The sequence below is a fragment of the Petromyzon marinus genome, chromosome 48, assembly GCF_048934315.1.
Source record: "Petromyzon marinus isolate PM22_M1 ecotype Great Lakes invasive population chromosome 48, UKy_Petmar_22M1.pri1.0, whole genome shotgun sequence".
Lineage (NCBI taxonomy): Eukaryota > Metazoa > Chordata > Hyperoartia > Petromyzontiformes > Petromyzontidae > Petromyzon > Petromyzon marinus.
Genome location: NC_133714.1, coordinates 7,734,707 through 7,856,602, shown reverse-complemented (window position 1 = coordinate 7,856,602; position 121,896 = coordinate 7,734,707). Strand labels below are relative to the sequence as shown.

At 52.6% G+C, this 121,896-nt stretch overlaps 4 protein-coding genes across 6 annotated transcripts; 2 read left to right on the top strand and 2 right to left on the bottom strand.

The window, feature by feature from the left end:
* Window positions 1-4,696: 4,696 nt before the first annotated feature.
* Window positions 4,697-18,347, bottom strand: METAP2 (methionyl aminopeptidase 2). The gene is made up of 11 exons (XM_032972218.2): window positions 18,114-18,347; window positions 15,068-15,196; window positions 14,231-14,359; window positions 13,102-13,222; window positions 11,611-11,772; window positions 10,740-10,921; window positions 9,596-9,690; window positions 8,653-8,749; window positions 7,435-7,538; window positions 6,775-6,890; window positions 4,697-6,258 (listed from the first exon to the last, which is right to left on the bottom strand). Exons 1-11 carry the CDS (start codon window positions 18,283-18,285, stop codon window positions 6,006-6,008), a joined length of 1,560 nt encoding a protein of 519 aa, XP_032828109.2. The 5' UTR covers window positions 18,286-18,347; the 3' UTR covers window positions 4,697-6,005.
* Window positions 18,348-21,429: 3,082 nt separating this feature from the next.
* Window positions 21,430-33,209, top strand: LOC116952703 (uncharacterized). Of its 2 annotated transcripts, none has more exons than XM_032972296.2 (7): window positions 21,430-21,919; window positions 25,031-25,145; window positions 25,680-25,771; window positions 26,490-26,660; window positions 26,986-27,097; window positions 32,152-32,413; window positions 33,053-33,209. In XM_032972296.2, exons 2-7 carry the CDS (start codon window positions 25,065-25,067, stop codon window positions 33,157-33,159), a joined length of 825 nt encoding a protein of 274 aa, XP_032828187.2. In that variant the 5' UTR covers window positions 21,430-21,919; window positions 25,031-25,064; the 3' UTR covers window positions 33,160-33,209. The 2 variants fall into 2 exon arrangements, with proteins under 2 accessions (XP_032828187.2, XP_075930622.1); XM_076074507.1 differs by lacking the exon at window positions 21,430-21,919 and adding an exon at window positions 21,926-24,885.
* Window positions 33,210-33,952: 743 nt separating this feature from the next.
* C48H3orf20 (chromosome 48 C3orf20 homolog) lies at window positions 33,953-58,585 on the top strand. The gene is made up of 13 exons (XM_032972295.2): window positions 33,953-34,036; window positions 34,430-34,526; window positions 34,863-35,180; window positions 37,496-37,648; window positions 38,030-38,153; window positions 43,002-43,097; window positions 45,512-45,644; window positions 46,124-46,421; window positions 49,089-49,193; window positions 50,070-50,286; window positions 51,968-52,084; window positions 56,924-57,066; window positions 57,937-58,585. Exons 1-13 carry the CDS (start codon window positions 34,009-34,011, stop codon window positions 58,160-58,162), a joined length of 2,055 nt encoding a protein of 684 aa, XP_032828186.2. The 5' UTR covers window positions 33,953-34,008; the 3' UTR covers window positions 58,163-58,585.
* On the bottom strand, window positions 57,641-99,439 carry VEZT (vezatin, adherens junctions transmembrane protein). Of its 2 annotated transcripts, none has more exons than XM_076074506.1 (13): window positions 99,098-99,439; window positions 95,888-96,016; window positions 88,570-88,656; window positions 87,469-87,662; window positions 85,658-85,978; window positions 84,093-84,229; window positions 73,908-74,098; window positions 68,799-68,889; window positions 68,116-68,398; window positions 66,914-67,161; window positions 65,565-65,662; window positions 64,061-64,304; window positions 57,641-62,785 (listed from the first exon to the last, which is right to left on the bottom strand). In XM_076074506.1, the coding sequence occupies exons 1-13, from the start codon at window positions 99,134-99,136 to the stop codon at window positions 61,932-61,934; spliced, it is 2,916 nt and encodes a 971-aa protein (XP_075930621.1). In that variant the 5' UTR covers window positions 99,137-99,439; the 3' UTR covers window positions 57,641-61,931. The 2 variants fall into 2 exon arrangements, with proteins under 2 accessions (XP_075930621.1, XP_075930620.1); XM_076074505.1 differs by lacking the exon at window positions 99,098-99,439 and adding an exon at window positions 98,324-98,782 and having other exon boundaries at window positions 59,491-62,785.
* Between the last annotated feature and the right edge of the window lie 22,457 nt (window positions 99,440-121,896).

Genomic DNA, 121,896 nt, shown 5'->3' with positions numbered 1-121,896 from the left:
GTCTCAAACAGGCGGAGCTTTACACAGAAGGCTTTCATGTGCGCATACAGGTGTGGCACCAGCTGTTCTTTGCCTTGTAGGTTCTTGTTCAGTGTATTCAGATGATGAGTAAGATCAACTAAAAATGCCAGGTCTGCCAGCCACAGAGGGTCACTCAGTTCATGAAGAGGTCGACCCTTCTCTTTCAAAAACTGGTCGATTTCTGATCTCAGCTAATAAAACCGCTGCAGCACAGAGCCGCGGCTGAGCCAGCGCACATCAGAGTGGTAGAGTACATCCCCGTGTTCAGCATCCACATCAGATAGGAAAGCTTGAAATTCTCTGTGGTACAGTCCTCTAGCTCGAATTATGTTGACAGTTTTTACAAGTGTTCATCACATCGCCCAGCTGGACAGTCTTGGCACACAGTGCTTCTTGGTGGATTATACAGTGCATCCTAACAGCCTCACCTCCGCTCTCTTTTACCTTGGCGCACACCATCGATGCCATTCCTTTGCGCTCGCCCGTCACGGCCGGAGCTCCATCCGTTGTTACTCCACAGAGCTTGTCCCATTTAAGCCCCATCTTTTCAACTGCCTCTGACACAGCTTCAAAAATATCTCTCCCCGTCGTTGTGCCTTTTAGGCTCATCATATCAAGCAGTTCCTCCGTACAGCAAAAATTATCATCTACTCCCCGCAAAATTTTTTTACAGCTGCGCGGTGTCTGTGGCATCTGTGCTCTCGTCGCATGATATCGAGTAAAAATCAAAAGCACAAGCTTTATCTCTCAGCTGAAGTTTCAAGTTGGCTGACAAGTCCTCGATTCTCCGCACCACTGTATTTCTGGATAAGCTCACGCTGTTGAAATCCTGCACTTTTTCCGGGCACATTATTTCTGTGACTTTGATGAGGCACTGCTTTATGAAATCACCGTCTGAGAACGGTTTGCCGTGCTGGGCAATAAGTTTAGTGACTTTATAGCTTGCTGTTGTGGCGTTTTCCTGTATTTTGTTAGCACGAAAAAAATTGTTGAGCTTGCAGGCTAGCCGCCATTTGCTTGACTTTCTGTGTTTGTTCGGCACCGGTGTACGATGTGTAGCTCTGATGTTTGGTCTCATAGTGCCGACGGACATTATACTCTTTCATCACAGCAACATCTTCATTGCAAATCAAACAGACACACTTTCCGTTGATTTCTTTGAAAAAATATTCATTTTCCCACCGTGTTTGAAAACTTCTACACTCACTTGCTATTTTGCGTTTCTTCGGTGCTGCCATTTCTGGTGACTCGCGGTAAAAGTTTTTCTTTGCTTAATTTTGTTTAGTGGAGAAGCACGGTTTTCCGTGGCTGGCTCCATCTAGTGTTGAAACTGAGAAGTGCAACAGAGTTGAGCTCAAGCTTCTTGTGCGGGCCATATTCAATTATATTTTCAGAATTTGCTGCGGGCCAATAAAAACTGGACCGCGGGCCGCAGTTGGCCCGCGGGCCGTAGTTTGGACACCCCTGGTGTAGTGTATAGTGTAGTGCCTCCATAGAGTCCAGTGTGTTCGCTTACCGACCATCCCCCTGTTAACGACGGGCAGTTGTAGGTACGGTAAATATTAATTAATGCAACGATTAACCGCGTTTCTTTAATATTGTGTTTAGAATGTTGCTAATCTCTGTGTATGAATATATAAATATTTTTTGGATGGGGGGAAAAAGGGGATAACTTTCGATGCTGTCGGAACTAATTAAGCCTTTAACGTTCATTTCCTATACTCGGTTAACGACCAAATCACTTAATGACTGGTTTCGTGGCACCAATGACCGTCGTTAATAGGGGGGGGGGGGGGAGTTGTTGTACTGTACTACGGTGTATTAACCTGATGCCAGCAGCATCACGGAACACATTTTTGTTTTTTGACAAACTCAAATAATTCCCGGCAAACGACTCCCTCGCGGTGACACAAAAATCGTCCACCCCCTTACTGGCAGACGACTTGCTGATGGCAGGCAATGTAACGAGTCACTCTGCGACCCACAGGGATCGCTGCTCCTGGTGGGGGGGGGGGAGGGGCCCTTTCAAAACTAGCACGAGACGCCGATGCAGGCTTCTTGTCACACGTAAAGCCCTCTGCGATGCCCCCTGCGCTCACGTGAGCACCCCGCCAAGGTAAACCAAATCTACATCATCGCTATCGGCCCATAGAGCGCAGCACCAACCGGTACAGCAGCGCCAAAAATTTGTTTTTTGTTACGCGGCTGACTAAAGGTGAACGATAAACCCGATTCAAACGTACTCTTTGGTTCTTTCAGTAAAGTCACATAGATAGAAAATTATTAATAGGTCACGGAGTTTCAATCGCAACACAAGCGACCGTCTTCATGGCGAGAGAAAGCTACTTAAACAGGGTCTTATACTGGTAGGAACCTCCTGGTTACACCAGCCCACAGGGGATTATTGTGTCCGTCCGTCCTGCATCCAAAAATAGGAGGGGTGGGGCTGGGTAGAGTGGGGAGTGTGGGGAGGGAGGGTGGGAACGGGCTGAGTGGGGAGGGGCTGGGTGGGGAGGGTGGGGCTGGGTGGGGGGTGAGAGGGGTGGGGCTGGGTGAGGAGGGGCTGGTCACCCCGTGGTGCCCTTATAAAACGCAACGTTTAACCTACTCAGGCCAGGTTGTGCCCGCTCTCACAGTCGGGCATATTTGCGGAATACACCACGCCGCCGTTGACCCTGGCCATTGCCTGAGCAACCCAACGTTCCTACCAGCTCCCTCCGCAGGAATGTGTTATAGGCCTGAGATGGGTGCAGCCTCAGGGTAAGAAGGCAGGGCTAGAGATGGTCTCCTTTAGGCTGTTTAAGTGGCTATTGTATTGTGAGAGCATGTCAATGCACGAGCTTAGTATGTCGCAGCATCGGCCACTTCCACAGCCTCAGGCAGACCATCTCTAGCCCCGCCTTCTTGCCCTGAGGCTGCACCCATCTCAGGCCTACATAAGACCTTGTTTCAGGAGCTCTCTCTCTCTCTCACCTGAAGAGGGTCACTTGTGTTGCGATCGAAACGTCGTGATCTATTTTTTGTTTTATACCTACGTGACTTCACCGAAAGAACCAAAGAGTATGGATTTTCCTGCAGTCACGAAAGCTTCAAATCAAGACTGATTTAAACGGTCACGACACAGACGTAAATATCTCCGACGCTGTGTTCGGCGTCAACGTCGATATTTTCCCGACGTCGCGTTTACAGTCACTGCTCCTCCCGTTGGCCTCGCCGTTCCAACTGGAGATTCAATTGTCGTCCTATCTTGATTTGAAGCTTTCGTGACTGCAGGAAAATCCATACTCGTTGGTTCTTTCGGTAAAGTCACGTAGGTTCGAAAAAATAGATCACGACGTTGCGATCGCAACAACAAGCGACCGTCCTCTCACCTGAAGACTTTACCGAAAGAACCAAAGAGTAATTGTCGTCCTGTTTGAAACTCCCTCATTTGTTGCGTCAGTTTAAGGGGGGGGGGGGGCTCCGTTAAAGCGCCTTTTGCAGCGTGTTCAATCAGCCTAAAAAGGAATTACTTTACGTACAGTTGATATTCGCAAGCGTTGTAAATAAATACTAAATCGATTTTCAAAAGGTTTCTATTTGGTGTTTGAACATCTTGAACTAACAAATTTCCAGGTCGCGCAATTTTAATCCACGAATTTTGGCACGCGCCGTCATGGCAACGAACAGCCAAGCCTACAAATAGCCGAGCCTACGAATAGTTGGGCCGACGAATAGCTGAGCCAACAAATTCCTGGGCCAACGGATAGCTGGGCCACCGGAAGTCAGTTGCCAGCCTTGACTCTTCAATGAAGGTGTGGATCTAATGGCTGGGTGCGAAGACAACGGGAGAGCAGTTGAACCTCATGCGAACTCCGATTGTCTGCCAGAGAAGCCCAAAAGACCACTGACGTGACACCGTATTATTCATATTACGGTTTAGGATGCACCTATTCCACCTGTATTCGAAAGCAAAGGGGTGGTGGTGGGGTGTGCATTATAATCTGGTAGGTGTGTAATGTGGGTGCGTGTCAGGATAGTTGTATAACTTTATATACACCGGGCACAAGTTTTGTTACGAGTCTTACTTTTCGAAGCCAACTTAGAATCCGGAGGGTACGGTAACAAAACAGTCGCTGCTGCCATCAACACTACCGCGCGTCAACCTTGTCGAGAAACCCTTCCCGGCTGTACGAGCAACACGGTGGGCTACTGCGGCAACCTCAGTGGAGGAGCTTACGAAACCGTTGGGAGAAACGACACAGGCCTGCAAGATGACATCAAGTTCACGAAAAGGTGCACTAACTCGCCGTTTTAGGCAGCCACCCGGCGAGGCCCGCTGGCATTAAACCATCACGAGGCAGCGGCTACGGGCATCTGAGTGACCACCACCACCAACCACACCGACTCGAGCGTGAATTTGCAAGCCGCCACAATCGGTGGCTGATGGCCGGGCCAGGAAGCGGCGATCGATCACCAAGGAGGCGACCTCTCATGTGCGTTCGTCTGTGCGCGCGCACACACGCGCGCATACGCGTGCTTCCGTCCGCAAAGCCTCATAGGCTACAAACACGGGAAAGAAATAACCAAATCAAGCGGAGAACACAGTAACAAGCCAGGAAATAATACTACGCTTCGGAAAATGGCCAACGGTGTCGCGTGGACGAGTGCGCGTTGAGTCACAAAGGCCGCCAAGTTACATTTTCGTGAGGTTCCTTTATTTGTAATCCAAGGATTACATCGCAGTGCGGGCCCCTTTTCGCACCCACCCCCCACGTGGGCGGCCAGTCGCGCCTGTCCACCCAACTAAGGGGAAAACACGTCAACACGGGAAGCTCAAATTGTGCGCTTGGCAGACAAACATTCCCGCTCAGCAAGCGGCGACTCACCGGGCACGGTGAACTCCGCAGCCGAGCCGCTCGCGACCACAACGCCGCGCCAAACCAACGTTCACGCTCGCCCTACGCGAGCGATCTCCGTAGATCGGTCGCTCGGCCCGGCCTCTCCGAGGGCTCCTACCTGCTGCGCCCACACCCCCCAACCGACTCCGGCAACCTCCAAATACTCGGGCGTGAACGCGGCACGCCCCGACCACGGACCTGGGGCACAACGACCGTTCGGGCGGCAGATTCGCCCATGATGCGACGATTAAAGCGTCTATGCTGTTGCATAAGTTAAGCAGCCTCTTGTGTTCGATGTCACTTCCTGCCTTGCGAGCTAACAAACACACGCCGGTGAAAACAACGCCAACAAAAAAAAAACAAACGGCGCTACGGTGACACCCCCCCCCCCCCGCCGCGGATAAATCCCGAACCGTTTTTTTTTTTTTTGCGTCGGGTGCGAGTGAATTTGGAGAAAAACCTGAGAGAGGGCGCGCGTCTCTGCCGGTGTGGTGGGGGCTTTCACACGACGCCGCTCTCACCGTCCTGCCCCCACCGAGAACGGCGGCGGTGTCCGCCGGAGCCAATCGCCGAGCGATCGTCAGCTTCGTCCTCTCCCGAGACACCACAGCGAGGGAGGGGGGGCGCGCGCGGGCGCGGGGTTGCGCACGCGCGGACCAAACGAGCGGTTGCGCGCGCCCGTTGCCGACCCCGGGGGGGGGTGGGGGGGGGGCGGCGGCGCCAACGAGCGGCGGGTGCGTGCGACGGCATTCTGTCGGTGGCGCAGAAGCTCGGTGGGGCGGCGGGCGGCGTTGGGTGCGGGGCGGAGGGGATTCGTCGACTCACGACGGGCAAGCGGAAGGGCGGAGGCGGCAGGACGAGTGAATCGACTTGGAACGGGACTCGGCGGCGGGGCGGGGAGGGGGGAGCGGGATACGCCGTCCCAACGGCAACGGCAAACGTTGGCAAGCCAGAAGGGTAAACCGGACGGGGCGCAATGGGGAGTGTGAAGTGTTTTGTTTCATGTCGCTGCTTCGTAGCGGCGCGGTTTCGTCGCCTCCACCCATCCCCCCCCCCCCACCACCACCGCCGCCGCCGCCCGTTGAGAGGGGGGGGGGGGGGCCTTCAGTAATCGCTGCCCCTGCTCACGACCTCCTTGCACGTGGGCCGCAGCAGGATGGTGTGCTCGAACTGCGCCGTGTACGAGCCGCGGATGTCGCACAGCGGCGGGTACGCGTCCACCACGCCCATGTCGCACAGGTTCTTCAGCGCCAGCAGGTACTTGCTCTCGCCGAGGCGGTCCAGCCAGCGCCGGCAGAACGCCAGCGTGCCGAAGTTCTCGTTGATCACGCCCAGCAGGTGCTTGGTGCGCGCCAGCCTGTCCCGGACGGGCGTGCGCGCGAGCGAGCGAACGACGGCAGCGTTAAAACCGGGGTGGGGGGGTCTCGGTTGCCATCCAACAAGCACGTCAACGATTCCTAATCGATTTCTCAGGTGAGGCCCTAACAACCAATCGATTGTGAATGATGTTGATGGCTGCGTAAACTGGTGTGTTAAAAGTTAAAACCGTTTCCAGCCTACGGGGTCTTTTTGTTTTTTTTACTCCTCCTGGGATCAAAGGTGGGGGAGTTTTCGCATTCGCCAGACAGCGTCTCTCTTTCACACAGAATTAGCCGTGGCGAGCATCGCCTCTCCTGGTCGTCCAGAGTTAACTCGCTCGCAGCAATCTCTCTCTCGCACTCAGCCGCAGCACATAGGCGCCGTCGCTTCTGCCAGAACCCGATGACTTTTATCTCCCCCTCTCGTTCAATCTCCTGCGGGCCTTCAAGTGGGAGAATGAGCGAGGGATGGTGGGGTTGTGGGGGTGTGTGCGCACGCAGGGGTAAATAATTACCGGAGAGGCACGTGTCCCACGTCGAAGTTCTTCATGTAGTGCGAGCACTCCATGTCGTCGTGCACGACGCCCTTGCCCGTGCTGCCAAAAGTCTCGATGGCGTACACCTCCCCCTCCTGCAGCACACACGCACGTACACCACACACGCACGCAACGCACGCACGCAACACATGCACGCAACACACGCACGCTTTTAAAAACAAGTGCACACTCGCATATCTTTATGCACAAAGACAAAGATCCTCCGCCCCTCACTACCCCGCCATGTAGCCTTAACAGATTTTTGGTCCAAGTGCTGTTAAGCGAGCACCAAAGAAGGCTGGCACGATGCACGTGAGCTGGAGGTCTTAGGCCGGTCACCAATGACCGCACAAAAAAACAGACAAAATTTGGTCCGCACTTAATTTCGCTACATTGCCAAGAATTAAAACGATCAGCTTTGTCGTGTAATGAACATGACAGGTGGTCTCCGCCTGTAACGCACATTACGTATGTACAGCTCTGCGGCGTGCGCTTCTGCTGGGCCGTCCTACAACGCAGCAAATGCACACCGCTCCGCAAGATTTCCCCATCCCCCCCCACCCCCCGAACGGGTTCCTCGTGTCATGCCGCGGTATGGGGGAAAAGGGGATGAAACCGACAAATTACAGCGGCGGTCACCTCCATCCTCGTGGCCTCTCCGCCCTTGACGATGGGCACGGTCTTGCCGGCGTGTATCCTGTAAGGTCCGATCGAGTGTCCATTCAAGTTCCTGATTGGCTTCACTGCAAGACAAGACAAGGGAGCAGCGGCGGCGGCGGTCGGACAGGTCAGCCCGGCCGTAAATGACGGTTTGCGAACCACTACCCCAACGTCACTCGGGGGGGTCAACGCGCTAAACACCCGTTGGTTTAGTGTTGCTTCGCATAATGACACGCGCTGTTGTGTACACGTCAACCCCACCGACCGAGCGAAGGCCGCGCCACGCCGTGCGGGGCACGGGAGTTATTCGACTGTACTCAGCCACGCTGGTCACCGTGGACTGAAGGCCGGGAGAGCAGACGCTGGAGCATAGGAGTACGGGACAACAATGGATTATGCTGCACTGCCCACCACTTGTGCCCACAGCAGACCGACGCTATTATCCCATTTGCGCACGGCAGTCGCCAGTCCAAGCGCTCGTCATTGTTGCATCCCGCTTCATTTGCGAGATCCGTTGAGAATGGGTGCATTGCGGCTGATTAGGTTCAGAGTCCGTAACCAAATCGGGGACGTAAATTGACGTCGAAACCTCGGATTTATAACCACGTGTGAAGCCCCTCTTTTGAGAATTCATCACAGCAACTGCCACAACGGTAATCGTCACCGACTTATTGTTTGCTGCAGGAAGCTGGGTGGCTTAGACTGGGGGGGGGCGGGTGGTGTTACATACCACAGCACTGAACTTCCGCGATTAATCTGCGCAAAACGTGCGACTGTAAAGTTTCGCTTGCGAATGCCGAGAAATGGATCTTTTTTTTCATTGTTGTTTGCGCGATTGTGCCCCTCCCCCCCCCGGAGATTATTCCGTTGCTTATATTCTGCTGCACCCTGGGTCGCCCCGTGCAAAGGGCAGACGTATCGTCTGATCGGGTGTCACCACAGCACCGGTGCCAGGCTAGGTGGACTTCAAGGCCGTCAGGTGACGTGCGGGAGGCTCGTTTGCAGGACAGTGACCCCAGGCGTTGTGCATTGACTGAGTGAGTAGAACCGACACATGCACCGCCCGTGCTGCGCACTTTACCAACTCGCCCGTGTTTTAGCGGCCCGGCGTTCCACGCGTTGTTGCGAGAGCATCGCTCCTCCGCCCCGCGATGGAGGCGCGCACTGCCCGGCCACCGCCGCCGTGCCCCATCCTACCCTGATAGGTCTTTCCGTCGAGCTCCACCTCGTACGACTCCATCACCTCCTGGATGGCCTCGCCGATGTCGCACAGACGCACGTCGATGCCAGCCATCTGCAGACGCGGGGGGGGTCAGGTCAAGAGGCCGAGTCGTGCATTGTAAAACGTTAGCTTTTTAGCAACCTAGCTCGGCAGAGCACGGCAGTGTATGGTGGCTCACAATGGTGCGCAGCGATTCACGGTAATTCTCAGTGGTTGATAATGGTTCACATTTTTTTCACAATTGTGCTGTGGTTCACAGTGGTTCACATTTTTTCACAAGTGGTGCACAATTGTGCAGAGTTGTTCACAGCGGTTCGGTCGTTCACACTTGTGCACAGTGGTTCACAACAGTTGAGGCATTGTGCTCCGAAACCAACAACATAACTGCGATTCCCTGGAAGGGCTAACATGTGGAACGGTCCTGAGGAAACCCCCTGCTACCATGACAAACCCGCACTGACCAACGTGGTCAAGTATGGCCAAACAAACCCCACCACTGATACGATGACATTCGGAGGATTTCAACCAGTGGTCGTTTGTAAAAGGGCTGTAAATTGCGAGCATGCTATATAATACACCTATACATTCTAAGCACGTATTTATTAAATGACATCTGCACGTATGCACCACTTGTCAGCATCTACTCTGTTTACAGAATTGCCACAAGCAAACATTACGTCCAATCACATCACTGGCCTTTCGGCTTAAGCGGCAGCGCCAAACACTTGCCATTTTTCATGCATGCACTGAACGGAGAAAACAGCGTGGACAAATAACCCCTCCGTCTCTCCCAGAGTTAAAATTATCAAACTATCTCGGACAAAACCCATCAGCCGCCGCGGCCTTCTAGGAGTGCATTATATTCTCGGGACCGGCTTCGACACACAGTGTCTCAGCCGCCACCACCAAGACGCTTGCCTTTATGCCGGTGTTGGTGGCTGCCTTCACGGCCTCCAGGAGTTTGTCATATCTCGGGTTGAACGTGACGGTGAAGGCACAGTCGATGATGCGACCTGCCAGGACACGGCCGCACGGAATCACACCGCGTCACAGGTTCGCATGCGCAAACTCTCTCTCGCAGTGCCGGCCGACCGAGCTTTCGCGCGCCACGATCGCCACCGGCGATACGGAGTTCTTGACACTTTTTAACCAAGGCTGCAAGCATTCATGCATAAGCTCCGTCCATCTCGAACAGCGGGGGCTGGGGGGGATGGGCGACGACAACGCTCGTTAAGAAGATCCATATCCGACCAAAACAGTACAAAGTTGTGTTACTTTAACACGTAGGCTTTCGCGACCAATACCATCCATAATACAGGATTTTTGGGTTACATCACGTAAATATAAATATCGTTAAACCCGCCACCACCCAACAGCCAATTCCTAAGGTTTGTCGTTACTAGTACAGCTCACTGCTGTATTGGAGAGCAAAGCCACAACAAAGCCACAACATTTACAATCTGAGTACTCGGAGTGTAAATGTTGTGGCTTTGCTCTCCAACATAACAGTGTGCGGTACTTAGTAACTTCCAGGGACAAACGCAACTTAAAACAGTTACGAAACCCATGCGTGCGTATTAATTTTCCTCGTTTTCACAGACAAGTGCTTCGTTCTGTAAATGCTCCGCAAAATTGTGTACGGGAATAGCGAAGCTACAAGTCCACCCGTTGACACGGCTTGCACACCGGCGCAACAGCGGGTCGCCGTTCGCCGCTTAACAGGCAGTGACGTCACCACAGCACTTGTGCCAGGCTGCGTGTGCTTTTGAGGACATGCCGGCGCACGCAAAGATCCCCGTATAGCCTCAACAAATTGCTGGGGCAAGCGCTGTCAGCGACCACCTACGAAGGCCGGCGACGGCACACGCGGGGGTGGCTGGCCAGCTCCACACCGCACCAGGCACTCAACTGAGGCCGAGTCGACCAGGACCGCTTCAGAAGCCGGCCAAACTGCGCTTGGCCGCGGGCGCGAATCCAACCCGGAGCGGCACGGGTCCGTTAGCGCGGCGCGCTAACGGACCGGCACGCTCACGCCGACGCACGAGAGGGAGCGGGCGGCTACCGTTGATGTGCGTGCCGAAGTCGATCTTGCACACGTCGTCTGCGCGCAGCAGCGTGGCGTCGCCCGCGTTGGGCGTGTAGTGGGCCGCGCAGTTGTTGAGCGAGCAGCCCGTGGGAAAGGCGAGCCCGGCCTTGAGGCCGTTCTCCCTGATGAGCCGGCGCGAGCAGCCCTCCAGCTTCTCACTGAGGACACAAGGACCCGCGCGCCCCCGTCGCGTGGCCTCAACGGACTGGTTGGGGGAAAGTGCTGCAAGCGGGTGGCGAGCACTGATGAAGGCCACTAAGGCACACGAGGGGGTGGGTGGCCAGCACCACGCACGGGCCGTCGTTGTCTCCCTGGTGGCCATGTTTACACACTGCGCCTAGGTACTCATTTGAGGCCCAGTCGATCGAGCCGAGTGCCAAGGCCACATTAATATACTCGTCGCTGGTGTTGGCCGGGAGCGGGAAACCAACTCGGGCGCCGGGTTCGTAATGAAGGCATGCTACCTACTACAGTACCGCTTCCCCACTCCCAACACACGCACGCATATGTTCCTTTTAAAGAAATTAACTTTCTGAGTGCACGTGCCGCCGACGCAAAGATGTCTTTAAACCAGATATAACACTTCATGCGAATGACGTGTGATGACGACGACGACGTGGACTACAACGAAGATAATAACGAATCATTTCTGCAAACGATGAGAAACTCATTGTACAAACCAGCGCGTGCCGGCCAGATTCAGATAAAAATCCAACACCTCACACACCACACACACACATCTAACCAGACAACAGACAACCACACACAAACAGCGGAGCTGCTGCTGCCGATTGTTTACCCTCCCTGTGTGCGCGCGCACGCACGTGCCAACGTGCGCGGTACCCACCAGATCTCGATCATGCTCAGGCCGGGCTTGATCCACGACGTGACGTACTTGCGCACCTGCCGATGCGCCTCGGCCGCCTGCCGGAAATCCATCCAGTCCTCCTCGTTGGCCTGGTCCAGCGCTCGCTTCTCCTCGCTCGTCGTGCGCCACGACGCCACGCGTCTACGCAGCGCGCGCGCACAAGGAACGCCGCACGCTCCCCGTGTCACACATTGTTGCTGCTGCTGGTAAATTTCCCCGCGACGATCAGACCCACTTTCATCGAGCTGCCACCTGTGATCGGCTCGCTTCTGAAAACAAGTCAATACCTCACTCAGCGGGCTTTGCCTGGTAGGATGGGGATGGTTGAGTTTTATTTGTATGTTTTTGGGCGACCTGGTTGCCTGCCCTGCACTCTGCGCTCATATCGTGCTTTTGTATTGTTTGTTGTTGTAACGCTCCTAACCCGTGCCCCTACTGGACGTTTATGAAACAGAGCTTTATGGCTCATCAGATTCCTACAGTATAAATAAAAATGTGTATATATAAATACCACCTCGGGCCAGTGCCATGCCAGGCCAATGTTTAAACACCACACCCGGTGCTCGTTCAAGGCCGAGTCGACCTAGGGAAGGCCCAGGACCGGTTCGGATAATCTCCACCGACGTTAGCGATGATCTATAGTTGAACTCGGATCGGAAGGGTTCGTAACGCAGTGCGCTAAACCACTACTCCACGCGCGCTCATGCAAGCACTCGCACATGCCCACGCCTTCACTTAATACGCTCAAAATCGCGCACGCACACGCACGCACACGTTGCCAGCAGTGCGAGGCTTTCCAAGAATACTCAAACAAGTCGCAACATCTTTACAAGACCACAAAGCCTCAAAAATGGCGCGCCTGGCAATTACTCCAAAATCACACGACTTAACTGTTTAAGGGGGCGTGGTAACCATTTACACAGCGTCCCAGTCGCATGACGTGCATGGCACAGCCCTTTTTGTCCATCAATACGCTGATCAGTGTGCATTGAAGGTGGGTGGTAAATAAGTTTGGAGACCAGTACGCAGACACACAGACAACAACGGACTTTGTTGCAGCGGAGGGACGCCAAAAGGCGGCGATTTTACTCCCTCGCCTGGTACGCAGGAGGTCGCCGCTTCGATAACGAACCTGACGCCTGCTATATATTTGTAGTGTGCGTGTCTCTCTCCCCGTGGTGGTCGTGTGGATTTTTCTCCGGGTCCTCTGGTTTTTCCCTCCACATTTAGAATCGTTATACATTTCCACGCGATGATAAGCCACTTTGCTGGGCTATAATTTGTGGCCGGGTCGCTTCGGGAAAAAAAGAGCTGCGTAGCTCAGTGGGGGTCTTGCCTGGTAAAACAGAAAATAGTTGGGACACAATGCACTCCTGGAAAAGTTTAAAGTTTGGAGGGATTGGAGGAACAAGGGCAAGGAGTGCCATCGCGTGGCCGATGGGAGTCCTCAATCGTCTGCCACGCACTCACCCGTCCTGGTCCGGCGGGTATTCACACTCCTGGCCCCGGGGGTAGACGCCGTTGGCGTACAGCTCGCATATGGGGATCGTGGGCGGGTCCGTCTGAGCAGCCGCCACTCCGTTCTTGGACACTGGAAACCAACGCGAAAGGAAACTAATTAAAGTTTGCTGCGACGGGACTCCCACCAGGGTTAGCCAAGCAGAGCTGAGCGGGGGCTGCAGGCCAATTACGGAAGTTATCGACGGGCCTAACGATTATCGGTTTGATTACCCAATAAACCAGATTACAGAAAATGTCTTGCCACGTGTGCCATTGGGACGGGAGGCGATCGGTTGGGGGGCTTGGCAACGTCAACCAAACTCCAGGCCTACCCCTAACCACAGTAAAAGCGCAAAGGAAGTAGTTGACTACATTTTGTTTCTGTTTATAAACATAATCGACTAATCGTCCCAGCTCTAAAGTCAAACCTTCCATCTTCTATCCGCATCGATGTTTTTTCTAGGCGTCCATGAATCGGATATATATAGTCTTGCTTTACCAGCCAACTGGTGTCATAACGTATCATACTGCAATTTTTCACTCCACTGAGAGGGCAGAGCGCCGAGCTGGCATAGCTCAGAACCCAGGGGGGCAAACTCGGGGTGCCACCTATAATTACAACTGGGCTCTCAAGTTTATTGAGCTTTGCTTGCAGTTGCAATTTATTTAGCTCAATTGGTGAAAGCCACTGAGGGTCTTGAGGCTTTTTTTTCCATCCCTGGTCTGTTGTAATGTGCACCGATGCCTACTTTATTGAGGGCGATATTGGCACGTAAAATTATCGATCGATTGGGTTGATGGTGCCAGCCTGGTCACCAATGACAGCAGAATAACAGCCAAATGATACCTATGATTCCCCCCATAAATTTGAGAAATTCCAGCCCTGAGAATAAAAATATTAGTGTTGCCGTCATCTGCCGAATATTCCTCTGTGATAGGGTTTGTGGGAAATTTCTGCTGCCTTACTTCGCGCACCAGAGGTCAATTATAAAAGAGTTCTCAATATTAAGTGTCGTAAACTTTGAATGCAAGACAAATGTCAAACTCTCAACTCCTCGACTCAACCCAACTCTCAACAGCTCTCAGCTCCTCGACTCACCCTTCTCTCCCACGGGCGCGCTGCCCCCCGGGACCGGTGCCACCCCGGGCACCAACCCCCCCTTCTTCTTCTTCCTTTTCTTCTTCTTCTTGGCTGCGCCCGTGTCGCCTTCGCCATCGACCTCACCGTCTGGGAAACAAAACAAGCAATTAACGACAACGCAACAACTAGTACGATCGCGGCCGAGAGACGCCCAGTATTGGCACAATGGACGTGCGCCGGTGTTCAATCCGCTGTGCCGACCTGTTGAGTTTTCGTACAGAATAAGAAGTCTTTCGTCTCACCAGGAAAACCACAAATAGTTCCAACGCCAGCCAATTTATTTTCGGGGGAATGTTTCTCGTGCGAGAGGAAGCCAAAGAACCCGGAGAAAAACCAACACATTCGAGGTGATAGTCAAGGCTTTGCACAAAACAGGTCAAGCACCCGTTTGATGTACTACCACCTCTTGGCTCCCTCACAGGCCAGTGGGTTTCGAGGCCCCCAAAATATCTTCGTGACCCACCCAACCGTTGACTTCAAAACAACGGATTAAAGCCATGTACCAGGGAGGATAGGTGGAGCAGTTTTTTTTTCCCGCTGGCCCTCTGATATGAGGGAGCCTCAGAAAGGTTTGGGGGGGGTGGGCACCCCTTAAAAGAGGGGGCCTCAAATGGTGTTTTTCCTCGGGCTTCCAAAAACCTTTTGGCGGCGCTTGGAAATGCCCCCCTAAAAGAATGGAGACTGCACAAAGCCACGGTGGTGGCCACCAGGGTCGGGGGAAGCCACGCGAGACTCAGTCAGCCGCCGTCGAGCAAGCGAGCGGCAGGAAGTGTGGGGGGGTAGGCAGGGCACCACCTTCATCCCCGTCCTCTTTCTCCCCAGCGCCGTCGGCGACAGCAGCAGCGGGGGACGCCAGCTGCTCTGCCGCCTTGGGTGCCTCCTCGACTCCATCTGCCGCCGGTGCCTCCTTGTCAGTGTCTCCGGCTGGGCGGGGGGGGTGGGCAGAGGACACGTTTGTGTGGTCAGGGATCAGGTTCGCACGAGTACCTGGATGGCAAGTTTGGTTGGGTTTTTTGTAAATCTAGGGAATGGGTCACCTGTTTGGTTTGGGTTAGTGGTGAGGGTAGGGTATGGTTAGCTAGTTTAGTTAGGGGTAGGGTTTGGTTCGCTAGAGTGGTTAGGGGGTAGGGCTAGTGTGGTTAAGGCTAGTGAAAGAGTTTGGTTGAACACTTTGTTAGATTTTAGAGCTACAGTCTGATGAGTGTGGTTAGGGGGGTAGGGCTGGCGTTTGGTCGGCTAGCGTGCTACACACACGATTTTATCCCTACCTCCAAAAAGACGCCACCACTTTTTGAGGTCACGTCTCATGCTGCGCGTTCAGTATTTACATCACTGGCGCGAGCGCGGGCACGCGCAAGGGCGGGTGTGCACCCTCGCATGACTCCCAGTGGAGTTGTGACAGTTTATAACGGTTGACAGCCGTCAGGGATTTGAGAGGGGATTTGCAACCTCCCTAGGGGAGCTCGCACCCTTCCCAAAACCCCTGTCGCGCGTTCAGGCTTCCCTCGCTTCGTGCTGAACTTCTTTCACACCGTACCGTAGCCAACCGTGCTAATCGGAGTTAGATGCCTTCTAAGAAAAGGGCGCAGCACAAAGCAAAACTGCACGGGCCAGCTGCCTGCCAAGTAGCGCATACAGTAACACACATGTCCGATCGCATAGCCGCACGCGAGTAAATTCAAAACACGTGTAGCGAATTTATGCTAGAAATTGGAAAGCCGCAAATACGCAAAATCACACAAACCGAACCCGCATAGAGCAAGGTAAAGCTGCATATTAATTTGTTATTGCCGACTTTGAGGTTTGTGAACAATGGGGAATTTGTGTTTAACAGCCTTTGATGTTGTGCAGTTCATTTACAAAATCAATCTCTTTATTACCAAAAGAGACAATACCATTGTTTAATCGTGTGAAATGTCAAAGACCAAAGCTGTTGTTAACGAGCACCGCCAATACTTTCCAAGTTATCCTTTTATAACGACAGTTAATAAAGTGATACATTTGCGAATACGTTGTAATCATTTGCCAAACGACTTCTGGATGCAACGCATCGCATCGTTTGACCATACTTCACCATGCGGGCCAGTGTGAGTTTGTGAAGAATGGTTCAGATCTCACTCACCAGCGATGTTAGCCGCGGTTCGGAATCCAACTCGGGGTGCCAGGTTCATAGAATCAACATTGAAGTTTAAAATAAATCACGACGTTTCGGGCACAACACAACACATGATGGACGCTTGTGTTGATGATGGACGCTTGTGTTGCGCCCGAAACGTCGTGATTTATTTTATTTTTTACCTACGTGACTTTACCAAAAGACCCAGAGTATGGATTCCTGCAGTCACGAAAACTTCAAATCAAGATTGATTCAAGTTTAAGTTGAAACTTTCCAAAAAAATCTGTGCGCATTCCACAGTTTGTAGCATAAAAAAATCACACTATTTAACCCCGAGTGAAGTCACGCTAAGTGCTGCGGGGGTGTCTCATTGGTCTTAATCTTACCATAATCCCCAATTTTAATAACAAAAATCTGCTTCCGCACAAGTACAAGGCGGCTCTCATCCCACGCGATTCTACAGCAGCCGACGAACTTCACGGCGTCCCCGCCACTTCGCAGTGCTAATTAAATTTGTGTTTGTAATTAAGACAGATTCGAGGCCGCATGACAAGTCCTGCTATTCGCACGCCTATGACCAAATCACATTAGTTACGCGCCCTCACTTTAGCCACACCTCGGCAGCGGACCCTGCTTAGTCCTTACCACGGGTAAATCGCCACCCTGCGAAAGCACAGGCGTCATGGGCTGTCGTTGAGCTATGCATGCCGTTGGGAGAAAGAGCAGCGACAGTGTTGTACGCTACTACGCTCAGACGCCCTATGCTGCCTGACCTTCAATCCCACCACCGACACAAGCCGGGGTCACGTGTAAACCGTCAGGTCCAGCAACGCCGTGCCCAGGGCCATCGCTCGCCCAGCAGTGGACTGACAATCAGATTCAGGAGGAATCCGATGAGCCATGAAGCTCTTCTTCCCCCCCCGCCCACCACAGATGTCCATTTCTGGGGCTGTGCGAGCCCATCGCCGCCGTTGCCTCGGCAAAGACGACGGCTGAGAAAGTCACTGCCACATACCTGTCAACCCCTCATCAGTGCCCTACCTTATCACAGGCCAATTCAGAGCTCATTGGTCACCCCGCGTCCCTTATAAATCTCAACGTTCATCCTTACAAAGTCCCATCACAAGGGATAAACAATGACATTGCATTTTTTTTCTTGCCCGTATTGAAACGGCTGTACGCCGTGTGGACGTGAAAAACTTCCCTGGAACAAGAATACGCGGTTAAGGTGTTTTGAGTTGTCAGCTACGCCACCACTGGAGAGCTACGGCGCTTCCAAATCATCATAATCGATAAACTCGTTACTTGAGATCAAATCAAATCAAGATCGTTTCTTTAGAACTGATTTTTGTGTTTAATTGTCGTATCCCTCAGCCCCTCCTCCTCGCACGCACCTCCGATCAGCAACCACGGTTGAACTACGTACCTCGCGAAGGAAGTTCAACACGCGCGCGCGCAGACACACACACACGCATGTCGCGTGTCATGCGTTCACGTGTACACGACATGAGATTGACATGGGGTGGGGGGGGAGAGCGGGGAGGCCTCCACCTCAATACCCTACACTCGATAGGCGACCTCGCAAGCAACGCGGCGCGCGATTGGCCCAACGGCGCGGCGCGAGCGGCCCCGCCGACCAATGGCGCGCGGGCACAGAGCGTCGCGGCGCCCATCCGCTGTGGCGAAACTAAAAGCGGGAGGGGGGGGCGGCAAGTGCCTCGTTACCAGACTTCTTTTTCTTCTTCTTTTTCTTCTTCTTCAGCTTCTGCGCCCCCGCCGACTCGTCCACCGCGGCGGCGGCGGCAGCGTCGTCCTCCTCCTCCTCCCCCGCCTCCTCCTCCTCCTTCTCCTCGTCCTCCTTCTTGCCGTTCATCACGGGCCGCTCCGAGTCGTCCATCACGGGCCAAAGCGTTGTCGCGCGTGCGGTGCACGCTGGGAAAAGAGGCGGCGGTGGGGCTGGGGGGAGGGGTGGAGGGGCGGGGACTAAACGGGTGGAGGGGGGTGAGGGGGCGGGGACTAAACGGGTGGAGGGGGGGTGAGGGAGTGGGGGTGGAGGGGCGGGGACTAAACGGGTGGAGGGGGGTGAGGGGGTGAGGGGGCGGGGACTAAACGGGTGGAGGGGGGTGAGGGGGTGGGGGTGGAGGGGCGGGGACTAAACGGGTGGAGGGGGGTGAGGGGGTGAGGGGGCGGGGACTAAACGGTTGGAGGGGGGTGAGGGGTGGGGGTGGAGGGGCGGGGACTAAACGGGTGGAGGGGGGTGAGGGGGTGAGGAGGCGGGGACTAAACGGTTGGAGGGGGGTGAGGGGGCGGGGACTAAACGGTTGGAGGGGTGGATGGAGTGGAGGGGGGTGACGGGTGGAGGGGAGGGACTAAACGATTGGAGGTGGGGGGAAGCGGTGGAGGGAGGGGGGGCGGGGACTAAACAGTTGGAGGGGGGGAGGGGTAGAGGGAGTGGAGGGGGGGGACTAAACAGTTTGGACGGTTGGAAGGGGGGGGGCATGGGTGGAGTGGGTCGGAGGGGTGGAGACTAAACCGGTTGGAGGGGGGGAGGGGTCGAGAGAAGTGGGGAGGGGTCGAGAGAAGTGGGGAGGGGTCGAGGGAGGTGGGGAGGGGTCGAGAGAGGTGGGGAGGGGTCGAGAGAGGTGGGGAGGGGTCGAGAGAGGTTGGGAGGGGTCGAGGGAGGTGGGGAGGGGGAGGTGAGGGGAGGGAGAGGGAGGGAAGTGAGGTGGGTATCTATCACGGGCTTATTTTGGTGTTTCCACCGTGGTGCTTTGGTAGAAAAGGAAGGACGGCTCCTTATTGGTCAACCACGTTATTATGTAGTGCTGATGACCTGGTGATTGCTGCTCACTCAGAGGAGGAGTTGGAGGCGCTGCTGCTGAACCTGGAGCGTGCCACTAAGAGATGGGGCCTTACCATCAGCCCCACCAAAACTAAGCACCTGCCTGGGTATGTTGTGCTACCAAACACTCCACCCCCTCACCTTCCTATTGGTGATGGAGTAGTTGCGGAGAGAGTCGATAATTTTCCAGACCTGGGCAGTGTGCTCATGACCAGCTCCGGTTTGACAGCAGAGGTCTCACTCCGAATCAGTCGAGCGGCATTATCTTTTCATCGGCTGCGAAACGCTGTGTGGAAGCTACCTGGTCTGTCGCTCCGCACTAAGCTTCGGGTCTTCTCGGCCACGGTTATGCCCTCCCTTTATCTATGCTTGTGAAACGTGGACCCCTCTAATGGAAGATTTGCGCCCCTTAGAAACATTCAGGCTGGCATGCCTACGATCCATCCTGGGTTTAACCGGGCTTGATTGTGTGAGGAGCTCACAAATCCTTGAAAGATCTGGACACATTCCCATCAGTGAGCTCCTCCGGCAGGCAAGGCTGCGTTGGCTGGGGCATGTAGCACGCATGCCCAGCCACCGCATGCCCAAGCAGCTTCCGTTTGACCGCATAGAGGGTGCTAAACGGGGCTGATGCGTTACGGGAGGATGTGGAGCTGAGTGCACTTGCCGATGACCGGTACCAGCGGTGTCAAGATCGGCCTCTGTGGAGGAGGCTCGTGAAGGATGCTGCTGGGCAGTTGGAGGCAGTCGCCCTCCAGCAACAACGGAGGGCAGAGGAGCGACGCTCACAACAACGAGCGGAGAGCCGAGCGGATAAAATGCAGAAAGTTGGCACAATAGCGGGTACAGCTGATGCATCTGCCAGTCACCTCAGTCAGCCGACCCAAGGCACCTGGGTCTGTCCCGAGACCTCCTGCCAGCGAGCCTTCGTCACTTCGCGTGGCTTCAAAGTGCACCTAGCCTGGCACTGGCACCATGGTGACATCACCGTCACTTCGTGGCGAATGGTGGGGTGTTGGTATCAGACAATCATTACCCAGCGCCAGGGTTGATGCACCACGCCACCAGTGTGTCGTCACAAAGGTGGACAATCCAAAGAGTCAATCTCAATGCTGGCACGTGGGGAGCCAGCGGCATCCCACGTGTTGCAGCAGCACGTCTGGCGTGCATGACGGCGTGACCACTCACCACGGTCGCTCACGGAACGGCGTACTGAGCGATGAGAATGCACCGCATATATCACGACTTCCAAAAAAACAGGTTGGTTAAAGTCTCCCATAGACTCCAATGTTACAATCTCCCATAGACTCCAATGTTAAAGTCTTCCAAAGACTCCAATGTTAAAGTCTCCCATATACTCCATTGTTAAAGTCTTCCATAGACTCAAATGTTAAAGTCTCCCATAGACTCCGATGTCAAAGTCTCCCATAGATTTAAATGTTAAAGTATCCCATAGACTCCATGTTAAAGTCTCCCATAGACTCCAATGTTAAAGTCTCCCATAGACTCCAATGTTAAAGTCTCCTATAGACTCCAATGTTGATGTCTCCCATAGACTCCAGTGATAAAGTCTCCCATAGACTCCAATGTTAAAGTCTCCCATAGACTCCAATGTTAAAGTCTCCTATAGACTCCAATGTTGATGTCTCCCATAGACTCCAGTGATAAAGTCTCCTTTAAACTCCAATGTTGAAGCATACCTGTAAACCCATATGGGTTACCCCGTATTCTTGTACAGGGAAATTGAGATTCCAGGTGCATACGGCGTACAGCCGTTTCAATAGGGCAAAAAAAGATTTTTTTGTCTATTTGTTTGTGTTTCTCCCTTGTGATGGGACTTTGTAGGATGAACGTTGAGATTGATAAGGGCACGGGGTACCAATAAGGTCTGAATTGGTCTGTAATATGGTAGGGCACTGACAAGGGGTTGACATGTGTGCTTTTGCCATCATACAATGTCATCAAGCAGCGTTTGTTAAGGCAAACAAACTCTGGACCGGTTTGGATATCCAGGCTGTTCATCAGCAGAGCCAGGCTTGTCTAAGTTTAAACAAGCACGCCTCACTATTAACAATTCACTTCCGGCGGAGCTGTCCAGGGCTGAGCTCCGAAAAATATGTTATTATCTCCCCCAGCTATTCGGGGTGGGAGCGGGTGGGGTATGGTTAGGGGTGGGGGTGGTGGTTTGGGAGGGGATGTTAAAAAAAAACATTCCGCAGATTACTTAGACAACTCATGGTGGAGTAACCGATTACTCTCATACTCGTTCGAGTCAATGAAATCGGTGAAAAAAAATCATGGCATGGCATCCGAGCTGGAGTTTCGCCAACGAGCGCGCCGTGGTTTTTCCACGTCGTGAAGGAGAGCGAGCGAGAGCGAGACAAAGGGGGGGGATTTTTTTTTGCACAGCGCTAACTTCTTCGAGTTCATTGCGGCGAGATGTATCCTGGCAACGTGGGTTTACCGACGCCCCGATGACTCCCACGAAGAACGCACACACGCGCGCGCATTTACAGGCCGGCCTGCCAGGGTCTCTCTGTCTCTCTCCCCCACCACCACCAACTAACCAACCCCCCCCCCCCCATTCGTCTTCCTTCTGGCGCGTGTGCGTTTTTCGTGGCGGCACGGCGCTGGGAATGTTTGGTGGGGCTCCACGTCAAAATTGAAACGTCCAAGGCTTGCGGACACGGTAGGAGGTTTGTTTGATGTGGAGTCTGCGATCGGTGGGATTCGATCGGTGGTAATGGACGGGAAGCTCTGACCACCCTGGTGTTGGAATTAATTAATTCTGGGGGGCTGGGGGGGGGAGGTTCTTTTGGTTATTTCCGTAAATTATAAACGAATTAACTCACCGATTGACTGCGCCAACAAAGCGAACGAACGCGAGATTGGACGGCAATTAGTGATCGGAGGCCGAGCGCTGGAGTCACGGTTTGACACCGGACAGAGAAGTTTTCAAACTCTTCTCCACCACCACCATCATCGGAACGAAACATCATCATAACTAACATCATCACAACTAACATCATCATAACTCTCATCATCATAACTCTCATCATCATAACTAACATCGTCATAACTTAACATCATCATCAGTGGTGGGGCGCTGGGTAAAGAGTGAGGTCACATCACTTGTGATTGTCTTGATCTGTGTGTTTGTGTGATGTGTTGATTGTCGTGTATCGGTGTGCAGCGCCATTGACAGATGCAGACGCTATGTGCCGCTGTTAGATTTGTTCACGACTCTAAACATCGGGTCCCGTTGTTCATCCGCTGCTGGATGACTATGGCGCTCCACTTGCACGCCGTATCGGGCCGTGAGCGTAGTTTCAACCATACCTCGCCACGCTGTACAGGGCCGGGTTGCAGTAAGGAGGAGGAGGAGGGGGTGGGGTGCCGCGTAGACGCGCACACAACGCGGTTCAGATGTCACCGTCCTTGGCTGCCCGCTGACGCTGGCCGGGTTCACAAATGCTCAGCGCGTCAACCGCTGCGCCACCGCTCCAACTGTTGAACAGCAACGGAACGCCCAACGCACGCTCCGTGTCAACAACGTGGGCTCTGTGTGCGCGCGCGTGCGTGTACCGTGGCGTTCGTCACGTGTGCGCCTGAGTCTTCGCTTGCTGCACGTAGCTCCCTGTGTTAAACTCAAGACATTTATTTTACTTTACCAGGTAAGGTGCCCACTGAGCCGCGTAGATCATTTTCTTCCCCCGAAGCGACCCTGGATATCCACGAATGATAGCCCAAACGAAACTCGGCTTGGTGTCATCGCGTGGGCATTTACAGCGGCCGAATACTCTGAACGCGCGATGTTGATTCTTAATGTTGAGGGGGAACAGCCGGAGGACCCGGAAAAAAATCCACGTGATCACGGGGAGAGAGACACCGCAAACTCCAAATATACAGCAGGCGTCAAGGTCGGGATGGAACCCACGACCTCCTGTATACCAGGCGAGGTAGTTAACATCTCCTAGCTACCGTGGTGATAACAAGAGAGAGACACGCAAACTCCAAATATACAGCGGGTGTCAGGGTCGGGATTGAACCCACGACCTCCTGTATACCAAGCGAGGTAGTTAACATCTCCGAGCCACCGTGGCGCTCATTGTATGACCCCCGCGCCTCTCAGTAGATCCGCGTATCGCTACGTGTGTCCCCGTGTCTTAATGCTCACGGGGTGACCAGTAAGGTCCGAATTGGTCTGTTATAAGGTAGGGCGCTGATAAGGGGTTGACAGGTATAGAGTGGTGAGTGTAGTGGTGAGTGTAGTGGTGAGTATACTAGTGTGAGTGTACTAGTGAGTGTCGTGGTGGTTATTGTTTATTTGTTTGTGTTTCTCCCCTTGTGATGGGACTTTGTAGGATGAACGTTGAGATGTATAATGGGCACCGGGTGAATTGCTCTGTAACAAGGAAGTAGGCAGCACTGAGTAGGGGTTGACAGCTGTGGCTTTGATCCCGCATCTCCCCGTGGATTCCTCGATTTAAGTTTTGTCCTCCTCGATTTAATTCTTGCGTCACCGCGAGCTTTTTTTCTTCTGTGCGAGTCTCCCCGTGTTCACGCGAGTCTCCCCGTGTTCACGCGAGTCTCCCCGTGTTCACGCGAGTCTCCCCGTGTTCACGCGAATCTCCCCGTGTTCACGCGAGTCTCCCCGTGTTCACGCGAATCTCCTCATGTTCACGCGAGTCTCCTCGTGTTCACGCGAGTCTCCTCGTGTTCACGCGAATCTCCCCGTGTTCACGCGAGTCTCCTCGTGTTCACGCGAGTCTCCTCGTGTTCACGCGAGTCTCCCTGTGTTCACGCGAGTCTCCTCGTGTTCACGCGAATCTCCCCGTGTTCACGAGAATCTTCTCGTGTTCACGCGAGTCTCCTCGTGTTCACGCGAGTCTCCCCGTGTTCACGCGAGTCTCCCGTGTTCACGCGAGTCTCCTCGTGTTCACGCGAGTCTCCCCGTGTTCACGCGAGTCTCCTCGTGTTCACGCGAGTCTCCCCGTGTTCACGCGAGTCTCCTCGTGTTCACGCGAGTCTCCTCGTGTTCACGCGAGTCTCCCGTGTTCACGCGAATCTCCACGTGTTCACGCGAGTCTCCTCGTGTTCACGCGAGTCTCCTCGTGCCAGCAACCCCCGGCACCCTCCTCCGTCAGTCCCCCCCTCCCCATTTCCCCAGCGAGTCTCGCCTTGAGTCAGTCGACACGTCTCGCAGTGACCGATCCACGTCTTCCCGCGAGTCTCCGCGTGTCTCTTCGTCTCCGCGTGCACGCGTGCGCGTGTGTGTGCGTGTGTGTGCACGCGTGCGCGTGTGTGTGCGCGTGTGTGCATGTGTGCGCGCGTGTGTGCGCGTGTGTGCGTGTGTGTGCATGTGTGTGCGCGTGTGCGCGCGTGTGTGCGCGTGTGTGCGTGTGTGTGCATGTGTGTGCGCGTGCGTGTGTGTGCGCGTGTGTGCGCGCGTGTGTGCGTGCGTGTGTGCGCGCGTGTGTGCGTGCGTGCGTGCGCTTATATCAGGGCTGCGGTGGTGTTGCGGTTAGCGCGCTGCGCTCTGAATCCGGCGACCCGAGTTCGATTCCCGCTCACGGCTAACGCCGGTGAAAAACACCTGAACCGGTCCTGGACTGGGCTTCCCCTACAGTCGACTCAGCCTCAAACGAGTACCTGGTGTGTAAACATCGCCACTGGTGCTGGCCACGCAGTCTGTTAAGGCTATACAGGGGATCTTTGTCTTTTATTTAGAGCTGCAGTGTACGCTTAGTAAGTCTGCGCATCTCACCTCGTGTCCCCACGTGTCTCTCCGTGCGTTCAGGCTGAGCGTACCTACGGGGGGCCGAGCGACGACGATGGAAGCACCCGAGTGGACCTTGCCCGACGCGGACAGCGTGATGCCTGTGCTGGCCGATTCCACCTTCTTCTTCCACCAGGTGCCCTTTCCCTCCTCCTCACTCCTTCCCTCCTCCCCTCCTCCCCTCCTCCTCCTCCCTCCTCGTCTCTCTTGCCCATGGGCAAGGTTCTTGGCTCGAGTTCCATTTCGTCCTCTCCGCAATCCCTTCTTCCGTCCCGTCACATCGACGGGCGGTGACGGTGGCTACGCTACGCGGCACGTGAATGCCGGTTACTCGCGATCGCGACCCCGACGCCTGCTGTACACGTGTGGAGTTTGCGGTGTCTCTCTCAGCCCGTGGTCGCGCGCATTTTTCTCCGGGTCCTCCCGGTTTCCCCTCCTCGACTCAACAACCGCGCGTCTAGACTATTCGGTCGCGAAACATTTCCACGTGATGCACCGCTCCCATTGCGGAGTTCCCAACATTGAGATTGGTTCTCGTTGAACGATCCAGGCCGCGCCGCCGCCAATACAAACACGAGACGAACGCAATGTCAAAACGACCCAGGGTCGAGCGGGTGTTTTGCTGCCCGGCGCGGTCTGACTGTGCCCTCTCCTTCTCGTCTACCCACAGCGCGGGGTTCCCCGGGTCCCCGGTCAGGTGTACCGGGTCCCCGCACGGGCGCAGGGGGTCCCTGCCAGCCCCCGGGGTGCGCCAGCCAACAGGTAACATCGCGACGGTGCCAGGGGCGCAGCCGCTGTTGTCGTTGCTGTGTCGGTGTGATTTAGGTTTAGATCTTATTGTCGGCACAGGTAAAATCCCATTGGGCAATATTTGTTTGTGTTATTGAACAAGAGTCCAGTACCACGCACGAGCGACGGGTAGAGATATTCCGTGGACAAGCGCGAGGCCCAGGTGCTCACGGCACAAAAAAAACGCTTTAATGCGACGGGGACTTGGTTACACCGCAGTCGGTGCTCTCCCCGCGTGTCGCGGGGATTTTTCTCCGCGTCCTCCGGGTTTTTTTTCCCAACCCTCTGCGTTTAGAATGGACGTGTGCGCTTCGGGCAATTGGCCGCTTGTGAATTTCCACGTGATGACGATGAGCCACTTCGTTGAGCTATCTTTCGTGGGCAGGTCACTTCTGAAAACAAGAGCTACGGAGCTCAGTGGAGCCTTAGCCGGTTTCGTTTCGGTCGCGATTTCAAAAACGGGCCCGGTTTCGTCCAATAATCTGACGGTTACATCGATCGGCAGGTCAACGTGTGGTGGGGTAGAGTGTGGCTATGTGGGTAGTCTAAAGAGTGTTGACCAAATGCCCTCCGGAGTTCTCTCTTCCACCCAGCAGTGGCGTGAGCAAGCAATTGCGGGGCTGCACCTTTACCCACGCCCGGCATCTGCACCACCGACCACCCCCCCCCCCCCCCGCGACTCCTCTCTCAGCCAGGGTCCGGGCCTCAGAGCCCCTGGGCAGCAGCGGAGACCCGGGCAGCCGGGGGGCAGCCCCAGGGAGGAGGGGAGCCACGGCGGCCCGCGGGAGTCCCCCACGGAGGAGCGGCCGGGGGCCGAGGAGCGATTCGGCTTCTTCTCCCTGCAGGACGCGCAAGCCAAGAGGTGCCGAGCGACTCAGAGCGTTGCCGACGTTCGCCCGTCAACCGCGAGGGGGCGCGCGCTGCCGCCACCGCCTCTTCCTCCTCGCGCCGGCCTTCATAGCTGCTCGCTATCAGCACTTGCGCCCCAAAAAAGGGCTGTGTGGCTAAGCGGGGATGTCAGTGTTTCTAATAGGTGTGGATTTATGTGTTAAATATCAGTGCGTTTGTGTGTGTGTGTACATGCGTAGGTGTGTATGCATGTACGTACGTGCATGCGGAACGGTGGCGCAGTGGTTAGCGCGCTAACCACTGCGCCACCGCTCCTTCGTCCGTTGCGCGCCCTGTAGACCCCTCGGCGATGGCTGGAGGGGCCCGTCGCCGGAACGCGTGCGGCTCCTGCTGCTCGAGCTGGGCCTGGTGCTGGACTCGGTGACGCGCGCTGGCCTCAACCTCCCCCAGGTGACGCCCGCACACACCACGTGGAACACGATGGCCCGCACCATCAAGCACGTGATCCACCGATCAATTATTTGTTCTAACCAAGAACGAATTAAACTCAAACTATATATATATTTTATTTTACCAGGTAAGGCCCGCTGAGCCGGTACAGTGCTGCAGTCTGGCCCGGCCCGAGGTAGTGCCCGACAGCAGCACTTCAGAATATTTATTTTTAATCAGAATATTTATTTATACTGGAGGAATCCGATAAGCTAGAAAGCTTACAACAGCAAACAATACAAAAACACGAAAGTAGTGCAAAGTACAGGAAATGTTTTTTTTTTAAATCACCCAAACACAACCATCCCCATCCTACCAGGCAAAGCCCACCTGAGGTGTGAACTTATTTTTCAGAAGCAACCTGGCCACAAATGAGGGCTCAATGAAGCGGCTTATCATCATCATCATCATCACGTGGACATTTACAACAGCCAAATACTCGAAAGTTAAGAAATGTTATTGGTTCCACCCCCTCCGCCGCCGACCAGGAACAAATACATCTTGGTGATTATTTGTAACCCCCGAGAGAACGAAGATTTGTTCCCAGCGGCGAATATTTGTTCCTCGCTATCGGCGCAACGTCACCTAGCTGACCACATCGCGCCATCGCACCCTCTGGATACCCTTGTGCACGTGTGTGTGTGTCACTGTGTGTGTGTCACTGTGTGTGTGTGTCACTGTGTGTGTGTCACTGTGTGTGTGTCACTGTGTGTGTGCGTCACTGTGTGTCACTGTGTGTGTGTCATTGTGTGTGTGTCACTGTGTGTGTCACTGTCCGGCAAAACAACCCCTTACCTCCTCGCGGTGCCGGACGGGCAACTCTGTTGTGGACAGTGCTGTGGGGGGAGATCCAATTTTGATTGGCTCCTCCCCTCATGGCATATGTGTCCACCACAGGGGCTAAACGGGGGCTCTGGACGGGTGCGAGGGGCTGGTAACCCCTCCACCTTCAATTAATTACCACGAAACCACGACTTAAACTGAAATATGTAACTAATAAGGTTGTGCCGGAGGCCCCGGGGGGCCAGGCGTCTATGACGTCTCCTGGCCAAACCCCAATTGGCGGAGCCAGGAGATTGAATACCTACCCTCGGGGCTACTCCAGAAACAACGAAAAGCCACTACGGGTGGCCACGTGGAATGTTCGAACGCTCACTGCAGAGGAGAGGCTGCCACTCCTCTGTCGGGAGCTGGACCGGTACCGCCTGGATCTATGCGGCATTCAGGAGGTCCGGTGGACCGGCTCTGGCTCCTGCCACCATGAGGGGTGGACAGTCCTCTACTCGGGGCAGCAGACTGCTAAACAACAGGGTGTGGGTCTTCGTTTGAACAAAAGAATGAAGGGGGCGTGGGAGCGTGGCGGTGAGGTGTGGGAAGCTGTAAGCCCCAGGCTACTTTGGGCTCGCCTTCCCATCAACCGGAGGCGAGGAATGGTGGTCGTGGTTACTTATGCCCCCACCGAAGATGAACATCCGTGGAGGGATGCAGGCAAAGCCGATAAGTCAGATGCCTTCTATGACCTCCTGTCACAGGTGCTGGCTAAAATGGCCCCTCGGGATAGAGTCATCATGTTGGGTGACTTCAATGCCCGAGTTGGTCATGATACTGGCACCTGGTCTGGAGTGATTGGAGGGCATGGGCCAGATCAGCTCAATAACAACGGTAGGAGGCTGCTAGATTTTTGTGCAGCCCATGGGCTTGTAATTACCAACACGCTGTTCCGGCATCGGCGCATCCACACAACATCATGGATGCATGCCGGGTCCAAGCAAGAACATCTGCTGGACTACATAGTGACGGACCAGCGAATGCGAGCCCATGTCCTTGATACCAGGACCTACCGTGGAGCTGATCTGCCCTCTGACCATCGACTAGTCATCTGTAAGATGCGCCTGCCATTCTTCCACTCCGGTGGTGGGTGTACACCCAGGACCCCATTCCAACATAAAGTGGCCTGGTCTCAGTTATCTGATGAAAGTTGCAAGCGAGAATTTCATCATCGCTTGCGGCTGGGATTGGCATCGTCCCCGACTCCTCCTGATGTCGAGGGTAAATGGGCGAGGTTTAGGACTGTGACTCATGCAGCTGCAATGGCTGCTTTGGGTACGCGGTCCAGACCTCCCCAGAGACCCTGGCTGACAGAGGAGGTGTTCAGGATGGTTGAGAAAAAGCGACAGGCCCACTGTCATCGGCTACAGAATCCCACGTCAGAGAATGAGGAGGCTTACCGCAGCCTTCGCTCGGAGGTTCGGAGAGCCATGAGGCGCTGCAAGGATGGGTGGTGGTCGCGGGTTGCTGAGGAGATGGAGTCTGCCTCAGTGGCCCGTGATCACAAATCTCTATTTAACTCTATCAAAAAAGTAACCTGCAGCGCCACACCTATTACCATCATTAGGGGAAAAAACGGTGATCCAATTTCCGACCCCCAGGAAGAGGTTCGCAGATTTGCTGAGCATTTCTGTGAGGTCCTGGGGGAGGGAAAATCCCTGAGCCAGGAAAACATCGCGGCACAAAGTGAGGATGACCCTGCTGAGGCTGCGGTGCCTCAAATATTGGAAGAAGTCACCCCCTGTGAGTGGCTGGCTGAGGTGCCATCTGCTGAGGAAGTATTGAAGGCGATCCGGAGTCTGAAACCAGGAAAGGCAGCAGGCAGAGATGATCTCCCAAGCGAAATGCTGAGTGAGGGTGGCGTTTGTGCACAGACTGCCCTATATGACATCATAACAACAGTCTGGACCACTGGACGGGTTCTGCAGGATTGGAAGGATGCCCTGGTGGTCCTCCTTTTTAAGAAGGGGGACCGCACAGACTGTAACAACTACAGGGGCATCTCACTCCTCAGTGTGCCGGGAAAGGTCCTGGCAAGGATTATTCAGCATCGCCTTGCCAGGCACGCTGAGGAGAGGCTTGCGGAGCCCCAATGCGGTTTCAGGAAAGGGCGGTCCTGCACAGATGCCATATTTTCTGTCCGTCTGTTACAGCAGAGGTGTAGGGAATTCCAACAAGACCTACATCTCTGCTTTATTGACCTGGTCAAGGCCTACGATACCATCAGTAGGCCTGGGCTCTGGGTCGTTCTTCGTGCTTTTGGAGTACCTGACCCTCTGCTCACGATCATTAAGGACCTTCATGATGGTGAGCGGGCCCGGATAAAACTACGTGGCCGGGAGTCAGAGCCATTCCCTGTACACCTTGGGGTGCGACAGGGATGTCCTCTGGCTCCCACATTATTTAACATCTATTTTGACCACCTAGTTCATGAAGCCTTCAATAGCTGTACCGGGGGAATCTCCATATGGTACAGATATAATGGGAGGCTAATCGATGCCCGGGTGCGGTCAAGGGATGGCTCCCTATTGCTCAACCACGTTATGTATGCTGATTATTTGGTAATAGCTGCTCAGTCAGAGGAGGAGTTGGAGACGCTGCTGCTGAGACTGGAGCGTGCCACTAAGAGGTGGGGCCTTACCATCAGCCCCACCAAAACTAAGCACCTGCCTGGGTATTTTGTACCATCGGACACTCCACCCCCACAACTCCCAATCGGTGATGGGGCAGTTGTGGAGAGAGTGGAAAGTTTCCCATACCTGGGCAGTGTGCTTATGACTGGCTCCAGTTTAACAGCAGAGGTCTCACTCCGAATCAGTCGAGCGGCAATATCTTTTCATCGGTTGCGTAACGCTGTGTGGAAGCTACCTGGTCTGTCGCTCCGCACTAAGCTTCAGGTCTTCTCGGCCACGGTCATTCCCTCCCTTCTTTACGCTTGCGAAACGTGGACCCCCCTAATGGAACATCTTCGCCGGTTAGAAACATTTAGGCTGGTCTGCCTACGATCCATCCTGGGTTTAACCAGACTGGATTGTGTGAGGAGCTCACAAATCCTTGAAAGATCTGGGCAGGGTCCCATCGGTGAGCTCCTCCGGCAGGCAAGGCTGCGATGGCTGGGTCATGTAGCCCGCATGCCCAGCCACCGCATGCCGAAACAGCTTTTGTTTGGCCGGATTGAGGGGGCTAAGCAGGCGCGGCACGGGCTAGAGAAGAGATGGAGTGATGTGGTACAGGAGGACGTGGAGCTGAGTGGACTTGCCGATGACTGGTACCAGCGGTGTCAAGATCGGCCTCTGTGGAGGAGGCTCGTGAAGGATGCTACTGGGCAGTTAGAGGTAGTCGCCCTCCAACAACAACGGAGGGCGGAGGAGCGACCCTCAGAACAACGAGCGGAGCGCCGGGTGGCTAAAGCACAGCAGGTTGGCACAGTAGGGGGCACAGGTGGTGCATCAGCCAGTCATCTCAGTCAGTCGACCCGTGGCACCTGGGTCTGCCCCGTGACTTCCTGCCAGCGGGCGTTCGAAACTTCACGTGGCCTCAGGGTGCACATAGCCTGGCACAAGCGTCGTGGTGACGTCACCGCCACTTAGTGGCGAATGGCGGTTGTTGTTGTTGTTGTGTCACTGTGTGTGTGTCACTGTGTGTGTGTGTGTCACTGTGTGTGTGTCATTGTGTGTGTGTAGCGGTTAGCGCTACGCTGCGCTATGAACCCGGCGACCTGGGTTCGATTCCCGCTCACGGCCAACACCGGTGACGATTATCTGAACCGGTCATGGGCCTCCCCTAGGTCGACTCCCCTAGGTCGACTCAGCCTCAAATGAGTACCCGGTGCGGTGTGTAAACATCGCCACTGGGGAGACAAAGGCGGTCGGGCGTGGTGCTGGCCACCCACCCCCTCGTGTACCGTTCCGGCCTTCATAGGTGCTCGCTAACAGCACTTGCCCCTACACTCTGTTACAGGCTACACGGGGGATCTTTGTCTTTGTCCATCTCAAGGAATTGTATTACCATCATCGAGGTGCGTCAGTTTGCGACTGTGCACGACCGTTAATCCCAGTGTCACCGCCAAGCCCAGCGAGCAGACAAATACATTTGGGGCGCGACTCTCACGCGCACGAGGTAGGAGGGAGGGGGGGTGGGGGGCGCCATCGGGACCGTCGTGACGGCCGCCCGTGATTCCGTTCCAGGGTTTGCGCAACATCGTCCAGTGCAGCTGGCCGGAGCTCTCCGCGCTGGCCGCTCCGTCAGCCGGGGCCGTCGGCGGCACGGACGGCGACGGTAGTGACGGCGGCGGCGGCGGAACACCGGAACCCACCAAGCTCCCCGACGGACGAGCGGAGAAAGCGGCGCCAAGGGACCGGGAGGCGAAGGCGGCGGCGGCGGCGGCGGCGGCGGCCGAGACGGGGAACAGGCACCGGCCGGGGGTGGTGGCGCCGGGGCCACCACGAGGTGCGGTGAGGGGCCATCGTTCGCTGTTGTTGTTGTTGTTGTTGTCCTCGTTGTTGTGATTGTCACTGTTCTGTTTAACGTCGTCCTCGTCGCTAATGTCATCCTTGACGATACAATCGTTGTCGCCATGGATGTCACTGACGTTGTTGCCGTCATCATTAATATCGTCAGTGTTGTAATAATTGTCGTCGTTATCGTTCCATCACCCACCCTGTCATCATCACAAGTATTGCCATAAATGGGTTATCATCATCAATAATCATCATTATCATCATTCCATCACCCATTCTCCCGTCATCCCAGCCAACTGCCATCGCCGCTACAGCCATCTTTATCGCCATCAACACATCACGTCCCCCATCGCCATCCGTCTTCACCACGCAGAATGGCATCACAATGGCATCACAATCCCATCAGTACAGTTACTGGTCGGTCGGTCTGCCGGCGGGTTCCTCGCGGGCGAGGCCCGCGTCAAGCTGACCGGCGGCCCGCACCATCGCCGCCACCGACAGCGCCCTGCGTCTCAACCCCTCCGCACCTCTGATCAGCGCGGTGCGAAAGAAGTTCGACGGGCGCCACACACGCACGGCTCCTCGTGCCGCTCGTTTGCATTCACGGAGTCGCCCTCCCCGCCCGCAGGTGACAGGGCCAGGGCCAAGAAGGCGGAGGCATCCAACCCGAGCCCCCGCAGCGACGCAGGCGAGTTCCGCTGCTCGCTACCGTCGCTCGTTACCGTCGCTCGTTAACGCCCGTCAAGAGGCAGGAGCGACCTCAAGGACACACGGCTCTCATCTTACCGCCCAGATTTTCGCGGCCTCCGTTGCGATTCGTGATAGATTCTTTTTTAGTTTTTAAGCCGTTAGGTCACCGCCCGTAACGATCTGGCCGATATGAACGATCCGGCCGAATGAACTTGGTCACGCGGTGTGCAAGCGTTTTAACGACGCGCCAAATGTGAGTATGTTAAACTTTTTTCTCACCGTACGTAGCCAACTGCGCTAATCGGAGGTGTGGGGGAAGGACAACAAACTAAACATTCAAAAGGTCCCGGAATGATCTGGCCACTTGGTTGTCTCAGGACCCTGCGGAATCTGACACAGCCGAACGATTAAATCGTCACGTGAACAAGATCCAGGAAGTCAAAATAACGCCCGAGATGTCCCGAAAATGGCTTCATGCCGTTGCTTCAGCTCACGCACCGCTGAGCTGAAGAACAATCCTCGAAACCACAGGTAGGGGATCCGAGATCCGGCGTTTCGCTTGAAACCACGTCGAGCCATCTTTAGGACATCTAGAGCGCTATCACGACTTACTGGATTCGTGACGATATAATTGTTTGGCTGCGTCAGACGGTGGAGGGTCTCATGAAAGCGAAGCGGCCAGATAATTCCGGGACCTTTTAATGTTTAATTTGTTGCCCCCCCCCCCCCCCGCGCACCTCCGATTAGCGCGGTCCAACACAGGCGTACGCTACGGACGTACTTACCTACGGTTGCGCTGCCTTGTGCCGTCGCTCACCGCCCCCCACCCCCCCACCAGGTGCACAGAGCCGTTCGTCGCAGCCCGGGCTGCCCGCGTCGGTCCTCAGCTTCTCGATGTCGTCCCTCTCGCTGGCGATCCGTGGTAATGCCTCGCACAGCGCCACCGCCACCGGTGGCGCCGCTACGCACGTGGCTTTGGAACTTCTTTCGCACCGCACGTAGCCAGCCGTGCCAACCGGAGGTGCATCAAACTAAACGCAAAAAGAAGTTCTAAAGAAATGAGTTTGTCAATCGAGATGATGATTTAAAAGTGGCCGTAGCTCCCAGCGGCTTTCCGAATATCGGAAGGGCGTTCCAGACGGCCGCAGAAGCGCACCTGAAAGCACCGCGCGATGCGGTTGACCATCTTTGTTGTGTGGGGGGCTACCATGAAAGTGATATAAATTGGGTGGTGCAGGGACCAGGCCCGATTCACAGTACAGAGACCAGTTCAGAGGGCAGCGTGCGTCCCTGTGTGGTCTGTGTGGGAGAGCAGGGCTACTGGACGAAGGGTTCGGAGGCCACGACGCACAGGCATGGATGGAGCACTGCTCCTGGGCCGCGCGCAGGCTGCAGGCCTCTCTCCGCGTCACGTAGGTGCCGCCAACTGACGCTCTAAAGCCGCTTCTCGCGCCCGAGCGATCGGTTGCGCGCAACTTGAATCACTGCCGCCAGTTGCATGCGAGCAAGTTGCTTTGCAGGAGAGGTCCAGACCTGCTTGGCGGATTCGCGGCGACGTTTTTCACCGCGTGCCGCACATTCGGCAACTGCGGCCCGTCGTCAAAATCGTCGAGGCGGCCGTTTCGTCTCGTCGGCTCGTCGCGCGACCATCCCGCTCGCGCGCGACCACCTCGCTCGCGGGCAAAGCGATGGAGCCGCGCGATTCTCACCACCGTCATCGCCGTTGTCCTCATCCCCCCCCACCCCAGCGACGCGGAGAGCCGCGCACGCGCCAGAGCCGGCACGTCACGCCCCCTGATCCTGCGCCGCTACGGGGAAGGTGGCGGCGCCGGCGCCGACTCGGCCAAACCGGCCCACCTCCTCGCCGCCCCCCCACTCCCGGCGGCAGAAGCGGGGCCGGCGGGCTGCCGGGCGGCGAGGGCGAGGCCGGCGAGCGGACGCTCGGCGCTGTGTGCCGCCGTCGCGCGAGCCGAGGGGCTGCTCCTCACGGGGGGAGCGGCGGCAGGGGAGGCGGTCGGCGCACAGACGCTGCACTGCCAACTACCGGACGGAAGCGTCGTCGTTTAGTATCCTCCTCGTTGTGGTGGTGGTGAAGTGGTGGCTATGGTGTGGTGATGGTTATAGTGGTGGTCGTGATGATGTTAATGGTGATGATGTGGTGGTGGTGGTGGTGATGTTCGGTTATGAAACTGAACTATTTTATTTACCAAAGCAAGACCCGCTGAGTTATGCAGCTCTTTCACAGAAGCGACCTGGCCACACGTGATGCCACCTCAACGAAGTGGCTTATCACGTGGGAAATTTATAGCAGCCAATTGATCTAATCCAGAGTGTTGGCAGGAAAAATGACAAGAAGAGCCATTTGTTTTTCGAATTCTGTGGAGAAAAAAAACAACAATATTTCAAGAGCCGCGATGCACCGTGTGGTGAATACGAGACGGCGGGGTCCTTGATGAACGACGTCACGAAGACAGCAGCCCTTAAAGGGCCGCGTGCGCCCCCGCAACCACGGGTTGCCCACCCCCTGGTCTAAACACGTGGTGTTCATTCTAAATCCACGTGACCACAGGGAGAACATGCAAATTCCAAATACACAGCAGGCGTCAGGATCAGGATTGAACCCACGACCTCCTGCATACCGTGAGTGTGCCACTGTGGCGCACTTACGGTGAGATGTTGAGGGTGGTGGTGGTGATGAGGTTATGGTGGGGCGGTGGAGGCGGCGATGGTGGCGATGATGATGTGGCGGTGGTGGTTACGATGGTGGGATGATAACGGTGGTGATGATGCCGTTATTACCGCAGTGGTGACAATGTCTAATGGATGATGATGAAGACAGTGATCCATGATACAGGTTTTATTTTGGTTAGATCGCGTAAATATACGTGTCGTTGAACCCACCACCACCCGACACAGCCAATTAGTAAGGGTTGTCACGTAAACAAAACATGTGAATTCGTTACTAGTACAGCTATCGTCATCACTAAGACAGTGAAGACGATAGCGAGGTGGCTGTCATGTTGGCTGCGATGGTGAGATGATCATACGGGTGGTGATGATTTTGATGAAGGATGGATTGACTACCCCCGCTGGTGATGCGAGATGATGGCTCAATGATATCTGGTGATGATTTACCGGCACGACATGATGACGATGGCGACGAGACGGCGACGATCACACGACGAGACACGAGCGACGTCTCGCCTCCGCGAGTGACGTCTCGTCTCCGCTAGCGACGTCTCGTCTCCGCTAGCGATGTCTCGCCTCCGCTAGCGACGTCTCGTCGCCGCTAGCGACGTCTCGTCTCCGCTAGCGACGTCTCGTCGCCGCGAGCGACGTCTCGCCTCCGCGAGCGACGTCTCGTCTCCGCTAGCGACGTCTCGTCTCCGCGAGCGACGTCTCGTCGCGCCGCTAGCGACGTCTCGTCTCCGCTAGCGACGTCTCGTCTCCGCGAGCGACGTCTCGTCGCCGCTAGCGACGTCTCGTCTCCGCTAGCGACGTCTCGTCTCCGCTAGCGACGTCTCGTCTCCGCTAGCGACGTCTCGTCTCCGCGAGCGACGTCTCGTCGCCGCGAGCGACGTCTCGTCGCCGCGAGCGACGTCTCGTCTCCGCTAGCGACGTCTCGTCTCCGCTAGCGACGTCTCGTCGCCGCGAGCGACGTCTCGTCTCCGCTAGCGACGTCTCGTCTCCGCTAGCGACATCTCGTCGCCGCGAGCGACGTCTCGCCTCCGCGAGCGACGTCTCGTCTCCGCTAGCGACGTCTCGTCGCCGCGAGCGACGTCTCGTCTCCGCTAGCGACGTCTCGCCTCCGCGAGCGATGTCTCGTCGCCGCGAGCGACGTCTCGTCTCCGCTAGCGACGTCTCGTCTCCGCGAGCGACGTCTCGTCGCCGCGAGCGACGTCTCGTCGCCGCGAGCGACGTCTCGCCTCCCCGAGCAACGTCTCGTCGCCGCGAGCGACGTCTCGTCGCCGCGAGCGACGTCTCGTCTCCGCTAGCGACGTCTCGTCGCCGCGAGCGACGTCTCGTCTCCGCTAGCGACATCTCGTCTCCGCGAGCGACGTCTCGTCGCCGCGAGCGACGTCTCGTCGCCGCGAGCGACGTCTCGTCGCTGCGAGCGACGTCTCGCCTCCGCGAGCAACGTCTCGTCGCCGCGAGCGACGTCTCGTCGCCGCGAGCGACGTCTCGTCTCCGCTAGCGACGTCTCGTCGCCGCGAGCGACGTCTCGTCTCCGCTAGCGACATCTCGTCTCCGCGAGCAACGTCTCGTCGCCGCGAGCGACGTCTCGTCGCCGCGAGCGACGTCTCGTCTCCGCTACTTCGCCGCCCCGCAACCTCCTTGACGACGGCCGCCAACGCGCCCCCCCCCCCCCCCCCCCCACCAGCTACCCGTCGGGCCGCGTCGCCGTGGCCCAGGTCCCTGTGGGGCCCCGCGGTGCCGGGGCTCACACGGTCGCCTTCGCGGACGAGGGCCAACGGCCCGCGCTCCTCGCCACCTTCACCCCCGACGGGCGGGGGTTCGTGTTCCACGCAGCCAGGTGAGACGGCACGGGGGGGCAAGGGGGACCCGCGGGGGGTGACAGAAGGGACATGTGGACCCCACGGTGATTACGGGGGGGAATTACGGGGGAGGGGTCCCGCGGGGGGAGATAGAGGGGACATGGGGACACACGGGGATAGAGTGGACCCACGGCGGCCCACGGGGATAAAGGCGACACTGAGGCACAGCAAGACATTGAGACGCGGGGAGACAGGGACACCGGAACACAGGGGACAGATGGGAACACAAAGGCTGCAGAGCCACGGACTAATCCCCACTCTGTCGCGTCGCCCACTCTCAGAGGTCAATGTCCCCTTGTGTCGAACCTCACCCTCATCCGTGTGCCGCCCTCCACCCTGACCTGCCTGCCGCCCCTCAGCCCCCAGCGCGTGGCCGTGATGATGAGCGCTACTGGCGTGGCGCTGTGCGACGCTAAGGGCAGCCCCGTGAGCGCGTGGTGCTGGCCGCGATCGGGGAGGGCCGAGCGACCCCTCACCGTCCCCGTGAGTGTCCGTGGGTGGGTCGCGTCGAACGAAGCCGCGGCAACCGCATGTATGTTGCATGTTGTATGTATGTTGAACTTCGTTCGCGCCGTACGTAGCCAACCGTGCTAATCGGAAGGGCGGGGGAAGGGCAACAAACTAAACTACAAAAATCAGATCCTTGGGTCTTTCGGTAACGTCAGGTAGATAGGTTCAAAGAAAGTAACAAAAAAATTAAGAAAAAACTACGACGTTTCGATCGCAACACAAGCGGTCGTCTTCAGGCAAAGGGGGTGGGGGGAGTCCTAAAGAAATTGGTTTGTCAACTAGATGCATAGTTAAATTTCGATTTAAAGCTTTCGTGACTGCAATGATTCATCTTCTTTGGTTCTTTCGGTAAAGTCACGTAGAATGAGAATAAAATAATAAATTGATAAAATAAAATAACACAATAATATTCTCACGACGTTTCGGCCACAACACAAGCGGCCTTCATCAGGTGAAGGGACGAGACTGTCTGGTAGGACAGCGCTGGAGTGAAAGAGCCACGTTCAGATCACGGCCTTTTAAGCTGTGTGAGAGGAACAAAGCGCCTTGACAAAGGAATTAGCATATAATTTAGCATTGAAATGGCTGAATGATTAGCTTGTGACTGGTCACAGAAATAGTTATGTTAAAAGTTAAAGCATACACATCCGCAGAGGCACCCCTTGACAATGGAATTAGCATAGAATTTAGCAAAGTCGTAATTAATCGCAGTAACAGTTCCATTTCTGATGGTCTGAAATCCGTTTTAGCTAAAGGTCTAAACTTTGCTGTCACACCGAGACACTTACCGGTTAATGATATCATTGCCCATGTCGACGTTGCACTCAAGGGCTTGAGTCACATCTCTGCAGACGTAGCAAGATCTGAAATCGCTGCAACCCTCAAAAACGCTAAGTTGCCACCCAGCAACATCAGCAAAGACGAACGTTTTGAATTATCTCAATTAAAAAAGAGGTATGATATTGTCATCCTCTCAGCCGACAAAGGCAATGCCACTGTCATCATGGACAAAACAGAATATAACAACAAAATTCAAGAACTACTCAACGATGGCAGCTATACAAAAATAAAAAGAGATCCCACCAACAGCCTGGTCACCAAAACGAACAAAATCATCTCTGATTCAACAGCATTAATTGATGAGATCAAACAGTTCTCGTTGAAACCCTCTGCTGCCAGACCACCAAGATTATATGGCCTTCCAAAGATACACAAAGAGGATACACCCCTTCGTCCCATCGTCTCTACTATCAGCTCCCCCACCTACAAACTGGCACGTTTTCTCGCTGATCTACTGCGACTTTTCACTGGAAAAACCACCTCTGCGGTACTAAATTCTACTCACCTGGTATTGACAATCAAAGGCATTTCCCTGTCCCCAAACGACCTGCTTGTCAGTTTTGATGTGGTGTCCTTGTTCACCAAAGTCCCGGTACCTGACACCATCGCTATCATTGAAGACCTGGTTCATCAAGGACTGCATACTGATGTACCCCCCCTGGTGAGACATTGCTTAACCAACACATACTTCACCTGGAATGGAACTTTCTACAAACAAACTGAGGGCACCCCAATGGGCTCCCCCCTATCTCCGGTTGTAGCCAACGTATTCATGGAAAAATTTGAAACTGACGCCATCCAGACTGCCACTCTACGCCCGACCTTATGGAAGAGGTACGCTGATGACACCTTTGTCATCTGGCCACATGGCCAGCCTGCTCTAGACCAATTCCGCGACCACATCAATTCCATACACCCAGCCATCAGATTTACCATGGAGGTCGAAAAAGATGGCAAACTACCCTTTTTGGATGTCTTAATTAAAAGGAGACATGATGGTTCAATGAGCCACTCTGTCTACAGGAAAGCTACCCATACAGATGCTTACTTGAAACCGGATTCCCACCACCATCCATCCCAGAAGAACTCCCTCATCAAGACTCTATACCATAGAGCCCAATGCATTTCCGACCAGGAACACATTACCAGTGAACTCAAGCACGTACACCAGGTTCTCAGGGCTAATGGCTACTCCGACTACACAATCCACAAAGCCATCACTCCAGTCATGAAGAAGGATCCTCTTGTGGAGCCACTCAAAACCATCACCTTACCCTACATTGCAGGGGTCACTAAAAAGGTCTCCAAAATCCTGAATAAACACAAGATCCAGGTCCGATTCAACACAGTACATAAAATCCGTGATTTAGTTCCATCTGTAAAAGATGCTGTTCCAGACATACAGTACCCGGGCGTTTACAAACTAAAGTGCCTCTGTGGTAGTAGCTACATTGGAGAAACCAAAAGACATATCTCGGACCGCATCCGCGAACATAAAGCAGACTTGAAACACGGTAGGACGAACTCCTCTGCCGTGGCAGATCACTGTTATAATTCAGTGGGCTCACATGACGTTGACTTCTCCAAGACGGAGGTTCTTTGCAAACCAACCGGCTACCATGAGAGATTCGTTCATGAGGCCATTCACATATACAAGCACAGAGACAATTTCAACCGAGAAGATGGATTCTGGCTTAGTAACCACTGGAAAGATGTTTTAAATCATTTCTGTTCTTAATTAATTGTATTTTTACGATGACCTTCAGACCGCAGCTCTTTCGCCAGCATTCCCTCTTAATACCTCTCACACCACGGTTAATGGTATGGTTTTACAACATGGAGTATACTAGGGCCTCGCAGCTGTCTCTCTCCCCCTGCTCTGTTCCGACCATGGACGAACTCGTCCATCTGAACGGAGCCCGTAGCTATCCGTGGTGCTGAAGTTGAGGGTAAGAATCCACCCATTTTTTCGCCATATAGCATTGTGATATATAACGACTTATTGTTGGTAGCTTAGCTGATTGGAGAATATAGAGTTTATTGATAACATGAAGGTAATTTATATTTTAGTTTTTATTGGTTCACTATATAGTACTGTGAATAGCTCAGATGTGTAGGCCTTGACTTCAACATAGTCATTTCTGTGACCAGTCACTAGCTAATCACTCAGTTATTTCAATGCTAAATTCGCCTAGTTATTTCAATGCTAAATTCTCCTGTTTGATTTGTACTAAGTGCCTCGGTGAATGTGTATGGTCTGACTTTAACGTAGCTATTTCTGTGAGCAGTTACAAGCTAATCACTCAGCTATTTCAATGCTAAATTCTATGCTAATTCCATTGTCAAGGGGTGCCTCTGCGGATGTGTATGCTTTAACTTAGCTATTTCAATGATAAATTCTATGCTAATTCCATTGTCAAGGGGTGCCTCTGCGGATGTGTATGCTTTAACTTAGCTATTTCAATGATAAATTCTATGCTAATTCCATTGTCAAGGGGTGCCTCTGCGGATGTGTATGCTTTAACTTTTAACATAACTATTTCTGTGACCAGTCACAAGCTAATCATTCAGCCATTTCAATGCTAAATTATATGCTAATTCCTTTGTCAAGGCGCTTTGTTCCTCTCACACAGCTTAAAAGGCCGTGATCTGAACGTGGCTCTTTCACTCCAGCGCTGTCCTACCAGACAGTCTCGTCCCTTTCACCTGATGAAGGCCGCTTGTGTTGTGGCCGAAACGTCGTGAGAATATTATTGTTATTTTATTTTATCAATTTATTATTTTATTCTCATTCTACGTGACTTTACCGAAAGAACCAAAGAAGATAGATGCATAGTTTCATAGTTTCATTTATATGGTATAGCCCTGTGAGCCATTCGGCTCTTGAATCGGGTGCAACCGCAACAGACAAAAACAAAAAAAAACACGAACAAGAAAACATCTTAAAGTGACTATGTGCATGTGCAAACAGAAAATCCAGGGAAAAAAACATCAAAATATTCCTGAAATAGCACCGTACACCAACGCTGGCTACCAGTGGCTTCCTAACATCGGAAGAGCATTCCAGACGACCGCAGAAGCGCATCAGGAGTGCGCGCGACGATACGGTGACCAAACCACCGTCTTTGTTCGATGGCGCGCAGCCAAAAGCCGCCGCTGCGAGGATGACGGCCGTAGCGCCGTTGCCGCAATGCGGTGACTACGCGCGTCCAAGCGCCCGCACCGAGTGTTTCACGGCCCGAATGTTCATGAAAGCTACTCGCAAGAATGGCCTCACCGGGTGAAGACACGGAGGCAACATCGCCCGCCGCCACCACCGCCCCTCCCCCCTACTGGCAGACCGACGCGCGCAGAGACAGCTGCCCACTGGGGGTCCGCCCCCCCCCCCCCCCTTGGCTAGGCTGCGGCGGGGCGACTGAACGGTGGAGACGGGACGCGGCGCGAGGCGCTCCGAGTTGCTGAGGCGCTGCCGCGGGCGCCACTGAACGCGCGAATCCCTAAACTTTATTGGGCCCTTCTAGGCACCCACAGGGTGCGCGGCCACGCGGTGTAATGCCGGTGAGCATCAGTGGCACTGCGCGCGTGCCCGTGTGTATGTGTGTGTATGTGCGTGTGCATGTGTGTGTATGTGTGTATGTGTGTGCATGTATGTGTATGTGTGTGTTTTTGTGTGTATGTATGTGTGTGTATGTGTGTGCATATGTGTGGGGGGCGGTTGCACAGCGGTTAGCGCTACGCTGCGCTACGAACCCGGTGCCCCGAATTCGATTCCTGCTCACGGCCAACACCGGCGACGATTATCTGAATCGGTCCTGGGCCTGCCCTAGGTCGACTCAGCCTCAAATGAGTACCTGCTGCGGTGCTGGCCACCCACCCCCTCGTGTGCCGTGCCGGCCTTCATAGGTGCTCGCTAACAGCACTTGCCCCGACGGTCTGTCGAGGCTACACGGGGGATCTTTGTCTTTGTGCGTCGCCGTGCAGGTTGGCGACTTCATGACGCTGCGCATGACAGGGCGTCACGCGGTGACGCTGCTCTTCCGCTGTCATCAGGAGTGCGTGCTCCTCTCCGTGTCGCCGGTGAGCGCGCACTCACCACACTCACCTCCTCGCCACAACTCCAAACAACCGCCATTCGCCACTAAGTGGCGGTGACGTCGCCACGGCGCTTGTGCCAGGCCATGTGCACGTTAAGGCCACGTGAAGTGTCGAACGCCCGCTGGCAGGAGGTCACGGGGCAGACCCAGGTGCCACGGGTCGACTGACGGAGATGGACAAAACACAGACACGGAGGCAGACAGACACACAAGCAGAGAGAGACAACACAGAGACACACAGAGATAAACACACAACATAGACACGCAGAGGCCCAATGCCTCTGTGTCGAGGCATTAAAAAGGGAGAAGGGGGGAGGGGGCGTTTGGGGCAATCGAAACGTCGTATTCACGAAAGCTTCAAATCAAGTTTTACTGAGATGACTGGCCGATGCACCACCTGTGCCCTCTACTGTGCCAACTCGCTGTGCTTTAGCCACCTGGCGCTCCGCTCGTTGTTGTGAGCGTCGCTCCTCTGCCCTCCATTGTTGTTGGAGGGCGACTGCCTCCAACTACCCAGTAGCGTCCTTCACGAGCCTCCTCCACAGAGGCCGATCTTGACACCGCTGGTACCAGTCATCGGCAAGTCCACTCAGCTCCACGTCCCCCTGTACCACATCACTCCATGTCTTCTCTAGCCCGTGCCGCGCCCGATAAGCCCCCTCGATCCGGCCGAACAAAAGCTGTTTCGGCATGCGGTGGCTGGGCATGCGGGCTACATGACCCAGCCAACGCAGCCTTGCCTGCTGGAGGAGCTCACCAATGGGACTTTGTCCAGATCTTTCAAGGATTTGTGAGCTCCTCACACAATCCAGCCTGGTTAAACCCAGGATGGATCGTAGGCAGGCCAGCCTAAATGTTTGTAACCGGTGAAGATGTTCCAATAGGGCAGTCCACGTTTTGCAAGCATAGAGAAGGGAGGGGCATGACCGTGAACGAGAAGACCCGAAGCTTCATGTGGAACCGGAGCTGGTCCTGAGCACACTGCCCAGGTCTGGAAAACTCTCCACTCTCTCCACAACTGCTCCATTATGGCACAAAATACCCAGGCAGGTGCTTAGCAATCACCAGGTCATCGGCATACGTAACATGGTTGACCAATAGGGAGCCATCCCTGGACCGCACCTGGGTGTCGATCAGCCTCCTATTGTAGATAATAATAGGCTTTACCCTTTCTGGCAATAAAACAGTCGTGTTAAGATGTTAAAACACTAAACAAACCTTTTGCAAGGAATCGTGTCTGTTCACGACAAGTATGTGTGGTTATATATTCTTGGTTCTTTCGGTAAAGTCACGTAGAAGGGAAACAATAAAATAATAAAAATATAAAATAATAAAATTGTGGTTTTATTGTTTAATATTTTGTGGTTTTCACACCTGATGATGACTGCTTGTGTTGCAGTCGAAACGTCGTGATAATTTTATTGTTTTAGATTTTTATTATTTTATTGTTTCCCTTCTACGTGACTTTACCGAAAGAACCAAGAATATGAATCCCTGCAGTCACGAAAGCTTTAAATCAAAATTTATGTGTGGTTAATGCAGACACGATTCCTTGCAAAAGGTTTTTGCTTGGTGTTTTAACATCTTAACACGATTGTTTTATTGCCAGAAAGGGTAAAACATATTATCTACAATAGGAGGCTGATCGACACCCAGGTGCGGTCCAGGGATGGCTCCCGATTGGTCAACCATGTTACGTATGGTGATTGCTGCTCACTCAGAGGAGGAGTTGGAGGTGCTGCTACTGAACCTGGAGCGTGCCACTCAGAGATGGGGCCTTACCATCAGCACCACCAAAAAACTAAGCACCTGTTTTATATACTGGCAAGGGAGGTCCCATGATGAAGCCTCCCGTTGTATCTGTACCGGATGGAAATTCCTCCGGTACGGCCATCGAAGGCTTCACGAACTACGCGCTCGAAAAATATGTTAAATAATGCGGGAGCCAGAGGACATCCCTGTCGCGCCCCAAGGTGAACCAGGGAATGGCTCCGACTCCCGGCCATGGCACAAACAACCCCATATGCCTTCCCGGTGCTGCCGGACGGTAACGCTGCGGTGGATGTGAGCAACGCCATGGAGGGGAGGCGAATTCCAAAATCGGCTATTCCCCTCAAGGCACTTGTTGCCACCACAGCGGCCACACGGGGGCTCTGGACGGATGTGAGGGGCTGGTAACCCCTCTCGCTTCAATTAAATTACCACAAACCCACGGAAAACGTCACCACTGCACACACCGGCTCCCCACTACACTCAGCGTCTCACCACCACACTCACCACCTCCCCACTGCACTCACCTCGTCACCACCTCACTCAGCCCCTCACTACCCCATGGTGATGGCGATGACGCAGTGTGTGTGAATTCCTCTTCCCTTCCCCCCCCCCCCCCCCCCCCAGTTTTCCATGGCCGCCCTCGACTCCCCCCGTGCCGAACTTCACATATCGAGGGGTCAGGCTGAGGTCAAGAGGTTCCGCCAGCGAATCCGCAGCATTCTGGCGGCGTGGATGGAGCATTACCGTCACGCCGTCGGTACCGCGCACGCACAACAGAGACAAAGATCCCCCGTGTAGCCTTAACAGACTCTTAGGGCAAGTGCTGTTAGCGAGCAGCAGCACCTATGAAGGCCGGCACGGTACACGAGGGGGGGCTCGTGTGGCCGGCACCACGCCCGGCCGCCTTTGTCTCCCCGAGTGGCGATGTTTACACACCGCACCGGGTAATCATTTGAGGCCGAGTCGACCGACCACCAATACCAACACAGCCGCCATTCGCCACTAAGTGACGGTGACTTCACCACGGCGTCCGTGCCAGGCCAGGTGCACTTTGACCAACCGCCACATTAACCGCACGCACGCTCCTCCGCCACGGTCTCCAACACGGGGAACGGGACGCTATCACTAAAAGGGAATCGCTTCCGAAGAACGAAAAAAAAACGCACGCACGTGTGGTGGACGGCGTCGCGCTATCCGTGATGTTTCCTTCCCGCTGTTTTTGTTTCCGCCTCACAGGGGTGAGTGCCGGACTTACCGGACGTCCCCGCGAGTCCACACACCGCCTACAGGCACCGCCGCCGCCACCGCCACCGGCACAACCGGCGCCGTCGCTACCGGCGCCTGCCCGTGCCGGCCCGGCTCCTCGCGTCGCTGCGACCGCAAATCGTGGCGGAGAGGGAGAGAGAGGAGGAGCTGAGGCGGCGTCGGCGGCGGCGGCGTCGGCGGTGTCACGGGAGGCCCGCGGTCGCCGGGGTCGCGATGACGCCACGGAGCTGTTCCTCCTCTCGCGACGCTCGCACGCATCGCCCGCCCGGTCAGAACGCCTCTCGGAGTCCGAGTCGGAGAGCGTCCACTTTGTTTTAGATTGACCAGGCGGGAACTGTGGAGAGACGAGGAGAGAGAGAGGTGGGGGGAGGGGGGGTTAACATCGGCGAGAGTGGACTTGGCTCACACAAATGACAAAGGCAAAAGATCGCGGAAGTGGAGCGGGCACCTGAAACCCGTGACACGCGCACACACAAACTGTGACACACACACACACACACCGTGACACACACACACCGTGACACACACACACACACACAAACTGTGACACACACACAAACTGTGACACACACACACACACCGTGAGACACACACACCGTGACACACACACACACACCGTGACGCACACACACACAAACTGTGACGCACACACACACACCGTGACACACACACACACACCGTGACACACACACACACACCGTGACACACACACACACACCGTGACACACACTAACACACACCGTGACACACACACACACACACACCGTGACACACACACACAAACTGTGACACACACACACCGTGACACACACACAAACTGTGACACACACACACACCGTGACACACACACACAAACCGTGACACACACACACACCGTGACACACACACACACACACCGTGACACACACACACACAAACTGTGACGCACACACACACACACCGTGACACACACACACACACCGTGACACACACACACACCGTGACACACACACACCGTGACACACACACACCGTGACACACACTAACACACACCGTGACACACACACACACACACACCGTGACACACACACACAAACTGTGACACACACACACCGTGACACACACAAACTGTGACACACACACACACCGTGACACACACACAAACTGTGACACACACACACACACCGTGACACACACACACACACAAACCGTGACACACACACACACCGTGACACACACACACCGTGACACACACACACACCGTGACACACACACCGTGACACACACACACACACACACAAACCGTGACACACACACACACCGTGACACACACACACACACACCGTGACACACACACACACACACCGTGACACACACACACACAAACCGTGACACACACACCGTGACACACACACAAACTGTGACACACACACACAAACTGTGACACACACACACACAAACCGTGACACACACACACACACCGTGACACACACACAAACTGTGACACACACATACACATAAACCAATAAAACAATTATAATAATGTCCCCGTTACAAAAGTTGGCTCGGTCCGGTCTTTGGGTCCCATCTCTTTCCACCAGCGTGGTGAAGTATGGTCAAACGCCCCCCCACAGCGGGGGTGGGGGGGCTTGAGGCTTTCACCCGGCAGTGCATTGGCAAAGGGATGTGCAAAAGTATTTATTGTGGCGTGCGATGGGCTCAAATGTCCTCCGCGTTGGAGGCCGCTACATTAACCACCATGGTGTTAATAAAATCAACATCTTTCATTTTATAAATATATAATAATACGTAAATAATTGTAATAGAATCGTCACCTTCCATCGTGACATGCCGTTGGTTTGTAAAGGGTGCAGCAGGGAGAGGGTTAGCTGGATTGTTATACCCCTACGAATAATCCTCATAAACATACAGCATTGCATCTGATACGTAGCAACAGCCCGATTTACGTCCGAGACGCGTTTGCCGAAAAGTGCTCACGAGGAGTATCGGAACGTCGTCAGTCGAAGCGATGGACACGGTAGTCGTAGTAGTCGCGGCGCTGCGGCGGCGGCGGTGGTGGTGGCGGCGAAGGCCGAGAGGCGACGGATCACGAGCGACAGGACGGACGACGATCACGCCAGCTGACGTGACAGTGCGTGGGGGTTGAGGATCACGAGCGACAGGACGGACGACGATGACACCACCTGACGTGACAGTGCGTGGGGGTTGAGGCGACGCGAAGTTGGGTGTCGGTGTTAAAAATAAAGTGACGATGTGAAAGGTGGGGGGGTGGGGGGAGGACGTACATCGGGGTACGACTAAACTGTGTTTTTATCTTGACTTAAAGCTTCCGTGACTGCAGGAATTCATATTATTGGATCTTTCGGTAAAGTCACGTAAATAGGTCACTTTACCGAAAGACCCAAGAATATGTGTTTGTATTTTCATGGGACCTCCCTTGCCAGCATCAAAATATACGAATAGGTTTTACCCTTTCTGGCAATAAAACATATACTTGTGCATTAACCACAAGTACTAAATGTGGTTAATGCAGACTTGATTCCTTGCAAAAGGTTTATGTTTGGTGTTGTAACATCTGAACACAACTCCTGTTTTAATGCCAGAAAGGATAAAACCTATTCTTATATTTTTTTTATTTTACCAGGTAAGGCCCCACTGAGCTACGTAGCTCTTTTTCAGAAGCGACCTGGCCTTCGCAAATAATAGCTCAACGCGTGGAAATGCATAGCAGCCGAATGCTCTAAACGCGTGGTGTTGATTCTAAACGTGGAGTGAAAAACCGGAGGACCCGGATAAAAATCCACGGGGGAAAGAGGGCACGCAAACTCCAAATATACAGCAGGCGACGTCAGGGTCGGGATCAAATCCACAACCTCCTGCATGCCAGGCGAGGTCATGAACATCTTGCCACTGCGACGCCCCTGTATTTACCCAGGAAGCTGCTGGGTATTGAGAGTGGCCACGTGGAGCTGGCGTGCCCCGTGTCTCTGCGCGCGGCGCTGGGAGGCCGTGCGCCAGCGAGGCCGTCCGCGGGACAAAGGTGATTGCCGATAACGCCGCTGGCTCCCGTCGGACGAATTTTGAGCAGTCCCCCTCCTTCACCTCCTTCACGTTCCTCTCTCAAAGCGTCACCACCTCTTCTCTGTCGCCCATTCCCTTGCCTCCCCTCGCCCCTCCACTCCTTCCCGTCCCTCCCCTATAGCCCTTCCGTGACCCTCCACGTGGCCTCTGTTACGGTCACTCATTGCCATGTACATTGAACTTTTTTTCCCACCGTACGTAGCCAACCGCGCTAATCGGAGGTGCAGGGGAAGGACAAGAAACTAAACACAAAATTCACTCAATGTTTGTTACCGCTTTTAAACTATATAAAGCGCCTTCAACCGAGCTGCTCTATGTAAATATAAAATAAAACAAGACGCGCTCAAATGCGCGGCGCCAACTCCTGTTGACGAAGCTCCCAGCGTGAAGCGAGCAGTGGCCGCTGACTGAATGCCTCACCGATTGAGCCGAGGGCTCAAACGGCAGCATTGACCGGTCGGCCACCCATCTGACGACACGCGGCAGACCGACTAACCAGGTGACTCAACCACCTGACCAGGAGACCATTCGGACTATTCATCGACTGCCCTGCATTTCAACTGATCAACAGACCAACTATCCACGTGGCGTTCTCCTCAATCAACCGGTTGACCCACTGACCAAACGCCTGACTAACCATTTATTTGACCAACAAACTGACTGACTGACCAGCTGAGCAATTGTCCTACTGCCCAACCAACTAGCTACCCAGCCGCCTGACCGATGACCCAATAGCTCGACTCTGACCCAACTGCCCGACCAACCGTCTGACCGACCGTTGACCCGACCCTTGACCTTTACCGGCGCGCATCCCTGGCGCCCGTGCGTGCGGCAGGTGCCGGTGCAGCGCGCGCCGTGTGCCGTGCGTCACCGACGTGGAGGTGGACGCCCTCCTCCAGGCCGCCCCCCGCGGAGGCCCCCGGCAGCAGCTCCAGGTGGTCGTGATCGTCGTCGTCGACTCGGCCGCCGGGTGGCCGCCCCACCCCTGCCTCCGGATGGTGGAGTCCCTGTACGAGGAGAAGAACCGCAACCGGACCGCGCCATGCGTCCAGGTTTGTTGGGAAGAGGGGGGACACGATGAGGGGGGTGGGGGGGGGGAGCGTTGGGTGGCGTCCGCAGCGATTCGTGGGAGCTGGAAAGAGCCCGGAACGCCGTCGTGGGAATTGTTTTGGCCGCGCTCCATTGATCTCGCCGTACTTTGTCCTCGTTGTACGAAATAGTCCCGTACACCTATTCTTCAGATCGTAGCGATGTGGCGCACAACAATTACAGGATCGTTATGGATAGACGCACCTTGTACTCCAGTGGTAGTGCCTTACGCCGATGAGCCAGACTCCAAGGCAGCCTAGCAGCATTCCGGAAATGATCCGAGCGAGAAACTGAACCCTGGTTTCCCGCACCCTCCGATTAGCACGGCTGGCTACGTACGGTGCGAAAGAAGTTCAACGTACACACGTACATAGACTCACACAGCCATTCACCCACTCACAGTCACTCATCCACACACTCACCCACCCTCCGATCAGTACGGTTGGCTACGTACGGCGTGAAAGAAGTTCAACGTACAGCACATGCAGTACGTGGATGTGGAGTCGGCTGGGTGGCTCGGAGATCAGAGAACTGAGTCGACACCACGGAGAGCCTGGAGCTCGAATCTGGTTTCAGCCGCCCGTGGCTACTGCCACGACCCTCCCGGCCCGGGAGGGTCGTGGCGTGCGATGTCCCTACGCCACGGATAGCACCGGGTGGGTTGCTGTGCGAGGCCGGCTCTAGCACAGCACGGCGTGCGATGCACCGTCATCGCGTACACCCCGTAGGCGGGTGTAGTACCAGCCCTAGCGGGGCTTGGTGAGTGCTGGGATAGCGCGGGGACCACGCATAGCACGCAGTGCGGGCTCCCACAAGGGGGAGTGGGAGAGTGTCAGCCCAGGAGCAGGGTTGCCCCGGGCCATGGCACTCTGGTTGACCCCGTAGACACGTGATCCGGAGTGTCCACAGAGAGGGCCTAGGTGGGGAGGCGAGGGGGTGATCACGTGTCTGCTGAGAGCTCTCGAGAGGGATAAAGAGGGAGCTAGAACGCTCGAGAAGGTGGGCGGGGCCCGGGCGGGGCCTGGGCGGAGCCGGCCCCGACCCGGGAGGATATAAGGTGGGTCCCTGAGAGGGACCGGGGTCGCTTCGTCCTACAAGGCATCAACACGTGGCCGGGACCCGAGTGAGGGTCCGACCCTTCGGAGTTGTAACCCCTATGCATAGTGTTGTTAGCTGGGTGGTCACCATCCTAGCTGTATCTGGTAAAGGGGCAGTTACCCCTTTGTATATACGTGTTATGATAAATGTGTTGCCTCTAAAGAATAACGTCTGCGACTCCGTTGGATTCACTACAAATGTACTCCGTGTGTACTATATGTACGTGTGTAGTGTATGTACTGCTTGTGTACTGTGTGTGTGCACTGCTTGTGTACTGTGTGTAAGCACTGCTTGTGTACTGTGTGTACTGCGTGTGTGTGCTATGTGTGTACTGCTTGTTTACTGCGTGCGCACTGCGTGTGCACTGTGTGCTGTGTGTGTGTATACTGCGTATGTGTGCTGTGTGTACTGCGTGTGTTTACCGTGTGTGTACTGCGTGTGTGCACTGCGTGTGTGTACTACGTGTTTACTGTGTGTGTACTGTGTGTGTGTGCTGTGTGTGTACTGTGTGTGTGTACTGTGTGTCCACCGCGTGTGTCCCGTCAGGGCCGCGGGGACTCGTTCCGACTGTTGCACTACGACCTGTCGCTCGCCGCGCCGCGCCCGGGGCCCGCGGCTCCGCTGCTGGCGAGACGGCACGCGGTGCGGCCCGGCATGTTCCTGGTACAGAGACAAAGATTCATCCACCCCTCCGTCCACCCACCCACCCACCCCTCCATCCACCCACCCACCCCTCCATCCACCCACCCACCCCTCCATCCACCCACCCAATGGGTGTGGTCACAACCACGCCCGGCCACCTCTGTCTCCCCAGCGCCGATGTTCACGCACCGCACCGGGCCACTCGTTCATGGTTGGAGTCGAACTGGGGGGAGGCCCCGGACCGGCTGCTGATAATCGTCGCCGGCGTGGGTGGCCACGGGCGGGAATCGAACTCGGGCGCACTCCCTGCGTGCGCACACACAGACACACGCATGCACCACAATATACAACAGCGCTCTTTCGCAAAACAGGCCAAGCAATGAGCCACTGTGCATCGTACGATACATAACCGCTGTGCGCACTGAAAGTCGATTCAAGTCAGGATTGAGATCTCTGTGTGCGCGCGTGTATTCCGTGCGTGCGCACACACACGCGTCACGTGGCACGCACAGAGCGTCACGTGGGACGCAGAGGGCGTCACGTGGGACGCAGAGGGCGTCACGCGGGACGCAGAGAGCGTCACGCGGGACGTGTTTAACAATTATCGAGCGCGTGCAGCGGCGTAGAACGAGTTAATTCGCATTTGAGTGGAGAGTAAACGTGGAAAGGCGTACACTAGGGTTATCCTTGCAGCGGATTTTGGCTGGCCATTAAACAAAGACGGTCACTCGCATCGCGCGCTTTCAGATGCACTTCTGCGTCCCCCTGGAACGCTCTTCCGATATCAGGAAGCCACTGGGACCTGTGCACTTTTAAATCATCTCGATTGAAAGGTCGTTTCTTTTTTACTTTTTGTGTTTAGCTTGTTGTCCTTCCCCTGCACCTCCGATTAGCACGGTTGGCTACGTACGGTGCGAAAGAAGTTCAACAAACATACGTACACAGACGCTTGACTCTGATTCCACTCTAATCCACACGGGACAGTCCCTATTATTTAAATGACCTTGGGCAGGGCCGGATGAATATTGTGTAGGCCCCTGGGCTACAGGTAGTGTGAGGCCCCTGGCCTACAGCTACTGTGAGGCCCCTGGGTTACAGGTACTGTGAGGCCCCTGGGTTACAGGTACTGTGAGGCCCCTGGGCTACAGGTACTGTGAGGCCCCTGGGCTACAGGTGCTGTGAGGGCCCTGGGCTACAGGTGCTGTGAGGCCCCTGGGCTACGGGAACTGTGAGGCCCCTGGGCAACAGGAACTGTGAGGCCCCTGGGCTACGGGTACTGTGAGGCCCCTGGGCTACAGGTACTGTGAGGCCCCTGGGCTACAGGTACTGTGAGGCCCCTGGGCTACAGGAACTGTGAGGCCCCTGGGCTACACGAACTGTGAGGCCCCTGGGCTACAGGTACTGTGAGGCCCCTGGGCTACAGGAACTGAGGCCCCTGGGCTACAGGTAGTGTGAGGCCCCTGGGCTACAGGTACTGTGAGGCCCCTGGGCTACAGGAACTGTGAGGCCCCTGGGCTACAGGTACTGTGAGGCCTCTGGGATACAGGAACTGAGAGGCCCCTGGGCTACAGGTACTGTGAGGCCCCTGGGTTACAGGAACTGTGAGGCCCCTGGGCTACAGGTACTGTGAGGCTCCTGGGCTACAGGAGCTGAGGCCCCTGGGCTACAGGTAGTGTGAGGCCCCTGGGCTACAGGTACTGTGAGGCCCCTGGGCTACAGGAACTGTGAGGCCCCTGGGCTACAGGTTTTGTGAGGCCCCTGGGCTACAGGTACTGTGAGGCCCCTGGGTTACAGCTACTGTGAGGCCCCTGGGCTACAGGTACTGTGAGGCCCCTGGGCTACAGGTACTGTGAGGGCCCTGGGCTACAGGTACTGTGAGGCCCCTGGGCTACAGCTACTGTGAGGCCCCTGGGTTACAGGTACTGTGAGGCCCCTGGGCTAAAGGTACTGTGAGGCCCCTGGGCTACAGGTACTGTGAGGCCCCTGGGCTACAGGTACTGTGAGGCCCCTGGGCTACAGGTGCTGTGAGGGCCCTGGGCTACAGGTGCTGTGAGGCCCCTGGGCTACGGGAACTGTGAGGCCCCTGGGCTACAGGAACTGTGAGGCCCCTGGGCTACGGGTACTGTGAGGCCCCTGGGCTACGGGTACTTGAGGCCCCTGGGCTACAGGAACTGTGAGGCCCCTAGGCTACACGAACTGTGAGGCCCCTGGGCTACAGGTACTGTGAGGCTCCTGGGCTACGGGTACTGTGAGGGCCCTGGGCTACAGGTACTGTGAGGCCCCTGGGCTACAGGAACTGTGAGGCCCCTGGGCTACGGGTACTGTGAGGCCCCTGGGCTACGGGTACTGTGAGGCCCCTGGGCTACGGGTACTGTGAGGGCCCTGGGCTACGGGTACTGTGAGGCCCCTGGGCTACAGGTACTGGGAGGCCCCTGGGCTACAGGTACTGTGAGGTCCCTGGGCTACGGGTACTGTGAGGGCCCTGGGCTACAGGTACTGTGAGGCCCCTGGGCTACAGCTACTGTGAGGCCCCTGGGCTACAGGTACTGTGAGGGCCCTGGGCTACAGGTACTGAGGCCCCTGGGTTACAGGTACTGTGAGGGCCCTGGGCTACAGGTACTGAGGCCCCTGGGCTACAGGTACTGTGAGGCCCCTGGGCTACAGGTACTGAGGCCCCTGGGCTACAGGTTCTGTGAGGCCCCTGGGCTACAGGTACTGTGAGGGCCTCTGGGCTACAGGTACTGTGAGGCCCCTGGGCTACAGGTACTGTGAGGACCCCCCAGTAATATTTTCAAAAGGAAAACATTTTTTTATTTAAAGCTTTCGTGACTGCAGGGATTCATATTCTTGGTTCTTTCGGTAAAGTCCCGTAGAAGGGAAACAACAAAATAATACGTGACTTTACCGAAAGAACCAAGAATAAGGAAAACAAAGTTAAAGAAAATAAAACTGTTTTTTTTACAAGGCTAACAACAAATAAAATTCAGCGTTCACGAGTGAAATAACTTTTCACTTGACCTCTGGAGGCCCTCCAGCTGACAGAGGCCCCTGGGCTGCAGCCCCTAAAGCCCCCGTGCCTCGAACCGGCCCTGGGTACAGGGCATCAAACAACGCCATCGCGGCTACACAGAGCGGTGGAGGATTTTAGGGGCCGTCCATAAATGACGTCACGCACCTGGGGGGGGGGTCAAACATTTGTGACGATGTGTGACGAGGGGGGGGGGTGTTTGAATATAAACACATTCTACTTAAATTTCGATTTAAAGCTTTCGTGACTGCAATGATCCATCTTCTTTGGTTCTTTCGGTAAAGTCACGTAGAATGAGAATAAAATAATAAATTGATAAAATAAAATAACACAATAATATTCTCACGACGTCATTTATGGACGGCCCCTTTTATTCTCATTCTATGTGACTTTACCGAAAGAACCAAAGAAGACATTCTACTTAATTAAATAGACTTTTTCTCCTACAACATCAGAGTGCAGCGTTACATTAAATACGCACTACAATGACAATTGCGATTTGAAGCATGTGTTTTTTTTGGAGAGGTGGGGGGCAGAGCTTTGTGACGTCATATTTGAGGGGGAGGGGGTCTGACTTTTTGTGACGCCGCGTGACGAAGGGGTGGGGTCAAAAATCGTCCAAAATCGCGTGACGTCATTTATGTCCGGCCCCTTGCTCGGCGTAATGCAATGGGGCAGTTTCCGGCGGGCTGTCCGATCACCCTCAGTCCCCGCTGCCACTGCCGCCGGTAGTTTGGCTCTCACTTCCACCGCGGGTGTCATTGCTGGCGCCTCCACGTTGTGCTTCCCCTCTCCGTGCCCTCGGCTCTCGTTGTATGTAATACACACAACCCCCGAGCATTTGGGAGGGCAGCGACCGCCCTCATCCAATCCAGCTGGCTGCCTGCATAAATTCCTCGCCACAGTGCCAGACCAATCAGCAGTTGAACATTCACGATGTAACACGATTTTTTTTGTTCCTGAGTACTAAGTGTTATCTTCTAATTGCTTATGCCTCCAAAGAATATATAAAATGGCTATTATTATTCCCCACAAACTTTGCTTTTGTGACTTTACGTGAAGGAATGACACAAATGCACACCACGTTTTCTCATTGAAAATAGGTAAATTTCTAAATATCACTGTCCTGGTCGCAAAAGCAAAGTTTGTGGGGAATAATATCCATTTTATACATTCTTTCGAGGTATAAGCAATTAGAAAATAACACTACCCAGGAACAAAATGTTTTTTTTTGTTACACGGTGAAATCAACCCGAATTGACCAATGGCGAGCGAGCGATGAATCGCCTTCCGGTGCGCGACGCGAGCCATTCCCCCTCCGCCAATCGCGAGCAAGGCGGCCATCCCTACCGCTCGCCGATTGGTCGTCCGATTTCCCCCCGCCGCGCGCACGAGCGCGCTAAGCCAATCGCAGCCCGGCCACAGCCGATTGGCTGCCGCGCGTGCATCCGCTCGCCCGGCGGTCTTCAACCGCGCGGCTTTCGAAAGGGCCGCCGCTTCGTGAGACGTCGTTGATGGAAGGGGCCACCGCGTCCCGTGTTCGCCTCATTTGCATTGCGGCTCCAGAGTTGTTGTTTTTTACCTAATTCGACAAAAATTCCCCATTATTATTTTGGTTTTTCCGACCCCTGCGGTATAGCCAGTCGTCCCAGTGCCAGTCGAGAAGGCCTCTCCACACCGTTGGGAGTACGCATGCAACGCGGGACTTCTTTCGCACTGCGTCTGAAGCCAAACTTTGCCTAATCGGCGCGCGCGAGCACCGTTAGTTACACTCGGGACACGGCGCGCGCCACCGACTCTTCTCTCCGCGCCGTTCGGGACGACGCAAGCAGATGTACGCGGCCGGGCGCCTGCTGTTCGCCGACCTCCTGCTGGACGGCTACGGCCTGACCCGGCGCGACCTACGACGCCAGATCGCTCGCTCCCGCGGAGACTTCCTCTTGGGCCGCTTCCTCCCCCGCGACTTCCGATTCAGGTGCGGCGCCGACGGAGGCGAGCAGGGTGCCCCCCCCCCCCCCCCGCCAACTCTGCCATGGGGCCCGCCAGCGAGCGATCGAAGCCGCCCCTTGGGGTTTTGCCGGGCACTGAAGGGATTGTGACTCGGTGGTGTTCCTGTGAAACGTTGCGAGATTTGTAAGAAATTCTAGGAATAATTTAGAGGCCGAAAGGGCTGAGCGTTGGCATTATACTATTATTACAGGATGCTATTTATGTACCGTCACAAAGGATATCGAGACCTTCTCTCGTTTAAAAATAAAACCTACAATTGCTTGACACAAGTGGCGCTATGGGCAGACTGTTAATTTTTCCATAGGAATTTCCATCACTGGCTCAGTTCCGGCAACCGAGTTCCACCAAGCGCTCGCCTAAGCACCGTGACACAAGCGAGCAAGTCCGTAAATAAACGGTGCCATTGCCGAGGTGCAGATGGTGAAGAACACGGATCAAGCCGCCATGAAACTACACGACGCACACTTTCTCCAGTGCGGATTAAGCGAGTGCGGGGCCTGTAGCATATTTAACAAATTAACAAACAAAAAACACGTAAATATTAAAACAAATTTTTTTTACTTGCATAGTAAAGTAATTGTATTTTTCACTTGCTATACAGTCAGATAATACGACAAATCGCGAACCTTAAACACCCAGTCGTTCGTAAAAGTTGAAGGCGGTATAGTGCTATAGTAATAGAGCAAGTGCAGAATCACTGAACCGGAATTGATAGCTTGACAGCATTTAGCGCGGGGCCCTTGAAAGTGCGGGGGCCGGAGCTACATACGTAGCTACTCGTGCTACTGGGATAATCCGGCACTGACTCTCTCTCTCCCCCCTGTGCCGCTCACAGCCCTAGGCCGGGCCCCGGCACCTCAAGCTCTCAGGTCGGTGGCATCGGTGCGAGCGGTGCGGACGATGGCTCAAGCGCCTCCGAGGCGTCCGAGCAGGGAGGGTGGCGCACGGAGCGTGGCGAGCTGGCACCGCCGACACCTTTCACCGGCGGCGCCAGCACCGCCGCAGCGGTGGTGTCTGGCACCGTGAGACAGTCGGACAGACCGAGGCTGCTGGGCGTGTGACAAAGCTCAGAGACGTTGCTCGGAGACGCCGACAACTGCCGGCGAGCGGAACGGTGACATCCAACCCGCGGTGTTGTTAGCGAGCCGTCGCGCGAAGGGCGACGACGACGACGCGGGAATGCGTAAGGCGGACGCTCATTAACAGAGTGTGATCTCGGCCAGCTGGTTTGTACTCGTGCACGTTGAGCTTCTGTCGCAACGTACGTAGCCAACCGCGCTAATCGGCGGTGTCGGTTCGGGATGTCTCCCACGTTGTCACCCTGCGGTGCATGCCTGGCCTGTTGTTACACGGCGGACAAAAGCGGTTCACGAAGGAGCCTGCTGAAGGGACTTTCGGGAGCGGTTCGAGAAGTTCATTTTTCAGGGCTATTGCTCCGACACGGGGTGGTGCGAGGATGTTCGAATAAAAGTGCTAAAAATGTGGCTTTTTCAGAGAGTGATTCAGGGGTGAGAGCGCTGAGTTAGTGACGCAGTGATTATGGGTTCAGAATGGAGCTTCGGTAGCCTGGGTTTGCAAGTTTAGTGGCTCCATGGCCTCAGCCTGGTCACCGATGACTTGCATAGAGATCCACTCACATAGAGCCATCTACTCCAATCGACTAAGTCATGATGAAACTAGATTCTCAAGTCTCGTGAGCTGAAGGGCCTCCGCCCCATTCACCAATGACTGCACACAGTCAACACATTAAACTCGTTTGTCATTTAAATTTGTTTAAATACTGCCACCTGATGAACCATGAGCATCTGTAGCAGGGCAGGTGGGAAGGAAAGTGCAGCACTCCGTGACGAATAAATAAGGTGACTTTGAAGGGGATCTCAGAAGTAGTTACGTGATATCTGCTTCCGTGGGCTGTTCTTTAAGATGGGCTGAAGCAATGCCCTATGAGAGTTCCGGACGGACACCGTCTCGTGGCGTGACGCCAACTCGCAGCAACTGGAGTGAAATCGGAGACGCTCATCAGTGTGAAGTTGGTGGCAAAGGAGTACTCAGGTGCACTTGGGTGCTGTGGCGTGGACCATCGCAGCCGGCCAATAGAAGCTAACGGCGCGGGTCACACGCGAAATAATCTCACGTGCTCGACGTCAGTTCGATCGAAATAAGAAACGCTTTAAATCTTGACTTAAAGCTTTCGTGACTGCAGGAATTCATATTCGTGGGTCTTTCGGCAAAGTCACGTAGATAGGTTCAAAGAAAATTATTTTAAAAAAATAACAGAAAACTACGACGTTTCAATCGCAACGCAAAGCGGTCGTCTTCAGGAAAAGTCTGTTATTTTTTTTATTATTCTCTTCGAACCTATCTACGTGACTTTACCAAAAGACCCAAGAATAAGAAACGCTTTTATTCGTGATTGCGGCAAAAACCGTGCGTGCGTGCGTGCGCGCGCGCGAGTTTCGTTCGCGGCGCCGTTGCTGCCGCGCGGTGTTCAGCGCGCAAACGACCGGGCGGGGCCCCCCTCGCGCTCTTCACAAACGGGAGACGCCACAAAAGGTCGACGCCACAAAAGGTCGACGCCACAAAAGGTCGACGCGCTTCGCGACAGCGGGTCCGGCTCGTCATCGCCGCCGTCGTCGTCGCGGCAGTGAGCTTTGGAGAGTTGGGTGCAGCAACACGAGCATTCAACAACACTGGCAGTCGACTCGCGCGTGCGACTTACGGGGGGGGGGGGTGTCCTGGGGAGACAAAAAAACACACGTGATGTCCCGTGCAAGCAAACGTTATCACGACAAGCCCACGCTAGCTTCATTGGGACACGATACAATCCACAACGCAAGCTTCCGTCAATCTTCCTTCATACACTTAATCTGCTCCCCGCCCCCGCCCAAGTAGGTATGTAAAACTAAACAAAACTATTTTTATATTACTAGGTAAGGCCCCACTGAGCTACGTAGTTCTTTTTCAGAAGCGACCTGGCCGTCACAAATGATAGCGCAACGTCGCGGTACTCGAATTGTTAATGTTGTAGCGGGTTTACTACACTACACTATACACTACACTACTATAAACTACACTATACTATACACTACACACTACACTACTACACTATACACTACACTATACACTACTACACTATACTATACACTACACACTACACTATACACTACTACACTATACACTACTACACTATACACTACTACACTATACACTACACTATACACTACTACACTATACACTACTACACGATACACTACTACACTATACACTACTACACTATACTATACACTATACTATACACTACACTATACACTACTACACTATACACTACTACACTATACACTACTACACTATACACTACTACACTATACACTACACTATACACTACTACACTATACACTACTACACTATACACTACACTATACACTACTACACTATACACTACGCTATACACTACTACAGTATACACTACACTATACACTACACTACTATAAACTACACTATACTATACACTACACACTACACTATACACTACTACACTACTATACACTACACTATACACTATTACACTACACACTACACTATACACTACACTATACACTACAATATACACTACACTATACACTACACTATACACTACACAATACACTACTACACTATACACTACTACACTATACACTACACTATACACTACTACACACTACACTATACACTACACTATACACTACTACACTATACACTACTACACACTAAACTACTATACACTACACTACACTACTACACTATACACTACACTATACACTACTACACAACTACACACTACACTATACACTACTATACACTACACTATACACTACTACACTATACACTACACTATACACTACACTACTATACACTACACTATACACTACTACACTAGACACTACTACACTAGACACTACACACTACACTATACACTGCTACACTATACACTGCTACCCTATACACTACACTATACACTGCTACACTATACACTACTACACTATACACGACACTAGACACTACACTAGACACTACACTATACACTACTACACTATACACTACACTAGACACTACACTAGACACTACACTATAAATGTTGTAGTGGGTTTACTCTCCAACATACAACCGGTGTGCTGAACTAGTTACAAATTGGCACGTTTTGTTGATGTGACAAACCTTCCTGACTGTGGCGGGTTTAGACATCTAAATTTACACGATCTAACCCAAAAACCTCTATTATGGACCACAGGCATCAAAGGGGACAAGTCTTTAACATAACCTGAACCTTTTAAGATATATTTTATTTAAATGCCTAGTTTGTAAGTGAAGGTGAGGTGTGTATGCAGTCCTGCCAATGTTGAATTTTGAACTGTCCAAACCAGCGGTCACTTCAAGAGTGGAGGACCGTAGCCCCAGTGACACGTGTCAGTCTGTGGCCTTGTCTTATCTGCCTCGCCTGGTACGCAGGAGGTTCGTGGGTTCGATCCCGGACCCCGACGATGCCTCTTGATGTATATTTGGAGTCCGCGTGCTCCGTCTCTCCCCGTGTGGTCGCGTGGATTTTTCTCCACATTTAGAATCGACGTCACGTGTCGTTTAGACAATGATACAAGCCGCTTCGATGTTGAGCTATCATCACGTGTGGCCAGGTGGCCTCTGAAAAAAGAGCCAATAGCTTAGAGTGCTTTACCTGGAAGATAATAAAATATTTAAAGTTTAGTTTAAAAGGCAAACTCCTGGAGGTGATTTTTTTGTAAACGTTAAAACACAATCGCCACTTCACAGCAACACAACCACCTCACACACTGCATGTCACTCTTGAGATTCGCGATCATCATCGGCGTCATCGTCGTCATCATCATCATCACCGTCGTCACCAAAGGTCTGCTCCTGCAGGGACAGGAGCCCTCGCGAGAGGGTAGCCGCTTGCGTCGCCACCATCGACGTCAGGTGGACGGAGCGTGGGTCCCTCGTGGCGCCGTGCCACCCGCCGAGCTGTGCCGCTGCCAGCCTCTCGCGCAGCGAGGCTTGCGGGGGGCCGTGGGGGGCGCCACGCCCGCCGTCGTCGTTCCTCCCCGCGGTCTCCCCCCCCCCTTCTCCTTCAACGCCAGCAACGCGGTCTCCATTGGATTCGTCAGCGTCAGCGGCATTGTCGTCGTAATCGCGACTAGCAGAAGTGTTTCCGTTGGCATCATCGTCCTCACCATCATCATCACCGCCACCAAGAGCAGCAGCTTCTGTCAAGGCATCATCAACATCGCTGCCAGCCGCGAGCTCCCTCTGAGGTTCACTGCTGCTAGGAGTTGACTCTCTTTTAGCTTCGTCATCATCATCATCACAACCGCCAGCCGAATATACGTTTGCTTCGCTAGCACCAGCAGCAGATGAAGTGGCTTCATCGCCACTGGCAGCAGAGGCAGCAGCAGCAGCGTCCCCTACGCCGATACCCCTTGCACCGGGGCCGCCGTCGTCTTCGCAATTGTCGCCCACGTCGTCTCGGGAGGAAGTTACCCCGTTTCTCCTCTCCCCATCGTCGTCGTCGTCGTCACGGCTGTGATCGTCGACGGCGGGGCTCCTGGCCGCCGTCTCGCCGGAGTCGCCCAGCGCCGGGGTCGTGGCCTCCGCCGAGCTCGAGGGCCGCGCTTGCAGCGACGTTTCCCGCGGCGCTGGAAGGGGGGAAAAAAAGAAATAAAAGTGGAAAGAAGCCGTTTGCCTCGCGTGTTTTTTAGTCACGTCACATGGCTGGGTTGTTCTTGCAATCGTCGTCATCGTCGTCGGCCAGCTGGATCAAGGCCTTCCCCCCCCCCCCCCCCCATGCCGCCGCCGCCACCATCTCTCACGGTCTTACTGCGCGACAATCCGTCTCGCTCCTGCGTGCGAAACGATTTCGTCGCTCGGCGTGGTTGAGCCTAAGCGAGCGTTCGGGTGAGACACGATGAAGACGAGGCGGGAGGGAACGGCAGGTGTGGGGAGGCTTGGGCTGCGAAGTGGCCAGGTGAAGGCAGTAGAATTAATGGGATTCCTGAACCCATCTGTGTGGGGCTTTGTTATTCTCGCATCGTATGATTATGTTTTTTTCTCCAGTTCCCCCTCCCACATTCCCGATCGTTCATGGGAACGGCCAAAATATGGCAACGCGGCAGCCCTCCCCCCCTGCACGGGGCTCGTGGAATCTGAATCCGCGAACCCGCTTGCTGTACTGCCATTTCCTGGGCACCGCCGTGCGTCCCGGCGGGTTTGAGACTTTCACACATCTCAACGTCATCCATCAACGCTCGCCTCCATATGGGCGTGCGCCACCACCATCACCACTAACATCACCACTTCCACCGCCGCCACCACCACCACCATCGCCACCGCCGCCATCACCACCACTGCCGCTACCACTACTGCCGCCACCACCGCCGCCATCACCACTACCATCACCTCCGCCACCACCGACACCATCCCCGCCGCCATCACCACCACTGCTGCTACCACTACTGCCGCCACCATCGCCGCCATCACCATTACCATCACCACCGCCACCACGGCCACCACCGCCGCCGCCACCACCACCACTGCCGCTACCACTACTGTCGCCACCATCGCCGCCATCACCACCACCACCACTACTGCCGCCACCACCGCCGCCCCGCTCTTCATATAACAAACTGCGTACACAATCCCCGGAACCCCTCTTGACCTCTCGACCCGTACATACGTTGAACTTCTTTCTCACCGTACGTAGCCAAACGTGCTAATCGGAGGTGCGCGGGGGGGGGGGGGGGTGGAAGGACAACAAACGAGACGCGCAAAAATCAGTTCTAAAGAAGTGAGTTTTACAAAGGCGATTTAAAAGTGCCCGTAGAGCTCCTCGTGGCTTCCTAACATCGGAAGGAAGAGAGCGCGTTCCAGACGGGTCGCAGGGCGGAGGGGGGGGGGGGCCAGGGTTCCGTCACCTGCCGCGGGGAAGAGGGCGCGCCTCCAGACGGCGCGCTGCTCCAGCGACGTGCGCACCCCCAGGACGCTCTTCAGCTCGTCCAGCAGGCGGCGCGCCTCCTCGCGCTCCCGCCGCGCCTCCTCGAGACGCCGCCGCAGGCGCTCCCGCTCCTCGGGGTCCGGCGATCGCCGCTCGCCACGGGGGTCGCCGCTCCCCGGCGGCGGGGGGCCGTCCTCGGGGTCCCCCGCGAAGGACTCAAACTCCTGCGGTGGGGGGGGGGGGGGGGGGCGGCAACGGCACCGTGGCTCGACGTTGTCACTGCCGTTAGGGATGACGTCAGCAGCGGTAGTATTAACGGCAGTGGCAGCAGCAACATCAGCAGCAGTAGCAGCAGCAGCATCAACAGGGGCGGCAGCAACAGCAGTTGCAGCAGCAGCAAAATCCGTAGTAGCAAGCAGCAGCAACAGCAGCAGTGGCCGCATCAACAGTGGCAGCAGCAACAGCAGCAGCAGCAGCAGCAACATCAGCAGTTGCAACGACAGCAGTAGCAGCAACATCAGCAGCAGATCACCAGTAGCAGCAACATCAGCAGCAGCATCAGCAGCAACATCAGCAACAACATCAGCAGTAGCAACAGCAGCAACATCAGCAGTAGTTGGTGGTGGCATCAACAGTGGCAGCAGCAACAGCAGTATCAGCGACGGAAATGGCATCAGCACACAACGTGTTATCACCATGACACGGTTCTTCCATTATGGATAAAGCGGTAACCCCGTTGTGTGAGCGAGTGCGTGGGCACCAAGCGAGTACGTGGGCACCAAGCGAGTACGTGGGCACCACACGAGTGCTTGTGTCCTGTGTGAGTGTGGAGTGGTCGTGCAGTGAGAGCGTGCTGCGCTACGAACCCGGTGACCCGAGTTGGATTCCCACTCACGAACAACACCAGGGACTAGGAATAGGTTTTACCCTTTTAACTGGCACAAAAACTGACACCTTTATTCAAGGCATCATGTTTGCAATAACCACAACACAAGCAGTCAAAATGCAAACAAAAAAGACAACTCTGATAATAATATGCACTGTCCTTGAATTTGATTGGTCCACCTCCGAGACGGCTTTTCTTAGAGCCTAGTCTCCATTGGTGTTGGACCAGAAGACGCCAAAAGGCGTACAACTCAAAAACAGCGCACTATCAGAGTATTGAGGGCTCGGGGTGAGCATTTATATTATGGGACCTCCTTTGCCAGTAACAAGATATAGGAATAGGTTTTACCCTTTTAACTGGCACAAAAACTGACACCTTTATTCAAGGCATCATGTTTGCAATAACCACAACACAAGCAGTCCTGGGTCCCCTCCGAGGTCGATTTAGCCTCAAATGAGTACCACTAGGAAGACAAAGCCGGCCGGGCGTTGTCCTGGCCACCCACCCCATCGTGTGCCGCGCCGGCCTTCACAGCGCTCGCCCCAACGGTCCGTTAAGACTATAGGGGAGGGATCTTTGTCTTGTACCGCGCAACTACCTGCTCCTCCGGGATGGGGTCGCGATCGTCGATGATCACCAACGCAGGCCGATCCTCGCCGGCGCTGCGCGGGGGTTCCGCTCTGCCCGGCACGTCGGCTGCGCGCGACATGGCGGAACGGGAGGGGGGGAGGGGCAACGTGACGCGGGCGGAGAGAGCGCTGGCGCCGAGCGAAGGCGCGACGACGCGAGTAGCGAACGGCCCTTGCCTTGCGAGTGTTCGCAGTACCCAGTTGGGTGCGCGATGATGATGATGATGCATCGATTCATCGACTAACAACGATTCGTACAGTTAGATGGCTCAGGGGTCAGAGGTCAGAGTGCCGAGCCGGCACCGCCATTGGATAGCGGTGTCTTGGTTGAGGAGGCCTTCATCTAGCAGTGGATAGATCACGGCTGATGATGAAAGCTTATCAGGCAGCGGCAATGGCGTTCGTTGACCAGGGATAAATCTCTGCCCTGTGGTTTTTTTTCTCCCTCCCTTTATCCTGTGATGCCTCTCGCACACAGACGCTGTCAAATCCCACGGGCGGTAAAATTCTGTGAAATTTAAAAAGTTCTACTCAACGCAGTGGCCGGATCGTTCAGAGGCCAGTCACGGTGCTGACCTTGGTACTGCTGCAGATCTTAGGTTGGACTCCAGGTTACAGCCACCTCCGATTCAACTGGGTTCTCAATAAACTCAACTATTAAACTAACGTTTTATTTTACCAGGTAAGGACCACTGAGCGACGTAGCTCTTTTTCAGAAGTGGCCTGGCCACAAATTATAGCTCAACGAAGTGGCTTATCACGTGGAAATTTGCAGCAGCTGAATACTCGGAATGCACGCTGATTCTAAATGTGGAGGGAAAAAACCGGAGGGCATGGAGAAAAGTCCACGATACCACGGGGAAAATATTAAAACTGCAAACATATGGGCATCGGGGTTACGATTGAACTAACCACCTCCTGCATACCAGGCGAGGCAGATAACATCTCGCCACCACGGCGCCCCAGGTTTTAGTCTCCCGTGTTTAAAGCTGGGTACTCAAATGTAGTGAGTTGAATGTCTCACAAAACAACCACAATCTGAAAATTCGGCTAATTTCCAGCTGTGAAATTTTTTGTTTTTTAAATTGCAGTTTGAATGTCATGGGAGGGATATCGTTCTCTGTGCCAGGCCGGGTGGGATCTCGCATGTAGTTGCGCGATATCCACTTCAACCGACTTGTTCCGAATGATTCCTTTGTCTCGTGATGCAACACGCACAGCGCAGTCAGGACCAAGCGCGCGAAAAGGACAATAAAAAAAAACGGCGGATTTGACCACCGTCGCGCGACGAACGCTCCGCCTCTCGCTCCGCTCTCACCGGCCCCGCCGTCGCGATCGCCGCGGCGCCGCAGGGCCCTGGAGCGGGTGACGGTCTCGTCCCAGCAGGCCCTGGCGGCCTCCATCCTCGGCCCGAGCGAACTCAGCAGCTCGGCCGCCGCCTCAGCCGCCGCGGCCGTCTCCGCCTCGGAGTCGCCAACGCCGCCGCCACTTCCGTCGGCGGCGGCGGTGGAGGCGTCGAGGCCCGGCTCCAAGAGACGTTCCAGCTCGTCCTCCAGAGAGAGGGAGCTGTGGGGGTGGTGGGTGGGGCAGTGACAACGCTACGACGTCACGTTATCTGCGCGCTGTTATGAACGACGTTTTCCTACTTAAGACGCTTTACTCAGGGGGTTTAATCTCTCACTCGACACTTTCCGGAATGTTGCTCGGCCCCGCTTGGAAGCAGCGAGTGTCGGCGGAGGACACGACCCGCTAGGGTAGTGGAGCGCCACGATGGCAAGATGTTAATTCCCTCGCCTGGTGTACATGGAGGTCGTGGGTTGGATCCCAACACTGACGCCTGCTGTATATTTGGAGTTTGAATCTCTCTCTCCTCGTGGGTGCGTGGATCTTTCTCTGGCGTCCTCCGGTTTCTCCCTCCATATTTGCAATCAACGTCACGCGTTTAGAGTATTTGGCCGCTATAAATTACCACATTCTGAGCCACTTTGTTGAGCTACCATTTGTGGCCAGGTCGCTTCTGAAAAAGAGCTATACAGCTCAGTGTAGAGTACACAGTAATGCCTTTCCATAATAATCCAAAATCACGATATCATATATTGGCAGCAGTCTGTGAACAGGTTTATAAAAAATATAGGGTACGGTGAGGACAAAATAGAGCGAGATGGATGCGGCGTGCCAAAATAATTCTCAGAACAGCGCTCCGGACGCTTCCGGCGTTTTACAGCCGAGCCTGAAATCGCGCGTTAGCTCTGTCCATGTGCGTTACAACGGGAGAGGTCACGATAACTCTCGTCAAGATGAACCCAAGACGAACGAAGCTTCAGGTGGAAAGAAGTTGGGTTGCTCCCGTAGGTCACGACAACTCTCGACAAGACGAAGGAAGCTTCAGGCATACAAATTTTAGTTGCTCTAGGCGACTTACCCGCCGCGACTGGCACGCGGGGGACACACCGATCAAAGGTCCACGACTAGCCCGCGACCTGCGAGGAGATCCGAGCGACCGTTCCAACGCCAACTCACTCCTGCAGCGCCATCTTCAGGTGCAGCTGGAGACTCCGCACGGCCGCGTGCAGCCTCCAAAGCTCCGAGCGCGGCCCCCTGCCGGACCCCCTCGGGTCGCCGGGGGCCCCCGCCGCCGACTCCGCCGCCGGGCGTGGGCGCTCGCCGCCTTCCGCCGCCCGCCCCCCGCACCCGACGCGGTGCAGCTCGAAGCTGCGGCCCAGCCGGCGGAGACTGTCGGAGACGCGCGGGGACGCGGCCGAGACGAACGCGTGCTCCGGGGTCGAGCGGCGGTTGCGTGGGCCTAGAAGGGGGGAGTGGGGGGGCAGTCGACAAATAGGGCACGGCGGCGGGGGTCGCGGACGACACGCAGGGGGAGGGATCAGAGAGGGTTCGCGATGGGAGCGTAGAATGATTACAGTTCAACAATCCACTGCTGGACGTGGGTTTCGTGGGAATTAAATGACGACACATCGGCACGCTGGTCAGTGCCGGTTGGTAGCGTAGCACATCGCAACGATTGCTTTTGCTGCACCGCCCTCTGCCGACAAAAGTACGATACAACCCGGCCGAGAAAAACCACAGCGGCTGCTCCCTGACCCTAACTTCAATCCCAACTCCGCCACCTCCTCCCTTCGCCACCGCCACTAACACCTCACGCCCCCATCGCCGTGACCTCCGCCCTGTGACCCCCCCCCCCCCACCTTGCTCGTGGTCACGCGGGGCAGCGTACAGCGCCAGCACGAGGCGGCGTAAGAATTCCGAACTCTGCCCGACCCACAGCTGGTAGAGCACCTGTGGGGAAAGGGGGCGTAGGGACGGGCAGACAGACAGACGGGCAAGCAGGGAGACAGGGGCTAGAACTAACGAAGGCTGGTAGGCAGAGCAGGGGGCATGGCCACGCTGTGGAATTTGGAAGTGGCCTTCCAAACAATTATTCCCAGCGGCTTGTGGCTCGATTACAGACGTGCAGTGACCGGTGACGTTACGAATGCTCGCAGATCTCTACGAGAGCGAACGGAGGTCGCTGGAGCCAACAGATCTCTATTAAGGGGTGCAGCCACACCGTGAAAGTTGGGGCTGTCCCACTCAGCGAATTGTTCCCGGCGGTTAGTGGGTAGATTACAGACGGGATCCGAGAAATTCACACCACCACCCCCCCCCCCCCAACGTTGTCACGGATAAGCGTAGTTCGACTGCGCTGTAATTAGATTAAATCTCCGTAACTGCCAGCTAACTGACTCGTGCTTGATTGTGAATTTAAAGGTTCCGTTCACTCAGCGCAACCGGCAACGAATGGACACCTGCGATAAAAGAGCTTTACAGCTCATCGGATTCCTCCAGCATGAATAAATCTGAATTCTGATTCTCTGATCTACGTGGCCGTATAGAAGGGAAGGAGACGCAACACTCGAACACGCCCATCACCGTTGTCCCAAAACGTTCGGGGGGAACATTTCTCAGCCGCATCTAAAATCGAAACACTTGGGAAAGTGCGGACAACCCACGACGCCAAGTGGCTGCACCCCGATTACAGAGGCGTCTCCGGCACTCTCCAAGCGCCATCCCCTGGGGGCTCCATCCCCGATCCCCCACTGGCACCTCACGTTCTTATTTCGGCCTCTTGCGAACAGCTGTGAAAACAGCGTGCTCGCGACGCCGTGGGCTGGCGCGGATGCCAATGAAAACAGTGGCGGCCGCTCCCCCGGCCCCACCCTCTCCCCCCCCCTCCTCCTCCTCCGCCACCCTCGCCCCCCGGCATTTTTGCCGGACGTCCACCCTTTTGGCGCGTAATCGCGAGCGGTGTACGCAGCTCATCCTGAGAGCAGCTCGTCGCTAAATGACGACGGCCGCCCTGTTCGTCCGTTTTGTCCGTCGTCATTTCGGACCGGCTTTAGTCGCGGCAGGTGGCGGCGGTGGCGGCGGTGGCGGTGCCGTGCTTAGCCCCTCCGCTTAAAAATAACAACGCGCATAGCTGTGGTGCGGAGGCGCGGGCTGCACGGGCCAATCCGGGGCTACCCAGCGCTAGGCGGGCTCCCTCCGGAGGCCCGCTGCGTCGTCCCCGCTAGCCCCAAATGGTGCAATGACGCCCACGCCCAAAGCATGTGCTCGGCCAAGCACTGTGAAAATGATTTCACTCCGAATGCGATTACATGTTGCTTCCCATTAAAGTATATTGTAAGGAACGCATGATAAGGGGACGACGAACCTAAGACGTAATATTGCCGATAAAAGTAAGTGGTATTTGGGCGGGACACTTCGCGAGACGGGATGACGGGCGAGACCGGCGATGGGATGGCAGGCGAATGAGGGAGCACGTCCAAGAGGATGACAAACGCGGAGGCGGAGCGACGAGATTGGCTTCATGTGCAGGAGTGAGACGGATGGTAGCGGCAGCAATGGAACGCAAAGTGACAGCATGGGGAGGCCTTCATCCAGCAGTGGCGAGATGTTAACTACCTCGCCTGGTATGCAGGAAGTCGTGGGTTCGATCCTGACCCTGACGCCTCTCTCCCCGTGGTTGCGTGGATTTTTCTCCGGGTCCTCCTCCGGTTTTTCCCTCCACATTTAAAAATCGACATCACGCGTTTTGAGTATTTGGCTGCTGGAAATTTCCACGCGATGATGATATCAGCCGAAACTTCGTTGAGCTATCATTTGTGAGAGCCAGGTCGCTTCTAAAAAAGAGCTATTATAGCTCAGTGGGGCCTTATACCTGGTGAAATAAAAAGTTTAGTTTTTTTTCAGTGGATGAAAAATGTCTGATCATGATGATGATGATTATATCCATAAGAGGTTTTTTGGGTTTGATCGCGTGGATATAAATATCATATTATTGGTTCTTTCGGTAAAGCCGCGTAGAAGGGAAACAATAAAATAATAAAAACAACTGCCAAATCGCTCTCCGTAGTGCTAACGTTAAGAAAAAACCGCCACTTTTTTCAAATTTTCTTGCTGTTTTTTTTCACACCTGATGATGATTGCTTGTGTTGCAGTCGAAACGTTGTGAGAATTGTATTGTTTTATATTTTCATTATTTTATTGTTTCCCTTCTACGTGGCTTTACTGAAAGAACCAAGAATATGAATCCCTGCAGTCACGAAAGCTTTAAATAAAAATATATAAATGTCGTTAAAACCTGCCGTCATCCAACACAGCCAATTAGTAAGGTTTGTCACGGAAACAAAACATGCCAATTCCACGATCTAAACCAAAAACAAATCTCTACTATGGATCATATTCATCGTGAAAGCCCACGTGTTTAAACTATTACTATATTTACGCTTCCTATGTGAATACCGCCCAAGAGACACACCGGCATGGGACAATCGACTCGCTGCACTTGAGAAGCCGGCTTTAGTCACGGGCGGATTGCAACCCAAGACATCAACGGTGCCAGCTCAGTGGCCTTGACCTCCGAGTTCACTCACCGCGAAAGTTAACGCGGGAGCATCATTTGCACTTCATCGTGTAGACACGATCTTTTGCACAGCAGGTTTGGCGCCCATTTTCATTTCATTTCCCGCTCGTAATGTGCCTGCGTCCATCCCATTACCGCAAAATCGGCCGCGTGTTCCGCGTGAGCCGAATTGTTATCCCGAAGCGGAGGTGGCTCGGAGGTCGGCGTGCCGAGCTAGCACTGCGACGAGCCTGGGTTCGAATCCGGGTTTTCGGTTGAAGCCGCCGCAGCCGCCTGTGATTTTACACTGGGTACTAATGAGCAGTGAGTTGATGGCCTCAGTCTTGAATGTGAACAGATAAAAACCTATCACGTCAAATTTGGTTCTCCGATGAGTTTGGCTCATTTCTAAAATACCGGTTTGACAGTCACGCGACAAATATTAATCTCTGCAGCAAGGCATGCTGGAAAAGTGCTGCTGCTCTCCCTCTGCTGCAAGGACTGGAAGTCACTTATTTATACTGCAGGAGGAATCCGATGAGCTATTAAGCTCTTTTTGACAGACGTTACAACACCAAACAATACAACAACACGATAGTGCAAAGTACAAGAATGGTTAACAAATCACCCAAACAGACAAATACAACAACTAAACCATCCCCATCCTACCAGGCAGAGCCCACGAAGGTATTAACTTGTTTTCCAGAAGCAACCTGGCCACAAATGATAGCTCAACAAAGTGGCTTACCTTGTGTAAATTTAAAGCAGCAAAATCGAAATAAACCTCAATGTACTGTTTCTAAATGTGGATGGAAAAACCGGAGGACCCGGAGAAAAAACATCCACATGACTACGGGGAGAGAGAGAGACATGCAAACTCCAAATATAGAGCAGGCATCAAACCCACGACTTGTATACAAGGCGAGGTAGTTAACATCTCCTAGCCACCATGATGAGAGAGAGACACGCAAACTCCAACTATACAGCAGGCGTCAGGGTCGGGATGGAACCCACGACCTCCTGTATACCAGGCGAGGTAGTTAACATCTCCTAGCCACTGTGATGACGACGAGAGAGAGAGACACGCAAACTCCAAATATACAGCAGGCGTCAGGGTCGGGATGGAACCCACGACCTCCTGTATACCAGGCGAAGTAGTTAACATCTCCTAGCCACCGTGATGAGAGAGACACGCAAACTGCAAATATACAACAGGCGTCAGGGTCGGGATGGGAACCCACGACCTCCTGTATACCAGGCGAGGTAGTTAACATCTCCTAGCCACTGTGATGACGACGAGAGAGAGAGAGACACGCAAACTCCAAATATACAGCAGACATCAGGGTCGAGATGGAACCCACGACCTCCTGTACACCAGGCGAGGTAGTTAACATCTAGCCACCGTGGCACTCCAAAGGATTGTAGCTTCTGCCTTCTAGTATTGGGGGTCTTGCATCCCAAGGGTTAAGCAATAACAACCATTCAAGCACACACACAAAACACGCAAACTCCAAATATACAGAAGGCGTCGCATTAACTGTTGAGAAAAGTGACCTGGCGTGGGCAACGCGAGGCCGCCGCTAGGAAAAAGCGATGGGCGGTGGGGCGAGATTGATGATGGACTGACAGCCGAAGTCTGGCACAAGCGCCGCGGTTGACATCACCGCCGCTTTGTGGTGATGAATGGTGGCTGTGTTGCGTGGGGAGCCGTGGTGTTGGTGTGGTGGTTTGCCAAACCAGCCCCGGTGCACGTGGGTTCGATTCCCGGCTACAGCTCGCATCGGTGCAGATACACGTGGTATCTTAAAGAAGCCCCGGATCTCTCCTGTGTCAACTCAGTCCTTAAATGAATTCCCAGATGTTCAGTAGGGGCGGGTCAGAAAGTTACAACAACAAAAATACAAAAAAACACGATGGGAGTGCAAAAACAGGGATGGTATGAAAATCACCAAAAAAAATGTTAAACTCATTTAATATTACCAGGTAATGCCCACTAACCCTTTCCTGTTCCGAGACGTCTCCAAGTTGCACGGTCCGGCGTCCCGTTCACCGCTGAATCTCGGAACGTGCGAACGGTTCAGCGTAAATCTTATTTAGATAGGCGTAGTAACAGCACCTGGAGAGAACTGCAGCGACACGACCACCGCACTACTACGATAGCTGGCGTCACAACTGTGCCGCACGCCCTCCCGCATGGCCTTGTGGGAGCCTTGGTACGTATCAGGTCACGTACGTCATCGGAACGGAATCGGAGGGAAAACTGATGACGTACACGTACGCACGTCAACGGAATGGGAAAGGGTTAAATGACGCCGAGAGCACAAATCGGGATAGGATTTGGCGAAGGCCACCAACAGAAATAAAGAAATTAGAGTGAATCTCTCCGAAAGAGGAAGTGCAAACACGACGGCACCTTCAGCGCCTGCAGGGAGAAGCCGTCGGTGAGCTCCGCGGCCCGATCGAGAATCGCGGTCTCATCTCGCAGCTCCGCGCCGACGCCCACCGTGGCCCCACAGTGGAGCTCCATGCCCAGGCCCAGCTCCGCGAGGGGGACCGCGCACAGGTAGTTGGTAACATTGTCTGCCTCCGCGTCCAAAGGGCACGTGCACGAGTCAAGGAAGTGGTACCAACAGTTCATCTGTACCGTCAACACCGTCATCGGGCTATGATCTTATCCGCTGCTGGACGAAGGCGATCTTTCTATTGAAGCCGTCACAATCTCCCACGATCCATCTTAGCTCCCATGCACGAGATGATATCACCGCTCCATCGTCGGGGCAGTGTCAGCCTGGCGGGCATGTTCCTTCCTTAAGACTGCCACTCACTGGTAAGTTCTCAGCCATCATCTCTCACGGTGCTGCGGTAATAACAATAACGTTTGGGTCCTCAGGTGTCGTTGCTGGCAACAGGAGACCCCCCCCCCCCTCCTCTCTGTGCAGGCCACCGTCAATCGCCACACTTCAATTTAGAGCACTGCCCTCTTAGGGAAGACTTTCGGGAAGACGCAATTCAAAATACCCGGCCGCCCTCTCTCTCGAGAACAGCTGACGTCGCCGTGCCAGCGAACGTTCTTCACCGTCGCGGGTTACCCTGGGCTCTAGAGCTCCCATCCAGCTGCCCTCTCTTCCTCTCTTACCGTGCATCCTCACCCTCACCTCCCTCACCCTCACCAGCGTAAACGTCACCCTCTTTTTACCCTCCTCAGCCCTGTCTCTCTGCCCCTGCAAAGTGCCATGACAAAGATCCCCCATACAGCCATAATAGATTTTTAGGGCAAGTGCTGTTAGCGAGTAGCATCTATGAAGGCCGGAACGGCACACGAGGGGGTGGGTGGCCAGCTACCACGCCCGACCACCTTTGTCTCCCCCAGTGGCGATGTTTACTACACACCACACGAGGTACTCATTTGAGGCTGAGTCGACCTACGGGAGGCCCAGGACCGGTTCAGATAATTATCGTCACTGGTGTTGGTCGTGAACGGGAATGGAACTCCGGGTTCATAGCGCAGAGCTCTAACCGCTACTACACTACCGCTCCCCATGCCACACCGGTACTCACAGATGATCTAGAAATTGCAGTTGTATAGGGAGGTGGCTGGGTGGCTTAGAGGTCAGAGCGCTGAGCTGGCATCGTTGAGATCCAGGGTTTTAATGCAGCAGGCTTCAGTCGCCCGTTATTAAACTGGGTTCACAATTACAGCAAGTTCAAGGTCTCAGCACGGACAAGTCTCACACAGAGACCCATAGAGTTACACAGAGATCTACAGACTTAAAGATGACCAGTAGGATGCACATAGGCACTCGCAGGCTTGTATAATGACTTACCTAGAGGCCAATAGATAGGCATACATCAAGTTGGCATTAAACTGGGTTCTGAATAACAATGAGTTGATGATCTCAACCCAGTCACCAATGACTGCACAAAAAACTCATCGCGTAACGATTTGGTGTCTGCGCTTAATTTGGCTAAATTCTCGATGTAAATTACAAATATCTTTGTTACTGTCACGCAACATTAATATATTACTCCCTCTGGTAGGATGGATGGGTAGAGTGTTGCTTACTCGCGCTGTGTAGTGCAGAGGTCACTTGAAGGGATCTCAGACGTAGCTCTGTGATATCCCCTTCTGCGGGCCATTCTCTAACAAAGGAGGGTCACACTGCTCTGTGAAGGATTCATCCGTGTCATGACCGATAGCGCAACGGGGTTTCAGGTCTGGGAGGAGCAACATCGTGGAACTGAACAGTAGTTGCTTTGTGTCCTGCCATCTGTGCACACTCGCGCATCACACTGACTCGTGTCTCTTGCCCCTGCGGCGAGTTAGGCCACGAAACGTCGTCAACAACAAGCCTTGGCTAACAAACCCATCTGACCGCCAGAATGAACGAACTCAAAGGGACTTTTCGCTGCCCGCCACCTTGGATGAACGTCGCATTGCGCAAGGCGCAACTTCTCAAGAGCCAAGAACCCGCAAAACCACAACAGAATCGCAACAGGATCCGTTAAACAAGTGAGGTCAGCACGCCATGCAAGAGCCCACGTGCTCAGATTTCGAGAAAACATATTTTTCTCTCTCTGTCTTCAGATTTTTTTTTTATATCTAGCTCTTGCTGTGCTGCTACTGTGTCTCGAGGCCTCTGAACGATCTCTCTCTCTCTCTCCCTCCATCTCTCCCCCCCCCCCCTCTCTTAGCCACATCCGCTTCGTAGCTCTCCTGCTGCGTGCTTGTCAGGTTGAGTACCCGAGCGGCTGTTCGCAGCGATGTCCAAATTTATCTCCCGAAGAAGCTGCCGGCACGTGGAGCGAAACGTCCGACATGGGGGGGGGGGGTTACAAACCGCGAACCCATCGATCACCGAGCTCGAATGGCACAACCACAAAAAAACCTCCAGAAAAATCGCTCCCTCCCCTGTACCCCCCCCCCCCTGCCCCGCCTGCCAAAGGCCGTAAACCTCCGAACCCAAATTGAAAACATCTTAAGACAAAAAATATCCAGAAAAACAAGAATCCAGACGCAAGGTCGCAAGAGTTCACAGGAGGGTCGTCTCTCCCCGTTTGTTGCTCAGTTAAATTGTTGCTCAGTTAAAAGGCAGCAGGATTTTTTTTTGAATGGATCAATAACATACCAATAACTATTTTTTTTTATTATAACACGTTATACGCGTCCCTAATAATTTACAGCCCTCGTCAATCGTCTTTCAAATGAGGGCCTCCCCACGGAATAGGGGTCTCGGGGGGGGGGGGGGGGGGTTACTAGACATTGCTTCACCGTGCTGGTTAGTGAGTTAGTGAAGGGATGGGGGGTGACGAGGGGTTACTAGACATTGCTTCACCGTGCTGGTTAGTGAGTTAGTGAAGGGGGGGGGGGGGGGTTACTAGACATTGCTTCACCGTTCTGGTTAGTGAGTTAGTGAAGGGACGGGGGGGGGGGGGTTACTAGACATTGCTTCACCGTGCTGGTTAGTGAGTTAGTGAAGGGATGGGGGGGGGGTTACTAGACATTGCTTCACCGTGCTGGTTAGTGAGTTAGTGAAGAGACGGGGGGTGACGGGGGGGGGGTTACAACAATGCTTTTGCTGCTCTGCTCTCTGCTGCTCGCAACGGAGCTGTGCGGCAGCTTATCAACACATGCTTTACGCACAGGGTGGTCCGCCCCACACCCAAAAAACCATCTGGCACAATCCTGCTTTTTAGCTCTCGAGATAGGATGAGATCAGGCGCATTCCGGTAGGTTTGGTCATCGGCAGCGTGACATTACTGTTGGCCATCGATTATCCGGCACCGCCCGATTATCCGGTTGCTTTCGACATTATCCGGCGGTCCCGGGCTGATCCGGCGAAACCGGCAAAACCGTTCCAAAGGCTCTAACTAGTCCGGCGATCGGCATCACGTAGCGTGCACAAGACAGGCAGCTACGCTTGATTTCATTGTCAAAAATATATGGTACATTATACACTACATACAACTTAAACAATGAAAATACTGCACGTATAGACATCACTCCATGATGCAGTCTTTGAGATTGGAGTGGTAAGTACAGTCCAGTAAATACAGTAACTTTTTAAAAGTAAGGATATTTATTTGTATCTATTTGTATGTTTATTCAAGCCAATTTCACATAGTAAACAAATTTAAAGCACTAAAATATATATAACATCTGAAAACATGCAAGAATGTGCAACAATAAGCTATTTTCAATAATGATGATTCGTGATTATCCGGCGTTTTAGAAAATCTGTTACCTCCTCCTCCGAAGCTGCCAGATAGTTGATGATCTACCGTATATTGGTATAATCCCCAATGGCTTGCCAGGAAAGTGCAAACCAGTCATAAGTCTTCTTTTCTGGAGGGTCTTGCTACATCGGGATGTTTTTACCCCAACCGTGCATGCCGCTGTCACAAGCCTGGATGTCGACCGTGTGTTTCAAGTGAAACGAGGACGTGCGGCATTGTTGCTGCCGTGATCATCTCCGGGGAAAGGTACGCAAAATAAAAGTGGCCTTGGGTCAGGGATGATGGGACGATGGTCAAGATTAATGAGGGAGTGGAAGCCAAGGAACGGAACACGTGTCCGAGATAACATCAATGGAGAGCTGGAGTGATGAAAGCAGCTCGTGTACAGGCGATAGATAGATGATTTGGGGGGGGGGGGGGGGAAGAGGCCTTCATCCAGCAGCAGAATGATCATAGCTGCCGGCGACGACGATGAACCGTCAACTGGCTGGGCGCACACGGTGTGACACGAGAGCCGCAGGGCAGACGAAAGTTTCCGCAGGCAAAAACAACGGCGCAAGCAAATCTGAGACGCGTAAAATAATTCGGCGTTGCGAATCAAATCGCAACGCCCCACCCCCGAATCGCGACGATCCATCGATCGCATTGCCGGCAGCACCCTCTCGAGCGCCAGCGGTCAGCGCGCATCGCTCCCTCGCGGACGCCGACGTCACAGGGGCCAAGGCTGCCGCCCCCCCCCCCGCCCCCCGCCCCAACGCCGCCACAGGGCCCTGGCCGCTCACGTGTCAGCTCGCATTAAGGGGCGGCGTGGGCGGAGGCGGCAGCGGCTGCGTCGCTTCCCAGGCGCAGCTATTTCCAGAAGCCGCAGCTTCCCCCCGCGGTATTTATAAACAACGAGGCGGAGTGGGGGCCTTCGGCACCGCACGGACAGAGACGCAAGGGGCACGGACGGCATGGGGGCGCGCGCAGCCGATTGGTTCCACATTGACCGGCATCGTTTGTTAAAGTTTGAGTGGGCAACCGAAGATAATAATTATCATAATTATCACGGGCGAAGAGAGGGCGCGGCGGTTGGCGCGCCGCGCAGCAAACCCGGCGACCTGAGTTTGAGTCTCATGCATCGCTAACTTCGGGAGTGAACGATATCAGAACCGGTCCCAACTGGCTAAAGGCTGCGAGGTGGCCAAGATGATGACGGCAAGCGCAGCTGTGGTTGTGCGTGGATATTTTAAATGTTACCCCATCATGTGTGGGTGGTGCGTTTTTTTTTCTTTGAGATACTACCGTATCCTCCCACAAAAAACAATAATAAATCATTCATGCAATTGACCAAACATCCCAATGTGGCAGGACCCTCCTGAGAAAAATAGTCTTGAGACTCACTTCAGACCATTCTGGGAAAATGAAGAAGGGGCGGAGTTATTATCCGGGGAGTGGTGGCGCAGCGCTGAGAGCCCAGCGACCCGAGTTCGATTCCCGGCCACGGCTGACATCAGTCGCGGGCGACATCACAGCCGGTCCTGGGCGACACCCTTCAACGACCCACACTGACCAGCGTGGTGAAAGCACGGTCAAATCGACTCCCAAGCGATCAACACAGCGTGAGGAGGCCTCCTTCCAGCAGTGCACTCACAAAGGGGGCTGTACAAGCCGCGTGATTTCTCTCAGTCGAGGGTTTGTATTGTTTGGCACGGAGTTGCCGGGTGAGTCATGGGCTGTTGTTGTTTTGTTCTTCCAAATTGGGCAGTCACTCGTATGAGAACATATTTTTTGAGACACCTTGTGGGCAACTGGTGCATACGCACAGATCGCAAAAACACATTCATCAATAAGCGCTGCTCTGAACATTAAAAACACAACAGGTGGTGTTTCAGGCAATGGCCCTTGTACAGTGAGAGAAAAAATGTATTTGATCCCCTGCTAATTTTGTACGTTTGCCCACTGACAAAGAAATTATTGGTCTATAATTTTAATGGTAGGTTTATTTAAACAGTGAGAGAGAGAGAATAACAACAACAAAAATCCAGAAAAACGCAAGTCAAAAATGTTATAAATTGATTTGCATTTTAATGAGGGAAATAAGTACTTGACCCCTCTGCAAAACACGACTTAGTACTTGGTGGCAAAACCCTTGTTGGCAATCACAGAGGTCAGACGTTTCTTGTAGTTGGCCACCAGGTTTGCACACATCTCAGGAGGGATTTTGTCCCACTCCTTTTTGCAGATCTTCTCCAAGTCATTAAGGTTTCGAGGCTGACGTTTGTCAACTCGAACCTTCAGCTCCCTCCACATATTTTCTATGGGATTAAGGTCTGGAGACTGGCTAGGCTCCTCCAGGACCTTAATGTGCTTCTTCTTAAGCCACTCCTTTGTTGCCTTGGCTGTGTGTTTTGGCTCATTGTCATGCTGGAATACCCATCCACGACCCATTTTCAATTCCCTGGCTGAGGGAAGGAGGTTCTCACCCAAGATTTGACGGTACATGGCCCGTCCAGCGTCCCTTTAATGCGGTGAAGTTGTCCTGTCCGCTTAGCAGAAAACACCACCAAAGCATAATGTTTCCACCTCCATGTTTGACAGTGGGGATGGTGTTCTTGGGATCATAGGCAGCATTCCTCCTCCTCCAAACACGGCGAGTTGAGTTGATCCCAAAGAGCTCCATTTTGGTCTCATCTGACCACAACACTTTCACCCACTTGTCCTCTGAATCATTCAGATGTTCATTGGCAAACTTCAGAAAGGGCATGTATATGTGCTTTCTTGAGCAGGGGGACCTTGCGGGCGCTGCAGGATTTCAGTCCTTCACGGCGTAGTGTGTTACCAATTGTTTTCTTGGTGACTATGGTCCCAGCTGCCTTGAGATCATTGACAAGATCCTCCCGTGCAGTTCTGGGCTGATTTCCTCATCGTTCTCATGATCATTGCAACTCCACGAGGTGAGATCTTGCATGGAGCCCCAGGCTGAGGGAGATTGACAGTTCTTTTGTGTTTCTTCCATTTGCGAATAATCACACCAACTGTTATCACCTTCTCACCAAGCTGCTTGGCAATGGTCTTGTAGCCCATTCCAGCCTTGTGTAGGTCTACAATCTTGTCCCTGACATCCTTGGAGAGTTCTTTGGTCTTGGCCATGGTGGAGAGTTTGGAATCTGATTGATTGATTGCTTCTGTGGACAGGTGTCTTTTATAAAGTTAACAAGCTGAGATTAGGAGCACTCCCTTTAACAGTGTGCTCCTAATCTCAGCTCGTTACCTGTATAAAAGACACCTGGGAGCCAGAAATCTTTCTGATTGAGAGGGGGTCAAATACTTATTTCCGTATTTAAAATGCAAATCAATTTATAACATTTTTGACATGCGTTTTTCCGGATTTTTTTGTTGCTATTCTGTCTCTCACTGTTCAAATAAACCTACCATTAAAATTATAGACTGATCATTTCTTTGTCAGTGGGCAAACGTACAAGCAGGGGATCAAATACTTTTTTCCCTCACTGTATATCGGGCACCACGGTGGCTCGGAGATGTTAACTCCCTCGCCTGGTATACAGCGGGTCGTGGGTTCGAGCTCGACCCTGACGCCTGCTTATATTTGGAGTGTGCGTGTTCTCCCCGTGGTCGCGTGGATTTTTCTCCGGGTCCTCCGTTTTTTTCCCTCCAACACTTAGAATCAGCGTGCGCGTTTAGAGTATTTGGCGGCTAAATAATTCCACGTGATGATACGCGACTTCGTTGGGCTATCATTTGTGATATAGCCAGGTCGCTTCTGAAATAAAGAGCTACACACAGTTCTATCAGGGTCCGGTGGGGGCTGGTACACGCTGCTAAACAAGACATGACTGAGCTGATTGACTCTTGTATACGAGTTTCACGCGTAGGCTTTCGCGACCAATATTATTAATAATAAAGGTTTTTGGGTTAGATCGCGTAATTGTCAATGTTGTGTCGTAACCCTCCACCGCCCGACACAGCCAATCCGTAAGGGATTTGTCACGTAAACAAAACGTGCCAATTAGTGACTACTTTAGCCCACCGGTGTGTTGAGAAGAGTAAATTCACAACAATAACAATTTGAGTAGTACGACGTTTCGCGTACTAGTCAATGTTGTGGATTTACTCTACAACACACCGGTGGGCTGAAGTAGTAACTAATTGGCGTTTTGTTTACGTGACAACTCCTTACTAATTGGCTGTGTCGGGTGGTGGAGGGTTAAGGCAAAACATTTATACTTACGCGATCTAACCCAAAAACCTTTATCTTGTATACGAGTAGGCATAGTTTGTAAACAATCCTAAGGTTTACCCAAGGGGTTCAGTGTTAATTCAAGAGGCTCGTGGAGCCAAACGAAGGCACCGATGTGGTCCAGTCGATGGCGTGGGAATCACGTGGCTTGCAGGAAGCCTCCTGAGTTTTTGGGGGGAGGCACGGTGTGAGAACAGCAACCTCGTCTCGCCTCTCTCGTCTCCTACCATGTCCCCTCCTCTCGTCATCTTCGTTCACAATCTTCTCTCTCTCTCTTGCTGTCCTTCCTCTTCCTCGCGTGCCCAATCGCGTGTTCGATCCTCCTCCCACCTTGCACTCCTCCACTGGAATCAACTTCCCCTGTACATTGAGCAGCACTGCCCATAGACTCAGCACTGCACCATAGACTCAGCACTGGCCATAGACTCAGCACTGCCCATAGACTCAGCACTGTCCATAGACTTAGCACTGCCTATAGACTCGGTACTGCCCATAGACTCAGCACTGCCCACAGACTCAGCACTGCCCATAGACTCAGCACTGGCCATAGACTCAGCACTGCCCATAGACTTAGCACTACCCATAGACTCAACACTGCCCATAGACTCAGCACTGCCCATAGACTCAGCACTGGCCATAGACTCAGCACTGGCCATAGACTCAGCACTGGCCATAGACTCCACACTGCACCATAGACTCAGCACTGGCCATAGGCTCAGCACTGCCCATAGACTCAGCATTGCCCATAGACTCAGCACTGTCCATAGACTCAGCACTGCCCATAGACTCAGCACTGGCCATAGACTCAGCACTGCCCATAGACTTAGCACTACCCATAGACTCAACACTGCCCATAGACTCAGCACTGCCCATAGACTCAGCACTGGCCATAGACTCAGCACTGGCCATAGACTCAGCACTGGCCATAGACTCCACACTGCACCATAGACTCAGCACTGCACCATAGACTCAGCACTGCCCATCGACTCGGCACTGCCCATAGACTCGGCACTGCCAATAGACTCGGCACTGTCCATAGACTCAGCACTGCCCATAGACTCAGCACTGCCCATAGACTCAGCACTGCCCATAAACTCAACACTGCCCATAGACTCAGCACTGTCCATAGACTCAGCACTGCCCATAGACTCAGCACTGCCCATAGACTCAGCACTACCCATAGACTCAACACTGCCCATAGACTCAGCACTGCCCATAGACTCAGCACTGGCCATAGACTCAGCACTGGCCATAGACTCAGCACTACCCATAGATTCAACACTGCCCATAGACTCAGCACTGCCCATAGACTCAGCACTGGCCATAGACTCCACACTGCACCATAGACTCAGCACTGGCCATAGACTCCACACTGCACCATAGACTCAGCACTGGCCATAGACTCAGCACTGCCCATAGACTCAGCACTGTCCATAGACTCAGCACTGCCCATAGACTCAGCACTGTCCATAGACTCAGCACTGCCCATAGACTCAACACTGTCCATAGACTCAGCACTGCCTATAGACTCAGCACTGCCCATAGACTCAGCATTGTCCATAGACTCAGCACTGCCCATCGACTCAGCACTGTCCATAGACTCAGCACTGCCCATAGACTCAGCACTGCCCATAGACTCAGCACTGCCCTTAGACTCAGCACTGTCCATAGACTCAGCAGTGCCCATAGACTCAGCACTGTCCATAGACTCAGCACTGCCCATCGACTCAGCACTACCCCATAGACTCAGCACAGCCCCTGTACATTAAGTAGTCCCCCCTCCTTAACCTCTTTCCGTTCCTCTCTTAAAGCCTCACCACCTCTTCCCCATATCCCATTCTCTCCCTCTTCCCTCCCCTCGCCCCTCTACTCCCCCCAGTCCCTACCCTGTCGTGATCCCCAAGTACTGCCCCTGCCAACCACACCATTCCATTCTGTCAGCGTTTCGTAAGCTACGCCACATGCCTTGAGCGAAGGCGCTCTCTATAGAAATATAAATTACATTACATCCAAGGGGGCCCCCCGAGTAACTGACCGCAAAAATAAAAAAAAGGAATCGCCATTTTTACCGCGGACGAATGCGCTCGCTCGACCGACGAGTCGTCTTGGCTCTGGAAGGATATGAAGCGACGAGGCCACGCGTGGCGTCGCGCAGCGCCAGCGTGGAGGAGCGCAGGGCCCAGTAGAGCGAGCGGCGGAGCATCGGGAGCTGAGCGCCGGCGCCCAGGTCCAGGGTCCGCACGGAGCAGCTGGCGCTCACCCTGCGTGCGAAAGACCGTCGATTGTCCGATCGTAAAGGAAATTGTATCGCGCTCAACCAAGGCACTTTGCGAAGAATTAAGGACGGTACAACGTATGAGCGAAGACCCCGGGGGCCGGCCCAGGAACGCCTGGGAATTCCCCAGGAAGAGCTAGAGTATCGTGTAGTGTATAGTAGTGTATAGTGTAGTGTATATTAGTCTATAGTAATTAGTGGTGTGTAGTAATGTATAGTAGTGTAGAGTATAGTAGCGTAGTGTTTAGTAGTGGAGTGTATAGCAACGTTTAGTAGTGTAGTGTATAGTGTAGTAGCGTACAGTAATGTACTGCTGGAGGCTGTCGCCAGGGAAAGGGAGGTCTGAACCGCACGACTCAACACGCTGCCGCCGCGACCCTCACCAGGAGGAGCGGATTGAGAAACCAACAAACGAACGAACAACGTGTGAATGTAATGGCGGGGATGAGGTGAATGAAATAGATGAGAGGGAACGATGGGGGAGAATCTGCGATGCGTGAATTCGATGAAAGCGAAATTGATGACAGCAAATGATGATGAATGGATTGAATGGGTAATGAGTGAAAGCCACATTGGAATACGAAGAGGGAAAGTAATGATAGTCGCTCTTAAGATCGTCGTCGTTGTCGTCATTCGACGTAGTCTATCCACTGCTGGATGAAGGCTTGCCCAAGCCGTCGCCGTCGCTCGCAATCTCGCGATGCAACAACGCACCCGGCGGAAGCACGCAATCAGCCGGTCTCATCGCTCGATTGCCCTGGTGGACGCCTGATCGTTCAATCGGGTGGCGCAGCCCCGCAATTGCTTGCTCACGCCACTGTTGGCAGAAGGGCCTCCACGAGATGGCCTCTGGCACACTCTTACACGCGGGACTAACCCCTCTTGGAACAGGTGGGATGTACCAACGCTCTACACCCCATCACATGCATTCTGCCCAACGACTAACTCCTTCTTTCAGATTAGATTTTAACCGGAACCCTGTCTTGACTAACACCCACACTCCTGCCACCGCCACCGCCATCCAACGCTCGCACACAGAAAGTCAAAGATACCTCCGCATAGCCTTAACAGGCTGTTGTGGCAGGTGCCGTTAGCGAGCACCTATGAAGGCTGGCATGGCACACCAAGGGGGTGGGTGGCCAGCACCATGCCCGGCCACCTTTGCCTCCCCAGTGGCGATGTTTTACACACCACACCTAGGCGAGGCCCAGGACAGGTTCAGATAATGGTCACTGGTGTTGGCCGTGAGCGGGAATCTAACTCGGGTCGCCAGGTTCGTAGCTACACTACCGCTCCCCACGTAAAGATTCGATTTTAAATCGGCAACCTGTCAGGATGGAACACCTGCATTATTGCCGCCGCCACCGCCCCCCAACCCTCGTACGCACACACGCACGCAGAAGGGGCCACTCACAGGGTGAACCCGCGAGTGATGACCTCGCTCTCCTGCACCAGCCGAAGCGACTTCTTGGCCAGAGCGGTGAGGGCGGCGCAGTCCCCGGCGAAAGCGCCGGTCGAGACGCAGCGACGCTCCAGCCGCGCCCCGTCCAGCCGGCGCCGCAGAGACCTCGCCATCGTGGCTAGGGCAACCAGCGCCGCCGCCGCGGCCACTGCCACGGCCGCGCTCCGCCAAACCACCGGCACGGCTGCCACACCGCCAGCCGTCGGCGAGGTCGCCCAAACCGCCACCACGGCGAGCAGGGCCGCCGCGACAGCCAACCACGCCGATGGCTTCCTGCGGAGACATACGTACGCATGTTGAACTTCTTTCGCACCGTACGTAGCCGGCCGTGCAGAGATAGGACAACAGAGGTGACGTCCATAATACAGGTTTTTGGGTTAGATCGCGTTAACATAAATGTGTCGTTAAACCCGCCACGACCCGACGCAGCCAATTAGTAAGGTGGGTCACGTCAACAGAACGTACCAATTCGTTACTAGTACATTACACGGGTGTGTTGGAGAGCAAATCCACAACATCACATACCAACTATTGGTGAGCATAAGAACCGGCAGTGAAAAAAATGTCAATATCACGCGAATAATAATAATGTACAGCCGATTTGTCAATATACTGCTAGATGAAGGTCACTCCGCTCCCATTGTCAGGAATGGAAATTGTTGGATCACACTTCGCTCGGCTGGTCGGTGCGTGTTGGTGAAGGGGGGAGGCATGTGAGTGCATTAGCATCGTCTGTCCGTCCGTCAGGAACAGGAGACCATGATAAGTCTGTGAGAGATGATCAAATATGAATTAAATTTTGTTATGAAGTTGTGTTGGTGTTAGGGACTACCTTATAGAAAACCGGGCAAATTGATTGAAGGGTTGCCCAAAAGTTTGTGATTAAAAAAAAACAGCGCTAAAAATATTCAGATTGCTGACCAAGGCACACGCGCATCACCTCCCCCTGCCCACTCCATGACATCATTGTGTGACGTCATCTTGTAAAGCTGCAATTTTTATGTGGCATGTGATGTCATCTCATTGTGCGGTTTGAAACATGAACATTTTTATCGCTAATTAAAGACTTCCAAAGACAAACACACGTTCACCTGGGGCTTTTCGGGCCTGCCAAGTTAAAAAAAAGCTCCTCATCTTCACGTGACAAAAAAAGTTTTGCTGGCTGGCGCAAGGGTCGGCAGGCAAGTGCGTGGTGGTGATGTCACGTGATGACTTCACCCGCATCCCATAGCGTTGAGCCGGGTTCCTGCTTCGCACCGACATCACTGCCTCCCCCCACCCTCTATCCCGGCCGTGAATACCGCGCAATTTTTTTTTTAAATCCCTTCAAGCCGTGACCTCGCAAAGGTCAAGGTGAAGTGGAAAACTATTCCGTGCTGTTGTTTCCATTGCAATTGGGGGTCTTTGAGTGGAAGTGGGATGCGTGCAGCATCGCACGAGAATCTCCCCTAACATCGGCAGGAGAGGAAATAAACCGTCGGAACTCTTACACCGTCTCAGTCCTGGGCTTGTTGTGTCCTCACTGTCGCGTACACACTGTCGGCGCCCCACGACGTAAACCGCTCTGGCGAAATAACATCTTACTCTGTTCCGGGGGCCCTCACTCCGAGGTGGGAGTCCACCCTAGCAAACGTGTCAGCTCCCACGGGCCCAAAGTGGCCCAATCACAACGATCACCCAGGATCTGTGGCCCTATATTTGGATATTTGGGCAACTCCGGCGACGAGGGGGCGCCGGCTGAATCGGACCACCGGGGGACTCACCGAGCGTCGACGCTCGTGCCATCGAGCTGGTCCCCGACGTCGCCGCCTCGCGGGGTCGCGGAGGTCGGGGCGAGCGGCTCAGCGGCCCACGTGAGCACCTCCGGGGCGAAGAGCCCCAGCAGCTCCACGTCCTCCTCGAGCAGGCGGCCTCGCGTCACGACGGTCGCCACCTCCCGCCGGCGCCACGCGTCGGCCTGGGTGGCAGAGCACCAGAACAGCCGCATTGTTTTGTTTTTGTTTATCATAGTGAACGAAACCAAACTATTTTTTTTATTGTACCAGGTAAGGCCACGCTGAGCTATGTAGCTCTTCTTCAGAGGCGACCCAGCCATCAAAAAATGACAGCCAAGTGAAGTGGCTTATCGTGTGGAAATGTAGAGCAGCCAAATATTGTAAACGGTTGATGTCGATTCTAAATTACCAAGCAGATAGAGAAGTGTTGTGACCTGCAGTGTGGCGAGTGGGTGGGTGGGTGAGTGGGTAGGTGGGTGAGTGGGCGAGTGGGTGGGTGAGTGTTTGGGTGAGTGTGTTGTTGTGACCTACATTCTGGTGGCTGAACACCGGTATGCAGGAATCGAGTCAGCCTGGTAGACCCGAGTACTCGACATGGGTGGAGAATCAATGAGTGAAGTTCGCTGGAACAGTCACGATGGTAGCAGTGAGAGCGTAAAGAGGTGACTGGCCGCTGGTGAGCGAGTATACTGGAGTTAGATAGCGAGTGCTGGATCATTAATCAGTCTGACTGCTTCACGATTAATTCTAAGTGCACATGAAGGTATTTACAGGTACAGGTGAAGGCCTGCAATTACTTTCTCGGGCCACTGTTGGTAGAAGGGTCTCCCACCGCAGCGAGCTCTCGAGAGGCCCCTAGAAGGCATTTTGGCCTTCTCTTCTATGCTGGAAAGATGTTTTTGAAATGGGCAGGAGTTATCCAGATTTAACAGTATTGTGTATTATTATTATTAATGATCTTTGCCCCCCTTGGTGAAATCTCCAAACGATGCGAATGCTCCTTGACTGTATTGGCTTGCCAGCTTGTAGTAAATCTGTGTGTGTGTGTGTTATGTGGCCTCCACCGCGGTGTCACAAGGGCCCACCCACCTGGTCGCTTGATGCGGCATAAGCCCCAAGTCCTCCAACGTGCGACAAGAGAAGAGTGAAGGGCCTCTTGATCCATTCTCCACAGGACTGTTCAGACAAAGACAGCCACCGTGCAGCCTTAACAGACCTGTTGGGGCAAGTGCTGTTTGCGAGCACCTATGTAGGCCGGCACGGCACACAAAGGTGAGTGGCCAGCACCACGCTCGCCTTTGTCTCCCTCGTGTCAATGTTTACACATCGCGCCAGGTACTCGTTTCAGGCCGAGTCGACCTCGGGGAGGGCCCAGGACCGGTTCGGGTAAATGTTACTGCTGTTGGCCATGAGCGGGAATCGAACATGAGTTGCCAGATTTGTAGCGCAGCGTGCTAACCGCAAGACACGATTTAACCACCTCTACGGGGAGGGTTTCCATACAACTATTAGATCTTTTAACAAACTTCGGGACAAGAAGGCTCGTCTTATCGAGTCAAACCTTGTAACACAGTTTGCCTTTAGAAGCTAACCACCTTTTCCTGATGACGACCGCTTGCGTTGCCATCGAAACGTCGTAGCCTTTTGTTATTTTCTTTAAACCTATCTACGTGACTTTACCGAAAGACCCAAAGAGTACGCCTGACTACCGCTTCCCACGCAGGACTGTTCACACAGTCAGACAAGGAGATTGACAGAGACAGTCTGAGACAGTCAAATATATACACATATAGACACAGACAGACACACAGACCAAGAGACACGGACACAGACATGCACGTAGACTTACATACACACACAGAGTGAGGTGGGTGGTCAGTCAGACACAAACAGATTGACAGACGCACAATCAGACACAGACGAACAGGCAGTCACACACAGACTGACACACATATGCATACAGCCGACGGTGAGGCTCTATCTCTTAGTGGCATACTGCAGGCCCAAGAGGAGCGTCTCCAACTCCTCTCAGAGTGAACAATCGATTATTAAATCATCAGCATATATCACGTGGTTAGCCGACCAATAGGGAGCCATCCCTTGTCCGCACCCGTGTCATCAATCAGCCCCCCATTCTATCTTCACCAGATGCAAAGTGCTCTCCGGTGTAACCATAGAAAGATTATTGAACTACGTGGTCACAAAAATAGTGCAGGGATCACGAGCCATGCCTGTCGTGCCCCAAGGTGAACAAGAAATGGCTCCAACTCCCAGCCATGCAGCTTTACCCAGGCCTGCCCACCATCATGAAGGTTGTTCAAGATTGTGAGCAGAGGGTCAAGGACCACAAAAGCACGAAGAACAACCCAGAGGCCTATTGCTGGTATCACAGGACTTGACCCAGATCAATAAAACAGATGTAGGTAATCTTGAAATTCCCTTCACCTCTGCTGTAGCAGATGGACAGAGAATACGGCATCAGCGCAGGACCACCCAAGTCCAATACCAAATTTGGGATCCACAAGCCTTTCCTTAGCGTGCCTGGCAAGGCGAAGTTGAATAATTAATCCTTGCCCAAAACTTTCCTAGCACACTGAGGAGGGTGATGCCCCGGTAGTTGTTGCAATCACTGCAGTCCCCGTTTTTGAAAAGGGGGACCCCCCCCCACCAGGACATACACACAACCACATACAAGCACAGACTTATTGACAGAATGACACACACACAAAAGCCAGACACACAAACTGACACGGGCACCCACCACGCACATGCTCACAATTCAGAAACCGTCTCGCAGTGTATAGAATATCTAAATAATTGCACCCGATTATATATACGTGAATGTATGCGACCAATGGAGCCTGTAAAGTAAATGAAGCGACTTTGCCCAATCCTAAAGTTTAATCGTGCGCGTAATATTTATAGCGCTTAAGCCGATGATGCCTCTTCCAGGACACATTTTAATGCTTGCGTCACGGCCATTTAGAATGCGGTGAGTGTGACCGTCTCATCCACAAAGTCTGTTTTCTTTATTACTATTTTTATTTCACCAGAATAAGGCCCCATTGATCGATGTAGATATTCTTCAGAAGGTACGTAGCTGTCACAAACGATAGCTCAACGAAGCCGCCTGCTCTTAAACGCGTGGTGATGTTGATTCTAAATGTGGACGGATAAACCGGAGGACCCGAAAAAAAATCCATGCGACCGCCGGGAAAAAATTAAAAGTCAAAATATACAGCAAGCATCAGGGTCGGGATCGAACCCACAGCCTCATGTACGCCAGGTTGAGACAGTTAACATCTTGACCCCGGGCGCTCCTGCTAACGGCTCATTTACACTTCTTTCTCCCCTCGTGATAACGAGTTTAACGGATGATTTAAAACCACCAGCCAACCGTGATTAAACCGCATTCGGCGAGGTGGCCAGGTGGACTAGGGATCAGAGCCGGCACCGATAAGATCCTGGGTTTGAACCGGGTTCTCAAGTGTTACGAGCCGATGGTCCCAGCCATTCACCAACGACTGCACGCGCAAAAGCCATCTTAAGTTTTGGGTTTCACATCATTTTTCCGAACCTTATCTGTGAATATAGAAACTTTTTTATATATATAGATTCAGTGACATCGTCGTTCGAAAGAATCGCTTGCCGTGTGCCGATATCTCCACCAAAAGTTAACGTTCAAAACTGGACAGCCCTCATTGCGTAACCCCAGCTAGGCAGGTGCCCCAGCGTTGCAAACGCTGCAACGAATCGCAATGGGTCAGTAATCGAACTGTAAATACCGCAAGAGCTTATTCTCCAACACAACGGTTCGTGCTGAGCGAGGAACCATTTGCCTCGTTTTGTTCACGCTCCATACCTTACCAATTGGCTGTGTCGGTAGGTGGTGGCGGGTTAATGACACGTTCATATTTACGCAGTCTAACCCAACAAACAAACAAGACCGCTATTATGGAATCGCAATGAGCTCACTTCGGTCAAATAAAGGACTGCGGTCATGCATAGCCTGCGACGGAGCGACCAGGGAACGGCGCCGACAACAACGAGCCCCAGGGAGAGCCGGGGTAGTCAGGGCAGCACCAGTGAGGGTGGGGGGCGGGGGTGGGGTGAGGGGCAACCAGAGCTCTTCTTCAACTCCTAGAGCATCCTTGGGGGAAGGGGTGGAGAGGGGGGGGGGGCAAGAGCCCATCCGTGGATTCTCCCTCGTTCAACCTAAAGGTATTTCCCCACAGAAATATACACACCCGTATATAGGCAACTTTATAATACACACCCGTATATACACACCCGTATATACACACCAGCATATACACACCCGTATATACACACCAGCATATACACACCCGTATATACACACCAGCAACTTGCCCGCTACCAACCGGAGGTGGCCAACAGTCGTCCGAGCACCTTCTGTCATAAATTTTGGACACTTGTGAAACCGTGTGACTGCCCCTTACAAAAAAATACAAAAAAGTGCCCTGTCGAGCACCCCCCCCACCCGCCCCCTCCCCACCCCGGCACCCCCCCCCACCCACCCGCCCCCCCCCCACCCCGGCCCCCCCCCACATCTTGCGAGCGAAAAATGAAAGGGGCGTCAGAAAAAAAAGGAACAGAGGAACAGAAGGCGGGTAAAAAAGCGGCAGACGCGAGGCCATGAAGGCGCAGGCCCGGATTTTGAGATTTACGGCCAACGGTTTAGCGACGCACGCGTGCCTCGACCGAGCAACGTTTATGCGATCGGTTGTCAGCGAGACACAACAAGCTCGACACCGCGGCGTTATTTTAAATTTGTTTTGTTTAGCTCGGTGACGTTTACGTTCAGCCGCTCTTGCGCCACCGCCGCGACCCCCCGTGGCAAGGCCCCCGAAGGCTTCGTCCCCGAAGGGACGATGATGCTCGTTTAGAAAGACCCAGTTGCAGTAGGCGCCAGGTCAGCAAGGACGGAAGCGGCCGAACAAAAAAAGTTGCCGAGACGTCCACATTCGGGCGGTTCCACGGACAAGGCAACCTTCGCCAGCCAGGAGTTCAACACGGTAGAAGTTGGGTGCAAGTACAACCCATGGCCTATATCCAATGTGTTCATCACAACTCGGTTTATGCGAGCATGTGGATCTCTCAGCGAGTCAATGGTAGCCAGGCTGCAACCATCAACTCGCTTTTCTTTGTCAGCCCGGTTTATCACAGGCAGCTGAAAACCCCGCTTTGAAACGCAGGATCTCAGCAGCACCGGCTCGACGCTCTGACCTCTGGGCCACCCCTGCCGCCTCCTCCTCCTCTGCAGTAAATTTTTGCGAGCGCCTCAATCGAAGCAGCAGCAACAGCAGCAGCCGCGGTGGCTGCGACGTGATTGGAGGCACGGAGAGCCGAGCGCGCCGAGAAAACGCGGCTCGCATTCCCCCCCCCCCCCCAAAGCCCGCTCCGCTTGTAAACGACAGGTGCTCGAGCGAGGAGGGCGGCCCCTGGGGGGGACGCACGACACAATAAACACCGCCGGCGAACCGTACGGGGGGATTCCACGACGCCGAAGAGCGGGCGGCATATGTCGAGCGGTCGCGTCGCGACACCCCCACCAAGGGACGAAGCGGGCCCTCCGGGCCAACGCAACGCACACAGCCCAGGGGACAGGACAAGACAGCGAGACTGCCGACGCCGTCAGATGCCACGCGTTTTAGTTCGTCGCACTTTAGAACCTATTTTGCCGTTGTCCGTCGCACCTTCCGTTGCTGTTGATAATGTTTCACCCTGCGTTTCGATCTGTCGCTGCGCTGGAATGTGTGAGCTGAGCACTGGGAACTGAGCACTTTTAAATCTAGATTGAAACTCATTTCTTTGTAACTGCTATTTGAGTTTAGTTTGTTGTCCATCTCCAGCACCTCTGTTCATCACGGTTGGCTACGTACGGTGGTGCGAACGAAGTTCAACATGCATACATACAATGCCTTGTATTCTCGGCGAGCGGAAATAGAAATTTCTGGATAAGATCTCCGCAGCCCCCCGCCCCCCCCAAAACTCACCCCTCCACCAAAACTCGCACGATGATTCGAGTCGTACTCGTAAAAAAATCGTGGAAATGCCACTTTTGTTTGGGCAACTCTAGTTTTGAGAGAAATCAAATCCCGTGCATTCCAGTCGACTCCAGAGTCGCCTATCCGTGAAAAATTCAGTAAAAGATACCGCTCCTTGTGGCCTACGCAAAGCGTGGGTTTTCTCCGTGTTTTCCGGTTTCCTCCCACACGGAGCCGAACTCTCAATGAAGGGCTTGACCAAACACACCACCATAGCGGCTCCCCTTCTTGAATATAGTCTTTGAGACTCAGTGAGGCTTTCCTGGGTTTTCCGACTGATATTTATTATTACGATTATGATAACCGCCCACTGTTTTAGATTTCCTGTACCCTAGAATTCACACACCCAATACTTCACACCCCGTCATACCAGTGTGGCCAGCCAGCGACGATTTACGTATTATTTTACATCGCTTGGAACGGGACACTGGATAACCACGCTGGTGGAGCGGGCATGGCGATCCCGATACAGAGTTACGGATTTAATCGTGTCGTCACGCTCCGGGGGGGGGGGGGGGAAATGTAACCACCTCACGCGAGCACGCGGGCGCAACTGAAGTTCTCCTCACGAATAAATACGCGCGATGGGCCAGCGCCAGCGGTTTGTAACGGAGCACAGTGGCAAAGCCATTCCGTTCCGCTTCTCGTTTTAAAACCGCCTCTTGTCTGCGTTCACTCTCCGTGACAGTTTTAACGGCCGGGGTTTTTGCACGGACCGGCTCGCTACGTCAACCTCCTGCAGATGTCATTCCCAGATCGCGCTCTCTGTGGGAAGTACGACCGTGCGGGAATGTACCGTTGTGCCGTATAGCCCTCTGCTGCGCCTTCGGCCAGAAAACCGGCCAAATATAGCCAAGGAAAGGGGGGTTGCCCTCAATTTGGCTTTGTCTTTGGCCCACCTCTCTTTCCTCGTCCCTTCAGACAGAGCCCTTCAAAGACGGTGGTGGCAAGTCTCCGTGGTCTTCGACTGACAAAGCAATTGGCACTGGCGGCGGCTGGTGCACCCCGATCTTCTGAGTCACCATCCCGCCATTCAAGACTCTCCGTGCTGTTGAAGTGATTGTAAAGCGACTACAGTACAACGGTCAAAGGGAAGGTGTCTGTTTACAACCACACAATGGTACGCACCGGCACACAAAACCAAGGCTTCCGTGTCAACGTCACAGGACAAAGTCGAGATATAATTTGCTCACTGATGGGGGAGACAGTCATGGGTGTGGAAACTTCAGGTACCAATCAGGGGGGAGGCCACTCATCATCATCATCACAATCTATGAACAGATAGGCCGTAGGTGTCCACTGCACGTTTCATTATTTGCTTAAAAATTTCCTCTGTGTCTTGTGCCAATAAGGCCACTACCTCCCCAAATGTTGGACCGGAGGCGTAAGGACAAATGCTGGGCCACCCCAATGAATGTCCTTCTTGGGCCCCACTGTTTTCTTAATTTCTAAAACAAAATGTAGAGCCCTTGGGTCAGTCCACTGCTGGGTGAAGCCGTCCCCATACCCTGTTGAAATGCTACTCCAAATCCTGACAGATCCATGACATTGTAAGCGAGGCAAATCCTTCTGTACACGTACGTCGAATAGATTTAAACGAGTATTAATTTCATACTTGCGGTAATGCATCATGCGAAAAGGGGATGCTACGCAAAGTAAAAGTGCAAGCGGTTTCTTTCTCACGCGGACATTGATTCGGTCCTCAGCCCGTTTACAGCCCACAGCCTACGGTGGAGATTCCACATTCCTACGGCGGGGGCCAGTAGGTCAGCAGGATGTTCTCCCGCTCATGGAGCTTTCCGCTGGGTGATGCTCCGCCCCCCCAGACCATAGCAAGTGGCGGCGCGTTCAGTAGCCCCCTCCCCATTATCTTTGTCCTGGAATCACCACTGCGGACCCACGAAGATCTACGAAACAACCACCTTAAATCACACCAATAATAGTAATGTCATTGATAATCGGCCCAGATTTTGCAGACAAGTTAACAACTCAAGAGGCGTGGCGCCAAGCTCAGGGCTGCTCGAAAACAGATAAGAGGCCTTTTGATTTAAAGCTTTCGTGACTGCAGGGATTCATATTCTTCGTTCTTTCGGTAAAGTCACGTAGAAGGGAAACAATACAATAATAAAAATATGTCATTTTGTTAAAAATATATTATGTAAAAATATATTATTTTGTTTCCCTTCTACGTGACTTTACCGAAAGAACCAAGAATAAGATGAGAGGCCTATTCGATGTCTCTTAAAAGTCAGACTGCATTTGATGTTGCGGATGTGCAAAGGGGATAGAGTTCCACACCATTTCAGAGACACCAGTGCGGGGGGAGGGGAAGAACTCACGCACGACACGCGGCTCTCCATCGGCGTCTCCGCGTGCTCCTCCGGTCGCCCCCCGGGGTCCCTCTGCCGCTCGGCCGAGTCCAGTTGCGCGAAGCCCGCATCCTCGAGGTGCTGGTAAAGAGGCGAGCCCTGGTGCCCAACACCCCAGAGAAGAAGTATCGTAACAATGTCAATGTTATCCATCATCATCGATCAATCATTACCAGCATCAGCTGCGGCCGCGATGAATCTAACTTGACGGGTTAAGGTCTCGCCAAGCCGTTGCCACAATCGCCCACGATCCTACGATATAACAATCCAGTTCTTGCAGAAGCGCCCCACATCTGCGGTGGATTGCTCTCCGGCGTGTTCCCTCCTTTAGCTGCCACTCCTTTCTTTATGAGTCTCGACCACCGGCCCACATCCCTTCAAGTGACGCGTCCCATCCAAAACCAACTTCACCTTTCAGTACAGTCTGTTTTTAATTACGCTGTGAGCCAAGAAGCTCTTAAATCGGTGTTTCATCACCAAAAACAACAACCACCGCTTCTCCGACAAACGCAGCAAGTTACAGTAAAATAAATCAATAACATACAATAACAGATAAGATTTTTTTTAAAATGGCTAGTGAATCATAACTGCAATGTAAAAAATATTTTTATTTTTAAGAAAAATTAAGTTAGATTTTGATCACCATCAAATCCCATGCTGTATCTCTAAAAAAAATATAGTTATTTAAATCTGCCACAGTAATTATAATGCAGATACAGCCTCAAACACGATGGCATTAGTGAGGAATTTAAAAAAAACCCACAGCATCCATAAAAAACGTGGTGTAAACAACGTACTCAAACTGATTGCTTACAGGAATATATTGATACCTTGCCTTTAACCTGCAGATGTTCTCTAGCCCACATCTTCCTCTTTTTGGTTGTCTCTCAATGCGTGTACTGGACCGTAAATCCAACCGTGGTACAAGTCCATGCTCCTTTGCGCACGCGTCAGCTTTTGTTCCATCTTTATTCTGCAGCGCGTCGCGCGACAAAGAGCTTCATAGCTCATCGGATTTCTCCAGGATTAATACATATTTTTGATTCCGATCCATTCATTTGTGTAGCGTGCACATGCAATCAAACTTCGCAGGCACTTGGCCGCGTTCCAAAAAACGACAAGACTCGGTGAAAGTCTACGGGACTATGCGAGCGGCGTACAGGCATACAACCCCATCTCTGTAAGTCTCTGCAAGTCTATCTGCTCATTCATAAAGAGCATGCACTTTGTCAGTAAGGAACTTGTCAGTAAGGAACTTGCCATTTATAAACAAGGGAATAAGACAATGATGTGGCATTTAGAGCCATTGAGGCAATCAACCATAAGCAAGTAACAATTACAAAACAATAAATTATTCACAGCCCTTTGTCAATCCACTTGCTGGGCAAGAAGCCTCACCCACGCTATGTCAATCAAGGGGGGGGCCTGTTTGACCATACTTCACCACGTGGGACCGGTGAAGAGGGGGCAGCCCCATGCCAACGCCGGCTCCGATGACCGCACGCGCCACTCATGTTCGCCATGGAAGGGCTGGAATGAGCGGCCGGGGTTTACCGTATTGTCCCGCATATAACCCGCGGGGTATACCACTTTTTACAAACAAAACAAGACCCTGCAGGGGGTATATGGAGGTGCGGGGCTATCTGAAATGTGTTTTACACAAAACGCTATTTTTGCGGGGTATATGCGCGTCTGCGGGTTATATGCGGGGAAAATACGGTAACAGCGCAGCGTTGCTAGCCGCAGCGCCGACACGCCACAGCCGGCCAGCCAGCCAGCCAGCAGCTCATATCAAGCACTGCACCGTGTCAAGTACTGTGGTTAAAACTGCAGGTGCATCGTGCAGCAGTAGCAACATTGGAGGGTGGACGACTCAAGAGGCGCGATGGGTAGGAGGAGGAAGACGCACGGACACGTGCGGGTAGCGGGGAAGGCAGCAGCGGCCACGCGGCAGTGAGGATGAGTCGGCAGGACCACATCTTCGGATGGTCCACCTCATCAGGCGCATGCAAAATGTTTGCGTTGATTACCGGATGAATGACCCAGCCGGCAATGGATAGCCATTGTCATTTTTATGCATTCATTAATTGCTCCCTCCCCCCCCACCCCACTTCGCTCAAGAAGGGCTCACAAGTGATGTCATCTCATCTACACCTCTATTTAAAATAAAAGAAGCGAAACAGGAGGAGGATTTCTCCACAGATCTTGCTGTCCCGCCTGACGATGCCGGCTGTAATAATTACTGGCGAAACGCCACGGTACTCGGATTGTAAATGTTGTGGCTTTGCTCTCCAACACGCAAAGTCAATCACCCACTCAGTCAATCAATCAATCCACACACTCACCCGCCCTCCGATCAGCACGGCTGGCTACGTACGGTGCGAAAGAAGTTCAACGTACACGTACCGTACGAGACAAAGATCCCCCGTGTAGCCTTAACAGACTGTAGGGGGCAAGTGCCGTTAGCCAGCGGCACCTATGAAGGCCGACACGGCACACGATGGGATGGGTGGCTAGCACCACGCCCGGCCGCCTTTGTCTCCCTCGTGGCGATGTGCAAAACATTAAGTTGAGGCCGAGTCGACCTAGGGGAGGCCCAGAACCGATTCAAATAATCATCACCGGTGTTGGCCGCGAGCGGGAATCGAACTCGGGTCGCCGGGTTCGTAGCGCAGCGCTCACCGCGACTACACTGCTACGTACTGTACACGCACTGTACATACACCGCCAAGCTCCGCGGTCCTCCACTAACACAGTTATATCACAGTGAGGTTGCACGACGCTACGAGGCCTCGTTGTGGCACGCCAACGTCGGGGGCGTGACGAACACGACGCGGTGGGGTGGTGGTGGTGGTGTGTTGGTGGTGGGGTGGTGGTGTGTTGGTGGTGTGGTGGTGGCGGTGGGGTGGTGTGTTGGTGGTGGGGTGGTGGTGTTGGCGGGGTGGTGGTGGCGGTGGGGTGGTGGTGGTGTGTTGGTGGTGGCGGTGTGTTGGTGGTGGGGTGGTGGTGTTGGCGGTGTGGTGGTGTGTTGGTGGTGGGGTGGTGGTGTTGGCGGTGTGGTGGTGGCGGTGGGGTGGTGGTGGCGGGGTGGTGGTGCGGTGGTGTGGTGTTGGTGGGGTGTTGGTGGGGGGGTGGTGGCGGAGAAGGGTTAAACAAGTCGAAATAACAAAAGAGTGCAACCTTAAACACGACGTCTTCGTCAAAATCCGCACCCTCCATTGAGTCTCAAACAATCGTGGGGGTGGTGGCCCCCCTCCTGTGATTAGTCACGTGCCAATGAATAACCCCCATTACATTTCCTACTGCGGTTAAGCGCCCTCTCACCTCCCCCCCCCCACACCGGCGTCTCATTGGTTCCGGTGCGTGCACGTGATCGGCGGAGCTCTCTCCTCTCTCGATGCCGATTGGATGACAAAGAAAATTTAAATAAATGTTTTCTATGCTCGGCGTATGCGAACTACGTTTTGTAACAACATCTCCCGTGAAAGCCGCTTTACGGTTTGACCGTGAAGCGATGTGGGGGGGGGGGCAAAACGAGGCTTCTGGTTGGTTGACGTCGTAAAAGGACGCAACGCGCCAGGGTGGTGTCGTAAAAGGGAGTGCCAGCTACCGGTGACGTCACCGCCACGAGGGTGGGGGGCGGGGGGAATTTATGAATGAATGTATGTGTGTTTTTTTATGAATGAGATTAATCGCGTGAGTGGTCTAATAACAGTGTAATAAAAAATGTGTTCATGGGATTGCAAGTGTTATTTCCTAATTGCTTATGCCTCAAAAGTACATAAAATGGCTATTATTCCTCACAAACTTTGTTTTTGTGACCAGGACAGTGATATTTTGAAATTTATTGAAAAAAACACTTCGTACCCAGGAACAAAAATAGTGTTACATAGTGTAATTAATGGGAGAATTCACGTGGCTTTAACATTGTGTGCGTGAACGGTGCTATAATTGGCACGCTAAGGTGGGGGGGGGGGGTGTTACAGCTTGGTGCATCTACCGGTCATCTCAGTCAGCCGACCCCATGCTACCTGCCGGGTCTGTCCCGAGACCTCCTCCTGTCAGCAGCGAGCCTTCAACAACTCCACGTGAGGGCCTCGAAGTGCACCTAGCCTGGCACAGGCGCCGTGGTGACGTCTCCGTCACTCAGTGGCAAATGGCGGCTGTGTTGGTATTGGCGGTGAAGCAAACATTTAATTGACCCGATAATTATCATTATTTAGGGAAACATGTTTTTTACTCATTAATAAAAAAAAATCTCAACACATTCGTTGATAATAACGCCTTGTGCTTGTATTGGCTTGAAAGGGAAACATATCTAATAGACGACGTTTTGGGAATTGTCCCTTCTTCACAGCACACACAGACACAGCACACATTGACACAGCGCACACACAGACACAGCACACACAGGCACAGCACACATAGACACAGCACACACACAGACACAGCACACATAGACATAGCATACACAGACACAGCACACGCAGACACAGTACACACAGACACAGCACACACAGACACAGCACACATAGACACAGCACACACACAGACACAGCACACGCAGACACAGTACACACAGACATAGCACACACAGACACAGCACACATAGACACAGCACACACACAGACACAGCACACGCAGACACAGCACACACAGACACAGCACACACAGACACAGCACACACAGACACAGCACATATAGACACATCACACACAGACACAGCACACAGAGACACAGCACACATAGACACAGCACACGCAGACACAGTACACACAGACACAGCACACACACAGACACAGCACACACAGACACAGCACACGCAGACACAGTACACACAGACACAGCACACACAGACACAGCACACACACAGATATAGCACACACAGACACAGCACACATAGACACAGCACACACAGACACAGCACACACAGGCACAGCACACATAGACACAGCACACACAGACACAGTACACACAGCATACACAGACACAGCACACGCAGACACAGTACACACAGACACAGCACACACAGACACAGCACACACAGACACAGCACACACACAGCACACGCAGACACAGCACACGCAGACATAGCACACACAGACACAGCACACATAGACACAGCACACACACAGACACAGCACACGCAGACACAGCACACACAGACACAGCACACACAGACACAGCACACACAGACACAGCACATATAGACACATCACACACAGACACAGCACACAGAGACACAGCACACATAGACACAGCACACGCAGACAGTACACACAGACACAGCACACACACAGACACAGCACACACAGACACAGCACACGCAGACACAGTACACACAGACACAGCACACACAGACACAGCACACACACAGATATAGCACACACAGACACAGCACACATAGACACAGCACACACAGACACAGCACACAGAGACACAGCACACATAGACACAGCACACGCAGACACAGTACACACAGACACAGCACACACAGACACAGCACACATAGACACAGCACACACAGACACAGCACACATAGACACAGCACACACAGACACAGCACACAGAGACACAGCACACATAGACACAGCACACGCAGACACAGTACACACAGACACAGCACACACACAGACACAGCAGACACAGCACACGCAGACACAGTACACACATACACAGCACACACACAGATATAGCACACACAGACACAGCACACACAGACAGCACACATAGACACAGCACACGCACAAATCTGGAACTTCCCGTCTGACACCCGACGTTCGCAGTCAGTTTCGTGCTCTGTGCAAGACACCATCTGTTCCGACTGCCCTTCCCATACAATCTAACATTTAAAAGAGTGGGGGACCCCATCTTTATTTACTTATTGCTTATTTTATTTGCCACTCATATTTTAATGCCTAGGAAGTCACTGGAACGCGATGCACTTTGACATCTTAATTTTTTTTAAAAATCATCACTTCAGAACTGCCTATTTGTGTGTTCGTTTGTTTTCTTTCACCCGCACCTCCGATGGGCATGGTTGACTACGTACGGTGCGAAAGAAGTTCAACATATACACGTACATATGTAGTGGGTTCCGGAGACACTTCGGATAGGTAACTTCTTTATTACAACACAGCACTCCAACAGTCCTGATACACTGTTACAGCCAAGGGACACAGCCTACTCCTCGCGTGCCGTGACACTGGCTACGCTCTCGGGTCCTCCGCTATAATCACCCTAGGGGAGGCTACCCTGACCCGACCCAGCCAAGGTGCGGGTCTAGACTCTGGCTTCCGCGGACCTCGCCCTTACAAGGGCGTGGGGCCGGGAGTCCCAGAGTCCCACCACTGACCCAGAGTCCCACCACTGGCCCAGAGTCTCACCACTGGCTCAGAGTCCCACCACTGACCCAGAGTCCCACCACTGGCTCAGAGTCTCACCACTGGCTCAGAGCCCCACCACTGGCCCAGAGTCCCACCACTGGCCCAGAGTCCCACCACTGGCCCAGAGTCCCACCACAGGCCCAGAGTCCCACCACTGGCCCAGAGTCCCACCATTGACCCAGAGTCCCACCACTGGCCCAGAGTCCCACCACTGGCCCAGAGTCTCATCACTGGCCCAGAGTCTCACCACTGGCCCAGAGTCCCACCACTGGCCCAGAGTTTCACCACTGGCCCAGAGTCCCACCACTGGCCCGCACAGCATCCCAGCCCTGACAAGGACAGCGGGTCGAGGGGGTCCAGGGTCCTATCTAGCTGCTGGTCTTCGGCTTCGGTCTTAAACTGGTCCCCGATCGGCTGGGGAGGTCCCCTTTTATGCCCCTTGCCCATTGAGGGGTGGGGCTGCGAGGGATCCTAGAACCCCCGCAGCCCCCCACCCGGTTGAGGGCGCCAAGGGGCTTAGCAGTCTGGGGATCCTGAGCCCCCATCAGCCTCCAGCAGCCCCTCCCCTCTTGGGCTGGCGCTGCAGTCCCTCCCCTGACGGTACGAGGTACCGTTCCATCTATGGTGCTACACATACATAGTCACTCACCCACTCACACAGTCACTCATCCACACACTCACCCATCCTCCGATTGCGTATACAATTTGTGTTTTAATCGGCGCATCCCACTTCCTATATTATATGTGGTTCAGAAACATGGAAATGAACAATAAAACAGATAACATGACGGACCAACAACAAAATACGGAACAATGATTGAAACGTGTGCACAGAATCATGGAGATAATTACATATTTTAATGACACAGAGAGCGAAAGAGGAACGCATTGGTGTGGGACTACACGCAGGTGAATCAACAATTAAACTAATTGTAAAAGTTCAGTGGGCCTTATATGGTAAAATAAAAAAATAGTTAATAGTTTTAAGTCGACTTGGGCAGAGTCACACAAGGGATGGCGGACGGTTGTCGAGACGAACGATGGAATGACAGCCAAGGAATGGAACAGACCCAGAGGATGTCAACAGCCAGGAACACGCACAACACTCGAGCGGAACCTACACGGGATGTCGGGCACATAGGACACGAACAGAGACCCATAGAGACCCACAGTCTCATAGAGACCCGTAGACTCACATAGCGACGTGTGCACTCGCAGATACCCATAGTCTCATAGAGACCCCTAGTCTCATAGAGACCCGTAGGTTTACACAGGAACCTGTACACTCACAGAGTACCATAGTCTCATTGAGACCCGTAGACTCACATATGAACCTGTACACTCACGGAGGCCCATAGTCTCATAGAGACCCGTAGGCTTACATAGGAACCTGTACACTCACAGAGTACCATAATCTCATAGAGACCCCTAGTCTCATAGAGACCCGTAGACTCGCATTGGAACCTGTACACTCACAGAGTACCATAGTCTCATAGAGCCCCGTAGACTCATAGAGACCCGTAGACTCACATATAAACCTGTACACTCACAGAGACCCATAGTCTCATAGAGACCCGTAGACTCACATATAAACCTGTACACTCACAGAGACCCATAGTCTCATAGAGACCCGTAGACTCATACAGGAACCTGTACACTCACAGAGTACCATAATCTCATAGAGACCCCTAGTCTCATAGACCCGTAGACTCACATAGGAACCTGTACACTCACAGAGTACCATAGTCTCATAGAGCCCCGTAGACTCACATATAAACCTGTACACTCACAGAGACCCATAGTCTCATAGAGACCCGTAGACTCACGTAAGAACCTGTACATTCACATAGACCCATTGTCTCATATAGACCCGTAGACTCACATAGGAACCTGTATATTCACAGAAACCCCTAGTCTCATAGAGACCCGTAGACTCACATAAGAACCTGTACATTCACGTAGGAACCTGTACACTCACAGAGTACCATAGTCTCATAGAGACCCGTAGACTCACATATGAACCTGTACACTCACAGAGACCCATAGTCTCATAGAGACCCGTAGGCTTATATAGGAACCTGTATACTCACAGAGTACCATAATATCATAGAGACCCCTAGTCTCATAGAGAGACCCGTAGACTCACATATAAACCTGTACACTCACAGAGACCCATAGTCTCATTGAGACCCGTAGACTCACATAGGAACATGTATACTCACAGAGACCCATAGTCTCATATTGACCCGTAGACTCACATAGGAACCTGTACATTCACATAGACCCATTGTCTCATATAGACCCGTAGACTCACGTATGAACCTGTACATTCACAGAAACCCATAGTCTCATAGAGACCGGTAGACTCACATAAGAACCTGTACACTCACATAGACCCATAGTCTCAAAGAGACCCATAGTCTCATAGAGCCCCGTAGGCTTATATAGGAACCTGTACACTCACAGAGAACCATAGTCTCATAGAGACCCCTAGTCTCATAGAGACCCGTAGATTCACATAAGAACCTGTACACTCACAGAGACCCATAGTCTCATAGAGACCCATAGTCTCATAGAGACGCGTAGGCTTACATAGGAACCTGTACACTCACAGAGTACCATAATCTCATAGAGACCCCTAGTCTTATAGAGACCCGTAGACTCACATATAAACCTGTACACTCACAGAGACCCATAGTCTCATAGAGACCAGTAGACTCACACAGGAACCTGTACACTCACAGAGTACCATAATCTCATAGAGACCCCTAGTCTCATAGACCCGTAGACTCACATAGGAACCTGTACACTCACAGAGTACCATAGTCTCATAGAGCCCCGTAGACTCACATATAAACCTGTACACTCACAGAGACCCATAGTCTCATAGAGACCCGTAGACTCACGTAAGAACCTGTACATTCACATAGACCTATTGTCTCATATCGACCCGTAGACTCACATAGGAACCTGTATATTCACAGAAACCTCTAGTCTCATAGAGACCCGTAGACTCACATAAGAACCTGTACATTCACATAGGAACCTGTACACTCACAGAGTACCATAGTCTCATAGAGACCCGTAGACTCACATATGAACCTGTACACTCACAGAGACCCATAGTCTCATAGAGACCCGTAGGCTTACATAGGAACCTGTATACTCACAGAGTACCATAATCTCATAGAGACCCCTAGTCTCATAGAGAGACCCGTAGACTCACATATAAACCTCTACACTCACAGAGACCCATAGTCTCATAGAGACCCGTAGACTCACATAGGAACCTGTACATTCACATAGACCCATTGTCTCATATAGACCCGTAGACTCACGTAGGAACCTGTACATTCACAGAAACCCATAGTCTCATAGAGACCGGTAGACTCACATAAAAACCTGTACACTCACAGAGTACCATAGTCTCATAGAGACCCGTAGACTCACATAGGAACCTGTACATTCACATAGACCCATAGTCTCAAAGAGACCCATAGTCTCATAGAGACCCATAGTCTCATAGAGCCCCGTAGGCTTACATAGGAACCTGTACACTCACAGAGAACCATAGTCTCATAGAGACCCCTAGTCTCATAGAGACCCGTAGACTCACATACGAACCTGTACACTCACAGAGACCCATAGTCTCATAGAGACCCATTGCCTCATAGAGACCCGTAGACTCACATAGGAACCTGTACCCTCACAGAACACCATAGTCTCACATAGACCCGTAGACTCACGTAAGAACATGTATACTCACAGAGACCCATAGTCTCATAGAGACCCGTAGACTCACATAGGAACCTGTACACTCACAGAGTACCATAATCTCATAGAGACCCCTAGTTTCATAGAGACCCGTAGACTCACATAGGAACCTGTACATTCACATAGACCCGTTGTCTCATATAGACCTGTAGACTCACATAGGAACCTGTACATTCACAGAAACCCCTAGTCTCATAGAGACCCGTAGACTCACATAGGAACCTGTACACTCACAGAGTACCATAGTCTCATAGAGACCCGTAGACTCATAGAGACCCGTAGACTCACATAGGAACCTGTACACTCACAGAGTACCATAGTCTCATAGAGACCCGTAGACTCATAGAGACCCATAGACTCACATAGGAACCTGTACACTCACAGCGTACCATAGTCTCAGAGACTCTTAGTCTCATAGAGACCCGTAGACTCACATAGGAACCTGTACACTCACATATGAACCTGTACACTCACAGAGACCCATAGTCTCATAGAGACCCGTAGGCTTACATAGGAACCTGTACACTCACAGAGACCCATAGTCTCATAGAGACCCGTAGACTCACATAGGAACCTGTACACTCACAGAGACCCATAGATTTAAAGCTTTCGTGACTGCAAGGATCCATACTCTTTGGTTCTTTTCGGTGAAGTCACGTAGGTAAAAAATAAAACAACAAAAATCACGACGTTTCGGCCACAACACAAGTGGCCTTCATCAGGTGAAGGGACCAGGCTGTCTAGAGGACAGCGATATTTGTTCACGAGGCAATTCAGATTTACAAACACAGACACAATTTCAACCGAGAGGATGGTTTCAAATTAAGCAACCATTGGAAAGATGTTCTGAATCGAACCAAACATTAAACTAATTTCAATGGTACAGTATATTTTTTCAAGTAGCGGTATCCCAAACTTTCGCAGCTGCTTAAATTCCCTTTTCACACCATCAATATGTAAACTCCCCCCTCCCCTCCCCCCCTCGCCGACCTGCACATGTTCACCCCCTCTACACTTTTCATCATGCTAAGTCCGCCGATTAAATGCTAATTTTTATGCTAATTCCTTTGTCAAGGCACCTTAATCCCTCTCACACAGCTTAAAGGTCGCGGTCTGAGCTTGGCTGTGTTCACTCCAACGCTGTCCTCTAGACAGTCTGGTCCCTTCACCTGATGAAGGCCACTTGTGTTGTGGCCGAAACGTCGTGATTTTTGTCGTGTCATCTTTTTACCTACGTGACTTTACCGAATAGAACCAAAGAGTAGAGACCCATCGTCTCCTAGAGACCCGTAGACTCACATAGGAACCTATACATTCACAGAGACCCATAGTCTCATAGAGACCCGTAGACTCACATAGGAACCTGTACACTCACAGAGACACATAGTCTCATAGAGACCCGTAGACTCACATAGGAACCTGTACACTCACAGAGACACATAGTCTGATAGAGACCCGCAGACTCACATAGGAACCTTTACACTCACAGAGCCCCATAGCCTCATAGAGACCCGTAGACTCACATAATGAACCGCAGACTCTTATAGAGATCCGTAGACTCACATAAAGATCCATAGACTCTTAGAGATTCAAGACTCACGTAAGGGCTCATGAACACACAGATAGCCCATGGACTCAGAGAGACCCTGGCTAACAGTGAACCATATACTCACACAAGGATCCATAGACTCACACAGACTACCCGTCGACTCATATAGTGACCCATAGACCTACATAGCGACCCATGGACTCACAGAGACCGACAGATTGACAGATACCCAACACTTAGATAAGGACCCGTAGACTCACAGAAAACCAATAAGCTCAAATAAAACGCAAACTCACCTAGGGGACACCAGAAGCCACACAGAGACTAAAACATATCATAGAGACGTTGACGAGGTGCTAGGTAGTTTGTTGTGGAGCGTCACATTCACACCGCTATATAAATCCACAGTGTGTCTTGCAATGTAAGCTGCAATAACCCCACAAATTACGCGAAATCTCTGCGAACACATTTTCTTCGAAATTCGCAGCCTGGCAATGTCATCACGACAAGCCAGAGCCAAGGTTGGGGTTTTTTTTATTTTTCATAAAGAATGGAAGACGGCACGGCTCGGTACTTGCAGAATGTTTTTACCTTTCCTGCCAAAAAAGCATCGGAATAATAGTTAGAAAATGCGACACCACTGAGAATACAAGTCGCAGATGGGGGGGGGGGTGGGGGTAGGTTGGGTTTCTTTAATTCTAATATATATTTTTTAAATCTCAGAGGTATACTCTCAACAAACTATTTTTCCTCTTCCCCAGATGCGTTTAACGAGTTGCCCCGATTTTGTTGATGTCTTGTTGTCAAACCGCTCGGCCGTCACGGCCACATCTGGAAGGGAAGGTCGCGCGCGCTGGCGGAACGACGCAGCTGGCCAGCCAACCAAGAGGTCAGTCGGTCAGTCGGGGGAGGGGTCGTGGGAGGGGAGGTGGGAGCCTCTTTATGGGTTTGACTACATGTTTTTATTTGGAGTGTGACACACACACGGCGGGAACTGACATTCACTGTTGAGGATAGTCTGTTAGAGGCTACAGGGGGGATCTTTGTCTTTGTTGTCTCTGTGTCAGGGGTCAGTGGTTAGCGCACCGCTCTGTGAACCCAGGCGACCCGAGTGAGATTCCCACCGCTCACGGCCAACGTCAGTGACGAATATATTTATTAAACTCAACACATTTAAAAAAATATATTTTTTACCAAGTACGGCCCACTGAGATGTTACGTATAACTCTTTTTATTATTATTACACGCTTTCTATTAACTCACTGTTGTTGTCGTATCCTCAAATCTTGTAACTAAATTTTAACCCAACTTGCCAATGTGATATCGACTGCAAACTTGGTATACCTATGTCATACCGATGACAATACTATATTTGATCATAAAACATATTTTTAACAATCTTTTTTATAGGTTAGATATTACGGCTTTGGTCTAATTGTCCACGCTCAACTGACGTTGGCTGTATAGCACCACGCTCCCGTACGTTGTGGCAAGTTTCGGGGCCACTTCCTGGAGTCGTGGGGTTCTTCCATTACTAGTACGGTACATTTTATTGGTTCTTTCGATAAAGTCACGTAGAAGGGAAACAATAAAATAATAAAAATATAAAAAATATTATTTTATTGTTTTATATTTTAAGCTTTATCGAAACAACCAAGACTATGAATGAACAATAAAATTATATTTTTTATTATTTTATTGTTTCCCTTCTACGTGACTTTACCGAAAGAACCAAGAATATGAATCCCTGCAGTCAAGAAAGCTTTAAATCAAAATTTAGTACGGTACATTTCATAAAAGCGTGTTTTTTAAAAAGTAAAAAAAAACTTATAATTTTATAAGCGACCTGGTTCTCACAATTGATAGCCCAACGAAGTGGCTTGTCATCATCATCGCGTGGAAATGTTCGAGCGGCCAAATCCTCTAAACGCGTGGATGTTCATTCTCAATGTGAAGGAGGGGGAAAAAAACACCAGGAGTACTTGGAGAAAGATTCACGCAAGCACGCGAAGTAGCTAACATCTCTCCACCGAGGACCCACCCTCCCCGGTCCTGGGCCTCCCCTAGGTTTACTCAGCCTTAATTGTTTGTTGTAGTACGGAGTTAAACTGACGGCTTTAATCTAAGTTGTCTTATTGTTGTTGTTGTTGACTTGCATCCCACTGCGATTTTTTTCACACAGCGTTGGTGTACGGTGCTTTTTCTGGAATATTTTTTGCAGTTTTTTTCCCTGGATTTTTCTGTTTGCGCGTAGTCACTTTAAGATGTTCTTGTTGTTGTTTGTTGCGGTTGCACCCGATTCAAGAGCCGAATGGCTCACAGGGCTATCTCCATATATATAAAAGGCAAAGTTGAGAATATGCAACAAACCTGAAATTTGCCATGTGGGTACTTTCCAGACTGTACACCAATGCAAAAATATTTTTTTTAATGCATCTATTTTTTTGCACGGCAAGTGAGCTGTGACGTCAAATCTGTCACGTGACCCGCGCACGTGGAAGCGTAACGCATTGTAGTGTAGCGGTTAGCGCGCTGCACTATGAACTTGGCCACCCGAGTTCGATTCCCGCTCACGGCCAACACCAGTGACGATTATCTGAACCGGTCCCGGGCCTCCCCTAGGTCGACTCAGCCTCAAATGAGTACCTGGTGCGGTGTGTGAACATTGCCACTTGGGAGACAAAGGTGGTCGGGCGTGGTGCTGGCCACCCACCCCCTCGTGTACCGTTCCGGCCTTCATAGGTGCTCGCTAACAGCACTTGCCCCTAAAGTATGTTAAGGCTATATGGGGGATCTTTGTCTGTGTGTGTGGAAGCGTAACGCATTGTAGTGTAGTGGTTAGCGCTACGCTGCGTTACGAACCCGGCGACCCGAGTTCGATTCCCGCTCACGGCCACCACCGGTGACGATTATTTGAACCGGTCCTGGGCCTCCCCTAGGTCGACTCAGCCTCAAATGAGTACCTGGTGCTGTGGTGTGTGAACATCGCCACTGGGGAGACAAAGGCGACCGGGCGTGGTGAATCCAAATCCCGGGCGAAGCCGGGTAGTACAGCTAGTACCTAATAAATGAAACTGAAATGACTACAGTATCGTGCAAACTTCAGAACTGGGGAGACAAAGGCGGCCGAACGTTCGTCCTGGCCACACACCGCCACCATCCGTTTGCAACCTTCAAAGTTTTGCTTGCTGGCACCACTTGCCCCGAGAGGCTATGAAGGGGAATCTTTGTAATCTTTTATCCACAGCAGCGTACCGAGAACAATCGACGATTTAAAAAAAAACTGAGCCCGATTTGCTCCGTGGTTAAAATCATCTTCCCCGCCAGACACGGGGTAGGAGGAATCTTTAACAAAAAAGTTTCCAACAGTTGCCTCGATAACAACCAAAAAAACACAAAGAGCCACCGTGACATCAACCAGACGTTGTTGCCCTTTTGTATGCTGTGTGTATGTATGATGTGTACATTCTGTGTGTGTGTATACTGTGTATGTGTACTGTGTGTGTGTACTGTGTGTATACTGTGTGTGTACTGTGTGTATACTGTGTGTGTACTGTGTGTATACTGTGTGTGTGTACTGTGTATGCTGTGTGTATACTGTGTGTGTGTACTGTGTGTGTATACTGTGTATGTACTGTGTGTGTGTACTGTGTGTACTGTGTGTATGCTGTGTGTATACTGTGTGTGTGTACTGTGTATATACTGTGTGTGTACTGTGTGTGTGTATACTGTGTGTGTACTGTGTGTGTGTGTACTGTGTGTGTGTACTGTGTGTGTACTGTGTGTGTACTGTGTATACTGTGTGTGTACTGTGTGTATACTGTGTGTGTGTACTGTGTGTATACTGTGTGTGTATGTGTACTGTGTGTGTGCACTGTGTGTGTGTACTGTGTGTATACTGTGTGTGTACTGTGTGCATACTGTGTGTGTACTGTGTGTGTATACGGAGTGTGTGTGTACTGTGTGTATAGTGTGTGTGTGTACCGTGTGTATGCTGTGTGTATAGTGTGTGTGTACTGTGTGAATACTGTGTGTACTGTGTGTGTAAACTGTGTGTACTGTGTGTATGCTGTGTGTATGTATGCTGTGTATATTCTGTGTGTATGTGTGTACTGTGTGTATACTGTGTGTGTGTACTGTGTGTATACTGTGTGTGTACTGTGTGTGTGTACTGTGTGTATATATACTGTGTGTGTACTGTGTGTGTACTGTGTGTATATATACTGTGCGTGTATACCGTGTGTATATACTGTGTGTGTACTGTGTGTATGCTGGGTATATTCTGTGTGTGTATAGTGTGTGTGTGTACCATGTGTGTGTACTGTGTGTATACTGTTTGTGTGTACTGTGTGTATACTGTGTGTGTACTGTGTGTGTATATACTGTGCGTGTGTGTACTGTGTGTGCACTGTGTGTATACTGTGTGTATGCTGTGTGTGTGTACTGTGTATACTGTGTGTACACTGTGTGCATATTGTGTGTATATACTGTGTGTGTGCTGTGTGTGTACTGTGTGTACTGTGTGTGTATACTGTGTTTGCACTGTGTGTATACTGTGTATGTGTGTACTGTGTGTGTACTGTGTGTCTACTGTGTGTATACTGTGTGTGTACTGTGTGTGTACTGTGTGTACTGTGTTTGTACTGTGTGTGTGTACTGTGTGTACTGTGTGTGTACTGTTTGTATACTGTGTGTACTGTGTGTATGTACTGTGTGTGTACAGTGTGTACTCTGTGTGTACTGTGTGTGTGTACTGTGTATGTGTACTGTGTGTGTACTGTGTTTGTACTGTGTGTGTACTGTGTGTGTACTGTGTACTGTGTGTATACTGTGTGTGTACTGTGTGTGTACTGTGTGTATGTACTGTGTGTGTACTGTGTGTATACTGTGTATATACTGTGTATAGTGTGTGTACTGTGTGTGTATACTGTTTGTGTGCATACTCTGTGTATACTGTGTGTGTATATACCGTGTGTGTACTGTGTGTATACTGTGTGATTACTGTGTGTATGCTGTGTGTGTGTGTGTACTGTGTGTATACTGTGTGTATATACGGTGTGTGTATATACGGTGTGTATACTGTGTGTGTGTACTGTGTGTATACTGTGTGTGTACTGTGTGTGTTTGTACTGTGTGTATACTGTGTGTATACCGTGTGTGTACTGTGTGTATACTATGTGTATACTGTGTGTGTTTGTACTGTGTGTGTGTACTGTGTGCATACTGTGTGTGTGTACTGTGTGTATACTGTGTGTGTACTGTGTGTGTGTGTATACTGTGTGTATACTGTGTATATGCTGTGTGTATACTGTGTGTATACTGTGTGTGGATACTGTGTGGATACTGTGTGTGTACTGTGTGTGTGTGTACACTGTGTGTATACTGTGTATATACTGTGCGTAAAGTGTGTGTATACTGTGTGTATACTCTGTGTATACTGTGTGTATATACTGTGTGCGTGTATACTGTGTGTGTACTGTGTGTGTACTGTGTGTATGCTGTGTGTAAACTGTGTGTGTGTACACTGTGTGCATACGATGTGTATATACTGTGTGTGTATACTGTGTGTTTACTGTGTGTGGACTGTGTGTGTGTACTGTGTGTGTGTACTGTGTGTGTATACTGTGTGTATACTGTGTATATACTGTGTGTATACTGTGTGTATACTGTGTGGATATGCTGTGTGTATACTGTGTGTATATGCTGTGTGTATACCGTGTGTATACTGTGTGTGTGTACTGTGTGCATACTGTGTGTATACTGTGTGTATACTGTGTGTGTACTGTGTGTATACATTGTGTACGCTGTCTGTGTATACTGTGTGTGTGTACACTGTGTATATACTGTGTGTGTACTGTGTGAGTATACTGTGTGTGTGTACTGTGTGGGTACTGTGTGTGTGTGTACTGTATGTGTATACTGTGTTATACTGTGTATATGCTGCGTGTATACTGTGTGTATACTGTGTGTATACTATGTGTGTGTACTGTGTGCATACTGTGTGTATACTGTGTGTATACTGTGTGTGTGCACTGTGTATATACTGTGTGTATATTGTGTGTATACTTTGTGTGTATAGTGTGTGTGTGTGTACTGTGTGCATACTGTGTGTGTGTGTACTGTGTGTGTGTACTGTGTGTATATACTGTGTATATATACTGTGTGTATACTGTGTGTGTAAACTGTGTGTGTACTGTGTGTGTACTGTGTGTGTGTGTGTACTGTGTGTATACCGTGTCTGTGTGTCTTGTGTGTATGCTGTGTGTGTATACTGTGTGTATACTGTGGGTATGCTGTGCGTGTATACTGTGTGTGTACACTGTGTGTATACTGTGTGTATATACTGTATGTATACTGTTTGTGTGTAGTGTGTGTGTACTGTGTGTATACACTGTGTATACTGTGTGTGTATATACTGTGTGTATACTCTGTATATTGTGTGTGTGTACTGTGTGTGTTTACTGTGTGTGTGTGTACTGTGTGTGAGTACTGTGTATACACTGTGTGTATACCGTGTGTATCCTGCGTGTGTGTGTACACTGTGTGCATATATACTGTGTGTGTACTGTGTGTATGTACTGTGTGTATACTGTGTATATACTGTGTATAGTGTGTGTGTGTACTGTGTGTGTATACTGTTTGTGTGCATACTCTGTGTATACTGTGTGTATATACTGTGTGTGTACTGTGTGTGTATACTGTGTGTATACTGTGTGTATCCTGTGTGTATGCTGTGTGTGTGTGTACTGTGTGTATACTGTGTGTATACTGTGTGTGTACTGTGTGTGTTTGTACCGTGTGTATACTGTGTGTATACCGTGTGTGTACTGTGTGTATACTGTGTGTGTTTGTACTGTGTGTGTGTACTGTGTGTATACTGTGTGTGTGTACTGTGTGTATACTGTGTGTGTGTACTGTGTGTATGCTGTGTGTGTATACTGTGTGTGTGTACACTGTGTGTATACTGTGTGTCTATACTGTGTGTATACTGTGTGTGTACTGTGTGTGTGTGTACACTGTATGTATACTGTGTGTATATACTGTGCGTAAAGTGTGTGTATACTGTGTGTGTATACTCTGTGTATACTGTGTGTGTATATACTGTGTGCGTGTATACTGTGTGTGTACTGTGTGTATGCTGTGTGTAAACTGTGTGTGTGTACACTGTGTGCATACTATGTGTATATACTGTGTGTGTGTATACTGTGTGTTTACTGTGTGTGGACTGTGTGTGTGTACTGTGTGTGTATACTGTGTGTGTTTACTGTGTGTGTGTACTGTGTGTGTGTATACTGTGTGTATACTGTGTATATGCTGTGTGTATACTGTGTGTATACTGCATGTGTATACTGTGTGGATATGCTGTATGTATACTGTGTGTATATGCTGTGTGTATACAGTGTGTATACTGTGTGTGTGTACTGTGTGCATACTGTGTGTATACTGTGTGTGTGTACTGTGTGTGTGCACTGTGTATATACTGTGTGTATATTGTGTGTATACTTTGTGTGTATACTGTGTGTGTGTGTACTGTGTGCATACTGTGTGTGTGTACTGTGTGTGTGTACTGTGTGTGTGTATATATACTGTGTATATATACTGTGTGTATACTGTTTGTGTAAACTGTGTGTGTACTGTGTGTGTACTGTGTGTGTGTATTGTGTGTATACCGTGTGTGTGTGTATTGTGTGTATACTGTGTGTGTATACTGTGTGTATACTGTGCGTATGCTGTGCGTGTATACTGTGTGTGTGTACACTGTGTGTATACTGTGTATATACTGTATGCATACTGTTTGTGTGTACTGTGTGTGTACTGTGTGTGTGTATACACTGTGTATACTGTGTATATATACTGTGTGTATTGTGTGTGTGCTGTGTGTGTATATTGTGTGTGTATACTCTGTGTATACTGTGTGTGTATATACTGTGTGTATACTGTGTATATTGTGTGTGTGTACTGTGTGTGTTTACTGTGTGTGTGTGTACTGTGTGTGAGTACTGTGTGTACACTGTGTGTGTATACCGTGTGTATCCTGCGTGTGTGTGTACACTGTGTGCATATATACTGTGTGTGTACTGTGTGTATACTGTGTGTGTGTGTGTGTACTGTGTGTGTATATATTTACTGTGTGTATACTGTGTGTACTGTGTGTATACTGTGTGTGTACTGTGTGTGTACTGTGTGTATATGCCGTGTGTACTGTGTGTGTACTGTGTGTGTACTGTGTGCATAGTGTGTGTGTGTACTGTGTGTGCATATAATGTGTATATGCTGTGTGTACCGTGTGCGTACTGGGTGTGTGTACTGTGTATACTGTGTGTGTGCTGTGTGTGTACTGTTTGTGTGTGTACTGTGTGTGTGTACTGTGTGCATACTATGTGTGTACTGTGTGTGTGTACTGTGTGTATACTATGTGTGTACTGTGTGTGTACTGTGTGTGTGTACTGTGTGTATACTATGTGTGTACTATGTGTGTACTGTGTGTGTGTACTGTGTGTATGTACTGTGTGTGTACTGTGTGTATGTACTGTGTGTGTGTACTGTGTGTGCACTGTGTGTACTGTGTGTGTGTACTGGGTGTATACTGTGTGTGTACTGTGTGTATACTGTGTGTGTGTACTGTGTGTGTACTGTGTGTACTGTGTGTGTACTGTGTGTACTGTGCGTGTGTACTGTGTGTACTGTGTTTGTACTGTGTGTGTGTGTGTACTGTGTGTACTGTGTGTGTACTGTGTGTATACTGTGTGTGTACTGTGTGTGTGTACTGTTTGTGTACTGTGTATACTGTGTGTGTACTGTGTGTGTGTACTGTGTGTATGTACTGTGTGTGTACTGTGTGTATACTGTGTATATACTGTGTGTACTGTGTGTGTGTACTGTGTGTACTGTGTGTGTATACTGTGTGTCTACTGTGTGTATACTGTGTGTATGCTGTGTGTGTATATACTGTGTGTGTGTGTACACTGTGTGTATACTGTGTGTATATACTGTGTATACTGTTTGTGTGTACTGTGTGTGTACTGTGTATACTGTGTGTGTACTGTGTGTGTGTACTGTGTGTATGTACTGTGTGTGTACTGTGTGTATACTGTGTATATACTGTGTGTACTGTGTGTGTGTACTGTGTGTGTGTACTGTGTGTACTGTGTGTGTATACTGTGTGTATACTGTGTGTATACTGTGTGTATGCTGTGTGTGTATATACTGTGTGTGTGTACACTGTGTGTATACTGTGTGTATATACTGTGTGTATACTGTTTGTGTGTACTGTGTGTGTGTACTGTGTGTGTGTACACTGTGTGTATACTGTGTATATACTGTGTGTATTGTGTGTGTGTGTGTACTGTGCGTGTATACCGTGTGTATACTCTGTGTATACTGTGTGTGTGTATATTCTGTGTGTATACTGTGTGTGTAAACTGTGTGGGTACTGTGTGTGCACTGTGTGTGTGTGTGTACTGTGTGTATACTGTGTGTATACTGTGTGTGTGTACTGTGTGTATACTGTGTGTGTAATGTGTGCATACTGTGTGTATACTGTGTGTATGCTGTGTGTGTATACTGTGTGTGTGTGTACACTGTGTGTATACTGTGTGTGTATATACTGTGTGTATACTGTTTGTGTGTACTGTGTGTGTGTACTGTGTGTGTGTACACTGTGTGTATACTGTGTGTATATACTGTGTGTATTGTGTGTATGTACTGTGTGTGTATACTGTGTGTGTATATACTGTGTGTATATTGTGTGTATACTGTGTGTATATTGTGTGTGTGTACTGTGTGTGTTTACTGTATTTGTGTGTACTGTGTGTGTGTAGTGTGTGTATACTGTGTGTATACCGTGTGTATACTGTGTGTGTGTGTACACTGTGTGCATATATACTGTGTGTGTACTGTGTGTATACCGTGTGTGTGTACTGTGTGTACTGTGTGTGTACATATTTACTGTGTGTATACTGTGTGTGTACTGTGTATACTGTGTGTGTGTACTGTGTGTATACTGTGTGTATATGCTGTGTGTACTGTGTTTGTACTGTGTGTGTGTACTGTGTGTGTACAGTGTGTGTGTACTGTGTGTATAGTGTGTGTATAATGTGTGTATACTTTGTGTGTGTATACTGTGTGTGTATATACTGTGTATATGCTGTGTGTACCGTGTGTGTACTGTGTGTGTGCTGTGTGTGTACTGTTTGTGTGTACTGTGTGTGTGTACGGTGTGTACTCTGTGTATACTGTGTGTGTGTATGTGTACTGTGTGTGTACTGTGTGTGTGTACTGTGTGTATACTGTGTGTGTGTACTGTGTGTATACTGTGTGTGTGTACTGTGTGTATTGTGTGTCTACTGTGTGTATACTGTGTGTGTGTACTGTGTGTGTACTGTGTTTGCACTGTGTGTGTACTGTGTGTGTTCTGTGTGTATACTGTGTGTGTACTGTGTGTATACTGTGTGTATGTACTGTGTGTATGTACTGTGTGTGTACTGTGTGTATACTGTGTGTGTACTGTGTGTGTACTGTGTGTGTGTACTGTGTGTGCACTGTGTGTACTGTGTGTGTACTGTGTATGCTGTGTGTGTACTCTGTGTGTGTACTGTGTGTACTGTGTGTGTACTGCGTGTGTGTACTGTGTGTGTGTACTGTGTGTACTGTGTATATCGCGGTGCCGGACGGGCAACTCTGTCGTGGACAGTGCTGTGGGGGGAGTTCCAATTTTGATTGGCTCCTCCCCTCATGGCATATGTGTCCACCACAGGGGCTAAACGGGGGCTCTGGACGGGTGCGAGGGGCTGGTAACCCCTCCACCTTCAATTAATTACCACAAAACCACGAATTAAAGTGAAATATGTAACAACTAAGCTTGTGCCGGAGGCCCCGGGGGGCCAGGCGTCTATGACGTCTCCTGGCCAAACCCCAATTGGCGGAGCCAGGAGATTGAATACCTACCCTCGGGGCTACTCCAGAAACAACGAAAAGCCACTACGGGTGGCCACGTGGAATGTTCGAACGCTCACTGCAGAGGAGAGGCTGCCACTCCTCTGTCGGGAGCTGGACCGGTACCGCCTGGATCTATGCGGCATTCAGGAGGTCCGGTGGACCGGCTCTGGCTCCTGCCACCATGAGGGGTGGACAGTCCTCTACTCGGGGCAGCAGACTGCCAAACAACAGGGTGTGGGTCTTCTTTTGAACAAAAGAATGAAGGGGGCGTGGGAGCGTGGCGGTGAGGTGTGGGAAGCTGTAAGCCCCAGGCTACTTTGGGCTCGCCTTCCCATCAACCGGAGGCGAGGAATGGTGGTCGTGGTTACTTATGCCCCCACCGAAGATGAACATCCGTGGAGGGATGCAGGCAAAGCCGATGAGTCAGATGCCTTCTATGACCTCCTTTCACAGGTGCTGGCTAAAGTGGCCCCTCGGGATAGAGTCATCATGTTGGGTGACTTCAATGCCCGAGTTGGTCATGATACTGGCACCTGGTCTGGAGTGATTGGAGGGCATGGGCCAGATCAGCTCAATAACAACGGTAGGAGGCTGCTAGATTTTTGTGCAGCCCATGGGCTTGTAATTACCAACACGCTGTTCCGGCATCGGCGCATCCACACAACATCATGGATGCATGCCGGGTCCAAGCAAGAACATCTGCTGGACTACATAGTGACGGACCAGCGAATGCGAGCCCATGTCCTTGACACCAGGACCTACCGTGGAGCTGATCTGCCCTCTGACCATCGACTAGTCATCTGTAAGATGCGCCTGCCATTCTTCCACTCCGGTGGTGGGTGTACACCCAGGACCCCATTCCAACCTAAAGTGGCCTGGTCTCAGTTATCTGATGAAAGTTGCAAGCGAGAATTTCATCATCGCTTGCAGCTGGGATTGGCATCGTCCCCGACTCCTCCTGATGTCGAGGGTAAATGGGCGAGGTTTAGGACTGTGACTCATGCAGCTGCAATGGCTGCTTTGGGTACGCGGTCCAGACCTCCCCAGACACCCTGGATGACAGAGGAGTTGTTCAGGATGGTTGAGAAAAAGCGACAGGCCCACTGTCATCGGCTACAGAATCCCACGTCAGAGAATGAGGAGGCTTACCGCAGCCTTCGCTCGGAGGTTCGGAGAGCCGTGAGGCGCTGCAAGGATGGGTGGTGGTCGCGGGTTGCTGAGGAGATGGAGTCTGCCTCAGTGGCCCGTGATCACAAATCGCTATTTAACTCCATCAAAAAAGTAACCTGCAGCGCCACACCTATTACCATCATTAGGGGAAAAAACGGTGATCCAATTTCCGACCCCCAGGAACAGGTTCGCAGATTTGCTGAGCATTTCTGTGAGGTCCTGGGGGAGGGAAAATCCCACAGCCAGGAAAACATCGTGGCACAAAGTGAGGATGACCCTGCTGAGGCTGCGGTGCCTCAAATATTGGATGAAGTCACCCCCTGTGAGTGGCTGGCTGAGGTGCCATCTGCTGAGGAAGTATTGAAGGCGATACGGAGTCTGAGACCAGGAAAGGCAGCGGGCAGAGATGATCTCCCAAGCGAAATGCTGAGGGAGGGTGGCGTTTGTGCACAGACTGCCCTATATGACATCATAACAACAGTCTGGACCACTGGACGGGTTCCGCAGGATTGGAAGGATGCCCTGGTGGTCCCCCTTTTTAAGAAGGGGGACCGCACAGACTGTAACAACTACAGGGGCATCTCACTCCTCAGTGTGCCGGGAAAGGTCCTGGCAAGGATTATTCAGCATCGCCTTGCCAGGCACGCTGAGGAGAGGCTTGCGGAGCCCCAATGCGGTTTCAGGAAAGGGCGGTCCTGCACGGATGCCATATTTTCTGTCCGTCTGCTACAGCAGAGGTGTAGGGAATTCCAACAAGACCTACATCTCTGCTTTATTGACCTGGTCAAGGCCTATGATACCATCAGTAGGCCTGGGCTCTGGGTCGTTCTTCGTGCTTTTGGAGTACCTGACCCTCTGCTCACGATCATTAAGGACCTTCATGATGGTGAGCGGGCCCGGGTAAAACTACGTGGCCGGGAGTCAGAGCCATTCCCTGTACACCTTGGGGTGCGACAGGGATGTCCTCTGGCTCCCACATTATTTAACATCTATTTTGACCACGTAGTTCATGAAGCCTTCAATAGCTGTACCGGGGGAATCTCCATATGGTACAGATATAATGGGAGGCTAATCGATGCCCGGGTGCGGTCAAGGGATGGCTCCCTATTGCTCAACCACGTTATGTATGCTGATGACTTGGTAATAGCTGCTCAGTCAGAGGAGGAGTTGGAGACGCTGCTGCTGAGACTGGAGCGTGCCACTAAGAGGTGGGGCCTTACCATCAGCCCCACCAAAACTAAGCACCTGCCTGGGTATTTTGTACCATCGGACACTCCACCCCCACAACTCCCAATCGGTGATGGGGCAGTTGTGGAGAGAGTGGAGAGTTTCCCATACCTGGGCAGTGTGCTTATGACTGGCTCCAGTTTAACAGCAGAGGTCTCACTCCGAATCAGTCGAGCGGCAATATCTTTTCATCGGTTGCGTAACGCTGTGTGGAAGCTACCTGGTCTGTCGCTCCGCACTAAGCTTCAGGTCTTCTCGGCCACGGTCATTCCCTCCCTTCTCTACGCTTGCGAAACGTGGACCCCCCTAATGGAACATCTTCGCCGGTTAGAAACATTTAGGCTGACCTGCCTACGATCCATCCTGGGTCTAACCAGACTGGATTGTGTGAGGAGCTCACAAATCCTTGAAAGATCTGGGCAGGGTCCCATCGGTGAGCTCCTCCGGCAGGCAAGGCTGCGATGGCTGGGTCATGTAGCCCGCATGCCCAGCCACCGCATGCCGAAACAGCTTTTGTTTGGCCGGATTGAGGGGGCTAAGCGGGCGCGGCACGGGCTAGAGAAGAGATGGAGTGATGTGGTACAGGAGGACGTGGAGCTGAGTGGACTTGCCGATGACTGGTACCAGCGGTGTCAAGATCGGCCTCTGTGGAGGAGGCTCGTGAAGGATGCTACTGGGCAGTTGGAGGCAGTCGCCCTCCAACAACAACGGAGGGCGGAGGAGCGACGCTCACAACAGCGAGCGGAGCGCCGGGTGGCTAAAGCACAGCAGGTTGGCACAGTAGGGGGCACAGGTGGTGCATCAGCCAGTCATCTCAGTCAGTCGACCCGTGGCACCTGGGTCTGCCCCGTGACCTCCTGCCAGCGGGCGTTCGACACTTCACGTGGCCTCAGGGTGCACATAGCCTGGCACAAGCGTCGTGGTGACGTCACCGC

What these genes read in the sequence shown, in the direction of transcription:
- METAP2 (XM_032972218.2), bottom strand. Translation starts at nt 18,285, where the DNA reads ATGGACGACTCGGAGCGGCCCGTGATGAACGGCAAGAAGGAGGACGAG. An exon ending in CTGAGCATGATCGAGATCTG is followed by an intron (nt 10,922 to 11,610) that starts GTGGGTACCGCG and finishes TTGTGTCCTCAG; the next exon opens with TGAGAAGCTGGAGGGCTGCT. An exon ending in GTGGGACACGTGCCTCTCCG is followed by an intron (nt 6,259 to 6,774) that starts GTAATTATTTAC and finishes CGTCCGGGACAG; the next exon opens with GCTGGCGCGCACCAAGCACC.
- LOC116952703 (XM_076074507.1), top strand. Translation starts at nt 24,551, where the DNA reads ATGTGTGCGCGCGTGTGTGCGCGTGTGTGCGTGTGTGTGCATGTGTGT. An exon ending in CAGCCTCAAACGAGTACCTG is followed by an intron (nt 24,886 to 25,030) that starts GTGTGTAAACAT and finishes CCGTGCGTTCAG; the next exon opens with GCTGAGCGTACCTACGGGGG. An exon ending in GGCGCCGGGGCCACCACGAG is followed by an intron (nt 32,414 to 33,052) that starts GTGCGGTGAGGG and finishes CCCCGCCCGCAG; the next exon opens with GTGACAGGGCCAGGGCCAAG.
- C48H3orf20 (XM_032972295.2), top strand. Translation starts at nt 34,009, where the DNA reads ATGTCGTCCCTCTCGCTGGCGATCCGTG. An exon ending in CAGGCCTCTCTCCGCGTCAC is followed by an intron (nt 34,527 to 34,862) that starts GTAGGTGCCGCC and finishes CCCCCACCCCAG; the next exon opens with CGACGCGGAGAGCCGCGCAC. An exon ending in TGCGGCCCGGCATGTTCCTG is followed by an intron (nt 52,085 to 56,923) that starts GTACAGAGACAA and finishes CGACGCAAGCAG; the next exon opens with ATGTACGCGGCCGGGCGCCT.
- VEZT (XM_076074505.1), bottom strand. Translation starts at nt 98,482, where the DNA reads ATGTTTTGCACATCGCCACGAGGGAGACAAAGGCGGCCGGGCGTGGTG. An exon ending in ATCACTCGCGGGTTCACCCT is followed by an intron (nt 84,230 to 85,657) that starts GTGAGTGGCCCC and finishes TTTCGCACGCAG; the next exon opens with GGTGAGCGCCAGCTGCTCCG. An exon ending in CGCCCTCTTCCCCGCGGCAG is followed by an intron (nt 62,786 to 64,060) that starts GTGACGGAACCC and finishes CCCCCCTTCCAG; the next exon opens with CGCCGCGGGAAACGTCGCTG.